This window comes from Anomaloglossus baeobatrachus, chromosome 3 (genome assembly GCF_048569485.1).
Source record: "Anomaloglossus baeobatrachus isolate aAnoBae1 chromosome 3, aAnoBae1.hap1, whole genome shotgun sequence".
In the NCBI taxonomy this organism is placed as follows: domain Eukaryota; kingdom Metazoa; phylum Chordata; class Amphibia; order Anura; family Aromobatidae; genus Anomaloglossus; species Anomaloglossus baeobatrachus.
In genome coordinates this window covers 662,235,166-662,357,061 of record NC_134355.1, presented here as the reverse complement: position 1 = coordinate 662,357,061, position 121,896 = coordinate 662,235,166, and the positions used below count along the sequence as shown (strand labels likewise).

Below are 121,896 nucleotides of genomic sequence, written 5' to 3'. Positions count from 1 at the left end.
CTGCTTCTGACCGGGTAATTACTGGCATGCATATTCATGTATGCAGGCACAGCTGACCCAGACGTAGCTACGGCGGGGGCGGCAACACAGCAGAGCCGAAGAGTTCAGCACCACAGATAGCAGGAGCAGGAACAGGTGAGTTTATCTCCATGTGCAATAACGTATCACGGAGTATGGACAACCCACGTGTGCCGTGAATCAAAGCATTGCTGAGTTACAGGTTGCATTTAGGGCTGTACTCTATTTCAATGATGAAAAGGAACAGGGTAGAGCTGGTAACTGAAAGGAGTACATGCAGTCATTGGGCCAGGACAAAGTGTCCAGTCTTTCCTTCAGAGAGATCGTCTGTCAGGTGGGTTGTTGAATGCCTTAAGACCTTGTAACTGTAGGCAGAGAGTTTTCTGGTTGTCCCTGGGGACCACTGCTGTACATGTTTGTGATTGACCAATTGCTTAGGAAGGTAGAGTATGGAACATTGGCTGGGGAAAGGATGGAATGGGCAGCACCAGAAGCCACCTTTATTGCCAATGACATCCCCATGTTTGTTTCTTAAAATAGAGAGTTTGAGTGATATCAGAAGTAGATCACTATTCGGAGGCATCTGGGTCCAAGATCAACTAGGATAAGTGGGAGAATGTCTGGCTGGGAGGAGATCTTGATTGTAATCTTCTAAGCACCCTATCAGGACTCAAAGTTTTGTCAAAAGTCCTCAGCAATGAATTTAGCCAAAGGGGTTATGTGGCACCCCAGAGTTGCCACAGTAACACAAAGGGTTAACTCCCCACACACATCAAGACCTCCTGGCCAGGAGGGGGAGACCAAGCTGCTTCCCTGTATATTCTGGTGTGGACAGGAAGTGGTCAGTTCAGTTCAGTTTCAGTTTGTTAGTTCAGTGCAGAGAACTGAGGAGAAAGGATCTGCAGGTTGGAAGCTGGCTCTAGCTCACCTCAGGATCCGCTGACCAATTCCAGGCCTAGCTGAGGGTCTGAGGGAAGGAGACAGATTACACAGAGGAACATTCCTGGGAGGCAGAGCATTGCAGAGCTCACCCCAGTGGAGCACACAGAACGGATGCCTGATCCGAGACTGCAGGTTACACACAGCACAGCTAACACTGGAGAAGTGAAGATTCCACATTCTTCACCTGTACCACAGACACAGCAACAAACGCAGAGTTCAGGAACATACAAGTGAGGACTCGAGTTGCCTCTCAGGTCAGTACCGAGGAGCGCAGGGCCAGCTGCCTAGTTCACACAGCAGCAGGGCCACAGACACACAGTGCAGGCAAGGAAGCCAAAACGACCCGGCTGGGGGGGAGAAACCCTGAACCCCTCACAGACTCCGTGGACAGTACTCTCCTGAATACCATCATCAGTAAAGGACAAAGAAACTGCAAAACCGTGAGTCTGCCTGTTTATTGTGCTCGTGTCCTGCACTCCCCCCATAGACTAACACACTGCCCCAGGGAAAAGGCTCTACCTGTGGGGAGCCGTCCCATCTCAAGCTGCCATCCATCACCCTGGAGGTTCTGCAGCAGCGGTGATCATCTCTGATCACATTCCACGGGTGGCGTTACGAACATACCCCCCCCTTTTATTGTGGAACCAGGGATCACAGACCGGGTCACGACACCGTGATCCCCTTTCCAGAAGTGACCCCATGGCCCGGTTCTGGGTATCCCCTGAACCCCTGGTGACACAGTTATCTGAAGCTAAATTGGAACAGCAGGCTAGAGATCCCAACTAAGAAGGTGAACCAATGGAAGGCTTGATCAATGAACCCAAAGGAAAGGGTAAATCTGATAAAGCTTACCTGCGCCATTTACTGATCAAATTTGGGAGCATGTGCATCTTGTCAGAGCCTTCCTGGTTTTGGGAGTACAGTTTGTATTTCCAACTGCTATGGGGGAATAGACTGAACTTGGTCAAAGGAAAGTTACTTCCCATATGACGAGACGAGGAGGGTTGAGTGTTGTCAACCTTGTGGTATTCCTTGTGAATCCCTTTATTAACATCACTAATACACACCTCTGGAAAGAGAGGGCTCCTCTGTGGTTATTTTCCTGTAAGAGATGTTTTCAGCCTTTCTTCCAGGTATGGGAGAAATGAGGGCAAGTGAAGGATGTTTGCACACCACATGGACATCTTCTGACTTATGCTATCCTGGTTCTGAAGGTAATTCGTCAGTGGGAACTGTGAATTTGGGAGCTCACGACTCTTCCAAGGAAACTTTTTACCAAAAGGATTCTGTTGACCCATTTTCCAAAGCTTCTGGCCTTCAGGGAATACCCAGCTTGGGATCTTGGGGTAGGTTTGCATCTTTTGAATTCTATCAAGATCTCCTAAAATTTTGGAATTTGGATTGGCGCTGCTTCATGGAAAACTGTGTGTGAGGGACAACTTGAAGTGTAGGAGCTCTCAGGACAGGAGAATTGTGATACCATGCTGGAAAGCATGAATCGTTACCTGCTTCATTGTCCCATTAATACAGAGGTATACAACAAGGTGGATGCCTCCGAATGGCAGGCCGGTCTCTTATTTGTAAAGGGTCTATGGAGCATTAAGAGACCTAGTGGTCGGGACCTCTGTACCTTATTTCTAGTTATAATAATAGTGCTTAGGTATCGCATGTGGAATGCATGGTGCTTAGTATTAAAGCAACAGAAAATTCTCCCAGTGGATGACGTGTTTATGACAATATTCGGTGACATAGTAAAGTTGTGCTCTCATATGTAAGGCTGTACTCCTCTTGAGGGCTTTTCTTTTAGTGTGACCTAATCTAGCGGTATAGAGGGAGATGAACCTGGCTCAACCACTCAGTAATAGTAGGTGCTCTGGAGAAAAATCATACAATATAAAGAAATATATACTCCGGCACTCAAATGAATTGTGAAAAAGAGTCCAATATGATGCTCAAAAAACGTCTTTATTATAAATGTATATTATGTCCGACGTTTCTACCCATTTAGGGTCTTCTTCAAGGACTAATATATAATAACAAGAAAAGAAAAAATACAGTGTCAAAACAACATATTGTACTGTATTGTTACATAATAAATGTGGATATTACACATACAAAGGGAAAAGGAAGAGAGAAAGGGCAAGCTCTTCTTACCAAAAAAATATTATTTCAAAACAAATGTGCATGTATATATATAACTACAGACATACGCATATATATCCATGCATGTACGCGCATAAACATCAATGAGCATTACATAAAGAATGTATATGAAAAACACCCACGGGTACATGATAGTAAACAAAAGTACAATAAACTCAACAAATTCCCCTTAGGGGATCAAGCATAGAGTATTAGTACGAGGACTGAGGACTGAGAATCAAGACATACCTATGATAGATGCTATTTAAGGTATATGAATGAGCATCGTAGCACGTCTGGTGAATCAATTATGGATGTCCATAAAAGGGTACTGAAAGGCGAAATATGAAAAGTCAATCTTATGCAAAACTATGAAAGAGAGAGCGGACAGTGGGGGTGGTGTATAGGGTATACCTGAGATACTAAGATGGCCAATGTTAGGAACAGGGCATCCGTTTAGGTAAACAGAGGGACCTCAGTCGTGCTGAAAGAAGGGGATGTGTGTGTCAGATGGGGGTATTATCTGTTGTAACCTGTAACTGGTTACTTCTCCCATGTGGTATACCTTCATGGTGAAAATAATGCGTCTGTTTCTAAAACATCATACAGAAGACTGCGTATAAAGGATCATACTCGTGTCAACTATGGGAAACATGTAGCTAGATGTATGGCACATGTTCCTCTGGAGGACATACCTCACGGTAAATCCAATCTGCACCAGGGGTCCGGGACCACGGTTCAGGTCGGGTTAACCAGTGTAGATAAAGGGTTCACACTGCGTGAAAAAATGATGTATAAGTAAATCAGAACTAAAATCAGATGTACATGTTACTGAGAATTTAGACCAAGCTAAGAGTGTGGTAAAGTTATAGTTACCATATACGTGGGAGTGGGTCTCGAAAATCTGAAAGAATAGGGTGAGACTCAAATGGCAAAGAGGATGACCTCACCGTTGAGGGTTTACCGTACAAAAGTTATACTGTATCCACCGCAAGTTCAGGGGTGATGAGCATATGCTATAGTCAGAAACACATACAAACACATTACATGTAAAGTGATGTCAAAGGGTGTATGTCACTACCTCTAATGAAAAAACGATTCCTCTAACTGTGTCAGAGACACCATCATACCTCATAAAATGGCAACTGTTGTGGAAAGGTGCGGCTACCTGCAGGGCTTATATGTAGTAAGCAAACATGGAGATGTCACTGAAATGGAGCATATGAGTAAGCTCACTAAATACATAAATCACATGTGGTACATAACGGTGAAGAGACATAACTGACCTGCTAGCAAATGTATAACACTCTAAGTGGGGCTGGCCAAAGGCTCTATAGGGGAGTGGAAAAAAGGAAAAAATGAAAATCAATTCTCCAACATAGATGATAATGGAGACTGTGTCACATACCTGTTTGTGAGATGGTGACCGCATGCAAGGCGCCAGACGCCATGTTAAAACAAGGGGGGGTATTTATGCTAGTAGAAACGTAAGTGTCCAATGCAGGTGGACGGCCTGTGACGTGATTACGTCCTAAGGCGTGATGACCTGTAGTCCCGCGCATGCGTGGTAGGGTCAAACACCGCGTCAGCGGCGTCAGACCCGCGCATGCGCGGAAGACAGAGTCCACACGCCAGCACCCGATCGGAGAGGACGGTCAGTGACGTGATAGCGTTAGCAGGCGTGATGACGTGAAGCCCCGCGCATGCGCGGGAGAATCAGACGCCGCGATAGCGGCGCCCGACCCGCGCATGCGCGGGAGGCAAGCCCACACGCCTGCATGTGTACTGGGTGACGGGGGGCGTGTGTGAAGATGCTCCGAGCAAGCGCGGTGTATAACGCCACCACAGGCGTATCCGCGCCTGCGCGGTGAGCAAACACACACGCGCGCACTAAAACGTGGTGAACTGTCCTACGCGCGTGCGCGTAGGGACCCATGGCCGACGCGAGCCCAACGGGGCGGGGCGCCATCGTGGCACCGCGCATCACGGGCGCGCGAAGGACAGGGGCGCCCGCGCACGCGCAGTGAGGGAAGAACTGTCAGAAGGGGAAAATACAAACCACTGTGAGAGTGCTGGACACAGATCGTAAGTGATGTGCTGGGTGAAATTACATTCAGGTGTTGTGAGTGACCTAAAAGAGAAGAAGGGGAAAATTGTTATAATAGCATACACCCCTCTATTAAAAGAATAATGAAACCATACTGTAAAACATTACCAACAAATCAGTATGTCATTCACCATAGAAGGAAACCTAAAGAATCACATCATATTCACGGTTTAACCCATAGGGTTCCAAAGTTCTCAGAGTGTGAATCCAATATGCCTCGCGTTGTTTGAGAATCTTTATCCTGTTCCCGCCCCTTCTAATGGGTGGTACATGTTCGAGGATCTGGAACTAAAGCTGTGCCACTGTATGTCTAAACGTGACAAAATGGTGTGGAATGGGCAATAGGATCTGTTGACAACGAATCGTAGATTTGTGCTTATTGATACGGTCCCGGACATGTTGGGTGGTCTCCCCAACATATCCGAGACCGCAGGGACACTTAATGAGGTATACCACAAATGACGAGTCACATGTCAAGTAATCTCGAATCTGAAACACCTTACCGGTATGAGGGTGGGTGAAAGTATCACCCCGGGTTAAATTGTTACATTGTAAACAATGTAAACAGGGATAATTGCCAACTTTTGGTGTGCCTAAAAAGGTTTGCCGTGTCGTTCTACTCGAGGACCCGATGTCGGCCCGTACCAGATTGTCCCGAAGATTCTTAGGTCTCTTGTAACAGAATAAGGGAGGTTGGGAGAACTCGGAGACGGTGGGGTAAGCAGTTTGTAATAATGACCAATGCTTCATGACGCTACCCTTAATAAGTGGTGAAAATGGATGGTATGTATTCACACACGCTATACGAGGCATACTAGATCGGGTTGTGTCCAGTCGTGACATGCGATTGTTGGCTATGTGGGCAGGATAGCCCCTGTCAATGAACCTAGAGCCCATTTCCTGCAATCTCAATGCCCGTGTCTCAGGATCAGATACAATTCTTTCCACTCGTCTGTGCTGTGATATGGGGAGTGCTTTTTTGGTATGGGCTGGATGGCAGCTGGTAAAGTGAAGAAGACTATTCCTATCGGTGGTTTTCACAAAGAGGTCTGTATCAATGTGACCCCTAGGGGAAAGTTGTATCCGAGTATCAAGAAAACTTATCGATTGAGGATCATGGTGTATGGTGAAAGTGAGGCCAGATCTGTATGTATTGATCTGTTGGAAAAATTCATCTAGCGTGGAGACATCGCCGTGCCAAATCATAAAAACATCATCGATGAATCTTTTCCACATCATCGAGTGCTTTTTCCAAAGGGAGTTCCCGTATATGTAAAGGGCCTCAAAATGCGCCATATAAATGTTCGCATAAGGGGGTGCCATATTAGAACCCATCGCTGTGCCCCTACGTTGTAAAAAGAACGAATCCTCGAAGATAAAGAAATTATTCTCCAATATGGTGTGGATGAGATCCATACAAAAGGATTGTTGAGCTACAGTGAAAGTACCTTGTAGCTCAAGAAACCAATCTACCGCCTGTATTCCATCTGCGTGTGCTATGCTGGTATATAGACTGTTAACATCTAATGTGACCAGTAAACAGTTTGATGGAATGTCCGGGAGTGAGCGTAAATGACCAAGAAAGTCAGAGGTGTCTCTAAGATATGAAGGTATGGTATGAATCAGAGGTGTGAGAATTTTGTCGACAGTGATGGCTAGTGGGGACAATATAGAGTCTGTGGACGCAACAATAGGACGGCCAGGTGGTGATTGTAGATTCTTGTGGATTTTGGGCAAAGTGTAGAATACTGGTGTAACAGGGTCAGTCTTGATTAGAAATTCCGCCAGTTTATTATCTATGCTTTTTTGAGATAAATGATAATCCACAAGGTCTTTAATCTTAACCTGGATATCTCTAGTTGGATCCCTAGGGATAGGGAGGTAAGTGTCGCTGTCCTGTAGTTGTCTAAGAATCTCTGAAACGTAATAAGTTTTGTCCAGAACCACTATCGCTCCACCCTTATCGGCTGGTTTAATAACAATCTGGGTATTGTCCCTAAGAGTACGTATGGCCCTATGTTCCTCCGGTGTGATATTATTCCTGACCCTATATTCACCCTTCTCAATGGATTTCAACGTCATATCGATATCTTTGGAGACCAGTGAGATGTAAGTCTCCACTGGATGATGATGCCTGGGTGGATTAAATCTACTCAATTGTCTGAGGTTGAGATTGCATAAAGAAAAAATGCCAGAGGTGTCATCTGTATTGGATATAGACATGTCAGTGTCAAGGTTAGAGAAATGGGCTTTCAGGCGTAGGGTTCTATAGAATCTTCTAAGTTCCTGGTCTAATTGAAATGAGTCAAATACTGGAGTTGGGCAAAATGTGAGGCCTTTCTGTAAAACCTGTGTCTCTGTGAAGGAAAGATTGTATGAAGAGATATTAAACACTAGATTCGTCATACCTGAGAGCGGGTTTGTACTCGATATGGTGTGAACGCCTTTCCTCTTCCCCCGCCGGGTCGCCCTCTTGTGGATTGTCTCTGTTCTTAAAAATGGGACGGCCGGGAGAAGAAGGAATCACTATCCGAGCCAGAAGAGGCCGAATATCGTGAGGGGCCCGAAGGTCCTGCTGGTCGTCTGGAGAAATTATCCGATGATCGCCACCTGTAAACTCGGTCTCTGGAGTAGTCCTCCTGATCACGGACGAACTTTAGGCGCTTCCTTTCTTGCAAGGTCTTTCGAAATTCTGCAATGGTGTCTTGAGTTTTCTTATGGATTTTATCCCATTCGGTGCTGGGTAGGCTGTTCGTAAGTTGGTCCTCAATGGAACGAATTTTTGGTCCAAGCTCCTCTATCTCCTTTTGTAAGAATTCTATGGTCAAAATAATAATGTCCATTGAGCATTTGTTTAGAATGCTCTCGAATTTAGAGCAATAATCCGAGTTCTCCGAGAAAAGTGTAGGTCGAAGGGATACCCTCAAACCCCTCGGGATACGCTGTACTCTGTGGTATTGTGCCAATGTGGCACAGTGTAGTTCAAATGCGGTCCGTTTTCTGAGTTCTTTCTCATAATCGCGGGTGCGAACTTCTTCTGAAGGTGTTGACAAAAAAGAGTCCGGAATTGTCACTTTTGACAATATGTCAGTGACCTCAGTCGCTCCATAGGAAAAAGTTGAAAAAGACATGAGAAAGTGTCTATAAAAAAGACAAAACCAAATGTGGGAGGTGGGGGCACAGGTCAAAAATAGACTGTATAGAGGGAGATGAACCTGGCTCAACCACTCAGTAATAGTAGGTGCTCTGGAGAAAAATCATACAATATAAAGAAATATATACTCCGGCACTCAAATGAATTGTGAAAAAGAGTCCAATATGATGCTCAAAAAACGTCTTTATTATAAATGTATATTATGTCCGACGTTTCTACCCATTTAGGGTCTTCTTCAAGGACTAATATATAATAACAAGAAAAGAAAAAATACAGTGTCAAAACAACATATTGTACTGTATTGTTACATAATAAATGTGGATATTACACATACAAAGGGAAAAGGAAGAGAGAAAGGGCAAGCTCTTCTTACCAAAAAAATATTATTTCAAAACAAATGTGCATGTATATATATAACTACAGACATACGCATATATATCCATGCATGTACGCGCATACACATCAATGAGCATTACATAAAGAATGTATATGAAAAACACCCACGGGTACATGATAGTAAACAAAAGTACAATAAACTCAACAAATTCCCCTTAGGGGATCAAGCATAGAGTATTAGTACGAGGACTGAGGACTGAGAATCAAGACATACCTATGATAGATGCTATTTAAGGTATATGAATGAGCATCGTAGCACGTCTGGTGAATCAATTATGGATGTCCATAAAAGGGTACTGAAAGGCGAAATATGAAAAGTCAATCTTATGCAAAACTATGAAAGAGAGAGCGGACAGTGGGGGTGGTGTATAGGGTATACCTGAGATACTAAGATGGCCAATGTTAGGAACAGGGCATCCGTTTAGGTAAACAGAGGGACCTCAGTCGTGCTGAAAGAAGTTCCAGATCCTCGAACATGTACCACCCATTAGAAGGGGCGGGAACAGGATAAAGATTCTCAAACAACGCGAGGCATATTGGATTCACACTCTGAGAACTTTGGAACCCTATGGGTTAAACCGTGAATATGATGTGATTCTTTAGGTTTCCTTCTATGGTGAATGACATACTGATTTGTTGGTAATGTTTTACAGTATGGTTTCATTATTCTTTTAATAGAGGGGTGTATGCTATTATAACAATTTTCCCCTTCTTCTCTTTTAGGTCACTCACAACACCTGAATGTAATTTCACCCAGCACATCACTTACGATCTGTGTCCAGCACTCTCACAGTGGTTTGTATTTTCCCCTTCTGACAGTTCTTCCCTCACTGCGCGTGCGCGGGCGCCCCTGTCCTTCGCGCGCCCGTGATGCGCGGTGCCACGATGGCGCCCCGCCCCGTTGGGCTCGCGTCGGCCATGGTTCCCTACGCGCACGCGCGTAGGACAGTTCACCACGTTTTAGTGCGCGCGTGTGTGTTTGCTCACCGCGCAGGCGCGGATACGCCTGTGGTGGCGTTATACACCGCGCTTGCTCGGAGCATCTTCACACACGCCCCCCGTCACCCAGTACACATGCAGGCGTGTGGGCTTGCCTCCCGCGCATGCGCGGGTCGGGCGCCGCTATCGCGGCGTCTGATTCTCCCGCGCATGCGCGGGGCTTCACGTCATCACGCCTGCTAACGCTATCACGTCACTGACCGTCCTCTCCGATCGGGTGCAGGCGTGTGGACTCTGTCTTCCGCGCATGCGCGGGTCTGACGCCGCTGACGCGGTGTTTGACCCTACCACGCATGCGCGGGACTACAGGTCATCACGCCTTAGGACGTAATCACGTCACAGGCCGTCCACCTGCATTGGACACTTACGTTTCTACTAGCATAAATACCCCCCCTTGTTTTAACATGGCGTCTGGCGCCTTGCATGCGGTCACCATCTCACAAACAGGTATGTGACACAGTCTCCATTATCATCTATGTTGGAGAATTGATTTTCATTTTTTCCTTTTTTCCACTCCCCTATAGAGCCTTTGGCCAGCCCCACTTAGAGTGTTATACATTTGCTAGCAGGTCAGTTATGTCTCTTCACCGTTATGTACCACATGTGATTTATGTATTTAGTGAGCTTACTCATATGCTCCATTTCAGTGACATCTCCATGTTTGCTTACTACATATAAGCCCTGCAGGTAGCCGCACCTTTCCACAACAGTTGCCATTTTATGAGGTATGATGGTGTCTCTGACACAGTTAGAGGAATCGTTTTTTCATTAGAGGTAGTGACATACACCTTTCTGACATCACTTTACATGTAATGTGTTTGTATGTGTTTCTGACTATAGCATATGCTCATCACCCCTGAACTTGCGGTGGATACAGTATAACTTTTGTACGGTAAACCCTCAACGGTGAGGTCATCCTCTTTGCCATTTGAGTCTCACCCTATTCTTTCAGATTTTCGAGACCCACTCCCACGTATATGGTAACTATAACTTTACCACACTCTTAGCTTGGTCTAAATTCTCAGTAACATGTACATCTGATTTTAGTTCTGATTTACTTATACATCATTTTTTCACGCAGTGTGAACCCTTTATCTATACTGGTTAACCCGACCTGAACCGTGGTCCCGGACCCCTGGTGCAGATTGGATTTACCGTGAGGTATGTCCTCCAGAGGAACATGTGCCATACATCTAGCTACATGTTTCCCATAGTTGACACGAGTATGATCCTTTATACGCAGTCTTCTGTATGATGTTTTAGAAACAGACGCATTATTTTCACCATGAAGGTATACCACATGGGAGAAGTAACCAGTTACAGGTTACAACAGATAATACCCCCATCTGACACACACATCCCCTTCTTTCAGCACGACTGAGGTCCCTCTGTTTACCTAAACGGATGCCCTGTTCCTAACATTGGCCATCTTAGTATCTCAGGTATACCCTATACACCACCCCCACTGTCCGCTCTCTCTTTCATAGTTTTGCATAAGATTGACTTTTCATATTTCGCCTTTCAGTACCCTTTTATGGACATCCATAATTGATTCACCAGACGTGCTACGATGCTCATTCATATACCTTAAATAGCATCTATCATAGGTATGTCTTGATTCTCAGTCCTCAGTCCTCGTACTAATACTCTATGCTTGATCCCCTAAGGGGAATTTGTTGAGTTTATTGTACTTTTGTTTACTATCATGTACCCGTGGGTGTTTTTCATATACATTCTTTATGTAATGCTCATTGATGTGTATGCGCGTACATGCATGGATATATATGCGTATGTCTGTAGTTATATATATACATGCACATTTGTTTTGAAATAATATTTTTTTGGTAAGAAGAGCTTGCCCTTTCTCTCTTCCTTTTCCCTTTGTATGTGTAATATCCACATTTATTATGTAACAATACAGTACAATATGTTGTTTTGACACTGTATTTTTTCTTTTCTTGTTATTATATATTAGTCCTTGAAGAAGACCCTAAATGGGTAGAAACGTCGGACATAATATACATTTATAATAAAGACGTTTTTTGAGCATCATATTGGACTCTTTTTCACAATTCATTTGAGTGCCGGAGTATATATTTCTTTATACTAATCTAGCGGTAGACTGCTGCTGATACCATAGATTTCTGTTTTGTTTTGGCCAGTATGCAGTGATGTAGAGCTGCAGACCCTTGGTTTTTCTTGGTTGTGGTTATCATGTAGGTCTCTGGAACATCGGAGGGTTTGGATTTCAAAGCAGTGCTGCCCTGATCTGGCCTATGGACATTGGATCAAGTGTGGTGTAATTTGTGTTTAGTCTATAGTTTACCTTACCCTTGTGTATATTTATGTATATTTATAGTTTTTACTATAGTTTATATTTTTATATATATATATATATATATATATATATATATATATATATATATACACAGTATATATCTATATCTAAATATTTGTGTATATATGTATTTATCTTTGCTGGATAGACAATTGTGTTATTATTGTTTTTCATGAGTATGTTTCTTTGCCAATTGGACCAGAATTTGGTGAAGTCAGTCGTTATTATTAGTTATTATTCTGTATATATGTAAATATTTGGGTTGCATGCATGTATGCTAATAAGGTGTGTGGACCAGTTTTCATGATATTGATTATTTTTTCGATTGCTATTTTAGTCATCCTTCTGTTTTTATTATTATTATTATTATTATTATTATTATATATGTATTTTTTTATAATAAAATATCTACAGGACGTAATTCAGGTTCAGTACAATATCAGTATTAATGTAATATGTGTACAAAGTGACTGCATCAGCCAAATAGTGAGTTCAATTCAGTTACAATTTATATACATTTTTATTGTTTACTAGCTGTACTACCCGGCTTCGCCCGGGTTAATAACTGCTGTTAAAATAGAATGTATTAACATTACCGGGATAGAATGTATAAATAGAATGTATTAACGCCCGGGATAGTAACTGTCTCTCTGTTTCTCTCCCATTTTCTGTCTGTCTCCCCCTCTGTATATATCTCTGTCTCTCTCTATCTCTTTGTCTGTCTGTCTTTTTTCCTGTCTGTCTCTGACTGTCTCTGTCTCTTTCTCCGTCTGTCTCAATCTCTTTCCTTGTCTGTCTATCTATCTCTGTCACTTTCCCTGTCTGTCTCTTTCTCTGCCTCTTTCCCTGTGTCTGTCTCTGTCTCTTTGTCTGTGTCTGTCTCTTTACCTGTCTGTGTCTGTCTCTTAACCTGTCTCTCTCTTTCCCTCTCTTTCCCTGTCTGTCTCTTTCCCTGTCAGTCTGTCTCTTTGTCTGTGTCTGTCTCTTTGTGTCTGTCTCTTTCCCTGTCTGTGTCTGTCTCTTTCCCTGGCTGCATTGTGACATGCCAACATTCCATATAAGGGCGTGGCTGCACATTCTTCTGAAGTTCTGGCTGCACTGTGGCTCCCAGCTCCATTCGCTTTAATGGTGGCAGGTTTTTTGGCGAATAACTGTAAAGAGTGGGGTTAAAATCACCCCTCAAAACATAGCCTATGACGCTCTCGGGGTCCAGAAGTGTGAGTGTGCAAAATTTTGTGGCTGTAGCTGCGACAGTGCAGATGCCAATCCCGGACATACACACACACACACACACACACACACACACACACTCAGCTTCATATATTAGATGTGAATTGTATCTAGAGTTAAATAACATAAATTTAAGGGAAACTACAGTAAAGTTAAACTAGAGTAACTTTTTGACTCTATACTGTAACCCTTATGTAGCCACTTTAAAATTATCTGCTGTGAAGACATTAGATGATAACAGGTCAGTAGCTGCTCGGAGAACCTCAACTTTATGTCTGTTGCTATTCGAAGTTGTTATGCAATGTTTGTAGATGTAAAGGGCTCAGATTTCACAAGGAGAGGCCAGTACAAGGTTTACATATTTGCTCCTAGCTTGGGATTATGTATTACTCTTTCTATTACAAAGGTACAGAAGAAAGACGTGAGCCGGCTGCAGCCATTGTACGGTAGGCATCATTCCTAAAACCTATAACATTTCTTTACGTTATCAAAAAACATGATATCCAATTTAAAATGAATGATAATACTACAGTATATAATGCTGTAGCAGAGCTACGGAGGGTGCAAAGTGTGAGCTTGCTTTTAGGGGAAGTTGGGAAATCTATGAAAAGTAGGTTCATATTTATAGGCATTTTAATTATGTTTTTTGAGCCATTTTCAAGCTAGTTTTCTCAGTATTCGTATTTTTTTTTCTTTTCTCAACAAGATGAGCATGGTGTTTATCTGTATATTTCCACTAACTCATCATTTGAGACTTTTTGAATGTTACAGCAAAGATGGGCTGCAGTGTGTACATCGCCCAGGCCAAAAACTCGTGCTCTACCAGGATACAGCTAAACCCCCACTAAGTGGAGGCATCACAGGTGCAGGAGGAGCAAATCACACACACGCATCCAAAACATGGAGGGGGCGATTGCTGGATGATAAAACTGCCCAGCACTGTTCCTGTATGGTGCACAGATAGAGTACGGCTTGGCAGCCCGCCTGATCTAATAGTATGGGCGTCACCTAATAGGCTGCGGGTTTGTGACTGTGTTATCTGCATGTGTGAACAGCGCTCTATGCAAGCCACTAGTGTGCAGTTTTATCATCTAGCATTCGCCCCCTCCATTCCATGGAGATGTGTGTGTGTGTGTGTGATTTGCTCCTCCTGCACCTGTGATGCCTCCACTTAGTGGGGGTTTAGCTGTATCCTGCTAGAGTATTAGTTTTTGGCCTGGGCGATGTACACACTGCAGCCCATCTTGCTGTAAGTAAGGCTAGGTTCACATTTCCATTGTTTTGCATCAGTCACATGCGTTGCTTGATGCTTGTGACTGATGCATTATACAACGGATGACAAGCTTTAGAAGTGAAAGCAGATTCCGTTATAAAACAAGAGACAGAGAGAGCGATCAGCTGATCGTTCACAATAGCTGGCCGCCGGCTTTTGAGAGCAAACAGATGATCTCTTGGCGGCCGGCTATTGTGAACGATCAGCTGATCACTCTCATTAGTCGGCCGCCGGGTGATCAGCTGATCGCTCTCATTAGCCGGCCGTCGGGAGATCAGCTGATCGCTCTAATTAGTCGGCCGCCGGGTGATTAGCTGATCGCTCTCAATAGCCGGCCACTGGGTGATCAACTGATCGCTCACAGAAGCCGGGTGATCAGCGGATCGCTCACATAAGGCGGCTGCCGGGCGATCAGCTGATCATTCGGCCGCCGAGAGAGCACATGCACAGCGGAATCAAAAGGATTCCACTGCTGAAAAAACGCTACATGGTGCGTTCCTGCCGTCCAACGGTCAGTCGTTCCACGACTGATCAGTCAGGCGGCGGATGCAACGCAAGGGCATCAGTTGCAATCCGCCACTAATGCAAGTCTATGGGAAACAACGGAATCCACTAAACGGATTCCGTTGTTTACCAGAGCCGCGGATTGTGACTGATACAAATTTACGGAAATGTGAACCTAGTCTAATGCTTCATTTCTGGAGGATATTTATTCCTCTTTTTGTTGCTATTTCTACACTTTTTGAATGTTGCATAATTGTTGTGTAATTGTACACTGTCTGAACAATCATTAGGTATTTGTATTTTTGACAATTCATTTTATTATTGAACAATTAAAGTGCTGTCAAGTCAATAAAAAGATTAATAAACCTTAGTAGTTAAGGATATAAAAGTGAGTTTTTAACATTATTAGGATAATATCTATATGTATAATTATTGAGCAACTATCATTGTGCACAATTATTGGGCAATTAAATGAAAAATGTAAATTTTCCATTTCTATTGTTTATTTGTATATTTTAATGTGAGAATAATAACTAAACGACAAATAGTGTAAAAAAAAATAATTTCTGAGATTTAAAAAAAAATCTTAGTGACTGATTGATATACATTGATATAGTCGCCGTTCTTTTCAATAACAGTCAAGAGTCCTCCGTTAATGAATCAGTTGGTTTCTTCATTTGTTGACGATCATATTTTAGGTAGCACAAACCACAACCTCCCAGATAATGATCACAGAAGTGAGTGTAAGGCGGGCTTTGCACACTACGACATCGTAGGTGCGATGTCAGTGGGGTCAAATTGAAAATGACGTACTTCCGGCATCGCATGCGACATCGTAGTGTGTAAAGGCTCGATGATACGATTAATGAGTGCAAAAGCGTCGTAATCGCATCATCGGTGCAGCGTCGGCGTAATCCATGATTACGCTGACGCGACGGTCCGATGTTGTTCCTCGCTTCTGCGGCAGCACACATCGCTGTGTGTGAAGCTGCAGGAGCGAGGAACATCTCCTACCGGCGTCACTGTGGCTTCCGTAGGAAATGCGGAAGGAAGGAGGTGGGCGGGATGTTTACATCCCGCTCATCTCCACCCCTCCGCTCCTATTGGCCGCCTGCCGTGTGACGTCGCAGTGACGCTGCATGACCCGCCCCCTTAATAAGGAGGCGGGTCGCCGGCCAGAGCGACGGTCGCAGGACAGATGAGTCCATGTGAAGCTGCCATAGCGATAATGTTCGCTACGGCAGCTATCACAAGGATATCGCAGTTGCGACGGGGGCGGGCACTATCGCGCTCAGCATCGCAGCATCGGCCTGCGATGGCGCAGCGTGCAAAGTACCCCTAAAGCTAGGTTCACACTTCCGTTGTTTTGCTTCAGTCACAATCTGCCGCCTTGAGGAATTATGGTATCCCGCAAAATATTTTGCAGGAATACAGTTTTTCCCCATAGACTTCTATTAGCGACAGATTGCGACTGATGACCCTGCGTTGCATCCGCTGCGTCGCGGTCAGTCTTTTTTTGACTGACCGCCCAGCAGGAGCAACACAGAATGTAATGTTTTTTGAGCAGCGCGATCCGTAGGATTTTGCTGTGCATGCTCTCTCTGGCTCCCTGCACACGTAACCAGGATACACATCGGGTTACTAAGCAATGCGCTTTGGTTAGTTACCCGATATTTACACTGGCTACATGTGCAGGGAGCCAGCGCTAAGCGGTGTATGCTGGTAACCAAGATAAATATCGGGTAACCAAGCAAAAAGTGCTTTGCTTTTACCCGATATTTACCCTGGCTGTGCACGGAGCCCGACACTTCACTGCTTCGCTCCGCCCCCTCCCGCACTCAGCATGTACACACACACACACACACACACACACACACACATACACACACACACACTCACACATTCACCTGTCCTGCAGTCCCCGCGGCACTGACGTCCTCGGCTCCACCCACCCCCAAACTCCGTCCCCCGCACACAAAGGAGTCCGACAATGAAACGAAGTCCGACGCATGTGACTGATGCAAAACAACGGAAATGTGAACCTAGCCTTAAGGGGGCTTTACACACTACGACATCGATAATGCGAACTCGTTGGGGTCACAGAATTGGTGAAGCATATCCGGCCGCATTAGCGATGCCATTGCGTGTGACACCGATGAGCGATTTTGCTTCGTTGCAAAAACGTGCAAAATCGCTCATCGGTGACATGGGGGTCCATTCTCAAAAATTGTTACTGCAGCAGTAATGAGGTTGTTCCTCGTTCCTGCGGCAGCACACATCGCTCAGTGTGACACCGCAGGAACGAGGAAGCTCTCGTTACCTGCCTCCCGGCCGCTATACGGAAGGAAGGAGGTGGGCGGGATGTTATGTCCCGCTAAGCTCCGGCCCTCCGCTGCTACTGGGCGGCTGCTTAGTGACGTCGCTGTGACGCCGCACAGACCGCCCCCTTAGAAAGGAGGCGGTTCGCCGGTCACAGCGACGTCGCCGGGCAGGTAAGTATGTGTGACGGGTCTGGGCGATGTTGTGCGGCACGGGCAGCGATTTGCCCGTGTCGCACAACAGATGGGGGCGGGTACCCACACTAGCGATATCGGGACCGATATTGCAGCGTGTAAAGCCTGCTTTACCCTTTACTGTAAATCTTTGGTCTAAGAAGGTTGACAAGTTCTCAGTACAGTTTTGGTCTGATGAAAGAGGGGCAGGTTTATTATTCTTTCATCTTCAAGGATTTTACTGGCTATTTAGCAGGGGAGACTTTAATGCTGCAATGGACCATTGTCATGGAGAACAATCAGGGTTTTCTTGAATGAATGAATGAATAAATGAATGGAGACTTGTTTCCTGTACCGCTGCTTGAAGAAAGTGTCTAAATGGCAGTAGATTTGGGAGATGTTTTTGTTTCCATCATTAACCTAGAAAGGGCGGCCATGTACCTAATATTCATTAATCCCATTCCAAAGCAGGACCCCACTGTGAAAACTCAGCATCTGGCCACTTGTGTGTGCATGTGTGGAGGGGGCGTGACTGTTCTTATTTAGGCCAGACGTATTGTTCATTTGTTTGGTAAATCAGAAGTTTTGTGTTGTTCATGTCAGACTGACTGGAGCCCTATTGTATGTTAAGGGAGGATTTCCTCAACCCCTTTGACTACATAATTCAGAGGAAAATTATGCAGTCGGATTTAATTAGGGGCCAATGAGAGAACTGCCATCTCCCACTAATCAAGTAAGACACAATACCCTGAAATGAGAACTGAGGGGTATAAAAGTGCCTTGGTCCTGTCACTATATTTATTCTACAGGACTTCAGCATAGGATCCACAGTTCCAACTGGAGGATCACAGAACTGCTTCACTGCTCATCCCTAAGCCCTCTAATTTTCATGGAGAACCCAGATTGGGACAATCTGGTTACCTGGCTACATATCTTAGGGCTCATGCGCACAATGCGTAATAGCATGCATTTACGCTGCGTATTGCACTGCAGCGTAAATGCATGTGTCCTGCGTTCCCTGCACAATCTATGAAGATTGTGCATGAGACGTACACACGTTGCTTTTATGAATGCAGCGATTTGGGTGCTAAAATTTTGACCCAAATCTGTGCGTTCATGAAAGCAGCATGTCAATTATTTGTGTGTTCTGGATGCAGCTCCCACTCTGTCTATGGTGGGGGCAGCAGACAGAGCACATGAAATCGACTTTTTTTTACAAAAATACTGCATTAATTCTGTATTGATTTGAAGCGCACATGTGCTGTCAAATCGCTGCAGAATAATCAGCAGTTACGTGCGCATGAGCCCTTACTGTGCTTGGTCAAATTCTTAACCTACTGCTATCTCCTCTTATTGGGTGCCTGCCAAAAGTGGCAGTGCTGCTGGCTGGCAAAGTTGGTCCTAGAAGCCCCAAAGTCATAAAGATTCTAATCCCTGGAATGCTAGCGGAAGGGTGACACACTGTTGCTTGAACCGTCTTGAGTTCTTGCTGGGAATGTAGAATACGTTTTTGCCTGTTGGTGAACTAATAAAGTCTTACCAATGTGTATTTTCCTCACCCAGTGTTGTCCGAGTAGTGTTCTGCTCATGGGGAAGGAGTGGGGGTGTTCAGAGTGATGAGCTCTTGTACAAGCAGTCTTTCTGAAGACAGCCAAGCCAGCAGACAAGAACTCCCACTAACCCTGGTGTCTCCACATCCAGTTCCACCTCGTTGGTGACTAAGTCGAAGTGGACATTTGTGCCAATTACTGATTCAGCCACAGCTCATACAACTGCTCTGTCATCTCATCTCCATAAAACATTTGAGCAATCAGTCTTCCAAAATGTCTTGGCCCAGTGTTGATATTTCCCCTCCTGTATCCTTTTTAGTGTTGGTTGGGTTCCACACCTGAGTGGTGTCTCTGACCACTAAACTACACATTATGCTTATGGAGTGCAGCTCTGTAATATGGCAAATGTATATAAGCACAATTTTGTGCAATACCAGAGTTAATCTTGAAGTATATAAGCATATATCCACAAATGTCCTAAGTTTGGTCTCCCATTGAATCCAATGGGGTTCGAAAAGATTTGAAGAACGGTTCGGCGAACATAGGGAAGTTTGCCTAAGTTTGGAAAACTGAACTTTGAAAGATTCACTCATCTCTAATCCCAGATATCTGGCAGGATGCTGGTCCACATAAAAGTCTATGGAACCAGAATGCGGCAATTTAAAATGGTGGTATAGCGGGATTGGAGCTGCCACGTTGTAGTTACCAAGTCTCAAGGCTCTAACGCTACTTCTGGGGCCATTCATTATTCTTCATATATATTCACCTCTTCCCTTGCCCACCAGCAGTCCTTGTGTCTCTGATTGGTTGCAGTCAGACACACCCCCACCCAGTGTGACAGCGTGTCTGACTGCGATCAATCACAGGCATTGTGTGTTCATCTCTACATCTCTATTGCTGTAAAAATTATTAAATAAAAACTTGGTGTACGGTTCCCCCGTATTATGACACCCAGCACTGGTAAAGCTTATGGCTATAGGCTGCAGCCCCCATCCATATGCCTATCTTGGCTATGTATCAAAATAAGAGGCCTCGCATGCAACTTTTTAAAAATTATTTAAATAAATAATTTTAAAAAAGATGTATGGTCCCCCCAATTTTGATACCACCCCATTACTAATATGCACGTGAAAAGAAATCAACAGAAAGACTGAAAAAAAATCCTTTATTTGAAATAAAATAGAAGAAAAGCGCACTATTTCACACTTTTATTAACCCAGATCTGCCGTAGTCCACACTAGGTTCCACAATGATTCCGGCTCTGCTACATCTGAAGTGAGAGCGTGTGGCAATAGACAAATGACTGCCTGCTGTGAGCTTCAGGCAGAGAATGAGATACGCGATGAGCGGTGATGTCATTCAGGTTATTTGCGGTCACAGCTGGAGGTTCCCATGGTCCTTCACCTGTGATCGCAAGTAACATCAGCTGAGGTCAATAAGGTCACTTGAGGTCACCTGAGGTCAGGTTACCTATGATCTCAGGTGGATGACCGTGACCTCAGGTAAGGTCACTGAGTTCACAGATCTGCATTTCCTGGCAGAAAACTGCATTTTTTTGCCAAGAGATGCAAATTTGGTGCTGAAATTTCAAAAGCATATTTCTGCACACAATCTACTCCTCCTAGTAAAAAAATGCACCACTACCAAATGCGACACCATGTGGAAGCAATGCAATTTTTCGCCAAGAGGTGTAGATTGGGTGCAGGAATATGGTGTCAAAATTTTATCACCAAAATCTCTTGACCCAAAAATGCAAAAAAAACCTGTTTACGCAGTTTCGGTGCGGTTATCTGCCATTTCAGCACCAAATTTGCATCTCCTGACAGGAAACCATACTGAAACGGCGTGAAAAGCTTTTTTTTCACATTTTTGGGCCAAGAGATGCAAATTTGGTGGTGATAAAATTTTAACACCATTGTCATGCACCTAATCTACACCTCGTGGCAAAAAAAACACATCAAAACCACATGTTGTATGATGTGGTAGGCATGCGTTTTTTGACAGGAGGTGTCCAATGGGTGCAGAAATATGGTGTTAAAATTTCAGCACCAAATCTTCATCTCTTGGCAAAAAAAACAGCAAATTCTGCCAGGATATGCAGGTGAGTTCACTGAGTTTAATGAGGTCACTTGAACTCAGGTTATTTGCGATCAGAGATGAAAGACGATGGAAACCTACAGCTGTGACCTCAAATAACCTGAGTAACGTCACCACCACTCATCACCGGGGCTTAGTCTCTGCCTCAGAGTGGGTGGTCATGTTCTATGGTTGCCCTGTCATTTCAGATGTTGCATAGTTGGAATCGTCGTGGAACCTCATGTGGATTACATCGGACCTTTGTGTTTTGGGGTTCATAAAGGGGTGAAAGAGAGCGATTTTGTCATTTATTGAAAGTAATTTTTTTTTTCGATGTTTGTGCTTATTTACTTTCACTTATAGATTTGTAACGGGGGATCTCATAGACCCTCCCCATTACTAATCTAGGTCTTAAAAGCAGCTGTAGGCTGCCATTAACCACTTAGTACCCCAATTTTCAGAACAGCAGAGCAATTGAAAAGAGCCCGGTAAAGTTTCGGGATTGTCACATCTAATAGATGCAACAAACTTCGGCGGCTGCAGGCTGCTATTTTTAGGCTGGTGGGTCCCAATAAGAATGGGCCTCCTCAGCCTGAAAATACCAGCCCACAGCTGTCGGTTTTATCATGGCTGGATATAAAAATTCGGGGGACAAAACATTGTTTTTTTAAATTATTTATTTAAATAATGATAATAATAACAAAAAAGTTGCATGCGGTTCCTCTTATTTTGATATACACCTATGCTAAGCTCATGGCTGGGGGCTGCAGCCTGTAGCCGTATGCTTTATATGTGCAGGGCATCATAATATGGTGGACTCTAACCCAATTTGTTTATTTATTATTTTTATACCATGATAGAGACCTGCACACAGGGTCTGTGATTGGTTGTACTCTGTCAAACCGCTGTCAAACACACTTGAAGCATATCTGATTACAACCACTCACAAATGCCAGGACTACCAGTGAGCGGGGAAAGCAGTGAATATGGATGAGCAATAATGAGTGACCCCGGAAGAAGAATGAGGGGCCCAAAAGCAGTTACAGCCATGCTGCAAACTCAGTAAGTATAGAGTGCCTGCTCCAATCCACTTATCCCTTCTACCACCATTTTGAAGCGCCGGATTCTAGTCCCCACAGACTTAAATGGGGCCAGATGTCCGGCCAGATATACGGGATTAATTAAGCTGAAGCTTATTTTTTTTAAAGTCCAATTTGTCCCGCTGATCACGGATAGCTTTGAGTTCATCACTAGTCCTGATATATACAGTTCGGGGAGAGACAGGAAACAACCATACACATAATATTTAGCAACTTTTTAAAAAGTCTAAATTCTTATTCTGGTCTACATATTTTTTGGGTAGCTAATCACAAACACTTTCACATTCATTTTTCCAAAGTTGTTGATGCAAAAACAGGGTGATAACTTCTCCCAATTTTTGTTTTAAGCCACATTGATAAATGAGACCCCTTTAAGGCCCCGTTACACGCAATGACGGATCTAACGATATATCGCCGGGGTCACGGATTCCGTGACGCACATCCGTTGCGTGTGACAGCAAGGAACGACCGTTAACGATGGAAAATACTCACCTTATCGTCCATCGTTGACACGTCGTTCATTTTCAAAAAACCGTTGATTGTAGAGGTCGCAGGTTGTTTGTCGTTCCCGAGGCAGCACACATCGCTACGTGTGACACCTCGGGAACGACAAGCTACAGCTTACCTGCGACCGCCAGCAATGTGGAAGGAAGGAGGTGGGCGGGATGTTACATCCGCTCATCTCCGCCCCTCCGCTTCTATTGGGCGGCCGCTTATTGACGCCGCTATGATGCTGCACGAACCGCCCCCCATAGAAAGGAGGCAGTTCACCGGCAACAGTGACGTCGCCAGGCAGGTAAGTACGTGTGACGGCTCCGAACGATTTTGTGCACCACGGGCAGCGATTTGCCCGTGACGCACACACGACGGGGGCGGGTGCTTTCACCAGTGATATCGCTAGCAATATCGCTGCGTGTAACACCCCAATTTACTATAATTTATCTTTTTTGTTGAGCTGTATTTTTCTCCTAGGGATCACTAGTCATCATTTTTGATTGTTGATTTTCTTACATTTTAGATTTGACAAGGAAGACATTTCCAATGGAGCTCATCTCACTCCTTATATCTCTTGCCGTCATCCTGTATTTGGCTACTGTATTTAAGAATCGGAAGAAGTACAGCAACTTTCCTCCAGGGCCTAAACCTTTACCGCTTATTGGAAACATGAACTTGATCAGCAAAAGGAAACCATATCAGTCATTTATAGAGGTAAAACGTGTTAATATACACATGTAGCTTGGATAACAAAGTTTTATATGCTCTGTCTGTCATTTCCCTCTGTTGCAACATACATTTGCCAGTCTCAAACTTGGATTTAATTTATATACGGTACAGGACATGAAGCAGCTAAACCACCTAGGGGGACAATCATTGTGAGTGGCACAGCGCACATGCGTCTTAATGAAGTGCTCGGTGGGATACATTGACCTGATTCATTAAGCGGCATAACCCGTTTACTGAATTAGGAATGTCAGTCATCCAATGCACGAAATCACCAAAATTCTACACCAACCAGAGACTGGCATACATTACTGGACTAATGCCTGCTTTACACAAGTCGATCTATCATGCGATAGCACGAGCGATCGAACACGCCCCCGTCATTTTTGCGTCACGGGCAAATCACTGCCAGTGGCGCACGAACTCGTTTAACCCCCTTCACACGTACTTACCCTCCGGGCGACCTCGCTGTGGGCGATGAACGTCCACTTCCTGAAGTGGGAGGGACGTTCAGCATCACAGCGACGTCGCACGGCAGCCGGCCAATAGAAGCGGAGGGGCGGAGATGAGCGGGATGTAAACATCCCGCCCACCTCCTTCCTTCCACATAGCCGGCGGGTGCCGCGGGATGCAGGTAAGCTGTGTTCATCGTTCCTGGGGTGTCACACAGAACAACGTGTGATGCCACGGAAACGATGAACAACCGGCGCCATTTTAATTAAACAATTTTATGAAACCTAGTGACGAGTACACGACTCACGATTTGTGAACGATACTGCGTCGCTAGGAGGTGTCACACGAGACGACATCATGTACAATGCCGGATGTGCGTCACGAAGACTGTGACGCCGACGATGCATCGCACGATCGGTCGTCTCGTGTAAAGCCCGCATAAGTTACACCACTTTAGTGGCAGGCATGACTGGCAGCATGACCATGATACGTCCTGCCCAAGTCCCACCCATGCTGTGTCCATATTTGCATAGCCAGTTGGGACTGACGTGTCAACATCAAACATTACAATAGTTTTGCTCAAAAATATTCCAACCTATTAAGGTATTTACGCCAATTTTTTGGCATAAGCATCATAATGAATTGCCCCCTTAACTTGCAAAATTCTGCACCAAATAATACAGCGGGGGCCAAAAGTTTTGAGACTGAAATAAATGTTGTTTTTCACAAAGTTTACTTCATCAGAGTTTTTTTTTATAATATTTTATCTTTTAGTAAGTTATTTCTATGGTTTCTGAAGTACAACTATCAGCATTTCATAACTTTTTAAACTTTTATTGACAAAGTTTATGTAAGTTTCAGGATTTACAGTGTTGACCTTTATTTTTCAAAACTTCTGACCTTTACACCTTGGCGGCTGGATATCAGCTTTTAGGCCAAATCTTGAGTGAGGACTAGAGATGGGCGGACTTGCAGATAACCAGGACTGGCGGGTCTCTATTATCTTTTTTTTAAAATCCGAATCCAGACCAGAATCCGGCCCCCATATAAGTCTATGAGAATCCAGAGATTAAACATGCTGGTAAGGAAATGGGAGCAAGAGCGCTGTACTTACCAAGGGTACAGCATGGCTGTATGCTGCTCCCAGGCCTTGCATTCACTAACTGGGCCGCTAATTACTACTCATGCATATGCACTGCTTTCTCCACCTACCGGCGCCTGTGATTGCTTTCAGTCAGACGCATCCCCACCCTGAGTGGCAGCGGGGCAGCGAGTCAGCTGACTGCATCCAATCACAAGCACCAGGATGGCCAGTGGGTGGGGAAAGCAGTGTAACTGAAGGAGCCATACACTCTAGCATCTACCATGAGCCTAGAATGCAAGGGCTCATTACAGTTAAGTGAGCATGACTCGCTTGGTTGGTGGGCGTCGCAATGCTTCCTCTTGTCCACCATAATCATGCAGGGCAGGTAATTCTCCCACCCACCCCTCCTATCTAGATGTCTTACTTTGATTATAAACAACTCCATGCACATGTGGACTTAGCAAAATAATGTTTACTCTGGCTGGAAATGTCGAACGGCATTTTGAACATGCCCCTATCATGTGATAGGGACGTGTTGAAATGACGTCATACATGGAAGGAGCCCATATACTCTAGCGTCTACCATCAGTATCGTGGCATAAAAATAAATAAGTAAAACAATTGGCACAGGGTCCCCCAATATTCTGATACTCAGTACAGATAAAGCCCATGCCTACAGGGTGCAGGCCCAGTCCTGAGCTTATCTTGGCTGTGTATCAAAAGAAGAGGAACAGCATGCAGGGTTTTTTTTGTTTGTTTTTTTTAATTATTTAAATAAATAATTAAACAGACAACATGGGGTCCAACAGCTGGGGGCTGGTATTCTCAGACTGGGGACACCCAGACCAAAAATATCAGCCTCCAGCCACCCAAAATTGTCACATCCATTAGATGCAACAAGCCCGGTACTTTACATGGCTCTTCCCGTTGCCCTGGTGCAGTGGAATTTGGGGTAATAAGGGATTAATAGAAGCTTACAACTGCTACTAAGCCCTAGATTAATGATGGCAGGCGTCTGACACCCCATCACTAATCTGTAATGAAAGTAAAGGAACACAAACATTGAAAAAATCCTTTATTTAGAATAAAATACAAAAACCTCCCTCTTAAACACTTTACTAACTCCCCAAACACCCATGCAGGTCCAAAGTAATCCACACGAGGTCCCACGTCAATCCTGGCTATGCTACATCCAATTCAGAGCGAGCAGCCATAGAGCATGACTGCCCGCTGTGAGTGTAGAGAATGAATCAGCCACGATAAGCGATAACTGGTTACAAGGAGACTCTATCACAGAGGCTGGGGGCACATCTGACTGCAATCAGTCACAGAGGCCAGGCTGGCCAGTAGGTGGGGAAAGCAAGGAAAGCAGTGTATATGTGATGAGCAATAATGAGCTGCCAAGGGAGGCCGCAGGAGCAGCGTACAGCCTAGTGGGAGCAGATACAGCCACGACAGAGCCTTGGCAATATGAGGCGCTTGCTTCATTCTTATTTTCTTTGTTTTTCCTTTTTTTTTTTTAATTTCTCAAGTACCGGATCCGGATAAAACACCCCGAATCCCAGGCAATTTTGAAACCAAGCGGATCCAGACTTTTACATTCTGGGTCCGCCCATCACTTGTATGATGACCCATTCTTGTCTAATCAGACTTCTGTTTTTTTGCTTGTCCACTCTTTTTTTTAAGGTTGACCACAGTTTGGCAATGGGGTTGAGATTTGTAAAGTTTTCTGGCCAGCTACTTAAAATTTCAATGTTTTGTTCACCAATCTGATGGTCTCAGGATTCTTTACTGTTAGCATGTCACAGGACTCATGGTAGCACTTGTGACGCCCCTCGACTAGTCTAGGGTGTCACAGGGAACTGCACTATTCTCTATCCTTGGTGCAGGGCCCACCCTCCTTGGTTCCGGGGTCCGCAACAGTGATTCTGTACCAACAGTACAAATCCTAGTCACCCAAACACTACACTTGTCAGGCACACCGGGGGCGTGGTTCCAGTTGGGAAAGGAACCGCCCACCTATGAGTCAGACAGGCTAGTGGGAGGAGTCAGTTAGACAGTTGGTAGTAACTGAAAGAGAGAGAGGACCTGGGGATTAAGAGCTCCCTGAGGATAGTCTGGCTGGGTCGCAGACAGTGGCCTGTGCCTGAAGAGATGGAGACCCAGTTGCGGGAAACTGGAGGACAGGGCTGGACGGGGAAAGAGGACCGTCAGCCATCGGATCCACAGTAACCAGTCTGGGGGCCGAGCACACAGCGGGGGACAGGCCCCTAAGTTGGGAGTTAGCTTCACACAACCCGGCAATTAACCTGCAGCGGGAAGTTGCTTTACGTGCTATCTGCAACAGCTCAGAGATTAGCGGTGTCAGCACAACAGAGGGATAGGACTTCCCACACAGAGCAGTCACAGAAAATCCCACGTGCCAGCTGCTAAGAGCAGGTCCCCAGTAAAAAGAGGGACGGGACCCGAAGGTTTCAAGCCAACAGGGCCAGGGACACACACAGTACACAGTGTATGAAGGAAGGCTCCAGTCCACCACAGAATCACTGAAAGGGACCACCGGACGTGCTGTCACCGAATGCAGCAGTACCAAGAGACTTTGTTTACCTCAGAGTCTGTGTCCACTGAATGCGTCATCACACCTGAGTGAGTACCCTGGCTCCCCAGTGCCTTGCCGGCCCTATATCAATTTAGACTTCCTACCTATTCCCTACCCTGAGTCCCGGGGCCCCTACCTGCGGAGGGAATCACCACCAGGCTGCCCCAATACCATCAGCACCGGCACTCCCATAAGGCAGCGGCGGTATTCCTTATTACCGCACACCGCAGGTGGCGTCACAAATATTCTCCCCTGTAAATAACCCTTGACGCATCTATAAGGGATAAGCAGGTTATCCTGTAAAACACACCCCCCGTACCATATCTACCTAAATGAAGACGAGAACCACGACTTTATTGCAGGAATGGCCACAGTTTTATTTTACCGTATATATGTATACCAAACTTGTGGCCCAACATGCCACTCAATTGTTAAACTTAACCTTATACATATATATACCCGTATAACCAGAAACACCGATAGATCCGTCCGAGAGGCAAACCATCATTCCTAACCCCCCGGCCGTAACCTCCAAACCGGCCCAGAGGACCACCTCGGCCGTGACCACCCGGCCCGAGGTGAGGGGTAACAACGTTCCATCGTTAATTACCCCTACCCAGAACCTGCGGGACCTCCGCCCACAAGTTCCCATCCACTCCGAAGCCACTCCCCTTGAGCGACTTCGTACCAACAAGCCGACTGTCGGTACTCCCAACCTCTCAGACGGACCTATCACCCCGCTGTGACAACAATAAATTAGCAACTCAACCTTGTATTCTCCTTTATTCCTCTTTTTTTTTTAAAGTTCTTTTTTTTTTTTTTTTTTTTTTGAAAAACCATCACCTTTTCACCTTTTTATTTATTTATTTATTTTTTTTTTTTTGAACATATACATATAATTATATATCAGGGCGGGCGGGTGGGACACAAAGATCAATCGACGAAAGGGGAGGTAAACAGCACACCCCCCTCTCTTATACCTCTCCCAACACCCCACCCCTTCCTTGCTCCCCCCCAATCCCCTTACAGCTCCCTACTACCAATCCTGTACTCCCACACATCCCCCATCCCATGCAAACCTATTAACCCTTTCCTAACCTTGCACCCTCCCGATCGTCATGGGGTCCATTCACCCCTATGGGGCTCACTGCCCTTCTTGACGCATCTATAAGGGATAAGCAGGTTATCCTGTAAAACACACCCCCCGTACCATATCTACCTAAATGAAGACGAGAACCACGACTTTATTGCAGGAATGGCCACAGTTTTATTTTACCGTATATATGTATACCAAACTTGTGGCCCAACATGCCACTCAATTGTTAAACTTAACCTTATACATATATATACCCGTATAACCAGAAACACCGATAGATCCGTCCGAGAGGCAAACCATCATTCCTAACCCCCCGGCCGTAACCTCCAAACCGGCCCAGAGGACCACCTCGGCCGTGACCACCCGGCCCGAGGTGAGGGGTAACAACGTTCCATCGTTAATTACCCCTACCCAGAACCTGCGGGACCTCCGCCCACAAGTTCCCATCCACTCCGAAGCCACTCCCCTTGAGCGACTTCGTACCAACAAGCCGACTGTCGGTACTCCCAACCTCTCAGACGGACCTATCACCCCGCCACAGGCCGGCCAAGTGACACCCTTACTTGGCCCGGGCCCCCCACACCCCCAGTGCTTGCTCTAGGCCATCCCTCAAACCCAACATCCATAAATCCAGACCCACATCAGTCAGGTGAACCCCATCTCTCCTTAGATACTGCTCCGTGGACTCCTCCAATTCTCTATGCCGCACCACCAACCCACCATTTCTCGCCACAAACCTGCCAATAGCCCGGTTCAGCTTGCTCCGAGCCCTATTAATACGGTCCACCGACCTCCCAAAACGCCACTGCGTCCGAGCTATAATGTCCGACCAAACGGTAACTATGCCCGGGAACGCCCTCCACAAATGTAACAGGTCCAGCTTTATATCCCTTTTCAATTCCCTCGCCGACCTTACTCCCAAATCGTTCCCTCCCACATGCAAAATTAACACATCAGGGACACGATCCATACGGCTATAATAAGCCACCTCAGGGCGCACCCTACCCCAGGTCATGCCCCGAATTCCGAGCCACTTTACTCGAGCTTCCGACACCGACACTCCGAGCTGCCGACCGTCACGCCGCACATCCGCCCGCAACGCTCCCCAATACACATAGGAGTGCCCGAGGATCCACACAAGGCATGGACCTATAAAATACAAAGACCACGAATCAAAACAGCAACAGCACAAGAAATTGCCCACAAACCGGCATCTAACACCAACCTTGAATCCCCCACCCCTGACCATCACCTGACCAAGTGAGGCCTAATGTACAAACGGAACCTGGAAGACTCCCACCTCCCAATCCGCTGGATACAATCCTCACTCAAGCCCCACCTGGCGGCCTCCGTTGCCGCCCCAATCCGGAAGGAGTGAGACCCGTACTCACGTGGCTCCTCCCCCACCCTTGCTAGAGCCATCTTCAGCACCGCATTGAATTGATACCGCGACAAAGCCAATCCGTCCGTATGTCTAAGAAAAACACCAGGGTAACCGCCGCGCACCTTTAAAAACTCTGACACATGTAACACTGGGCACAACTGGTGCCCCGGTAAAGCGTACAACACTACTAAGCGCCCCCGGCCCCTCTGATCCGTCTTAGAAAAACGAAGCCGACATTCCACTCTATCCTCCCCCAGCATCACATCACCCAACAGCAAACCACCCATCGCTTGCTTAGTCGGGCTGACCAATTCGCCAATACGAAAGGCCCCAAAAAACGCCAGTACAAAAGCTACCGAGAACAACACCCGCTCATAAGGAGACGAACACAACTCCCCTAAACACCCCACCAAACGCACCAACAATGGCAATGACACCGGCCGCCTACAGTCACGCGACTGAGCCCCTTTTCGAAAACCCTTCATCGCCTGTCGCACCAGAAAATCCTTAGTCGCGTCCCGAACCCCTTGCATCTGGAACAAAAAGGCCAACGCCGCCAACTTGCAACCAATCACCGAAACAGACCTGCCTTCCGAAAAATCCCCACTTATTAACATCAGTACCCCCAACACTCGACCCTGGTAACCCGACTCCATGAACTCCCTACTTTCCAACTTTGCCCATTCCTGCCACACCGCCTGATATCGGCACCAAGTAGCCTCAGACACCGATCTCCGAATTCCCTCAAAAGCTACACCGATGCCAGGTCCCACAGCCAGTTTGGGCAAGGTTCCCCCTCTGCGTCCGCTTCCGGCACCAGCTTCCTGAACCTGCAAAACTGAAACCGTGATAGCGCATCAGCCACCTCGTTGCGAATCCCAGGCACATGCCGAGCCACCACGCAAATGTTTAACTCCAAACAACGCAACACTAGATGCCTTAAATACCCCACAACCGGCGGGGATTTTGCCGACAGTGCGTTGATGGAATGCACCACCGCCATGTTGTCACAATGCATGCAAACCCTTCTTCCAGCAAAAACAGGACCCCACAACTCCACCGCCACAATAATGGGAAACAATTCCAACAGCGCCAAATTCCTCACCAAACCTGCTTCCACCCACCGCCGCGGCCACTTTCCCACGCACCAGCGCGTTTGAAAAATTGCTCCAAAACCTGTCGCCCCAGCCGCATCCGTGTACAATTCCAGCTGGCTATTGGACACCGCCAAGCTCATCCAAAGGGTCCGACCGTTGTACCGGTCCAAGAACTCCTCCCACACCAACAAATCCCCTTTCATCATTTTTGTCACTCTGACAAAGTGATTTGGAGCTTTTACCCCTGCGGTTGCGCTCGCCAGTCTCCTATTAAATATCCGCCCCATCGGCATAATGCGACAAGCGAAATTCAATTTTCCGAGCACTGACTGCAACTCGCGCAACCGCACCTTCTTGGCCTGAGACAAAAACCGCACCGACGCCTTCAAATCCAACAGCTTTCCCTCCGGCAACCGGCATTCCATTGCCAGTGTATCAATTTCGATACCTAAGAAACATAATACCATCACCGGCCCTTCTGTTTTGTCTTTTGCCAACGGAATACCCAGGCTCCGCGCGATCCGCTCTAACGTAAACAACAACAAGGAGCAAACCGAAGAGCCCGCCGGACCCACGCAAAAGAAGTCATCCAAATAGTGAATCACCGAATGGACTCCTGCCACCTCCTTGACTACCCATTCCACAAACGTACTGAATGCCTCAAAATAAGCACACGAAATGGAACAGCCCATCGGCAGGCAACGATCCACATAGTATTCACCATCCCACATTCACCATCCCACATACACCCTAAGAGATGAAAGCTCTCTGGATGCACCGGGAGTAAACGAAAAGCTGCTTCCACATCCGCCTTTGCCATCAGGGCCCCCCGCCCCGCTACCCTTACCAGCTCCAAGGCCCTATCGAACGATACATAACATACCGCCGACAATTCCGGTGATATCCCATCATTCACCGACAATCCCGCCGGATAAGATAAATGATGAATGAGCCGAAATTTGTTCGGCTCCTTCTTAGGTACCACCCCAAGGGGGGAAATCCGTAAATTAGAGAATGGCGGGTCCTGGAATGGGCCCGCCATCCTCCCCAACTCCACCTCCTTCTGCAGCTTTTCCTTCACCACCGCCGGATGTTATTTTGCGGACCGCAAGTTTCCCGGGCGAAACACCGGCGCCTCAGATTCAAACGGAATCCGAAATCCCTCTGTAAAACCACGTTCCAACAACTCCGCCGCCCGCACATCCGGGTATCTACTTAAATAGGGAAGCATCGCCTCTACCCTCACTGGCGTCCTCCCTTTTTCCAGACCCCTCCCCCGCCTTTCCTTTGCCTTTCTTGAAGCACCTGGCCAGAGGGTGGGACCCTCCACATCCGGAACACTCGTGTCTGAACCGACAAGAGGCCCCGAACTTACACTGTCCCTCGTTATACTGCCAACAAGCTCCCTTTTTCTGTCCAGCCGAGGACCCGCCACTCGCACCCGGGCTCCCGGCACCCCCTCGAAAGGGCTGAGCCGGCGCCGTCATTAACCGCATCCACAAAGAAATATCCTTGTGGCCCCACTGGACTCCCGGCCGCAGAGCCTTCCGCTGCCGGAACTGCTCATCATATCTCAACCACCCCAAACCGCCGTATACTCTATATGCTTCCCCTATCGCGTCCATATATCCAAATAGGGCGGAACAATGCTCCGGCTCCTTTTCCCCGATCACACTGGCTAAGATAGCAAAGGCCTGCAACCAATTGGTAAACGTCCTCGGGATCAACCTATATCGCCGTTTTTCCTCATCCTCCTTCTCCTTTTTTGTATCACTAGGTTTCACCTTATCCAAATTAAACTTTTCCAAGGGAAGCAGGGAAAAAATTTCCACATACTCCCCCTTCCAAATCTTTTCCCTCACCTCCTTTTTCAAATGAACCCCTAACTGCCCTTCAAAGCACACATAAATTTCACTCCGTGCCCTATCATCCAAACGCACTACCTCATCCTCCTTTTCTTTTTCCTTTTCCGCCTCCTTACTCGCACCCACGAAAGCCGCCCCACCAGCCTCCTGTCCCGTACCTGCCGCCGAGGTCGTGTCCCCCGCAGCAACATCGCGCACCGGCGCTTCTGTCCGCACCACCTCCGTGGGGCCCACCCACGCCCCCACCGGAGCCCCAGGCCCAGTCCGACTAACCCGTTCCGCAGACAACCCCTGCAACACCCCCAAAAGCTGCCCCCAAAACTCCGGACCCGGTAAACCAGACTGCCCGACCGCACTCGCCCCCAGCGCAACGCGTCCCGCGACGGAACCCCCGCCCTCGCCCGCGCTACCCACAGCATGTAACATTTCTGTTGTCTGCTCACCAGGCTGCCGTTGAGCCGACGCCGGAACAGCCGTGCCACGATCTTCCAGCTGCCGCTCCGTCCGACCTGCCGCTGCTCCTTCTTCCTCGCTGGAGTCTGATGCGCTGCCGAAATCCTCAGGGGGGACCAGCGAGGGGACAGCCCGCACCTGGCGGCCGTCGACCCCCACGGTCACCGCACCCCGCTCGTCCGGGCGACTCCTGCTTGACCTCTTCCTTTTCTCCCTCCGTGGCGCCCTGCCGCCGTCTCTTCCCGCTGTAATCGTGATATCCTGCTGCGCCGCCCCTTCTCCTGTCGTCCTCAGTGGGCTCCCTCCCTGCCGACTGCCGGAAGGCCGTGCCGAGCTTGCTCCTCGCCGGGACCCACCCCCAGCACGCTCCTCGCCGGGGGGGACCGTGACTACCGATCTCCTCTGTGCCTGCGGGCTACCGTACCCCTCCTCCGATCTCCTGACCTCGCTGCTCACATCCGCTCCCATCCCCCGTCCTGTTGCTCTCCCCTGCGGCCTGCAGGGAGTCTCCTCCGGCAATCCGGCACGCCGAGCGCCACCCCCAGCCGGCACATCACTGGGGGCTGCCGTCATCCATGCTCCGGTCTGGTGCTGCGCAGGCCGCGGACCGGAAGTGGGCCTCGCAGAGGCTCCGCCCACCCCCGACCCACGGGATCTCCGTCGCGGATTCCTCCCGGTGGCCGGCTGCTCCCCTAGGTTAGTTGGAGGGCTCCGCCGCTGCTCCGGAGGGTCCCCGCAGGGGCTCCTTGATCTGATTCTCCCCCTCCAGCTGGGGGAGTAGCGCTCCGGCGGTCGCGCCCGCCGAGCACGTAGCCACGGCCCGGGCGCTGGAACAGCAGGCGGCGCCGCTCCAGCCCCACAGACCGCTGCCAGCTGCTGCCTCAGGGCATCCACTCCCATGACCTCGGATGCCCCCCGCACCATCTCCAGGAGTTCAGCAAGGGCAGCCATGGCAGGAAGCAGCAGCAGCACTACGTCCTGGGACACAAAGATCAATCGACGAAAGGGGAGGTAAACAGCACACCCCCCTCTCTTATACCTCTCCCAACACCCCACCCCTTCCTTGCTCCCCCCCAATCCCCTTACAGCTCCCTACTACCAATCCTGTACTCCCACACATCCCCCATCCCATGCAAACCTATTAACCCTTTCCTAACCTTGCACCCTCCCGATCGTCATGGGGTCCATTCACCCCTATGGGGCTCACTGCCCTTCTTTTTTTTCATCAAAGTGTCTGCCGAGCAGTCCGACTGCTGCTAGGGCGTCACACACTCACCTCTTCTTCTCTGGACAATCATTCTTTCCAATGACTAAAAAAGATCAAAGACAGACTGATATTCTGCAGGAAGTACAGGAATTGGACTACAGAAGTCTGGTGTCACAATCATCTCCCTGCAGTGACAGCCTTTGGACTGGAGCCTCTCATCTGGCTCTTTTCATTTAAATGAGTTTCATTTCATTTGGCACTGCAGTGGTTAAGTGCCAGTTTTTGTACTGCATCTTTTCCTAAGAAGTTCCTTGCTTAGTGATCAGCTGTACTTACTCAGTAGTCACATCCTTCAGCTTCAAATAGCAGTGTATCCCAGCATTCCCTGCTGAAGATCCAAACTCATTTGAGTCCTGGCAGCCTCTCGTAAAGGTTCTACAAGTTTAGTTTCTGTGCTCACGTAATATCCTTTTGTTGTTACTTTTTGTCTTTGTTTCCTTGGTGTGTTGTTAGTGCAGCAGTGATGTCTAGTGAACCCCACCTGCCCCTCACTAGTCAGGGTTACTATAAGTTTTTCTGAGGGTCCCAGGTTCCTGTTCGGCGACAGTTGTGGAGACTGTATAAGGACTGGTGAGGAGAGAAGGAATAGTTGCAGGTAAGGTTAGGAGGTGTCTGTGTCACTTGTGGCCCCCTTTTCTGGTGTTTTTTGTTGTGCTTCAGACACACGTTGGTCTGAACACACTCGCCACTGTCGCGTGACAACTAACTACCATAAGTCGTGTCTCAAGCCAACAATAAAGTATCCAAACACCATTCATGTGTGAGGTTGTTTACTTGCTCTGCAAGTCTCATGTATGCATCAGCATGTAATGAAGCCGCGTGTACATTCCCATGCTATTGGTCTTCGAGTCCTGTGTGGACTGCGGAGCTCATTCACAATTTTGTCTAAAAACACTGCCATGAATAAAAAATGGGTTTTAAGCATACTCCTAGAGAAATTTCTAATAATCCAGGTGTGGCGCCCTGGACAAGCCAGGGGCCACAGAGCACAACACCAACACACCCCACACTCCCAGCAGGCACACCGAAGTCAGACACAAAACCCTTGTTGCCTTCCTACAGGGGCTGATGTTCACACCAGGGGGTGGGCCAGGCGGTTGGCCCCGCCCACCGAGGAGTTCCCAGTCCTGGAGGCAGGAAAACAAGCAGATTAGTTTTGGAGGTGAAAGTGAGAGGAAGGAGAGTGGTAGTCGAGCAACTAACTGGCGGCGTCCGGGTGTGTGGCCCGGGCGGTACAGCAAGGTTGGCAGACGGTGGTGACCGTCTGCAGGAGTGGCCTATCGGAGTCTACCGTAAGGACCGTGGACGGGCAGTGGCCCGGCGGTACCGGACCGGTACGCAAAGAGAAGCCAGCACCATCTGGCAGGGGCTTACGGACCCCGGCAAGGCTAGGAGTCGCTGTGAATTTGCCGAATTCGTTAGTGAAGGGAACCTCCTGGGTTTCCCAACAGCCAAGTCCCGACAGAAGGCAACAGTCCAACCAAGTGAGGGAGACACCGCCACCGCCAAGGCAACCGTTTTCCAGGGCCAGAGCCTGCGGGCAAAAGGGGCTCCTCCAGCCCATATCCAAGCTGGGGAGCGGGTTACCGGTGGGAACCCATTGGAACCATCTACCATACATAGGTGCAGGGAAAGGCAGTCACCATCAACCTGCCGGGAGAAAACAACACCGCAGCCGTCTGTGGGACCCGTCCATCCAGCCGTGTGTTTTACCGAGAACTGTGTCCTCATCATTGGCTGAGTGAGTACCACCGTGCTGTGCGGCACAGCGCTGCCCCCGCGACCCTGCACCTCACCAGGCCCTGTAACACGCCTGTCATCCATTCCTACCCCATCATCAGGCCCCGGAACAACCAACCCCCTACCCACGGAGGGGAGAACTAACAACAAAGCTGCTCCCTGTCACCGCTCCCGGGATCCCCGTCCAGGGCAGCGGTGGTGTCACTAATATCACCACAACCGTAGGTGGCATCACGGACAATAATCAAAACCCCCCCACAATCAAAATCTCCCCTTTTCACTCACGGGCAAGGAGCGCCGCTCGAGTCCCCGGGATCCGGCCCACTGCTCGAGCTACCACCGAGCAGCAGCGGCAGCCGCAGCAGCGGCTGGACCCGAGCAGTGGGAGAGCGCAGCGTCCCCTCCTCCGCCCGCGACTTAGGAGCAATATGGTTATGGCAATGTTTTTCGAGCATAATGGAGTCCATGTTAGGCTGCTTTCACACCTCCGGTTTTTGCTATGCGGCACAATCCGGCACTTTGCAGGAAAATCGCAACCGTTTTTTTTTGCTGCCGGTTGCGATTTTCCTGCATAGACTTTAATTAGTGCCGCATTGTGCCGCATGGCCTTGCGTTCCGTCCGGTTTTTGCCGCATGCGGCAGATTTAGCCGATGCGGCAGCCAGATGGAACGTTGCCTGGCACGTTTTTTCGTGCGGCAAAAAAACCCGCATCGCGCCGCATTCAGCCGATGCGGCACATTTTTCAATGCATGCGTATGGCGGCCGGATGCGGCGCGATGCGGCAATAACCGCATCCGGCCGCCGCATGCGGTTTTTGCCACTGCGCATACTCAGTAGCATGCCGCAAGCGGCAAAAACCGGACTGGCCGCAAAGGAAAAACTTATGCAAAGGATGCGGTGTTTTCACCGCATCCGTTGCATAGCTTGCACAGCCGGATTGAGCCGCAGAGCTCAAGCCGGATGTGTGAAAGTAGCCTTACAAGGCAAAAATGATAACTTATTTGCTCAGTGAACAAAACATGGATATTTTGGGTCTTTGGCAAGAAAGCTACCAGATCTCAGTCCAAACGAGAAACTTTTTGTCAATCCTAAAAAAGCGGATGGACACATGAATGGTCTTCGGATACTTTACTGTTGGCTTGAGGCAGGACTTATGGTAGTCAGTTGTCACGCAAGAGTGTCGAGCGTGTTCAGACCAACGTGGGTCTAAAGCACAACAAAAAACACCAGGAAAGGGGGGCACTGGGGACACAGAAACAATGGGAGGCCCTGAAACCAGTCATAGGGGTAGGTGAGCACCTCCTAACCTTACCTGCAACTGTTCCTTCTCTCTTCACCAGTCCTCATACAGTCTAAAAAAGGTCAACACTAAATATTGAGTCTTTGCATTAAACTTGATGTATTTGCTAATAAAAGAGGAAAAACTGAAAGATCTTTCAACAGTGAAGCAGCAAAGTTCGTGAATACGAATATTTGTGTAAGTCTCAAAACGTTTGGCCATAATTGTACTTCCAAAAACATCTTGATAAACAAAATACCAAAAGTAGCAGCTACTGCTGGTGGTGTAACGATAAAAAGCCTATTTATAGGTTCCATTCAGTTCTTCAGAGGGGATTTGGAGAACACAAAAGCAAGATAATGTTATAATGGGCGTCATAACGTCTGTATAGTGTTGTGATATTTTTGGCACTATATATGCGAGTAAAATAAATTTAAAAAAAAAAACATGTGGCTTTTTATTGCAGATATCAAAGACGTATGGTCCAGTGTTCAGCGTTCAAGTGGGCACAAAAACATTAGTTGTCCTGTGTGGTTATGACGCCGTTAAAGAGGCTCTTATCAACAATGCAGAGGAGTTTGCAGGAAGGCCGCTATCAGCTATGGGATCAAAACTATCACATGGATATGGTAAGTAAAAGAAATTAGGAAATTTACTATATATTAGATAGCTGTAGAGCTCTATTCTACCATGTAAATGTGTTATTATGAGCTTCTTGGTACAATTTGACGCTAGAGCCTATGACTAGAGATGAGCGAACCTGTTCGTTAAAGGCTCGCCAACATCCGGTTCGGTACGAGCCTGAGCTTGTTCGTTCGGGCTCGGCAAACACAAGTTCCTCCCCCAAAACTCAGCAATGTTCGTTTGCCGCCTCCGAACGCTGGCCGCGATTCCAGAAATGCTTTCTTAATAGCATTTTCTGATCTTGTATAGGATTGCGGTGATGTTTGATGAGGAAATGTGTAAAATAACTGAAAGAGACGAGTAATCTACATGGTGAGAGGCATTTGGCACATGGTAGCATTTTTTTAACTTTATTTGTGGCTGTTCCTGCAGCCAATCACGGCGCAAGAAACATTTTCAAGGTGGAGACAGAAGGCCTTCTCTGATTGGCTTGCTAAGTCACATGTCAGTGTTTATATACGTGGCAGCCATTTTGCCTCAGCTTCATTTCATGAATGTGTGGCGCCCCTGAACTGGTCAGGCACCACTGTGTACTGCACCAATGCTGGGGGCAGTACAACACAGGTAACCCAGAAGGCTGACCGAGGTGTGATTACACAGGCGCATAGTAATCAGGTCTCCCACATGGATCTTTGAGTGGACCTCTGGGGAATCCAGGAGTGGGCGAGGCCTCCACCTCCACTCAAGGGGTGTGGTAGAGAGCCTGGTTGCTAGGTTGCGTAGGCAGGCACAGTGGGGAGGGAGTAGTGAGCCAGTTAGTGAGGGCAGGTCAGGGAGAGCAGACGCATGCAGCAGACCCTGGAGTCTGGCACAATCTGACAGCGCACGTGCAGTGGCTACCGACGGGGGAGAACGGTCACCTGGTAGTACCTCCCGAGGCTGGGGGAAAGCGGTGGCTGAGTAAGGGGACTGCCAGGGAGGTACCAGGCCCATAAGGGTAACAGGTCCCAGTGCAGAGATTCATTCAGTTTTCTCCTGCCAAACCTGCCGGAGGGGGCACTTCAGACCCCCACCATAACACCACAGAGTCCGGAGCCACGTAGCAACAAGAGGGCCCATAGCTCACAAGAGGCAAGCAGCCGGAGTGACCTGGTCCAGGCAACAAGCAAATGGGCCGAAAAGAAGGGAGAACAGGCAGCAGCAACTTTCCTGGGTGACCCCCGTAGGGACTACAAGTCGGGGTCACCCCAAAAACACCAGGGCTAGAGAAGGCGAGTCGGTAGTCACCCTCAAAAGTCAGCCTGACGGAGTGCCTGGTATCCTCTGGTTAATCCCAGATACGTCCGGGTACTCACCCTGCCATTTACTGTGAGTAAAAACCCTGAAAGACTTCTGGACTGTGCCTGAGTCATTCTGCGATCTGTGGTTCCACACACCTACACAGGGCCCTGGGGCTTGCCTCACTCTCGGGAGGCCACTACAACTGACTGCACCCACCATCAGCACCAGGCACCCCTTAATTTGCAGTGGCGGTCACCCTGACCGCAATACCGAGAGTGGCGTCACGAATCCTAAGAAGACATCTTACCTTTGACCAGATTGTTCCTTCACGTGGAGTCCCTGAAGGTAATGAACCGACACAACACCTGTGGGGCTTCACAAATATTGTGACTCGCCCCATGGCTATGGGATACTTGGTCCTGGGCCGATATTTACGGGAACAGTTCATTGGGTGGACGTTGCCCGGTTCCGTGACTTTGGGAGGTCGCTTGAAAGGGGTTATATACAGGGGAATAGTAATAAAGGTTTTGTTGTGATGCCACTTGCGTGATGCGGCTAGGTAGATGGAGCCACCGCTGCACAATCTCTCACGGCTGGGGCTGAGGTTAATGGCAGCCTGGATGTTGTTGCCTCCGCAAGTAGGGCCGGGCCCCAGGGGGTAGGTGATGGAGTTAGGCACGGAAAGAAGGTAGACCACACAAGGGATTGCAGTGTAACTGGTTTCTTTACTCAAAGCGTTGTTATGGCTGGCAACCCGAAGAAGGCTGGTCTTCACCGTTGGTTCCATTAGTTCCAGTGCCGGAGTGATAACCTGGTGGCCTCTTTCCCCTGCACCTGTCTTTAGTTGGTGGGTCCCTGTGGCTTGGAGTATCTGGGGGTCCCCTCCTGGTAGTCTTTCATTCTTTAGTCTGTATGACTGGCAGTTTGAACTCTGTAGGGTCGGTGTTCCGTTCCGCTCCCTGGTTCTCCCGTCACTGCTGGTGCCCCCGGACTTTACGGTCAGTGAGGTCCTGAATGGTCACTCACTGTGCAGATTTTATCAGGTCTGCCTGGAGCGTTTGCCTGACCTAGGGCTCTGTATCTGTGCCATGGTTCCCAAGTAGGGTCTCGAAGTTTGCTTTGGTCAGTAGTGCCAGTCTTCTGAGGCAATAGGACTACTCCTGGCACTCAGGCATGTCTGCATTTTTAAAATTGAAATGCCGGCCCACAGCCTGTGTGTTGCCTGGACCGTAAGTCCCTGGTGTTTTAAGGCCCTTTAAGGAGAGAGCAATTGATGGTCTTAAACTGGTGTTTGTGAAGGCAGAGACTAAAAGATGTATTTCCAAATGTTGTGTAGAAATAACTGCCAGTGTTCTTGGCAAGGGAGGCCTTCACCTGCCACTAATGCATGTCTTGATTTAACAAAAAAAACATGGTAGTGCTCACTCATCACTAGTTACGAGTACCAAGCACCCGAGCATGGTAGTGCTCGCTCATCACTAGTTATGAGTACAGAGGACCCAAGCATGGTACTGCCCGCTTATCACTAGTTACGAGTACTGAGCACCCGAGCATGGTAGTGCTCACTCATCACTAGTTACGAATATCGAGCACCCGAGCATGGTAGTGCTCACTCATCACTAGTTACGAGTACAGAGCACCCGGGCATGGTAGTGCTCACTCATCACTAGTTATGAGTACCTGAGCATGGTAGTGCTCACTCATAATTAGTTACGAGAACTGAGCACTCAAGCATGGTAGTGTCTGCTCATCACTAGTTACGAGTACCGAGCACTCGAGCATGGTAGTGCTCGCTCATCACTAGTTACGAGTACTGAGTACCTGAGTATGGTAGTGCTCACTCATCACTAGTTACGAGTACTGAGCACCCGAGCATGGTAGTGCCCGCTCATTGCTAGTTACAAGTACAGAGCACCCGAGCATGGTAGTGCCCACTCATCACTAGTTACGAGTACTGAGTACAAGAGCATGGTAGTGCTTGCTCATCACTAGTTATGAGTACCGAGCACCCGAGCATGGTAGTGCTCACTCATCACTAGTTACAAGTACTGAACACTCGAGCATGGTAGTGCCCGCTCATCACTAGTTAGTTGTTATAAATATAGTTTCTGTGGAATATCTATCTTAGATTTAAAAATACAAAAAATACTGTTGTACCTGAAAGTGTCAGCAGAAAAGAATTTATATTAAAGGGGTTATCCGGCTTATTTTGACTTTTTATTATTATTACCCTATTGGGCTACATTGGGGCAGGTAAGTAGATAGTGAGCACTTACCTGCCCCGCTGTCAGCCCCTCTCCACCGTCTCAGAGTGGTCATGTGACCGCTCCTGCCGCAATTTTTTTCTGCTTCCGGTCATTTCATGTCAACATGGGCAGGACTATGTTGACATGCAAATCTGGGAACAGTATGTTCCCTGAACCCTCCCACACATTCCCCCACACCCCGTACTCTCCCCGCCCACGGTGTCACCGCCAGCATCGGGCCCCCTGCTCAGGATAGCAAGAGTGCCCGTGCAGTCTGTGTCCCGCTCCAGCCCCGCGGCTGCCCGCACTGCTGTATAAGCAGCTCCTCACACTGCAGTGCGGGCAGCTGCGAGGATGACGAGCGCTGCCACCAGGAAGTTAGATGAGATCACTGCCTTCTATGCCTGCCGCGTTCTCACGTCACATCTCGCGGGCGGCCCGAGACTGTCACTAGCGGTGACGTCATGGGCTCCCGCGATTCTTCGCTGTGAACACGGTGGGCATAGAAGTCAGTGACAGCGCTGACATCAGGAGAGCAGGAGATCGTCACAGCAGGTAATGATCTCATCTAACCTCCTGATGGCAACGTTCGTCATCCCCTGCAGTGACCTGGGCTGACCTATTGATGTTAGCTCAGGTCACTGCATTACTCTCCCAGCCAATGGGGAACATTCTGTTCTTCATTGACTGGGACATTGACTATGGTATGGATCGTCGTGTGACCCCCTTATTGGATTTCGCCGGACCCGGATTTGTTTTTCTTTTCAATAAATTGGTGAAAGAGGGAAGGTGTTGGGGAGTGTTTTTTCAAATAAAACTTTTTTTGTTGTTTATTTTTTTTAATTACTGACTGAGTCGTGATGTCGGGTATCTGATAGACGCCATAACATCACTAACCCCAGGGCTTGATGCCAGGTGACATTACACATCTGGCATCAACCCCATATATTACCCCGTTTGCCACTGCACCAGGGCACGGGATAAGTTGGGGCGAAGCACCAGGATTGGCGCACCTAATGGATGCGCCACTTCTGGGGCGCCTGTAGCCTGCTATTTTTAGGCTGGGGAGTGTCCGATAACGGTGGACCTCCCTAGTCTGAGAATACCAGACCACAGCTGTCCGCTTTACCTTGGCTGGGGATCCAATTTGGGGGGGACGCCGTGTTTTTTGTTTTAAATTATTTATTTAATTTAAAATAACAGCGTGGGGTGTCCTCAGTTTTGGATTACCAGCCAAGGTGAGGTTGCCAGCTGTGGTCTGCAGCAGCCGTTTGCTTTACCCTAGCTGGCTACAAAAGATGTGGGGGACCCCACGTCGTTTTTTTTAATTATTTATTTTTTGGCTAAATACAAGGCTAGGCACCCTTTAGTGCCACATGTAAGTCACTAAAGGGTGCCAGCTTAGAATATGCAGGGGGGTAGGACATTATATAGGTCTTTCTCATCTATCTATCCATCTCTCTATCTATCCATCTATCTATTGCTCTGTTCATTCATTCATCCATTCATTCATTCATCCCTCTTTCTCTCTGTCTCTATATCTATCCATCTCTAGATCTACTCATCTATTTAACTTTCTTGCTGCTTCCATTTTTTGCGGTCCGCAAAAAAATGGAAGGCACACGGATGTATCCGTGAAAAAAACGGACCGATTTTTGCGAACTGCAAAAATGGAATGGTCATGTGAATGTCGTGGGCGGAGGAGGGGACGCTGTGCTCTCCCACTGCTCTGGTCCGGCTGCTGCTGCCGCTGCTGCTCGGTGATGGCTCGAGCGGTGGGCCGGATCCCGGGGACTCGAGCGGCATTCCTCGCCCGTGAGTGAAAAGGGGATTTGATAGTGGGGATTTGGTTATTGTCCGTGACACCATCTACGGTTGTGGTGATATTGGTGACACCACCGCTGCTCTAGACGGGAATCCCGGGAGCGGTGACAAATAGCAGCTTTGTTGTTAGTTCTCCCCTCCGTGGGTAGGGGGTTGGTTGTCCCAGGGCCCGGTGATTGGGTAGGGGTGGATGACAGGCGGGTTACAGGGCCTGGTGAGGTGCAGGGTCGTGGGGGCAGCGCTGTGGTACTCACTCAGCCAATGATGAGGACACAGTTCTCGGTAAAACACACGGCTGGATGGACGGGTCCCACAGACGGCTGCGGTGTTGTTTCTCCCGGCAGGTTGATGGTGACTGCCTTTCCCTGCACCTGTGTACTGTAAACGGTTCCAATGGGTTCCCACCGGTAACCCGCTCCCCAGCTTGGATATGGGCTGGAGGAGCCCCTTTTGCCCGCAGGCTCTGGCCCTGGGAACTTTAACCTTGGCGGTGACTGTGTTTCCCTCTCTCGGTTGGACTGTTGCCTTCTGTCGGGACTTGGCTGCTGGGAAACCCAGGAGGTTCCCTTCGCTAACGGATTTGGCAAATTCACGGCAACTCCTAGCCTTGCCGGGGTCCGTAAGCCCCTGCCAGATGGTGCTGACTTCTCTTTGTGTACCGGGCCACCGCCCGTCCACGGTCCTTACGGTAAACTCCGATAGGCCACTCCTGCAGACGGTCACCACCGTCTGCCAACCTTGCTGATCCGTCCGGGCCACACACCCGGACCAACTTCAGGCTGCTTAACTGCCACTTTCCTTCCTCTCACTTTCCACTCTCAAACTCATCTGCCTGCCTTTCCCGCCTATAGGACTGTGAACTCCTCGGTGGGCGGGGCCAACCGCCTGGCCCACCCCCTGGTGTGGACATCAGCCCCTGGAGGGAGGCAACAAGGGTTTGTGTCTGACTTCGGTGTGCCTGACCAGGAGTGTGGGGTGTGTTGGTGTTGTTCTATGTGGCCTCTGGCTTGTCCAGGGCACCACATGAATGTAGCCCACATGTGTTCACTATGGGGGTAGGGGTCGGTACAGAATGATGGTGGGGGGGTCGGTGCAGAACGATGGGGTGTCGGTACAGAGCGCCGTGTGTGTGTGTGGGGGGAGGGTTGCAGAGCCTGATGTGGTGTGGGTTGCAGAGCCTGATGTGGGGCTGTTATTTCCAATGCTGTAGTGACGAGAGGTCAGGTGCTGGGGCAGAATGCTGAATGGAATGTGTGTGCAGGGGGCGGGGCTGGACACTGAGGCCGGACAGGGGGTGGGGCTGGACAGTGAGCCCGGGCAGGGGGCGGGGTTGAACACTGAGGTCGGGCAGGGGGCGGGGCTAGACAGTGAGGCCGGGCGGTGCCAGCTGTGACTGGGAGGTTTAGCACAGGAAGTTATCATGTTTGCTTGTGCTGAAGGTAAACAAAGAGCTGCAGAGAATAAAGGGATACTTCAAGAGGAACAAAAGTTAGAAAACAAAAAATAACAATGTAGGGGTGTTTTATATGACAATACAGCACAGATAAAGTCAACATTTTTTGGTAAGCTAATATCGGATAACTCCTTTAATTAAGAGAAAAAAATGAAGAAAAATAAATAAATTACAGACTTCACTAACTGATAATAGCGATCACAGATAATATAGTATATGAATGGCTGTCTAAAGATTAGAGATGAGCGAACCGGTCGCGGTTCGGCTCGAGGTCGGTTCGCCGAACGGAGGTCCCGTTCGAGTTCGGCTCGTCGAACGTTCGACGAACCGAACTCGAACTGCATAGGAAACAATGGCAGGTAATCACAAACACAGAAAAACACCTAGAAAACACCCTCAAAGGTGTCCAAAAGGTGACAAACAACTCAAACACATGGGAAAGTGACAAGGACATATACTCATGCGAAAACAAAACAGCTGGACAAGGAAAAAGAGGAGGACACACAGATATAGGCATGGCACGCCCTTCTAAAATCATGTAAAACACCGCAAGGTGACTCCAAGCGTAGTCTCCCTTTTTTTCCAAAAATTGGGCCCCACACACACCCACCCATTCAGTGGCAGCAGTTGGGCCCCAGTTGTACAATTCACAGCTACATTTGCATCAAGCACATTCAAAAATACGCCATAATTAACCGTCCCCAGCGTGACACCGGGGTAGGTAGATAAAGTCTTTGCTGACCCATGACTTGTTCATCTTGGCTTCTTTTAAAAACAATGTAAGCAAGGGTTACTCCAAGCGGAGTCTCCCTTTTTTCCAAAAATTGGGCCCCACACACACCCACCCCTTCAGTGGCAGCAGTTGTGCCCCAGTTGTACACTTCACAGCTACATTTGCATCAAGCACATTCAAAAATACGCCATTCTTATCCGTCCCCAGGATGACACCGGGGTAGGTAGCAAAGTCTTTCCTGATCCCAGCTCTGTTCATCTTGGCTTCTTTTAAAAACACAGCAAGCAAGGGTTACTCCAAGCGGAGTCTCCCTTTTTTCCAAAAATTGGGCCACACAGACACCCACCCCATCAGTGGCAGCACTTGGGCCCTAGTTGCAAACAGGATGTTTTGATTTGCATCAAGCACATTCAAAAATACGCCATAATTAACCGTCCCCAGCGTGACACCGGGGTAGGTAGATAAAGTCTTTGCTGACCCATGACTTGTTCATCTTGGCTTCTTTTAAAAACAATGTAAGCAAGGGTTACTCCAAGCGGAGTCTCCCTTTTTTTCCAAAAATTGGGCCACACAGACACCCACCCCATCAGTGGCAGCACTTGGGCCCTAGTTGCAAACAGGATGTTTTGATTTGCATCAAGCACATTCCAAATCAACAAGCATTTACTCTCCCCAGGATGACACAGGGGTAGTAAATTCCTTGTGGATCCATGACTTGTTCATTTTGATGAACGTCAGTCTGTCCACATTGTCACTGGACAGACGCGTGCGCTTATCTGTCAGCACACACCCAGCAGCACTGAAGACACGTTCAGAGACAACGCTGGCAGCTGGACACGACAAAATCTCCAAGGCGTAAGTTGCGAGCTCTGGCCATTTTTCTAGGTTTGAAGCCCAAAAGGAGCAAGGCTCCAGTTGCACAGTCATGGCATCGATGTTCATTTGGAGATACTCCTGTATCATCCTCTCCAGCCGTTGACTATGTGTCAGACTTGTTGTCTCTGGTGGCCTTGCAAAAGAGGGTCTAAAAGAATTATGAAAAGATTCCATAAAATTGCTGTTACCAGCACCAGATACGGTCCTACTGGTACGGGTAGACTGTTGAAGATGACGAGACCGTCCCATGTTTGTCAAGTTACAACTGGGAGATTCCCTCCCTGCACCTGCATGGTTGTTTGGTGGAAAAGCCGAGCTAAGATCGAGTAACAGCTTCTGCTGATACTCCTGCATACGTGCGTCCCTTTCTATGGCTGGAATTATGTCACAAAATTTGGACTTGTACCGGGGATCTAATAGTGTGGCAATCCAGTAGTCATCATCACTTCTAATTTTGACAATACGACTGTCATGTTGGAGGTAGTGCAACAAAAAGGCACTCATGTGTCTTGCGCAGCCATGCGGACCAAGTCCACGCTGTGTTTGTGGCATAGAGGTGCTACCCGTTCTTTCTTCCTCTGACATCTCCCCCCAACCTCTTTCAACTGAAATTTGACCAAGGTCTCCCTCATCCGCTGAGTCTTCCATGTCCATGGACAGTTCGTCCTCCATTTCTTCATGTTCTCCTGCACCTTGCTCAACATTTCGCCTGCTACTTTGCGCCCTTGTCGATCCCTGTCCCCCATGGTCCCATGCCTGCTGCGTTGGTGATGATGAACGTCTGGACCTTGGTGATGTTGTTGTCCCTTGCGCATATGAATCCTCCTGTAGTTCCTCCCCTTCATGTTGTCCCACCCCCTGACTCCGAATAGTGTTTAGCGTGTGCTCCAGCAGGTAAATGACTGGAATCGTCATGCTGATAATGGCATTGTCAGAGCTAAACATATTCGCCGCCATGTCGAAACTGTGCAGCAGGGGGCATAGGTCCTTGATCTGAGACCACTCCATCAGGGTGATCTGCCCCACCTCTGCATCTCGTTGGCCCAGGCTATACGTCATGACGTATTGCACCAGGGCTCTGCGGTGCTGCCACAGTCGCTGTAACATGTGGAGAGTTGAATTCCAGCGTGTCGCCACATCGCATTTCAGGCGATGAACCTGCAGGCCGAAAGACTTCTGGAGCGATGCAAGTCGCTCTGCTGCGGCGCTTGAACGGCGGAAGTGAGCAGACAGTTTTCGTGCCCTGTTCAGAAGGCCATCTAGGCCGGGATAGTGTGTTAAAAATTGCTGCACGACAAGGTTCAACACGTGAGCCATACAAGGTACGTGTGTCACCTTGCCCAGGCGAAGGGCCGCACCCAGGTTTGCAGCATTGTCGCACACGGCCTTACCAGGCTGCAGGTTGAGTGGAGACAACCATTTATTAAACTCGGACCGCAGAGCTGACCACAACTCCTCAGCTGTGTGACTCTTATTCCCAAGACATGTCAAGATAAAGACCGCCTGATGCCGTTGTGCTCTGCTGCCAGCATAGTAATGAGGGGTGCGTGATTCCTTCTGCGCAGTGAGAACGCTGGTGGCCTGACCAGGCAGGCTTGGGGCGGAGGTGGAGGACCCAGATGAGGTGGAGGATGCAGAAGCAGTGGCGGAACTTGGACAGACAGAGGATTGACACACAAGTCGTGGGGACGGCAAGACTTGTGCAGCAGACCCTTCACCATCTATCACCATAGTTACCCAGTGCCCAGTCAGCGACATGTAACGTCCCTGTCCATGCTTACTGGTCCAAGTATCGGTGGTGAAATGCACCCGTTCACACACAGAGTTTCTCAAGGAAGCGGTGATGTTGTGTGCGACATGCTGGTGTAGCGCGGGCACACCTTTCTTAGAGAAGTAGTGGCGACTAGGCATCTGGTACTGGGGCACAGCGACAGACATAAGGTCTCTAAAATCCTGTGTGTCCACTAGGCGGAAAGGCAGCATTTCGGTAGCCAACAGCTTACAGAGGGATAGAGTCAACCTCTTAGCTTTGTCATGGGTCGCAGGAAGTGGCCTTTTATTTGACCACATCTGAGGGACAGAGATCTGGCTGCTGTATGTAGACGGTGTTGAGTAGGGTGTCCCTGGAAAAATGCAGGTTTGTGAGGAAAGTGCAGGTGGAGACATGATGTTGCCTTCATCCAACGTTGGTGCTATCGATGTCTGAGAGAGCTGTACACACTCACTTGTTTCCCCTTCCAAACCAACTGACGACCTACCAAGCAAACTGCCTGTTGCGGTTACAGTGGTGGAAGTTGTGCGTGGAAAAACAGGTGTGACAGCTGTCCCCACAGTCCTAGAAGATGAAGAGCGCGCGGATGCACTGGAAGGGGCAGGCGGTGGATGGTTCGCTCCGCTAGGCCGCATTGCAGCACGGTGAGCTTCCCACAGGGACCTATGATATTTATTCATGTGACGATTCATGGAAGAAGTTGTCAAACTGCTGAGGTTTTGACCTCTACTAAGAGAATCATGACAAAGTTTACATATCACATAATTTGGGCGATCTTTTTCTATGTCAAAAAAGGACCAGGCTAGGCAAGGCTTAGAGGCCATGCGACCTGTTGATCCACCACGAATAATGCTCAGAGGCAGAGTGGTGGCTGAGGATCCAGTTGTAGACGTGCTACCAGTGCTCCGACTCTGTCCAGGAAGGCGCAAGGTAACTTCGTCGTCGGTTGTATCCTCCTCCACCGCCTCTGTTGACCTCCTCGAGTGCCTGACTGGGGGTTGACAGTAGGTGGGATCTAGAACTTCATCATCAATTGTTGTGTTTGCACTCCCCTCCCCCTCAGACCGAGCCTCTTCTTGCCCTGACCGAATATTTAAGTTGTCATCCCAATCGGGTATCTGCGTCTCATCTTCATCAGAATGTTCCTCATTGTCTATAACCACAGGTGTTACAGTTTGTGACAAAGGGTCCACATTATGCTCAGAAACTTGTTCCTCACGGCCTGAATCCGAGTCACAAAGGTTCTGGGCATCACTGCAGACCATTTCCTGTTCTGTACTCACTGTAGCTTGGGAGCAGACCTCTGATTCCCAGGCTATAGTGTGACTGAACTGCTCTGCAGACTCAGCCATCTCAGTTCCACCATACTGTGCAGGGCTGATGGAGACTTCAGAGCTGGGAGAAATCAAGTGTGATTGGGATGACAACTCAGAGGACTGGTGTTTTTTGGATGCGGTACTTGAAGTGGCTGAGAGGGCACTTGTTGGACCACTTGAGATCCATTCAAGCATTTTCCTTTTTTGCCCATCATCTACCTTTCTTCCTGTTGTTCGTGTCCGTAAAAAAGGGAGCACATCGGATTGTCCATGGTAAGTAGTAGACATCTTACTTTTGCTGGTAGAGGGTCTATCTTCAGCAGATGATAATGGAGCTTTGCCACCTTCCCCACGGACAAAACCTTTTTTGCCTTTTCCACCACGCCTCTTCCCCTTTCCACCAGCATCTGTCATTTTGCCACTCATGTTGATTGCGACAAAATTGTGGACTGAAAATGTGGTAGTAAAAATTGAGAGGTGGTGTAGATTGCAGTGGTGGTCTAGCTTTATTAACAGCAGAATAATAAAGAATAAATATCCCTGACAATGCAACTACGGCCCTTAAACTGGCAGCAAAAATTGCTAGTATAATGGCTTAGTTATAATGAGTTGGAGTGTGCAACGCAGGCAGATGCGCTCTGCAAATGTCTTTGCACTAGTGGGACTATAGCAAAGTCCAATAGCCACAGATAGGATGCCACTAGGTACACAGAGTGTTTGCTAGTATAATGGCTTAGTTATAATGATTTGGAGTGTGCAACGCAGGCAGATGCGCTCTGCAAATGTCTTTGCACTAGTGGGACTATAGCAAAGTCCAATAGTCACGTATAGGATGCCACTAGGTACACTGAGTGTTTGCTAGTATAATGGCTTAGTTATAATGAGTTGGAGTGTGCAACGCAGGCAGATGCGCTCTGCAAATGTCTTTGCACTAGTGGGACTATAGCAAAGTCCAATAGCCACAGATAGGATGCCACTAGGTACACAGAGTGTTTGCTAGTATAATGGCTTAGTTATAATGAGTTGGAGTGTGCAACGCAGGCAGATGCGCTCTGCAAATGTCTTTGCACTAGTGGGACTATAGCAAAGTCCAATAGCCACAGATAGGATGCCACTAGGTACACTGAGTGTTTGCTAGTATAATGGCTTAGTTATAATGAATTGGAGTGTGCAACGCAGGCAGATGCGCTCTGCAAATGTCTTTGCACTAGTGGGACTATAGCAAAGTCCAATAGCCACAGATAGGATGCCACTAGGTACACAGAGTGTTTGCTAGTATAATGGCTTAGTTATAATGAGTTGGAGTGTGCAATGCAGGCAGATGCGCTCTGCAAATGTCTTTGCACTAGTGGGACTATAGCAAAGTCCAATAGCCACGTATAGGATGCCACTAGGTACACTGAGTGTTTGCTAGTATAATGGCTTAGTTATAATGAGTTGGAGTGTGCAACGCAGGCAGATGCGCTCTGCAAATGTCTTTGCACTAGTGGGACTATAGCAAAGTCCAATAGCCACAGATAGGATGCCACTAGGTACACTGAGTGTTTGCTAGTATAATGGCTTAGTTATAATGAGTTGGAGTGTGCAACGCAGGCAGATGCGCTCTGCAAATGTCTTTGCACTAGTGGGACTATAGCAAAGTCCAATAGCCACGTATAGGATGCCACTAGGTACACTGAGTGTTTGCTAGTATAATGGCTTAGTTATAATGAGTTGGAGTGTGCAACGCAGGCAGATGCGCTCTGCAAATGTCTTTGCACTAGTGGGACTATAGCAAAGTCCAATAGCCACAGATAGGATGCAACTAGGTACACTGAGTGTTTGCTAGTATAATGGCTTAGTTATAATGAGTTGGAGTGTGCAACGCAGGCAGATGCGCTCTGCAAATGTCTTTGCACTAGTGGGACTATAGCAAAGTCCAATAGCCACGTATAGGATGCCACTAGGTACACTGAGTGTTTGCTAGTATAATGGCTTAGTTATAATGAGTTGGAGTGTGCAACGCAGGCAGATGCGCTCTGCAAATGTCTTTGCACTAGTGGGACTATAGCAAAGTCCAATAGCCACGTATAGGATGCCACTAGGTACACTGAGTGTTTGCTAGTATAATGGCTTAGTTATAATGAGTTGGAGTGTGCAATGCAGGCAGATGCGCTCTGCAAATGTCTTTGCACTAGTGGGACTATAGCAAAGTCCAATAGCCACGTATAGGATGCCACTAGGTACACTGAGTGTTTGCTAGTATAATGGCTTAGTTATAATGAGTTGGAGTGTGCAACGCAGGCAGATGCGCTCTGCAAATGTCTTTGCACTAGTGGGACTATAGCAAAGTCCAATAGCCACAGATAGGATGCCACTAGGTACACTGAGTGTTTGCTAGTATAATGGCTTAGTTATAATGAGTTGGAGTGTGCAACGCAGGCAGATGCGCTCTGCAAATGTCTTTGTACTAGTGGGACTATAGCAAAGTCCAATAGCCACAGATAGGATGCCACTAGGTACACAGAGTGTTTGCTAGTATAATGGCTTAGTTATAATGAGTTGGAGTGTGCAATGCAGGCAGATGCGCTCTGCAAATGTCTTTGCACTAGTGGGACTATAGCAAAGTCCAATAGCCACGTATAGGATGCCACTAGGTACACTGAGTGTTTGCTAGTATAATGGCTTAGTTATAATGAGTTGGAGTGTGCAACGCAGGCAGATGCGCTCTGCAAATGTCTTTGCACTAGTGGGACTATAGCAAAGTCCAATAGCCACGTATAGGATGCCACTAGGTACACTGAGTGTTTGCTAGTATAATGGCTTAGTTATAATGAGTTGGAGTATGCAGAGGACACGAGGGTACAGTGACAGGATTTTGGGGCTCTGGGTAGAGGAATGGAAGCCTGCCTTTCTATCCCTCCTAATGGGGAAATGCAGGGAGGAAATCCCTGACCTTGGCTACACAGACGCTGGCGCTGTTTTCAGGACCTGTCACCTTAACTCTGACCCTGCCGGTTTGAGCCCTTAAAAGGACTGCTATAAAGTGCTCTCCCTAAGCTGTCTAACGCTGTGTATGCAGCGCATACAGCTGTATCGGCGATAGGACTCAGGAGGACGGAGCTGCGACAGTGATGTCTGACACCAAAGACGCAGAAGGCAGATAATGGCGTCCTGGAAGAAAATGTCCGGTTTTATAATGCAGGGACATGTGACATGGACATCCTATCACACATGCCGTTGCTTCTCTGGCTCAAAGTCCACTTAGCTGTGTGTGTGTCTGGGATTGGCTGACATGCTGGCCCGCCCCACAAGACGCGCGCGCTTAGGGAAGGAAGACAAGAAAAAAAAAAAAATAGCGATCGCCATTATAGAAACAGCAGTGATCTGAATGCGCTGTTCACGCACACTATACACTGAAATGTCATAATAGTGTGATTCACAGAGTGACTTACACTATTACAGCAGAAACCAAGCTAGGATTTAGCTGGTTTTTTGCTGCTAGAACCGTTCTCGAACGTTTCTAGAACTATCGAGCTTTTGCAAAAAGCTCGAGTTCTAGTTCGATCTAGAACAGGCCCCAAAATCACTCGAGCCTAGAACTGGAGAACCACGAACCACGAACCGCACTCAACTCTACTAAAGATCCAAAGAAAGTGTAAAAATTACTATTGCCCATAGGAGAAGGAAGCTAGAAGATAAATAATGAATACCTGATGGGTATTAGACTATAAAGTAAAAAAAGAAGGGTAAATAAGCTTCTAAAAATGAGTACAATCTGATGGCAGACAGAAGCATATACATAAAGGGGAGTTTCATTAAAATTGATGGTATAAATAAACCAAGGTTTGTCTCTAGAGTGGAGCCAATACCAGAAAATACATCAGCAGTGATAAATGTTAAAAGAAAAACAGAAAAAGGTGAAGGAAAAAAAACACCAACAATTGATAGGGACCAAGAGGATATAATATCATATCACAAACATAACATTTGCAATTGCTCTTTTATATATCAGGAATAGTGATGAGCATTCACAAAAGTGCTTTGGTGCTCAAACCGAGCATGTTGGACGCTTGGAAATCCTCAACTTAAATATCCATAGCAGTTAATGGGTTACTGGAGCATATTTTTCCCGAGTACTCGTTCTGTTACTTGCCCTGACACAGCCTGCAGCCACAACAGTCCCCATCACTCGAAGGCAGCAGACAGCACCGGTCAACCTTTGTTTCGTCTTCCTGGCCCACCGCAGTGCCTATCATCCTTGTGCAAATGACATCATCACTCGCCAACTTCCATTCCATTTGCACTGCCCAAGTATTCCCCCACCGGGGAAAGTAACTGTGCAGTTAGTTTTACTTGAGTTCCCATTCCGAAAAAGAGAAAGTTTTATTTTTTGGAACAGGGACTTGAGTAGAACTAACGGAACAGTCATTTTGGCCAGCGGAGGGAACATTTGGAAGGCTCAAAGGGTATAGAAGTTTTCAAGTGATGCCAGCTGCCTGCAGATGATGGAGATTGTGATGGCTGGGGGCTGTGGCAGGGCAGGTAACAGAACGGGTACTCTGGACTAATATGCTCCAGTGACCCATTAGCCACTAAAGGCCCTGTCCCACACACAGATAAATCTTTGGCAGATCTGTGGTTGCAGTGAAATCATGGACATATTGTTCCATTTGTACACAGCCACAAACCTGACACTGATTGTCCACAATTTCACTACAGCCACAGATTTATCTCTGTGTGTGACAGGGCCTCTTTAGGAACACTGTAAAATAGGGATCTACCACTGCACTGCTGGATGTATGACACATGTCCAGGAGTGTAATGCAAGGTGGTTTAATTCAATGCATTTCGAAGTGTACCCCACTTCTTCATCAGGAAATCCACCAGAATGATCCAGTGACCCTTTAACTCCTGTCCGACATGCTCAGTTCAAGCACCATAGCACGTTTGTGATTGCTCATCTGTGTCGCCCGGGGATAAGGGGTACTCAGATCCGGGCCACGGGGTCACTTCTGTGGGTATCACGGTGGCGTGACCCGGTCTGTGATCCCAGGCTCCACAGTAAGAAGGGGATTAGGTAAGGGAGATTGTCTGTGACGCCACCCGTGGTGTGCGGTGAAGTAACGGAGCACCGCCGCTGCCGGTTAATGGATCCCGGGGATGGTGGTGGGCAGCAAGGTGGTGATTTCCCTCCACGGGTAGGGTGTTGGTGTCCCGGGACCCCGGTGAGGTGGTGCAGGGAGGAGATGGAGACCGTCTGAGAGCTGTGCGCCCGGTTGGACCGGGGGATGTTGTTACTCACAGTTCGCTTTGCAAGGAAATTCACACAGAGTCAGGAATTAACCAGAAATTGCCGGTGTCCGTAGCCTTCGGTATGGAGGGTGTTGAAGTCCCACACATGGTGCAGCAGACCCCTGTTCTTTCCCTGCAGCCAGGTGCCTCTTTCTCCACTTTTTCTCTTTCTTTCCTCCTCAGCCGGGAACTGGGAGTCCACTCGCCTGCAGTGATCCGGGATCTCTTTCGATACCAGTGGGCCACTACCCTGCCCCGGTCACTTCAAGTCCCTTCCTCACTAACAGCCTGTCCCGGCCCTTTTGGAGCACGCTTCTGTAGCAGCACGGGAGCTACAACTCCGGACTCCTCTCCTCTCCCTCTCCCCACACACTCTGCTCCAGCCCCTCCCCTGCTGCTCTGTTTTGCTCTTACACTGGGGGGGTGTCTGTCCTGCTGCACTGGTGTGGGATCAAATTACCAAGGAGGAGAATGACCTGCTCTTTGCTGGATTTCTTCAGGTCTGTGACACCATGGTTTTGCCAGAGTGTCACACACCCCCTTGGTAAAACACAGCCCGTCTTCGGTCTGTCTGGGCACCAACATTTATTATAACGGAAAAAAGAAAAAAGTGTACACATTACAACTATACATCTTCCCACATCGGGAGGTACGTTTTCTTAAACTCTAACTATCCTGCCACCCCCCCACCTGCTCTATAGATGGCCTCCTCCGGGAACTTGAGGATGCTCAACAGGTGTGACAGTCCATAAAACAGTCAACTTTAAACTTGCGGGTAGCCGTCCATGCTCCGCTACCACTGCTGCTGCCGCCACTCCCAGTACGTGGCACGGGTTCCGTGCTCTGCCTCCTTCTCAGGAGCCAGGCCCACTCGGATGCCCTCGGCGCCGGCTTTAACCGGCCTCGCTAACTGCCGAGAGCCCCATTGCTCAGTGGCCTGCTCCTCCTCTCTGCAGGTGCACTCCGGCTGCTATACAGCTGGGACGGGGTACCTGGGAGCGGCTGGCGCCGCATCTGGGGCAGACTTCCGGTCGAGTGTCGCCTCTGCTGTGGCCGGGCGGACTGCCGGGGCCGGCGTCATCACCATTGCGGCCGGGTGGACTGCCGAAGCCGATGTCATCACCGTTGCGGCCGGGCGGACTGCCGGAGTCGGGTAAGATATCATCGGGGTTTGCGGCTCGCTTGTCCAGGAACAGAATTAGGCAAAGTCCTGGCGTCCCTGCCTTTTATAGCCTTGGCTACATTTGGCAGACACACACCCATCCCCCCTTGGTTCTCTTCAGCACTTCCGCTTGTTGGGGGCGGGGTTTCGCTTTCGCGCCTTCCCTGCTCGGAGAATACGCTCGAGCGGGAGATTTTCGCGCCAAGATGGCGGCGCTTCAAAATTTTCGGCCGGACACCGCCAGCGGAGATCACAAGGCACACTTCTACTGGTAAGTAGAGGGGTTCAATCCTGTTCGTGACGCCAAATATGTGTCGCCCGGGGAAAAGGGGTACTCAGATCCGGACCACGGGGTCACTTCTGTGGGTATCACGGTGGCGTGACCCGGTCTGCGATCACAGGCTCCATAGTAAGAAGGGGATTAGGTAAGGGAGATTGTCCGTGACGCCACCTATGGTGTGCGGTGAAGTAACGGAGCACCGCCGCTGCCGGTTAATTGATGCCGGGGATGGTGGTGGGCAGCAAGGTGGTGATTTCCCTCCACGGGTAGGGTGTTGGTGTCCCGGGACCCCGGTGAGGTGGTGCAGCGAGGAGATGGAGACTGTCTGAGAGCTGTGCGCCCGGTTGGACCGGGGGATGTTGTTTCTCACAGTTCGCTTTGCAAGGAAATTCATACAGAGTCAGGAATTAACCGGAAATTGCCAGTGTCCGTAGCCTTCGGTATGGAGGGTGTTGAAGTCCCACACACGGTGCAGCAAACCCCTGTTCTTTCCCTGCAGCCAGGTGCCTCTTTCTCCACTCACAGCCGGGAACTGGGTGTCCACTCCCCTGCAGTGATCCGGGATCTCTTTCGATACTGGCGGGCCACTACCCTGCCCCGGTCACTTCAAGTCCCTTCCTCACTAACAGCCTGTCCCGGCCCTTTTGGAGCACGCTTCTGTAGCAGCCCGGGAGCTACAACTCCGGACTCCTCTCCTCCTCCTCTCCCCACACACTCTGCTCCTGCCCCTCCCCTGCTGCTCTGTTTTGCTCTTACACTGGGGGGGAGGGTGTCTGTCCTGCTGCACTGGTGTGGGATCAGATTACCAAGGAGGAGAATGACCTGCTCTTTGCTGGATTTCTTCAGGTCTGTGACACCCTGGTTTTTCCTGGGCGTCACACATCACTATTCTTGATATGTAGTAGAGAACTTGCAAATGTTATGGTTCAACCCATTCTGTAAGATCTTGATTCCAGAATGAACTATAACTGAGTCTGATGATGAGCTGTGAGAATGGAACTGTGTTTAAGATATGTGACCTCTATCTCACGTAAAGAACTGTGGAGATTCTTTTGTAAAGGACTTTTGTTTAATAAGAACTGTTGGTTTCTCGGTCAGTCTGCCCTGCAGTTTGATCCAGGATTACCAAAGGTAACAGCAACAATCAGTCTGTTAAGAGTATGATCTGCACCACATAGGTCCACACACCCTGCCATGACTACGGTTTTCTTATGGCGTACCGGGGTGTTTAAAGTCGATCCTTCGCCCATGACTACTGACCCACGCCACCCCACAAGATTGCCATGAATCAATGCGATCATCTCTAGTCACAACTGTCCGAGATACAGCAGGACAGTCACAGATTTGCATCTACGACCTACAGTTCCTGGCATCTGCTTAAAGTCCCTCACTGCCGCTGCCCCTCTGACATCTCATCCTGCCAGGGTAGAAGGAAATAGTATGTGGGCGTTGATTGGTGTACGGATAGGGGGTGATTAAATGGTTGCCAAGACATGCTACACGTTGCATGATTAGTTCCTCTTTGTGTTCTTCAAAAGCTGGGAAATATTAAGGTGCTGTTACTGCAGGATACCACATATCAATCGATTCACAGTCACACTTAAGCGGGCTTTACACGTTGCCACATCAGTAGCGATATATCGTCGGGGTCACGTCGTTAGTGACGCACATCCGGCGCTGTTACTGACATCGCAGCGTGTAAACCCTAGGAGCGACGATCACCGATCTCAAAAATGTCAAAAATCGTTGATCGGTGACACGTCGCTCCTTTCCATAATATTGTCACTGCTGCAGGTATGATGTTTTTTGTCGTTCCTGCAGCATGACACATCACTATGTGTGAAACCACAGGAATGACAAACATCTCCTTATCTGCGTCCACCGGCAATGCGGAAGGAAGGAGGTGGGCGGGATTTTATGTCCCGCTTATCTCCGCCTCTCCGCTTCTATTGGCCGGCCGCTTAGTGACGTCGCGGTGACGTCGCTGTGATGCCAAACGCACCTCCCCCTTAAAGGAGGGATTGTTCAGCGGTCACAGCGACGTCGCCAACAAGGTATGTGCATGTGAAGCTGCCGTAGCGATAATGTTCGCTACGGCAGCCATCACCAGATATTGCATGTACGACGGGGCGGGCGCTGTCACGCTCGACATGTCACGATGTCACAGCGTGTAAAGCCCGCTTTACTCTGCAGGTCCTATACCTCCCTTCCACTTAAATCATTGGATTTTATTCACAGACTGAGACTATCACTCACATTTACAATGTGCTTCTATGTGTAATAAACTGTGTGCCTTGACCTACAGTACATATGTTGGAAAAGCCTAGCATAGTGCTCCTTAGCTGGTCCGTACAATTGTTATGGCTGTCATGGTCCTCCCTGATTGGCTAGACAAGGCCAAGTAAAATTAAAAGTGTAAAGCATTATAGGGAATACTACGCATTACACAGCTGAGCATGATGTCATTAGCCCATTGTGAGTTTTCAGTAGCATGTGACATTTCGGGCATTTTTTTATGATTTTCACAAATCGAATAGTAAAGTGTTTGAATTTGAGGGGACATGCAGATTGAGGTAATTCACCAAAAAGTCGATCTTCTGCGGATTGATTTGCTCATTTCTACACCAACACACATAAGACAATTAAAAGAAATATACTCACCCTTTTGCGCTCCACCACGCAAGGAATATGTTAGCAATGCTAGCAACGTTAGAAGAAACCTGTCACCAGGTTGTTCTCATATAAAATGCTTCTACCTACAGTAAGCCTCTATATACAGCATTCTAGAATACTTTATATAAGTCTCCAAGTCTCTTTATCACAAGAAAAGAACTTTTATTATTATACTCACTTGCGGGGTGGGGTGGTCTGTTCCAATGGGCATCACTGATCTTGATCCATCGCTTCACTCTGCTTGTGATCGTCGTCCTGTTTCGCTGCTTCATGTAGATGATGTGTCCTATGTCATCCACATAGTGTCCTACATTGCACTCCTGCTTTGCTGAGAAAAGTATTGTAGTGCGCATGCGCAGGGAATTCTTTGACCTTTCCCCGCACCTGCACATTACAGTAATGACAAGAAGAGACGAGGTGATAGAGCAAGACCAGACTGGACCGACCTACAAGGGGATATAATAAATGGTCTTTTTTATGTCATACAGATTGCTGTGGGGACTTATATACAAAAATCTCGAATGCTCATAGAATCATAGAATCATAGAATGGTAGAGTTGGAAGGGACCTCAAGGCCCATCGGGTCCAACCCCCTGTGAGTGCAGGGTTTCCTAAATCATCCCAGCTATATGTTTATCGAGTTTCCGCTTAAAGATTTCCATTGATGGAGAGCTCACTACCACCCATGGTAGCCTATTCCACTCTCTTACTGCCCTCACTACCTCTTGTGGTTGCCTATTCCACTCCCTGACTGCCCTCACTGTCAGAAAGTTTTTCCTAATGTCTAATCTTATCTCCTTCCTTTAAGTTTCATCCCATTGCTTCTTGTACCTCCTTGTGCTAATGAGAATAGGGTGTTTCCCTTTGCACTGTGATTATCTTTCAGATATTTGTAGACCGCTATTAAGTCTCCTCTCAGCCTCCTCTTTTTAAAACTAAACATCCCTAGTTCTTTTAGCCGTTCTTCATAGGACATGGTTTGCAGACCTTCTACCATCTTGGCTGTTCTTCTCTGAAATTGCTCCAATATATCATTGTCTTTCTTGAATTGGGGTGCCCAAAACTCCTGTACATAAGGGCTTACTGGTGCTGGTGGCAAAATATATAGGAAAAACTTGGTGAAAGGTTTCACTTAAAGTTGTCATTTCAGGAACATATCCACCAGAAGAACATCATAGAAGCATCACTTCACTGCAGTAACATGTTACTTATTTTTACAGGCATTATATCTGCAAATGGGGAGAACTGGAAAGTGATGAGAAGATTCACTCTGTCCACACTACGAGATTATGGAATGGGGAAGAAGGGCATAGAGGACAAAATTACTGAGGAGTGCGATTGCTTAATGCAAAAATTTATATCCTTCGGAGGTAACATTATGTTCATGTTCTGCAACCATAAAGAAATGTAATGTAAAAAATTAACTCCTTAATGCCAAAAAATTAATATATATAAGGATTTAAGGTACCTGCCACATTCCAGCATTCTGATTATATATGTTTGTCATGTGATTCATGCTCTGGTTGATTGCTGTCTTTGACTAACATGACAATTATTCAGAGAAGCTTTGCAATTATTTTTTTTACTTTTTCATCCATAAAAATCACTGAAGAAACACTGATATTAAAAATTAACACTGATCAAATACGGATGAGACTGGAATCCAATACTGGATGTCTGAATGAAGTCTAAAGCCCGCTACACACGCTTCAATATATCTCACAATCCGTCGTTGGGGTCAAGTTGTAAGTGACGCACATCCGGCATCGTTTGTGAGGTATCTGCGTGTGACAGCTACATGCGATCAGGATTGAACGCAAAACCGTTGATCGCAAACACATCGTATCATTCTCTAGAATTGAGCGTTTTGTTGCACGAACCTAGTCAATTGTAACGTGTGACATCCCTCATACGATTTTGTTGTCTGATGCTATGTGCGCAGGTGTGCGCTCTGCACCGCAGCTTAAAAAAGGTCTGCTTCAGAGCGCAGCTGAAAAGCTGCGTTCTGAAGCGCCTCACAATGTCTGTCATTCACTAATCTCTGTCAGTCCATCACTATCTCTGTACCTCACTCTCAGTCCATGTCAGTCTATCCCCCTCTCTCATATACTCACCGATCCCCGATCCCCGGCGCTGCACGGCATTCACACTGCTCCGGCGGCTTTTACTGTTTTGAAAAAGCCGGCCGCCCATTAAACAATCTCGTATTCCCTGCTTTCCCCGCCCACCAGCGCCTATGATTGGTTACAGTGAGACACGCCCCCACTCTGAGTGACAGGTGTCACACTGCACCCAATCACAGCAGCCGGTGGGTGTGTCTATACTGTGTAGTGAAATAAATAATTAAATAATTAAAAAAAACGGCGTGCGGTTCCCCCCATTTTTAAAACCAGCCAGATAAAGCCATACGGCTGAAGGCTGGTATTCTCAGGATGGGGAGCTCCACGTTATGGGGAGCCCCCCACCCTAACAATATCAGCCAACAGCCGCCCAGAATTGCCGCATACATTATATGCGACAGTTCTGGGACTGTACCCGGCTCTTCCCGATTTGCCCTGGTGCGTTGGCAAATCGGGGTAATAAGGAGTTATTGGCAGCCCATAGCTGCCAATAAGTCCTAGATTAATCATGTCAGGCGTCTATGAGACACCCTCCATGATTAATCTGTAAGTTACAGTAAATAAACACACACCCGAAAAAATCCTTTATTAGAAATAAAAACACACACATATACCCTGGTTCACCACTTTAATCAGCCCCAAAAAGCCCTCCTTGTCCGGCGTAATCCAGGATGATCCAGCGTCGCTTCCACCGCAGCTGCATGGAGGTGACCGGAGCCGCAGCAGACACAGCCGCTCCGGTCACCTCCATGCAGCAAATGAAGACAGCCGTGCGATCAGCTGCTGTCACTGAGGTTACCCGCGGCCACCGGTGGATGCAGCGGTGGCCGCGGGTAACCTCAGTGACAGCAGCTGATCGCGCGGCTGTGTTCATTTGCTGTGTGGAGGTGACCGGAGCGGCTGTGTGTGCTGCAGCTCCGGTCACCTCCATGCAGCAGCGCTGGATGCGACGCTGGATCATCCTGGATTACGCCGGACAAGGAGGGCTTTTTGGGGCTGATTAAAGTGGTGAACCAGGGTATATGTGTGTGTTTTTATTTCTAATAAAGGATTTTTTTCTGGTGTGTGTGTTTATTTACTGTAACTTACAGATTAATCATGGAGGGTGTCTCATAGACGCCTGACATGATTAATCTAGGACTTATTGGCAGCTATGGGCTGCCAATAACTCCTTATTACCCCGATTTGCCAACGCACCAGGGCAAATCGGGAAGAGCCGGGTACAGTCCCAGAACTGTCGCATATAATGTATGCGGCAATTCTGGGCGGCTGTTGGCTGATATTGTTAGGGTGGGGGGCTCCCCATAACGTGGAGCTCCCCATCCTGAGAATACCAGCCTTCAGCCGTATGGCTTTATCTGGCTGGTTTTAAAAATGGGGGGAACCGCACGCCGTTTTTTTTAATTATTTAATTATTTATTTCACTACACAGTATAGACACGCCCACCGGCTGCTGTGATTGGGTGCAGTGTGACACCTGTCACTCAGAGTGGGGGCGTGTCTCACTGTAACCAATCATAGGCGCTGGTGGGCGGGGAAAGCAGGGAATACGAAATTGTTTAATGGGCGTCCGGCTTTTTCAAAACAGTAAAAGCCGCCGGAGCAGTGTGAATGCCGTGCAGCGCCGGGGATCGGGGATCGGTGAGTATATGAGAGAGGGCTGCTAACTTCAGTTACTCAGGAGATTAGCGGTCACCGGTGAGTCTTCACTGGTGACCGCTAATCAGGACGCGACACAGACAGAGCCGCAGCATGACAATGAAGTCGGGTTAAGTTCACCCGAGTTCATTCTGACAGTGCGGCTCTGTCTGTGTCTGCTGTCATCTGCCATTCAGCTCTGCTACATGGCTGTCTGTGTCTGCTGTTAGCGGCCATGTAGCAGAGCTGAATGGCAGATGACATAGTAAAAACGCATCCCTACACATTACACACGCTTGGCAAGTCAATAAATAAAAAAAAAAAAAGGTGCTCAATGCATACGTCACAGAACACATGATCTAAAGGAGCGCACACAAAATTGACCAATTTAACATAGACTACTAACGCTCGTGTGACAGCAAATGAATGACCAATGTGAAATCTCATAGATCCCGTATGCAACCTGGGCGTGTCACATCGCAAATGCGATTGTACAACTAATTGCAACGTGTAAAGTGGGCTTTAGACATGGATGTTTTTTGAAGTTTATACAAACATCATATTCTGGTCCTGCACTTTAGCTTTGGTTCAGGCCATCAATCATTTAACCTTTGTTTCTCTTCATGTACCCAATTATTTAATCCTGTCACTGATGTGTGACGCCCTGGACCCCAGGGGTCACAGTACACTAACAACACACACACACACACACACACACCCTTCCCCGGGTAGGTGACACCAGTCAAACAAAATCCTTGTTGCCACCCTCCAGGCTTGATGTCCACACCAGGTGGGGCGGAGCCAGGCGGTTGACCCCACCCACCGAGGAGTTCACAGGCCTGGAGGCAGGAAAAGACAGTAGATATTGTAGTAGACAGTGGAAGTGAGAGGAGTAAAAACTGTGTGTGTCTGGGTTGGAGCCCAGGCACGATCAGCAAGGTCGGCAGACGGTGGTGGCCATCTGCAGGAGTTGGTGGAGGTCAGCGGAACCGTAAGACCGGGGTCGGGCGGTGGCCCGCCAGTACCGAACCGGGGAGCAGATTAAAGCCAAGCACCAAGGCAGGGTACTCAGATCCCGACTAGGCTAGGAGCCGCCGAAAAGGTCAAATTTTCTGATTGCGGTCTGGACCTCAGGGGTTCATTCCCAACCAAGTCCCGTCAGAAGTCAACAGCCCAACCCATCCGGATAGTGCCACCGCCAAGGACCAGAGATCCAAGGGCTAGCACCTGCGGGCAAAACGGGCTCTCCCGACACGTACACGCCGGGGAGCAGACTACCCGTGGGAGGCCATAGGAGTCAAACACACATACACAGGTGCAGGAAAACGACAGCCACCATCAACCCGCCCGGGGAGAGCGGTGGTGACCGTCTGCAGGAGTGGCCTATCGGAGTTTACCGTAAGGACCATGGACGGGCGGTGGCCCAGCGGTACCGGACCGGTACACAAAGAGAAGCCAGCACCATCTGGCAGGGGCTTATGGACCCCGGCAAGGCTAGGAGTTGCCATGAATTTGCCAAATCCATTAGCGAAGGGAACCTCCTGGGTTTCCCAGCAGCCAAGTCCCGAAGACAACAGTCCAACCGAGAGAGGGAAACACAGTCACCGCCAAGGTTAAAGTTCCCAGGGCCAGAGCCTGCGGGCAAAAGGGGCTCCTCCAGCCCATATCCAAGCTGGGGAGAGGGTTACCGGTCGGAACCCATTGGAACCGTTTACAGTACACAGGTGCAGGGAAAGGCAGTCACCATCAACCTGCCGGGAGAAACAACACCGCAGCCGGCTGTGGGCCCCGTCCATCCAGCCGTTTGGTTTACCAGAGACTCTGTCCTTCTGTGTCTGAGTGAGTACAACAGTGCCATCCGGCACCGCGCTGCACTGCAACGTTGCACCCGTGCCCACGCTGCCTCCCCGCATAGGCACCTGCACCTATATCCTCCTCCCTACCTCCCCAACTGGGGCCCCGGGACCAACAGCCCCTACCCACGGAGGGGTCAACACCTTAGCTGCTCTCCGCCATCGCTCCTGGGATCCCCCATCACCAGCACTGGTGGTGCCCACCATCACCACAACCCGTGGGTGGCGTCACAACCGACATCTCACCACAAACCTCCACCTTTTCACTCGTTGGCGAGGAGGCGCTGCTCGAGCCCCCGGGTCCGGCCCCGTGCTCGAGCCACCGAGAAGCAGAAGCACCGGAACCGAGCGCCAGCGATTCCAGGCGAGCGGCGTTCCCATCCCCTCCGCCCGCGACAGATGCACATTTTCAGTCCCGCTAGCGCCATATTCCCCAACTCCAGTCATCAAGAGCCACCAACAGAGTATGTTTTCAGGATTACCTTAGTATTGCATATGTGATAATTTAATCACTTGTTCAGGTGATGATTCCAACTCCTCTGCATTGCTAAGGAAATCTTGAAAATATGCCCTGTTGGTGGTTCTTTAGACCTGGATTTGGGTAACACTGACTTAGCGAGCTCAACGGGAGAATTATGTCCTTCCTATAGACATGAAAGGATGACTTCTTCCATTACTTCAGGCTTCCCTAGCCCCATTGACCTGATTCAGTAATTGTGCGGACTAGCTGTCACTACCTAAGGGGGGAACATATCATTCATGCAACCTGTGGAGCCGCACAGGAGCCCAAGATTTAAGGGGGCTAATTTCTCCCTCCAAAACAGGTCAAATTGTGCAATATAATGAGCTATTCGACTTCAAATGGCTCATATACTGTTATTGTATAGGAGCCCTCTTCTTTACTAGAGTTGAGCGCGGTTCGCGGTTCGAGGTCCTCCAGTTCGCGGCTCGAGTGATTTTGGGGGCTGTTCTAGATCGAACTAGAACTCGAGCTTTTTGCTAAAGCTCGATAGTTCTAGATACGTTCGAGAACGGTTCTAGCAGCAAAAAGACAAGCTAATTACTAGCTGGCTTTCCGCTGTAATAGTGTAAGTCACTCTGTGACTCACACTATTATGAAATTTCAGTGTATAGTTTGCGGGAACAGCGCATATACATCACTGCTGTTTGGATAATGGACATTTTTTTTTTCCTTGTCTTCTTTCCCTAAGCACGCGCGTGTAGTGGGGCGGGCCAGCATGTCAGCCAATCCCAGACACACACACATCTAAGTGGACTTTTAGCCAGAGAAGCAACTGCATGTGTGATAGGATGTCCATGTCACATGTCCCTGCATTATAAATACGGGCATCTGCCCGTCTGGACGCCATTATATCTTCTGCGTCTGGGTGTCAGTCACCGCTGGCGTAGCTCCTGTCTCCGATACTGCTGTGTACGCTCTATACACAGCGCTATACAGAATAGGGATAGAAGTTTCTTTCAGCCCTTGTAAGGGCTAATACCGGCAGGGTCAGAGCCATAGGTGACAGTCAGGGCCGTGAAAACAGATTTTAACAGCTACACAAGATGACAGCGTCTGTGTAGCTAAGGTCAGGGATTTCCTCGCTGCATTTCCCTATTAGGAGGGATAGAAAGGAAGGCTTCCTTTCCTCTACCCAGACCCACAACCCTGCCACTGTACCCTCCTGCCCTTTGCACACTCAAACTCATTGGTACTAAGCCATTATACTAGCAAACACTGAGGAAACTTAGTGGCATCCTAAACGTGGCTGTTGGACTTCTGCATTGTCCCACTAGTGCAAAGATATATGCAGCACGTCTGCCTGCATTGCACACTCAAGTTCATTTGTTACTAAGCCATTATACTAGCAAACACTGAGGAAACTTAGTGGCATCATAAAAGTGGCTGTTGGACTTCTGTATTGTCCCACTAGTGCAAAGATATTTGCAGCACGTCTGCCTGCATTGCACACTCAAACTCATTGTTACTAAGCCATTATACTAGCAAACTATGCTGCCAGTTTAAGGGCCGTAGTTGCATTGTCAGGGATAATTATTGTTGTTTATTCTGCTGTTAATAAATCTAGACCACCGCTGCAATCTACACCACCTCTCAATTTTTACTACTACATTTTAAGTGCACAATCTTGTTGCAATCAAAATGAGTGGCAAAATGACAGATGCTGGTGCAAAGGGGAAGAGGCGTGTTGGAAAAGGAAAAAAAAGGTTTGTCCGTGGGGAAGGTGGCAAAGCTCCATTAACATCTGCTGAAGATAGACCATCTTCCAGCAAAAGTAAGATGTCTACTACTTACCGTGGACAATCCGATGTGCTCCCTTTTTTACGGACACGAACAACTGGAACAAAGGTAGATGATGGCCAAAAAAGGAAAATGCTTGAATGGATCTCAAGTGGTCCAACAAGTGCCCTCTCCGCCACCTCAACTACTGCATCCAAAAAACACCAGTCCTCTGAGTTGTCATCCCAATCACACTTGTTTTCTCCCAGCTCTGGAGTCTCCATCCGCCCTGCACAGTATGGTGGAACTGAGATGGCTGAGTCTGCAGAGCTGTTCAGTCCCACTATAGCCTGGGAATCAGAGGTCTGCTCCCAAGCTACAGTGAGTACAGACCAGGAAATGGTCTGCAGTGATGCCCAGAACCTTTGTGACTCTGGTTCAGGCCGTGAGGACCAAGTTTCTGAGCATAATGTTGACCCTTTTTCACAAACTGTAACACCTGTTGTTATAGACAATGAGGAACATACTGATGACGATGAGACACAGATACCAGATTGGGATGACAACTTAAATATTCGGTCAGGGCAAGAAGAGGCTCGGTCTGAAGGTGAGGGGAGTGCAAACACAACAATTGATGAGGAAGTTCTAGATCCCACCTACTGTCAACCCACAGTCAGGCACTCGAGGAGGTCAATGGAGGCGGTGGAGGAGGATGCAACCGACGACGAAGTTACCTTGCACCTTCCTGGACAGAGTCGGAGCACTGGTAGCATGTCTACAACTGCATCCTCAGCCACCACTCTGCCTCTGAGCACTAGTTGGGGGGGCTCAGCAGGTCGCATGCCCTCTAAGCCTTGCCTAGCCTGGTCCTTTTTTGACATAGCAAAAGATCGCCCAAATTATGTGATCTGTAAAATTTGTCGTGATTCTGTTAGTAGAGGGCAAAACCTCAGCAGTTTGACAACTTCTTCCATGAATCGTCACATGAATAAATATCATATGTCCCAGTGGGAAGCTCACCGTGCTGCAATGCGGCCTAGCGGAGCGAACCATCCACCGCCTGCTCCTTCCAGTGCATCCGCGCGCTCTTCATCTTCTAGGACTATGCGGACAGCTGTCACACCTGGTTTTTCACGCACAACTTCCACCACTGTAACCGCAACAGGTAGTTTGCTTGGTAGGTTGTCAGTTGGTTTGGAAGGGGAAACGAGTGCGTGTGTACAGCTCTCTCAGACATCGATAGCACCAACGTTGGATGAAGGCAACATCATGTCTACGCCTGCACTTTCCTCACAAAGCTGCATTTTTCCAGGGACACCCTACTCAACACCGTCTACACACAGCAGCCAGATCTCTGTCCCTCAGATGTGGGCAAATAAAAGGCCATTTCCTGCGACCCATGACAAAGCTAAGAGGTTGACTTTATCCCTCTGTAAGCTCTTGGCTACCGAAATGCTGCCTTTCCGCCTGGTGGACACACAGGATTTTAGAGACCTTATGTCTGTCGCTGTGCCCCAGTACCAGATGCCCAGTCGCCACTACTTCTCTAAGAAAGGTGTGCCCGTGCTACACCAGCATGTCACACACAACATCACCGCTTCCTTGAGAAACTCTGTGTGTCAACGGGTGCATTTCACCACCGATACTTGGACCAGTAAGCATGGACAGGGACGTTACATGTCGCTGACTGGGCACTGGGTAACTATGGTGATAGATGGTGAAGGGTCTGCTGCACAAGTCTTGCCATCCCCACGACTTGTGTGTCAATTCTCTGTCTGTCCAAGTTCCGCCACTGCTTCTGCCTCCTCCACCTCATCTGGGTCCTCCACCTCCGCCCCAAGCCTGCCTGGTCAGGCCACCAGCGTTCTCACTGCGCAGAAGGAATCACGCACCCCTCATTACTATGCTGGCAGCAGAGCCCAACGGCATCAGGCAGTCTTTAGCTTGACATGTCTTGCAAATAGGAGTCACACAGCGGCTGAGTTGTGGGCAGCTCTGGAGACTGAGTTTAATAAATGGTAGTCTCCACTCACCTGCAGCCTGGTAAGGCCGTGTGCGACAATGCTGCAAACCTGGGTGCGGCCCTTCGCCTGGGCAAGGTGACACACGTGCCTTGTATGGCTCACGTGTTGAACCTTGTTGTCCAGCAATTTTTAACACACTATCCCGGCCTAGATGGCCTTCTGACCATGGCATGAAAACTGTCTGCTCACTTCCGCCGTTCAACCGCCGCAGCTGAGCGACTTGCATCGCTCCAGAAGTCTTTCGGCCTGCCGGTTCATCCCCTGAAATGCGATGTGGCGACACGCTGGAATTCAACTCTCCACATGTTACAGCAACTGTGGCAGCACCGCCGAGCCCTGGTGCAATACGTCATGATGTATAGCCTGGGCCAACGAGATGCAGAGGTGGGGCAGATCACCCTGATGGAGTGGTCTCAGATCAAGGACCTGTGTACCCTTCTGCACAGTTTCGACATGGCGACGAATATGTTTAGCGCTGACAATGCCATTATCAGCATGAAAATTCCAGTCATTTACATGCTGGAGCACACGCTAAACACTATTCGGAGTCGGGGGTGGGACAACAGGAAGGGGAGGAACTACAGGAGGATTCATATGTGCAAGACACAACAACATCACCAAGGTCCAGACGTTCATCATCACCAATGCGGCAGGCATGGGACCATGGGGGACAGGGATCAACAAGGGCGCATGGTAGCAGGCGAAATGTTGAGGAAGGTACAGGAGAACATGAAGAAATGCAGGACGAACTGTCCATGGAAATGGAAGACTCAGCGGATGAGGGTGACCTTGGTCAAATTTCAGTTGAAAGAGGTTGGGGGGAGATGTCAGAGGAAGAAAGAACGGTTAGAGGTGCGCCATGTGACCGCCGGAGGTGTCCAGCCGGAAAATTTCAGAAGTCGCCATCTTTGGCGCGAAGAGTTCCCGCTCGAGCGTCTTCTCGAGTAGCGGAGGCGCGAAGGCCAAAACCCCGCCCCGATAGAGGAGGGGCCGGAAAGAGGCTAAGGGGGACGGAAACAAGATGTCTGCGCCCGACGGAGCCGCTGGAGGAGTGGTGGTCGCAGCCGCAGTGGCACCCATGGATGGGAATGGGCCTTCCCAGGTCCCGGCCGTGCTGGCAGGAGGTGCCGCGGCCCCCGCTCTCGCTCAGGTGATGCCGTTCTCCTTGCCCTATGTGCCCGGAGCTACCTGGCTACCACAGTATGACGGGAAACCTGATGCTTTACAGGTCTTCCGGAAAAATCTTAATCCGCTTCTGGAATTGTACCCCCTGACCGATAAGCAACGTGCAGCGGTAGTGCTGGGCCAGCTAACCGGCGCGGCTGAGCAGGAAGCGGAGACCTGGGACGAGGGGACTGGTTCTCTGTAGACACCATCTTTGAGAAGCTACAGACTGCCTTTTAGACCCGTACCGAAGCTGAGCTGAGGATGCAGTTTTACCAGTGCCGGCAACGGTCCGTGGATAGCATTCGGGACTACGCTTTACATCTGCAAACCGCCCTTCGCACCCTAAAGCGGGTAGACACTATCAATGAGGCGGACAGCAACAAGATGTTAGTAGAGCAATTTGTGCAGGGGATGAGGTCCTCTGAGGATCGCAAACAGCTCCGGCTGTGGGCCCTGGAACACCCTGATGTGGACTTTGCTGTGTTAAAGGAACGGGCCATTAAAGCACTTCAACCCCCAGCTTCAGAAATCTCAGCGCCAGCCCCGTGGCCAATTGAGACGGCCCCCGTCGTGGTGGCCCCTGCCCCACCAGCCTCTCCAATGCCTACAGCTCCCAGCAGGACAATGGAAGAACTGGCAGCCCAGGTCCGCCGCATGGACGGAGACCTCGCCAAGATTCTCGCTGCACTCCAACCTTTGACCAGATCCCAGCCTCCAACCAGGATACAGCTCGCCGACAGCCCTGAGGATGTTCCCTGGATGCAGCGGAGAAGTGCTAACAACTCACAGAACAGATCTCCAACCTGCTACAAGTGCAGCAAGCCTGGCCATTACTTCCGACAGTGCCCGTTAAATGAGCAACCCCTGGGGCCACGGGCCAATCCTCAGGAGTAGAACCCCGTGGCCCCCCAGACTGGCGGGACCGGTATATCGGGGCCCGGCCCATCATCCCAGTGGCTGTGGACGGCATACCGGTAATGGCTCTCTTGGACACTGGATCACAGGTAACCACCATACCATACACATTATACCAGCGGTATTGGGGGACAGACGAGCTGGCACCCCCAGATACTAGTATAACACTGATTGCTGCTGATGGACTCCCATTGACCCAAGTGGGGTATAAACAAGTGGCTATGACAGTGGGGCAAGCTGAACTGCAACACCAGGGTATGATTGTGATCATGAATGAACCCAGTGACCATAACCCGAAGATAGTGCTAGGAACCAATGTGATGGAGCACTGTATGGGTGATGTGTTGGCCCTACTGCAGCAGCTGGCCGCCACGGCGGCGGGGAGCCGACAGAGAGCTGTGCAGCGTGAGATCCGAGCCTTGATGTACCGCCAGCATGTAAGCTCAACAGGAGGAGAGATTGGTGGAGTGAGAGTGATGGATGCTGCTCCGTTGATTGTACCCCCTAGGAGTGAGATGATGATTTGGTGTAGAGCGGCAGTAGGGCCTCAGGGGCGTGACTACCCTGCCATGATAGAGCCCATGCCCTCCGAACACTGGCCCACCGTAATGGCCGCCCGAGGGGTGGTAGATGTAAAGAAGGGGAGAGTGCCCGTGAGGGTGCTGAACTGTGGGGAGGAAGAAGTCAGGCTTCCCCGGTATGCCACCCTTGCCAAGTTGCTCACCCTGGATCCCCACACCATCCACGAGGCAGCTCCCCCAGTCTCCCCACCTACTACCAGCACTCACCCGCCCCAAGGGGAGTTAAATGAGTGGCACCAAAAGCTACACGTGGGCACTGACGATACCCCTACACATCACAAAGAAGGGGTATACAGGGTGGTGCAGGAGTATGAGCAAGTTTTCAGCAAACATCCATTAGACTTAGGGCAGATCAAAGGGGTCCAACACCACATCCCCACCGGTGAGCACCCCCCTATCAAAGAGAGGTACAGGCCTATTCCCCCTGCACATTACCAATGCGCCAAAGATATGTTGAGAAACATGAAAGAGGCAGGGGTTATTCGGGACAGCTGTAGTCCCTGGGCCGCCCCGTTGGTACTGGTCAAGAAGAAGGATGGCACCCTGCGGATGTGTGTGGACTACCAGAAGATTAACCAGATAACGCATAAAGATGCTTATCCACTGCCCCGTATCGAAGAGTCTTTGGCCGCACTGAGGACTGCGAATTACTTCTCTACCCTCGACCTCACCAGTGGGTACTGGCAAGTGGCAGTGGCACCGGAGGACCGGGAGAAAACTGCCTTCACCACCCCAATGGGGCTCTGTGAATTCAATAGTATGCCGTTCAGGCTGTGCAACGCCCCTGGAACCTTCCAACGGCTGGAGTGCTGTCTGGGACATCTAAACTTCGAGACCGTCCTGTTATACTTGGATGATGTGATTGTGTACTCCCAGACGTATGAAGCCCATCTGGAGCACCTGGCCGAGGTGTTCGCGTCCCTTGCCAAGTACGGGATGAGGTTGAAGCCCTCTAAGTGTCACCTGCTGAAACCCAGAGTGCAGTACCTGGGGCATGTAGTGAGTGCAGAAGGTGTCGCCCCCAACCCTGAGAAGATCACTGCCATCCAGGGCTGGCTAAGACCAACCACAGTGAGGGAGGTAAGGCAGTTTCTGGGTCTGGTGGGGTACTACCGACGCTTTATCAAGGGGTACATGAAGATGGCTGCCCCCATGCAAGATCTCCTCGTGGGGCAGACCAAGGGTGGTAGACCCATCGGAGTCCCACTGGTGTGGGAAGAAGGGCATGGGGAATCCTTACGCCAGCTGAAAGTGGCCTTGACCGGAGAAGAGGTCCTAGCGTACCCTGACTACGGCTGCCCATTCATCCTCTACACAGACGCCAGCAATGTGGGATTGGGGGCAGTCCTGTCCCAGGTCCAGGATGGGAAGGAAAAAGTGATTGCTTATGCTAGCCGGAAGCTCCGGCCAACTGAAAGGAACCCTGAGAACTACAGCTCCTTCAAGCTCAAGCTCCTGGCATTGGTATGGGCTATCACCGAGCGGTTACGCCACTACTTGGCCGCAGCAAAATTCACCACTTTCACGGATAACAATCCGTTGACTCACCTGGACACGGCCAAGTTGGGCACGTTGGAGCAGCGGTGGGTGGCCAGGCTAGCCAACTATGACTTCACAATCAAATACAGGGCTGGTCGTGTCAACATTAATGCTGATGCACTCTCTCGGATGCCCCACTTGTCAGAAGAAGGGTGCGAGGATGATGACCTCGAAGAGATCGAGTTGCCTGCATTTCACCAGCCACCAACTGAGAGGGTACATGTCCACCAACAACGGGTGAACCTGGATCCACTGCCCAGTCAGGAGTGGCAGGAAGCACAAAACCAGGCACCCGCTGTCCGCCTAGTCAAGACCCTGGTGGAACGAGGCGCTGTTGGGATGGACCCTGCCGCCCCAGCTGAAGCCCAACGCTTTTGGAAGGAACGGAACCGGCTGTATCTACATCAAGGGAAGTTGTACCGTGAGCTGATCAACCCGAAGACTCATGAGAAAATTCGCCAGTTGGTTATTCCCCAAGCTGATGTGCCCACTGTTCTGCAGGCATACCATGATGGTGCCGGACACTTCGGATGGAAGAAGCTGGAGATGCTGTTGAGAGAGCGGTTCTATTGGAGTGGGATGCGGGAGTCTGTAGAGGCCTGGTGCCGAGAGTGCGGTCCTTGCACGCTGAAGAGGAAGGACGAGGCCAGCCAGAAGGCGCCCCTATACACGATCATTACACATCTTCCGCTGGAGCTGGTCGCCCTGGACCATGCAAAGCTCACCCCCAGCCGAAGTGGGTACGCCTACGTGTTGACCATGGTAGACCACTATTTGAGGTTCATGGTGGTGGTCCCAGTCAAGGACCTAACTGGTCGTACTGCCGCTAGAGCGTTCCAGGCTTATTTCTGCCGACCACATGGATACCCAGAGAAAGTGCTTACTGACCAAGGCCCGGCTTTTGAAGCAGAGGTGTTCCATGAGTTCTGCCAGTTGTATGGCTGCAAGAAGATCCGGACCACCCCTTACCATGCCCAGACCAACAGCATGTGTAAGAAGATGAACCACTTGGTCCTGGGACTCCTCAAGACGTTACCGCTGGAAGAGCGGAACCTGTGGCCAGAGAAGCTACCCGACTTGGTCGATATGTACAACAACATCCCGTCCAGCTCAACGAAGTGCACCCCAGCATATCTGATGAGGGCTCGCCCCGGCCGACTGCCGGTGGACCTGGAAATGGGATTGGAGGCCCCAGAAGCACTCCCTTCGACAGCTGAATGGGAAACTCGGCGGAGGGTACAATACCGGCAGATTCAAGAATATGTTGAGAAGAACTTGAGTCGGAGTCGGGAACTGCAGGAGCAGCGCTTCAATCAAAAGGCGTCTGCTGGCCCTTTTCAGCCCGGAGATGTCGTACTGAAGCGGAAGAGGAGAACCCACAAGCTGGATGATCAATGGGAACAAACCCCGTACGTCATACAGCCCACAGGATGGGAAGATGGGAAGGCCTACCAAATCAGTCGTGACCAAGGGGGCACTTTGACCATCTGAAAAGGTGCCCACCAGCCTTAAGGGTGACGGCTGAAGTACCGGTTCCCCCACCAGCAGAGAAGGCAAAAGAGGTGATCCACACTGTGATGGGTGACTTCCCAGCAGACTGGCCTACACAGAACGGCGCGGTGATTCTTCCGGTGATACTGTTCCCACAACCCGTGGATGAAGAAGTGACGGAGGCGGTCAACCGTGAGTCAGTGCCAGTGCCCAGGGATGAACCTGTACCCAGCTCCCCTATGCCTCCGCCTGCCCCACACAATAGCAGGGAGGAGGAACTGATTGTTCCCTCTGCCCCACTGCCTAGCCCCATGTACACCGGACCCCGGAGGTCCACCCGTACCAACCTAGGTAGGCCCCCACTTAGGTACAGGGAAACCGTTCTTTAAAAGGGCGGGGGGAGAGGAACTGTGTGTGTTTAAAAGTTTTGAAAGAAAAAAAAATGAAAGTGATCAACTGATGGAGTAACCTGATTGTCAGCACCGTGATTTGGAACCGGCCGTTGCCGGCATTGTTGTTCCCGTGGGGACTATCCACAGTTTATGCATAGGAACTCCTATGAACAGGCCCGAGAACTTGCAGGGCAACCACAAACGTTAGTGGCATGTAAATAAAAATGTTTTGTTGCAGCAGCCGTTACCGCCTCCGGAGAGGCAGGTTGGAGGGAGGGCCCGCAGTGGAACAGGCTGGGGCCCAGCCACCACCGGAACCGGGGAAGGACAGATCCCGCTCGGGTAACTGGTTCAGGACTGGGGTGAAGGGGTGCTGCTTGTTTCTTAGGGGCAGCATCAGGGCTAGGTTACTTGGGTGGGAGAGAGCGGCAGCAGCAACCGTTAAAAATGTTACCGTAACGTTTAAGAAAAGTGCCTCCCGCTGTGGGATGAAGTTATTATACTTGTCTTGTGTTTTTTTATATTTTCAGAAAAATAAAACCGGTGTTGGACGGGCAGCCCGCGGACGGTCTGCATTTTGCTAAGGGGGAATGTGACGCCCTGGGCAAGCCAGGGGTCACAGGTCATGACACCACCACACCCTACACCCCGGATAGGTACACCAAAGCTACACAGAAATCCTTGTTGCCTTCCTCCAGGGGCTGATGTTCACACCAGGCTCCGCCCACCGAGGAGTTCACAGCCCTGGAGGCAGGAAAACCAGGCAGATTAGGTTTGGAGTTGAAGAAGGAAGTGGTAGAGGAGCAAGAGAGAGGAATAAAGGTGGAAGAGAAAGTGACAGTTGAGGAGGCCTGAAGTTGGTACGGGTGTGTGCCCCGGACTGAGAACAGAAAGGTTAGCAGACGGCGGTGACCGTCTGCAGGAGAGGCTGCTTGGAGGTTGCCGAAAGGACCGTGGACGGGTGGTGGCCCGGCGGTACCGAAGCGGTATACGAAGAGAAGTCAGCACCATTGGCAGGGGCATTTCGGATCCCGGCAAGGCTAGGAGTCGCCGTGAATTTGCCAAATCCGTCATTGAAGGGGAACTCTGGGTCTCCCAGCAACCAAGTCCTGATTGAAGGCAACAATCCAACCGTTAGAGAGAGACACCGCCACCGCCAAGGCACCACTTTCTCAGGGCCAGTGCCTGCGGGCAAAGAGGGGCTCCTCCGGCACATATCCAAGCCGGGGAGCGGGTTACCGGTGGGAACCCATCGCTACTAGCATAGACTTAGGTGCAGAAAAGGGACCGTCACCGTCAACTACTGGGGAAAAGCAACAGCAGCCGTCCGTGGGAACCGTCTTTCCAGCCGTGTGTTTTACCGAGAACTGTGTCCCCGTCTCAGGCTGAGTGAGTACCACAGTGCCGTGAGGCACAGCGCTGCCCCCGCGTCCCTGCAACCCACCAAGCCCTGCACCGGCCCCACCATCCCTCATCCCCCAACTCATCACTGGGCCCCGGGACGACCACCCCCTACCCACGGAGGGGAGAACCAACAACTTTGCTGCTCCCTGTCACCGCTCCCGGGATCCCCATACAGAGCAGCGGTGGTGTCCATACAATCACCACAACCGTGGGTGGCGTCACGGACAATAAACAATCCCAAAAACCAATCCCCTTTCACTCACTGGCGAGGAGCGCCGCTCGAGTCCCCGGGATCCGGCCCATCGCTTGAGCCACCGAGCAGCAGCAGGCCGCAGCAGCAGCGGCAGCTGGACCCGAGCAGTGGGAGAGCGCAGCGTCCCCTCCTCCGCCCGCGACAGTATCTCCAAATGAACATCGATGCCATGACTTTGCAAATGGAGCCTTGCTCATTTTGGGCTTCAAATCTTGAAAAATGGCCAGAGCTCTCAACTTACGCCTTGGAGATTTTGTCGTGTCCAGCTGCCAGCGTTGTCTCTGAACATGTCTTCAGTGCTGCTGGGTGTGTGCTGACAGATAAGTGCACGCGTCTATCCAGTGACAATGTGGACAGACTAACGTTCATCAAAATGAACAAGTCATGGATCCACAATGAATTTACTACCCCTGTGTCATCCTGGAGAGAGTAAATGCTTGTGGATTTGGAATCTGCTTGATGCAAATCAAAACATCCTGTTTGCAACTAGGGCACAAGTGCAGCCACTGATGGGGTGTCTGTGTGGCCCAATTTTTGGTAAAAAATGGGAGACTCCGCTTGGAGTAACCCTTGCTTGCTGTGTTTTTTAAAAGGAGCCAATATGAACAAATCATGGTTCAGCAAAGACTTTATCTACCTACCCCAGGGTCATCCTGGGAACGGTTAAGTATGGCGTATTATTGAATGTGCTTGATGCAAATCTAGCTGTGAAGTGTACAACTGGGGCACAAATGTTGCCACTGATGGGGTGGGTGTGTGTGTGTGTGTGTGTGTGTGTGTGTGTGGCCCAATTTTTGGAAAAAAGGGAGAACTCCGCTTGGAGTCACCTTGCGGTGTTTTTCATGATTTTAGAAGGGCATGACATGCCTATATCTGTGTCTCCTCCTCTTTTTCCTTGTCCAGCTCTTTTGTTTTTTGCATGAGTATATGTCCTTGTCACTTTCCCATGTGTTTGTGTTTTGTTGTGAGTTGTTTGTCACCTTTTGGACACCTTTGAGGGTGTTTTCTAGGTGTTTTTATGTGTTTGTGATTGCCTGTCATTGTTTCCTATGTGGTTCGAGTTCAGTTCGTCGAACGTTCGCCGACCTGAACTCGAACGAGACCTCCGTTCGACGAACCGAACTCGAGCCGAACCGCGGCTGGTTCGCTCATCTCTAGTGTTTACCAGTGCACTAGCTAATATGCCTTTTTTGTTTTAAATTTATTTTGACCTCATTGGTCATTCTTTCATTCTCTAGGCCAATATGAGAGTGCCATATCTCCTTCAGGATCTGTTCTTGAGACATCTGTTTAAGTTTCCATATTCATTTTATGGGTATGGTTCCACCAGCGTATAACTTCCGATGCAAGAGCATCGGTAGCGATACGCTAATGACCCTCTGCTGCGAGCATCAGCCGAGGGTACTTCAACTGTGATGTGATCTTGCGATTGCATCACAGGTGTGGAGAAGAGGGAAGGAACACTTTCTCCCCATCTCCTCCCTGGCCTGTATCTTCATATTTCACACTCTGGTCGGATTACATGCGAGTACAGTGTAATATTTCACATGCACCGATAGACTTGTATGGAGCTGAGACTCACTGCCAAACGCAGCATGCTGCGATTCATTCCGCATGCCATTATGGCATGAGAAATCAATCACAGATGGACATTGCCCCTTAGTTTTGCACTGGTGTGAGTGCAGTCTGATGTTTTATCGATTGCACTTGTCCATGCAAAACGCAAGTGGAACTGTACCCTATTGGTGACAGTCGTGATAGAGGAGGTGTTGGGATGAAGACGTTCTGGGTGGTGCAACTGTGTCCAGCCACTGAAATGAGAGTGGCTAGGACTAGAGACAAACGAACCTGCAGTGGCTTGGCGAGCCGAGCAAGGGGTGCACTCGCGAGCTTTTATCGAACCCGAGCCTTAATCCGTGCCTTTATACCTTTAACTCGGATGACCTCCTGATGACAACTCCATGACACCTGGTAGCACTGGTGTCATGCCGATATCGTCAGGAGGTCATCCGTGTTCATTAAATACTCCGATGACCTCCTGTCATTGCACACACTGTGGGTACTCACTGGAGATGCTGTCCCTGTCGATGCTGTTGCTTCTGGCTCCACAACTACTACATATTCCTTGCAACGGTAGTGGCTAGAAGGACTTTTGCTTATGTCATGCCCATGTGACCAGAAGGGGCGGGGCTTCTGTCAATATAGCTGATATGAGGAAGCAACATTATTTTTCTAAGTCCACATGGGCATGGAGTTGATTATACTAGAAGTGGGGTTCTGCGGGTGAGACTCCCAGATGGGGGGGTCCACCATAATCATCATTATCCTCGCTAGACCCCCAGTTCTATTATAAACAACTTGATAAACTCGATTGAACTTTGACTGTCACTGTCAGTGTCAGCCTACTTCTCGCTCTGTAGAGACGCTTATCTGTGTAGAGCGATAAAGCAGAGGTGACATTGCACTCCCTGATTTCATATGATTCCACATGCGTAAGAGTCGCACAAGTCTCACATTGCATCACCCGGCATGGCCGCACACTCTCCTTACAAGAGCGGGTTGGCTGCATGTATTTCTGTGCAGCTCCATGCCAGGTGATACCAATGTGACACTCCCAGCAGTCATACCCTCAGCCTGCTTCTCACTCTGTAATAATGCTTGTCTGTACAGAGCGTTGAAGCAGAGCTAACATTGCTCTCCCTGAGGACTACGTTGGACTAAGGATTTTTTTTATATTAAAGATGGAGTCTCTAAATGTTCTTTTGTTTTGTTTCTAATAATTTTTTTATGTGTTGTGTTTTTTTTACTGTTTAATAGAAATTCATGGTGGCCATGTCTAATTTGGCGTGACACTATGAATTTTGGGCTTAGTACCAGCTGACAATAAAAAGCTGCTCCTAAACCCTTTATTATCCAGCTTGCCACAACTATCAGGGCCTCTGGATGACCTGGGTAAAGCAGCAGAAAATAACGCTTCTATGAATGCGCCATTTTCTGGGGTGGCTGGGGGCTGCAATTCGCAGCGGGGGAGGCCCAGACTGCTTGGGTCTCCCTGCGCTGTAGGTTCCAGCCCCCCACTGCTTGGTTTTACCTGGCTGGCCATCGAAATATGGTGGGAGCCCACACAATTTTTTTTTCTACATTTTTTAAAATAATTTAAAAAAATATTGGGCATCTCTGAATTTTGATTGCCAGCCAAGGTAAAGCCAGGCCGCGGGGGGTATCAGACAGTAGCTGTCCACTTTATCTGCGCTGAGAATCAAAATACAGGAAAGCCCATTAATTTATTTTTTAATAAAAAAATAATTAAATAAAAAAAAAAATGTGTGGGCTTCTGCTGTATTTTGCTCGACAGTAAGGTAAAACCAGGCAGCTGGGGGCTGCGATTCTCAGCGTGGTAAGGGTCAAGCATTCTGGGCCCCCCACACTAAACACTACAGCCTCCAGCCACCCCTGGAAATGACAAATGTTTTTTTAGCGCCATTTCCAGGCTCTTTACTCTGCCTGTCCAGTGGCCCTGATCGCGATAGCACGCTGGGTAATAAAGGGTTTAATACCAGCTTTGTATTTTCAGTTGGTACTAAGCAAGAAATTCAAGGTGTCACACCAAATTAGACATGGCTACCATGAATTTCTAGTAAACAGTAAAAAGAAAAACACAACACAGAATTTTTTTTTATTAGAAATAAAACAAAAAAAAAAACATTTAGAGACTCCATCTTTATTATAAAAAAAAATCCTTAGTCCGACTTAATCCAGAGGGATAGCAATGTCAACTCTGCTTCATCGCTCTATACAGACAAGCGTCTCTACAGAGCGAGAAGCAGGCTGACAGTGACAGTCAAAGTTCAGTTGAGTCCATGGCTAAGCTATTGACTCGAGTGAACCCTGATGTCACTGCAAAAAACACGGCCGAAAAAAGCCAAAGACTGCCAAGTGATGAGCAGTGCAATAAATACCACTGGAAGTTAATGATCGGACCCAGAAGCAAAATCGGCCGGGAGACAGCGGCTGAGTGGGTCTGCATCATGCATCGCGGGAACGGTAAGTATAATGACAATGTTTGCTTTAACTATATTGTTTATTTTACACCACATCCCATAACTGTAAGGTTCAAGCTCAGGGTTCGGACGCAAGTTCACGTTATTTCCGGCCCCGAATTCAAACTTTACAAAAAGTTCGGGCGAGGCTCCCGATCCCAAACATTGGGGGGGGTTCGACAATCACTAGTCAGGATCTCATAAATAGGATATTGGAAGCATATTTAAAGTTCTTGATGAATCTTTTTAGGAATCACCAATGCATTTTCATAACTCGATCATATCCTTGCTATATTTTTTTTCCTATTTTCAGGAAAACCCTTTAATAACCAAACCATTATAAATGCTGCAGTGGCCAATATAATTGTGTCCATATTGATGGATCATAGATATGAATATGATGACCCTACAGTCCTGAAGCTCATGAGACTAATCAATGAAAATCTCAGCGTTGCAGACAATATTATTGTCAAGGTAAGTTTTTCTGATGGATACAGAACATAGCTTATATCCTAGATTTTTATGCTAATGAGAAAATACCATACCGTAAGTAAATAAATAGTAATAGTACATGTAAATAACAGAGTGCATTAACCCCTTAATGACCGCGGGTGGTAAAATTATGTCCCAGCAGTCATAGTGTTAATCCCCATGGGCTGCTGCAAGCAGCCTGAGGCGATCAGCATACATGTCAGTTGATTTGTACAGCTGACATGTGTGCCTGCCAGGCACGAGTGGAATCACGTTTTGCCCGTGCCTTTTAACCCTGTAAAATGGCACTGTCAATATATGACAGCACCGTTATAATCGCAATTGCGCTAAAAGTTTACTTACAGGCCGATACCAGAAGTCACAAGACGTAATCACGTGAATCCAGTGGTTGTGATGGTAGCACAGGGTCATGTGATGACTCCTGTAGCTCACACGACTCACTTTCTGTCTCACCCGGCCGAGAGCTGTGTCAGATAGAAGATAAGTATATCTGGTGTTCACAGCTGTGTAGCTGATCCTTGTAGTCACTAGCAGAACTAGAAGAATAAAAAAAAGGTTTAGAAAAAAGGTTTGAAAAATAAAAAACCTAAAAGTTCAAATCACCCCCCTTTTGCCCCATTGAAAATTAAAGGGTTAAAAAATAAAAAATATACACATTTATTTGGTATAGCCGGGTTGAGAAATGACCGATCTATCAAAATAGAAAATCAATTAATCTGAACAGTAAAGGCGTAGTGGCAAAAAATTTCCAAAAACCAAAATTACGTTTTTTGGTCGCCACAAATTTTGTGCAAAATGCAATAACAGGAGATCAAAACATAGCATCTGTACAAAAATGGTAACGTTAAAACATCAGCTCGAGACACAAAAAATAAGTTATCACTGAGCCATAGGTCCTGAAAAATGAGAACGCTATTGGCCACCGAAAATGGCGCAAAACGTACGCCACTTTTTTCGGACAAACTTCTGATTTTTTTTTAACCCTTTGGATAAAAATAAACCTACTCATCTTTGATGTCTAAAAACTCACACCGACCTGAGGCATCACACTGACAAATCAGATTTACCATATAGTAAACACATTGAATAAAATATCTCAAAAACAATAGTGCAATCGCACTTTTGTTTGCAATTTTTCCGCATTTGGAATTTTTGTTGCCATTTTTCCAGCACACTATATGGTAAAACTCACTGTTTCATTTAAAAGGACAACTCGTTCTGTAAAAAAACGAGCCCTCACATGACCATATTGACTGAAAAATAAAAAAGTTACGTCTCCTGGAAAAATAATGGTGACAAAAAACTCCCAGAAAACGCAAAATCGGCCGGTCGTGACACTTTTTGACCAGAACAGTGTAAAAGTTATTCCACTCCAACAAACTCTTTTTTAACATATATCTGTGTTGATTGAAAAATGTTATTGCTCTTTTATCAAGTTGTACAACAGTTTTCCTACGCTGATTGGCTGGCTCCCAGGGGTTCACAATAAAATATTTGCAAACCACAAAAATATGCAGAATTTTATAAGGGAGACATTCACAAGAAAGGAGAAAGAACTGGATGTGAATAATCAGAGGAACCTCATCGATGCCTTCCTTGCCAAACAACAAGAGGTATATTGACTGGGTTATATATAATACTAAATACAAATGACCTTTATCCTAATTAAATGCTCAAAAGGGGATTTGTAGTTTGTGCAACAAATACAAAATTTTGATCTGCAACATTACAATGCTATAGTTGATGATGTGATAAATGGCATAAATTGTCAAAAAATTGCAAATTTTGTTTTCATTTTCGGTTTAGATAATTTTTGTTAATAACATCTCAACTTGCTAAAATTAATTGTACAATTAACCTAAAACTACTGATATTACTGTCATTAGCTTGACTTCTAAAAGCTACTGTGCCTTGCAAAAGTATTCGGCTCCCTTGAAATTTTTCAACCTTTTCCCACATTTCAGGCTTCAAACAAAGATAAAAATGTTAATGTTATGGTGAAGAATCAACAAGTAGGACACAATTGTGAAGTAGAACGAAATTTATTGCTTATTTTAAACGTTTGTAAAACATAATAAACTGAAAATTGGGGTGTGTTCAATATTATTCATCCCCTTTTCTTTCAGTGCAGCAAACTCACTCCAGAAGTTCATTGAGGATCTCTGAATGGTCCTAAATGACTAATGATAATAAATATAATCCACCTATGTGTAATCAAGTCTCTGTATTGTCACGCTCCCCGGCTCCCCGGCCACGCTCTCCGGCTCCCCTGCCTCGCTTCCCGGCTCCCCTGCCACGCTCCCCGGCTCCCCTGCCTCACTTCCCGGCTCCTCTGCCTGGTCCCCGCTCCCGGCGCCCGTCGGCAACCCTGCTCCAGCCCGGCTCTCCAGCCTCCTGTTCACCGCTCCCTGCACTGGCTTCTGGCACCCGGGCCTCGCGCATGCGCATTAGGGCGCGCGCGCGGTCATTGACCCTCTCTTAAAGGGCCAGTGTCCTCCAACAGGATATTGAAGAATCAGGTACAGGGTATATAGGGAGATCCTTTCCAAGTGGGCGGGGCCTGTTCTTCGTGTTTTGCTAAGCTAGGAGTCAGGTCTCATTGTGTTTTGTGGTATACTTACCTATCTCTCTCCTAGAGCCGCTCCTGCCTCGCCAACCGGTTCTGACGATACCCGAACCCCGAACGGTGACGGTCTGCCATCCCGTCAAGATCATACCATCTCCGATCCCTGTGGTGACCCGTCTTCTCGCTCCGTCGGTTCCGGACTCTGCCTGACGTCATCTCGGCCTCCGAACCTGAGCTCCGTCACCCGGACTACCTTCAGTGACTCCGTGGTCCCAGGGACTTCTACACTCCTCTGAACGGACTGTCCTGCTACCTGTAGTGCTCCGGCTACCGGGCACCTTGCCCTCGGTGAGGTGTTCAGCCCAGTGGATCCACCTCCTGGGTCTGCCCGTCCACCTGGCCCTAACAGTAAGAACAGGCCATGGATCCCGCCGAAGCACTAGCGGCCCAGCTGGGCACCCTGCAGCAGGAACTCGTACGACAGCGCGAGACCCAGTCCCGCATGCTGGCCTTCATGTCCTCGGTGGATACCCGCCTGCACACGCTGCAAGCATCTGCCACGTCCCTGGCATCTCATGTTACTACTGCACAGTCCACGGCCACGGTTCCCGTGGCGGCTACCTCGGAAGCTTCTAAACTCCGCCTGGCCTCTCCACCCCGATATGCCGGAGATCCCAAGACCTGCAGAGGATTCCTAAACCAGTGCTCCCTCCATTTCAAGCTGCTTCCGCACTTGTTTGCCTCCGACCAAGCCAAGGTGGCGTTTGTGATGTCGCATCTAGAGGGTGAGGCACTGGCCTGGATGAACCCCTTGTGGGAGAAGGAGGACCCTGTGACCACTAACATCCAAGACTTCCTGCAGGCGTTTAGAAACACCTTTGACGAACCCGGACGTGCCGCCGCTTCCGCCTCATCACTCCTCAGGCTACGTCAGGGGACCATGACGGTGGGGCAGTATGCCATCCGCTTCCGCACTTTGGCCTCAGAATTGGGGTGGAACAATGAAGCCCTCACCGCCGCCTTCTGGGAAGGACTCTCCAGCCATATTAAGGACGAGCTGGCAGTCCGCGATGTTCCTTCCACCCTGGATGCCCTGATCGCACTAGCCACCCGCGTGGACCTCAGATTCCAGGAACGATCCAAAGAGGTGTCCCGTGAGAGACGTCCGATACGGCATTCCTCTCCTCCGCAGAAGCCCGCCGTACTTCAGTCAGCGTCGTCTGGTGTCTCTGTCCACGAGCCCATGCAGATTGACCATTTGCGGCAGTCCGAACAACGCCGAGCAGAACGGCTCGCCAAGAGCCTCTGCTTCTACTGCGGAGAGGGCACACACCTTCTACGCTCCTGTCCAGAGAGGCCGGGAAACTCCAAAGCCTAGGGTTGGTAGGAGAGGCCACCCTAGGTGCTGGGACTCTCTCAGACCCGGTTACGTGGACTGTTCAAGTGACAACGGGAGAGACGCGGTTCATGGCCGAGGCGTACCTCGATTCCGGGGCAGCAGGCAATTTCATCCTGCAGGCCACGGTGGACAAGTACCAGGTGCCTGTTACTCCGCTCGACAAACCCCTCGTGATTGCCTCTGTAGATGGGAGACCTCTCTCTCACACCATCTCGTGGATCACCAAGCCGGTGGAACTGCGTATCGGTGCCCTGCACACCGAGAACATCGCTCTCTACGGCCTCCCACACATTTCTCATCAAATCCTGCTGGGACTCCCCTGGTTACGGACACACGAACCGTCAGTCAGCTGGGGTACTGGTGAAATCACCCGATGGGGCTCCTCTTGCCACGAGAACTGTCTGAAGACTATACAGCCCATCCGACGACCTCCTACCGGGACTGCCATTGGCCTATTGGTCCTTCGCGGACGTCTTTGATAAAAAGGAGTCAGAGGTACTTCCGCCACATCGTCCTTATGACTGTGCCATCGACCTACTCCCGGGAACTACACCACCTCGAGGACGGATATATCCGCTGTCTCCTGCTGAAACAAGGGCCATGTCTGCCTACATCACGGAGAATCTGGCAAGGGGATTCATTCGGAGATCCTCCTCTCCTGCGGGAGCAGGCTTCTTCTTCGTTAAGAAGAAAGAGGGTGACCTACGCCCATGCATTGACTACCGAGGATTGAACCAAATCACCGTGAAAAATAAATACCCCCTGCCGCTCATCCCCGAATTGTTTGATCGGCTTAGAGGAGCTCGTGTGTTTACCAAGTTGGATGTTCGGGGTGCCTACAACCTGGTCCGCATCCGCTCTGGGGACGAATGGAAGACCGCATTCAATACTCGCGATGGGCACTATGAATACTGTGTGATGCCCTTCGGCCTCTGTAACGCACCAGCAGTCTTTCAGGAATTGGTGAACGACGTGTTCCAGGACCTTCTCTACGTCTGTGAGTTGGTGTATCTTGATGATATCCTGGTCTTCTCTCCGGACCTCCAGACCCACAGAGAGAACGTGCAGCTGGTACTACAAAGACTGAGAGAGAATCGTCTGTACGCCAAGTACGAGAAGTGTGTCTTCGAGCAGTCTTCTCTTCCCTTCCTGGGTTACGTAATCTCCGATACCGGTCTGCAGATAGACCCGGAGAAGGTCTCTTCCATTCTCAACTGGCCCCCTCCTTCCGGACTGAAGGCAATCCAACGCTTTCTGGGATTCGCAAACTATTACCGTCAGTTCATCCTTCACTTCTCTGCTCTGACTGCACCTCTCTCCGCCTTGACCAAGAAGGGGGCTAATCCAAAGGACTGGTCACCTGCGGCCGACGCCGCGTTTGGCTCCCTGAAATAGGCATTTGCTTCTTCCCCTGTGCTCCACCGTCCTGAGTTAAACCGACAGTTCACCTTGGAGGTGGATGCCTCCTCCTCGGGAGCCGGAGCAGTGCTCATGCAGAAGTCCTCCTCCGGGAAGATGGTTACTTGCGGTTTCTACTCCAAGAGCTTCTCAGCGCCTAAACGCAACTACACCATCGGTGACCGAGAGCTATTGGCAGTCAAACTGGCTCTGGAGGAATGGCGCTACCTTCTGGAGGGAGCAGTGTACCCCGTGATCATTTACACGGACCACAAGAACCTGGAATACCTGCGGTCCGCTCAGCGACTGAACCCACGGCAATCCAGGTGGTCCTTGTTCTTTGCCAGGTTCGATTTTCAGCTCCATTTTCGACCCGCGGACAAGAATGTACGAGCAGATGCCTTGTCCAGGTCATTCATGCCCATGGAGCAGGAGGAGGAGACATCCCAGCCCATCCTCTCCCCTAGTAAAATCATTCCGGTGGCCCCTGTCACCCTGGCCCAGATACCGCCCAGGAAGACCTATGTCTCTGAGACTGACAGGCAAAAAGTGTTGCACTGGGGCCATGCCTCAAAAATAGCCGGCCATGCTGGTCAGAAGAAAACATGGAGTACAATTGTACGTCACTACTGGTGGCCATCCCTTCGCACGGACGTCGCTTCTTTTGTCTCAGCCTGCTCCTCTTGTGCCAGGAACAAGACGCCCAAACACCTGCCATATGGTCATCTTCTGCCTCTGCCTATACCCTCCGTTCCGTGGCAACACATTGCAATGGACTTTATTACGGACTTGCCCCTGTCTTCCGGACACACAGTCATATGGGTCGTGGTGGATCGGTTCTCCAAAATGTCTCATTTCGTCCCTATGGCTGGACTGCCCTCTGCCCAGGAACTCGCTGACGCTTACATACAGCACATCTTCCGGTTGCATGGCTTTCCATCACACATTGTGTCCGACAGAGGAACTCAGTTTACCTCCCGCTTCTGGAGGGCCCTCTGCAAACATCTGGGAGTGACTCTGGACTTTTCTTCAGCCTACCATCCTCAGTCGAATGGCCAAGTGGAACGAGTCAATCAGATCTTGACCTCCTTCTTACGTCACTACGTTAACGCCCATCACAACGACTGGTCCACGCTTCTTCCTTGGGCTGAATTCTCCCATAACCACCACGTCAGTGAGTCCTCCTCCAGCTCTCCCTTACACGTCATTTACGGACTTCAGCCTTCCGTCCCTTTACCTGTATCCTCTTCCTTGGATGTCCCTGTTGCTGATGCTGTAGTCCGTGACTTTACGACAATTTGGGACTCTGTCAAGACGTCCCTTGGACGTGCTTCCCTGCGGATGAAGAGACACGCGGACAAGAGGCGTCTGGATCCTCCGTGTTTCTCTCCAGGAGATCTGGTCTGGCTTGCTTCCAAGTACGTCCGATTGAAGCTACCATCATACAAGCTGGGCCCTCGCTACATCGGGCCGTTTAAAGTCCTCAGCAAAATAAATGAGGTCTCCTACAAGCTGCAGCTCCCGGCCACGATGAGGATACCCAACTCCTTCCACGTCTCCCTGCTCAAGCCGGTTGTTCTTGGTCCCTTCTCCGCTGCTGCCAGTTCTGCTTCTCCTCCTATTGCTGATGATATCATCTATGCGGTAAGGGATATCGTGGCCATGAAAACCGTGCGGGGCCGACAGTTCTTCCTGGTGGACTGGGCAGGGTATGGTCCTGAGGATAGGTCCTGGGAACCCCGGGAGAATGTGGGTACTCCCCTGATACGTGCCTTCCTGTCCCGGTTGCGGGGAGGGGGGCGTGGGGAGGGGGTACTGTCACGCTCCCCGGCTCCCCGGCCACGCTCTCCGGCTCCCCTGCCTCGCTTCCCGGCTTCCCTGCCACGCTCCCCGGCTCCCCTGCCTCACTTCCCGGCTCCTCTGCCAGGCGTCCCCCGCTCCACAGCCTCCATGCCCCATCACCTGCGGTCCCCAGGCAGCCTGGTCCCCGCTCCCGGCGCCCATCGGCAACCCTGCTCCAGCCCGGCTCTCCAGCCTCCTGTTCACCGCTCCCTGCTCTGGCTTCTGGCACCCGGGCCTCGCGCATGCACATTAGGGCGCGCGCGCGGTCATTGACCCTCTCTTAAAGGGCCAGTGTCCTCCAACAGGATATTGAAGAATCAGGTACAGGGTATATAGGGAGATCCTTTCCAAGTGGGCGGGGCCTGTTCTTCGTGTTTTGCTAAGCTAGGAGTCAGGTCTCCTTGTGTTTTGTGGTATACTAACCTATCTCTCTCCTAGAGCCGCTCCTGCCTCGCCAACCGGTTCTGACGATACCCGAACGGTGATGGTCTGCCATCCTGTCAAGTTCATACCATCTCCGATCCCTGTGGTGACCCGTCTTCTCGCTCCGTCGGTTCCGGACTCTGCCTGACGTCATCTCGGCCTCCGAACCTGAGCTCCGTCACCCGGACTACCTTCAGTGACTCCGTGGTCCCAGGGACTTCTACACTTCTCTGAACGGACTGTCCTGCTACCTGTAGTGCTCCGGCTACCGGGCACCTTGCCCTCGGTGAGGTGTTCAGCCCAGTGGATCCACCTCCTGGGTCTGCCCGTCCACCTGGCCCTAACATGTATAAATGCACCTGCTCTGTGATAGTCTCAGTGTTCTGTTTAAAGCACAGAGAGCATCATTAAGACCAAGGAACACAACAGGCAGGTCCGTGATAATGTTGTGGAGAAGTTTAAAGCCGGATTTGGTTACAAAAAGATTTCCAAAACTTTAAACATCCCAAGAAGCACTGTGCAAGCGATCATATTGAAATGGAAGGAGTATCATACCACTGCAAATCTACCAAGACCCGGCCGTCCATCCAAACTTTCATCTCAAACAAAGAGAAGACTGATCAGAGATGCAGCCAAGAGGCCCATGATCACTCTGGATGAAGTGCAGAGGTTTACAGCTGAGGCGGGAGAATGTGTCCATAGGACAACAATCAGTCTTAAGGGGGCTTTAAACGCTGCGATATCGCTAACGATTTATCGTTGGGGTCACGGTGTTTGTGATGCACATCCGGCGTCGTTAGCGACATCACAGCGTGTGACACATACGAGCGACCTTAAACGATCGCAAATGAGACAAAAATCGTTGGTTTTGGAGAGGTCGTCCAAAAACCAAATATCATTGTCTGCTTAGTAGCAATGTTCTTCCTCGTTCCTGAGGCACCACATATCGCTATGTGTGACACCGCAGGAGCGAGGAACATCTCCTTACCTCCGTCCACTGGCAATGTGGAAGGAAGGAGGTGGGCGGCATTTTCCAGCTACTCATCTCCGCCCCTCATTTGCTATTGGGTGGCCGCTTAGTGACGTCGCTATGATGCCGCATGAACCGCCCCCTTAGAAAGGAGGCTGATCGCCGGCCAGAGCGACATCGCTGACCAGGTATGGGCATGTGACGCTGCCGTAGCAATAATGTTCACTACGGCACCGATCACACAATACCGCACAGACGACGGGGGCGGGTGCTATCGTGTGCAACATCGCTAGCAATGGCTAGCGATGTCGCAGCCTGTAAAGCACCCTTTAAGCACCCTTTTATGGGTGCTTTACACGCCGCTACATCGCTAACAATTGCTAGCGATGTTGCGCGTGATAGCACCCACCCCCGTCGTGTGTGCGATATTGTGTGATTGCTGCCGTAGCGAACATTATTGCTACGGCAGCGTCACACACACATACCTGGTCAGCGACGTCGCTCTGGCCGGCGATCCGCCACCTTTCTAAGGAGGCGGTTCATGCGGCATCATAGCGACGTCACACGTCAGCCGTCCAAGAGCAGAGGAGGGGCGGAGATGAGCGGGATATAACATCCCGCCCACCTCCTTCCTTCTGCATTGCCGGTGGACGCAGGTAAGGAGATGTTCGTCGCTCCTGCGGTGTCACACATAGTGATGTGTGATGCCGCAGGAACGAGGAACAACATCGCTACTAAGCAGACAACGATATTTGTTTTTTGGACGACCTCTCCAAAACCAACGATTTTTGTCTCTTTTGCAATCGTTTAACCCCTTCAGCCCCAAGCCTATTTTGACCCTAAAGACCAGGCCATTTTTTGCAATTCTGACCAGTGTCACTTTATGAGGTTATAACTCTGGAACGCGTCAGCGGATCCCGGTGATTCTGAGATTGTTTTTTCGTGACATATTGGGCTTCATGATAGTGGTAAATTTAGGCCGATATTTTTTGCATTTCTTTGTGAAAAAAATGGAAATTTCGCGAAAATTTTGAAAATTTTGTAATTTTCAAACTTTGAATTTTTATGCTCTAAAACCAACGAGACATATGACACAAAATAATTAATAAATAACATTTCCCACATGTCTACTTTACATCAGAACAATTTTGGAAAAAAAAAAAAAAATTTAAGGAAGTTATAGGGGTTCAAAGTTTATGAGCAATTTCTCATTTTTACAACAAAATTTACAAAGCCACTTTTTTTAGGGGCCACATCACATTTGAAGCGATTTTGAAAGGTCTACATGACACAGAACACCCAAAAGTGACACCATTCCAAAAACGGCACCCCTCAGGCTACTCAAAACCACATTCAAGAAGGTTATTAACCCTTCAGGTGCTTCACAGTAACTAAAGCAATGTGGAAGGAAAAAATGAACATTTTACTTTTTGCAACAAAAATGTTAATTTAGCCTCAAATATTGCATATTCACAAGGGTAGCAGGATTAAATGAACCCCCAAAATTTGTTGGGCAATTTCTACTGAACACGCAGATACCTCATATGTGGCGAAAAACCACTGTTTGGGTGCACGGCAGGACTCGGAAGGGAAGGAGCGCCATTTGACTTTTTTGAACATAAAATTAGCTGGAATCGTTAGCCGCACCATGTTGCGTTTGGAGAGCCCCTGAGGTGCCGAAACAGTGGAGCTCCCCCACACGTGACCCCATTTTGGAAACTAGACCCCTCATGGAATTTATCTAGATGTTTGAGCCTCTGAGGGCTTCACAAAAGTTAATAGAGTTGAGCTGTGAAAATAAAAAAAAAAAATTTTACCACAAAATTGTTACTTCTACCAGGTAGCTTTTTTTCACAAGGGTATCAGGAAAAATTGCACCATAAAATGTATTGTGCAATTTCTCTTGAGTACACAGACACCTCATATGTGGTGGAAATAAAATGTTTGGGCGCACAGCAGGGCTCGGAAGGCAAGGAGCGTCATTTGACGTTTCAAACGCAAAATTGTCTGGGATAATTAGCGTATTCCATGTTGCGTTTGGAGACCCCCTGAGGTGCCGAAACAGTGGAGCTCCCCCACATGTGACCCCATTTTGGAAACTAGACCCCTCATGGAATTTATCTAGATGTTTATTGAGCACTTTGAGCCTCTGGGGGCTTCACAAAAGTTAATAGAGTTGAGCCGTGAAAATAAAAAAAATCTTTTTTACCACAAAATTGTTACTTCAACCAGGTAGCTTTTTTTTCACAAGGGTATCAGGAAAAATTGCACCATAAAATGTATTGTGCAATTTCTCCTGAGTACGCAGATACCTCATATGTGGTGGAACTCAAATGTTAGGGCGCACAGCAGAGCTCGGAAGGCAAGGAGCGTCATTTGACGTTTCAAACGCAAAATTGTCTGGGATAATTAGCGTATTCCATGCTGTTTGGAGACCCCCTGAGGTGCCGAAACAGTGGAGCTCCCCCACATGTGACCCCATTTTGGAAACTAGACCCCCATGGCATAGAAAAAAAAAAACAGCGGCAGATGGGGGGGGGGCGGCAGATGGGGCGGCAGCAGATGGGGGGGCAGCGGCACATAAAGGGAGCTTCTGTGATTGTGAGATGGCGGCTGGGATAGGGTAGGGGCGGATGGGAGAGGGCGCAGTGGATGCAGGAGCGGCAGAGGATGGGGGGTGGGGGGATGGGTGGGAAGGGGAGTGGGAGGTGAGATTGGGGATAGTTACCCTACAGGATGGATCTAGGCAGCTGGATCACAGGAGATGAAGGAGGCAGCAGATCGGGGAGGGTGAGAGGTGGGGGAGGGAGCGCAGCGCAGATGACGGAGGAGACAGGTGAGCAGAGCACAGATCACGGAGGAGACAGGTGAGCAGAGCACAGATCACGGGGGTGAGAGGTGAGGGAGAGCGGACAGCAGATCACGGGGGTGACAGGTGAGGGAGCACAGATCACGGGGTGACAGGTGAGGGAGCACAGATCACGGGGGTGAGAGGTGAAAGAGCGCAGATCACGGGGGAGACAGGTGAGCAGAGCGCAGATCACGGAGGTGAGAGGTGGAGGGAGAGTGGACAGCAGATCACGGGGGTGACAGGGGAGGGAGCACACATCACGGGGGTGACAGGTGAGGGAGCACAGATCACGGGGGTGACAGGTGAGGGAGCACAGATCATGGGGGTGACAGGGGAGGGAGCACACATCACGGCGGTGACAGGGGAGGGAGCACACATCACGGCGGTGACAGGGGAGGGAGCACACATCACGGCGGTGACAGGGGAGGGAGCGCACATCACGGCGGTCACAGGGGAGGGAGCGCACATCACGGCGGTGACAGGGGAGGGAGCACACATCACGGGGGTGACAGGGGAGGGAGCACACATCACGGGGGTGACAGGGGAGGGAGAACAGATTACGGGGGTGACAGGTAAGGGAGCACACATCACGGGGGTGACAGGTGAGGGAGCGCACATCACGGGGGTGACAGGTGAGGGAGCACAGATCACGGGGGTGACAGGTGAGGGAGCACAGATCACGGGGGTGACAGGGGAGGGAGCACACATCACGGCGGTGACAGGGGAGGGAGCACACATCACGGCGGTGACAGGGGAGGGAGCGCACATCACGGCGGTGACAGGGGAGGGAGCGCACATCACGGTGGTGACAGGGGAGGGAGCACAGATCACGGGGGTGACAGGTGAGGGAGCACAGATCACGGGGGTGACAGGTGAGGGAGCACACATCACGGCAGTGACAGGGGAGGGAGCACACATCACGGGGGTGACAGGGGAGGGAGGACACATCATGGCGGTGACAGGTGTGGGAGCACACATCATAGCGGTGACAGGGGAGGGGGCGGGTAGCTGACCACGGGGGTGAGAGGTGGGGGGAGCGTGCAGCACATCACGTAGGGAAGGGGGCGAGCAGCACATCACGGAGGGGAGGGGGCGAGCAGCACATCACGGAGGGGAGGGGGCGGGCACCGATCACGAGGGGGAGGGGCCGGGCAGCGATCGGAGAGAGCGGTGGCACTATTACAGATGGAGGAGGACAGGGATTGTGCAGCACATCACGGAGGGGAGGGGGCAGGCACCGATCACGAGGGGGAGGGGCCGGGCAGCAGATCGGAGGGAGCGGTGGCACTATGACAGATGGAGGAGGACAGGGATCGTGCAGCACATCACGGAGGTGAGGGGCCGGGCAACGATCACGAGGGGTGAGGGGCCGGGCAGCAGATTGGGGGGAGCGGTGGCACTGTGGCAGATGGAGGGCGGCGGGGGCAGCGGATCGGGAGGTGTGGGGGTGAGGGTGCGGGCAGGAGATCGGGGAGACAGGTGGCAGATCGCGGAGGGCAGCGGCGGCGGCGGTGGATCGGGACGCTTTTCGCCGGTTTCATACAGTGCAATGGCAGCGCGGCAACTTCCGGGTCCCATGCTCCGGTCTCATAACAGCATGGGACCGGAGCTTGTCGCCCTGCCATTGCACTGTGTACACTCACTGTGCTCAGTGTGCTGGCGTGCTGCAGGGATGACAAGTGAAGCTGATGGGGGCAGTCACCGGCAACAGGTCCACTGTGATTGGAGAAATCGGTCACAAGGCCGATCTCTCCAATCAGAGCTACTGGAGCTGGGGGAGGGTGATCCAGTGAGGTCACCCAGCTCCAGCCAATGGCCAGTGCTACAGCTGCACTGGCCAGGGCTGGATTTCAATGTTTCAGTCATTTTAAACGGCTGGAACATTACAGTGGCTGTGATTGGTTGAGCGGCGTTCGTCAGCCAATCACAGCCTCCGTAGGTCCGGGGAGGAGGCACCACCCCTCCTGAGGTCAGGAACAGGTCCCCTCCTCCCCGAATCTGCGGTTTATGTTAACATATTGCAGTCACCGGAGGCTCCGGTGCCACGATTCCGCCATGACGGAAAGATCCATCCTTGGTCGTTAAGGCCCAGGGCACAAGGACGGATCTTTCCGTCCATGGTTGTGAAGGGGTTAAAGTCACTCGTACGTGTCACACACTGCAATGTCGCTAACGACACCGGATGTGCGTCACAAACACCGTGACCCCGACGATAAATCGCTAGCGATATCGCAGCGTGTAAAGCCTCCTTTACACTGCACAAATCTGGCCTTTATGGAAGAGTGGCAAGAAGAAAGCCATTTCTCAAAGATGTCCATAAAAAGTGTTGTTTACAGTTTGCCACAAGCCACCTGGGAGACACCAAACATGTGGAAGAAGGTGCTCTGGTCAGATGAAACCAAAATCGAACTTTGGGCACAATGCCAAATGATATGTTTGGCGTAAAAGCTACACAGCTCATCAACCTGAACAAACCATCCCCACTGTCAAACATGGTGGTGGTAGCATCATGGTTTGGGCCTGCTTTGCTTCAGCAGGGACAGGGAAGAAGGCTAAAATTGATGGGAAGATGGATGGAGCCAAATACAGGACCATTCTTGAAGAAAACCTGTTGGAGTCTGCAAAAGACCTGAGACTGGGACAGAGATTTGTCTTCCAACAAGACAATGATCCCAAACATAAAGCAAAATCTACAATGGAATGGTTCCCAAATAAACGTATCCAGGTGTTAGAATGGCCAAGTCACAGTCCAGACCTAAATCCAATCGAGAATCTGTGGAATGAGCTGAAAACTGCTGTTCACAAACGCTCTCCATCCAACCTCACTTTGCAAAGGAAGAATGGGCAAGAATTTCAGTCTCTCGATGTGCAAAACTGATAGACACATACCCCAAGCAACTGCAGCTGTAATCACAGCAAAAGGTGGCGCTACGAAGTATAAACTTAAAGGGGCCGAATAATATTACACGCCCCAATTTTCAGTTTATTATTTTTTATAAAAGTTTAAAATAAGCAATAAATATCGTTCAACTTCACAATTGTGTCCCACTTGTTGTTGATTCATCATCATAAAATGTACATTTTTTATCTTTATGTTTGAAGCCTGAAATGTGGGAAAAGGTTGAAAAATTCAAGGGAGCTGAATACTTTCGTAAAGGCACTGTACATGTAATAAAAATGTCTTATTCTTTAATCTATTTTCCATTTGTTTCATGAAGGGAAAACCAGAATCTAAATTATATTACCATAATAAAAACTTAGGCATCTTGGTCAGCAACCTGTTTGCTGCTGGAATGGAGACCACCTCAACCACTTTACGATGGGGCTTATTGTTAATGATGAAATATCCTGAAATTCAAAGTAAGAACAAAAAGTAATTCATATACTATAGTTTATCATGTATGCAAGAATTGTTAAATTATATTACAATTAACTATATATAAAAAAAAATTGCTCTCAATAAATTTAGGTACAGTAATGGGCTTCACAACTGCCCCAGAATAATGCAGTGCTGTGTAAATACAAATCTATTTTCTAAATGCATGGCTGGCAAATTTACATCTTAAGTTAATAAAATAACAGCTGTTTTACTACTACTATCACAACAACAAATGTTACTTTACCGAAATATAACACCCAATATGTCTAATTTTACCTGACAGAAAAAGTACAATGTGAAATTGAAAATGTTATTGGATCCGCTCAACCTCAAGTAGAACATAGGAAGGAAATGCCATATACTGATGCTGTCATTCATGAAATTCAAAGATTTGGTGACATTGTACCAGGAAACCTCCCACATGCAACAACTAATGATGTCACATTCAGGGGCTATTTTCTGCCAAAGGTGATATGACCAGTATTTTTGGTCAAATATTATGTTTTAGGAAATACGACCTTGGTAAAAATATTTATTAGTTAGTTATTCATTGCATATATTTTTTTGTTCATTGTAAATGTTTTATTACAGTATGGTAAAATGCATCTATTGTACAATTTCCTACAGTCATCAGATAGAAGATACACACAGTAATTATTAAAGGTCTTATACTTATGAGTAAAAAGGTTGTCCATTACTGGAGAACTTTTATTAATAGTGTTATCCCTACTGAGACATCCTTTTCTTAAATTAAACTGGGCCCTGTGTAAGATAAAGAAGCTTAAACTCATCTGCCATACTGGTGCCCTTCTAGGTATGTCAACACCACCTGATGACACTCACGAGACATTGTTATGCCACAGGAATAGTGCGGTTGCCAATGAGCTGCCGCACCCACACTTCTCACGCATATCCGAGTATTGTTCAATGGAAGCATGAGTGATGCAGTGATGCAGTTAGGAGACTACATTCAATAAGGTTATGAAATGGGAATTGTACTATATGTATATATATATATATATATATATATATATACACACACTACCGTTCAAAAGTTTGGGGTCACCCAGACAATTTTGTCTTTGCCATGAAAAATCATACTTTTATTTATCTAATGAGTTGCATAATAGGTAGAAAATATAGTCCAGACAGTGACGAGGTTTAAAATAATGATTTTTACTTGAAATAATAATTTCCTCTTTACACTTTGCTTTCGGCAAAGAATGCTCCTTTTCAGCAATTCCAGCTTTGCAGACCTTTGGCATTCTAGCTGTTATTTGCGGAGGTAATCTGTAGATATTTCGCTCCATGATTTCCCCCCCTCACAAGTTGGATTGGCTTGATGGGCACTTTTTGCGTATCATACGATCAAACTGCTCCCACAACAGCTCAATAGGGTTGAGATCTGGTGACTGGGCCACTCCATTACAAATAGAATACCAGCTGACAATTTCAATTTCTTGACTGGAATATCCTTCATTTCTAAGAACAAGAATAGGCTGTTGAGTTTCACATGAAAGTTCTCTTTATCTAGCCATTTTGAGAGTTTAATGGAACCAACAAACGTAATGCTCCAGATTCTCAACTAGCTCAAAGGAAGGTCAGTTTTATAGCTTCTCTAATCATCAAAACTGTTTCAGCTGCGCTAACATACTTGCACAAGAGTTTGCAAGGGATTTCTAAACATCCATTAGCCTTCTAACACAGTTAGCAAACACAATGTACCATTAGAACACTGGAACGATGGTTTTTGTAAATAGGCCTCTATACACCTATGTAGATATTGCATTAAAAACCAGACGTTTGCAGCTACAATAGTTATTTACCACATTAACAATGTATAGAGGGGATCTCTGTTTAATTTAATGTTAGCTTCATTGAAAAAAAGTGTTCTTTCTATGGGCAGTGTTCTGCATGGTGTTAAAAAATATACTCTAAAATATATTTTTCTTCAAATACGTAAAGGCGCATGAATGAAAAGACCTCAAAAATGTAAAAATAAAAGTATTTTATCTATTTAAAAATGGTTGCCAGGGTTCAGTTACAGAAAGGAAAAATAATATACTTTGATAGCTTATGTAAAAATAAGAGTTCATTTAGTCCATACTGATCAATGGGAAGTCTTTACCCATCTTTCTTTGGGTCCTGAACGGCAATGCAGGGGGTGTCTTCTCTTAGCGTGTCTTCATCTTTGCAGCCTCGAGTCTTCTCACAGCAGGCAATGTGGGGAGCGACCAGTAGCCCCCTCCATCGTGCATTATATACCAGCTGTTCAGACCATATAGGGCATTCTAGTGTAACACAGTTGAATATAGTTCCATATTACGTAACCTTCTGGAAACTTCGGAAAGCTTCGGGAAGGATTCAAATATATCCCTCCATGCTCAGCACTCAAGTATATTCAATATGGGCATATTTATCCCTTATAAACTTTATTAATAACCTATGCCCTCCAACATAAACAGAACTATGAACGTATATGTCTTACTATGAAATATTTGATAACTTGATGTATTAATTTCAATCATTTTACAATTCCCCCTTGAAGTGGGTGGAGCAACCCCGAAAATTAATTAATACATCATTAAAATAACAAATCTTCTTTCCTTATTTGGCAATAACGGATTAATATCAATAATAATGATGAAGAATAATTAATTTGCATTATTCATGTAAGTTCAATAATATAATAATGTGGATTCATGTTATGACAGGCTGTGACTGATCATATAAAAATGTATAAAACTATACTTCGCTAGACCTAAAAAGAAATGCAAAAACCAAATCCGGTCACCATATGATGTCCTCTGAGTTGATGTCTTCTTATCTCCGATGTAATCCGGCATAAACACAGTCTCTTAGAAATAAATCCTTTGATAAAAATGGATGGTTACCAATTTATACAGTCCCATATTGCGTTTATCATTGTTAGATCAAAGTCCATAAACTTTATGTTTTATTGCAAAGTCCATAGCCAATGTTGATAAACCACAGTTCATGAGTGTAGAAGAAGAATAGCAAAAGTCTTTGATGTCTGTGCAGTGTGATTTACACTAGTCACCTTTCATGCTGCCTGTTGTCAAATAACCCAGGAACAGATGTTAAGACGTTCTTGGTCAGCACGACAGGGGTTAACTTTAACACGTCCTTGCTCTTCTTAGTAACTTGAGGGAGGTCTTAATGCACAGACCATGTGTCATTGTCCATCTTGGAACCATAGGACCACTATGTTTGAGGTGCAAACACGGTAAGTGTATTTTGTATGTTTCACAGTCTTATTTGAGACGTTACCTTTTGGACCTTTTTGCAGAATCCCTTTTAACTTTAGGAAAATTATAAAATCTTTTTATCTTTTGTAATCTTGATTGAAGACTTCATCCCTAATCTAAATACCAAATATGGCAATAACTATCACTAATAAATGTCACAGCGTATCATAACTCTAATACTATAATACCATGTCATTATTAGTTATCGTAAAAGTATTAATGTAATTGATACTCAGAATGATAAAATACTGCATAATGGTATAGACGATAGTATTTTCTTGTAATGATCTTTTTGTCGTTGGTGCATTACCCTTCCAAACCCATAGGTGGCAATGTGTTGAATGTAACCAAAATATAATATAAAGTATGAAATAATATAATATGTACCTATAACATGTATCATATTATAAATATGAAAGCAACAATGTGGCTTTTAGTTAGATCATTTGTAAAATTATAAACCAAAGCAAATAACCTTTTAGAAAAGACTGGATGATACCATCCAAACACAATAATACCCATTATAAATTATTATTGATTAAAAATATAATATATATTATTTGTAAATATAGGTAGGTAAACCTAGATGTACCTCGATCTTCCATCTTTATTACTCTAATTTAATTTATTTGATTTGTCTATTATTTATTAAATAACCTACTATAAGAAAATGTGTAACTATAAGTGATATTTCACCCTTATTGTGTTAACATACTAATATAAAAATAATGTATTACCAGGAAGTAAACAATTGTATATATTGATGAAGGAAGTATCTTTTCTTCCAAAAAAAATTGAACTTTTCCCTTTTAATATGATTCATATTTAATAAAGTAATATTCTTATATTAGATATTACTGAACTAAATATTGAAGTGTTTTCTCAATTGAGATATTTAAAATCTGAAGAAAAAATAAAATTGTAGAATTAAGATTTTGATTAAAAATGTGAATATGAAATAATAATTAATATAAAAAATAGGAATAAAAAGAAAAATGAAAATCGGAATAAAAATAAAACTTGAAATAAAAATAAGGCCTTCTATGTATATAACACCTATGTCTTTAATAATACATAACCTTAATGTTACCAGATAACCTTAATATTACCAGTATCTTATAAAATTACCAATAAAAAATAATTAAGTCATGTAACCTTGCAAATAATACACTTCTCTTAGTATATAAATGCATTATGATATACTTCAAATATATTTTTTTTTTTTATTCCCAATTCTTCCTTTGTACTTGAAATATTAATTATTAAAGTATCCTGTAAACACATATATTTATCAAATATAAATGTGTGTGATTGAGACCAAACCTCCCCCTTTCAATATCATGAAATATGATATTATAAAAATTAATATGTTTAGATTAAATTAAATTAAAATTTGTGTTGCATATCTTCAAGACCATATTATAAATATCACTTCCATATTTGAAAAGAAAAATGATTTTCAATCTATGTACCAATAAAAGAAGTGACTAACACAAAAGACATAAAAAAAATCAAAACGTTATAACCTTATTCTAGAATATAACTATTCAGAATAAACCCTTAATAAAAAATCCTAATATCTCTATACTAAAGAAATATGTCTAAGAATAATATATATTCGGTATAAATTCCTTCATTTATACTTATGTACTATAACTTATTATCTAAAAGTATACATACATATAATATAATATAATATAACCTCGAAGTTAAAACCAAAATTCCCTTTTTTTTTTTTTTTTTTTTTTTTTTTTTCTGGATCCAAGTACTCTGACTGAGCATTTGCAGCTGCTCAAACAATCAATCATTCATAGACACATCTATGCACACAAGACTGTAACATATACTTTCACATAAAAACATTGACGGACACAAATCCCTGTATTCCCAATTATTCTATGCGCATTTCAAAGATTATGTTACTAATTTGAAGTACTTCTCGAAAAAAACAAATTCCAATGAATTACAGACTGTACATATGACCATGGAACAAACATTTATTTTTAGCTTTAGTACCAAGTTCACATGCTTTGGTCACGTACAAGGAACACCATTCCAAGACAGCAAGCAGTTTTTTATACCACTCCAAAGCTCAGATTACATTTCTAATAACTCTAAAGAAGATATATATTCATTAAAGAAACATTAAAGTAATAGTTCTCTGGCAATTGGTACCTGAGGAAATAATAATATTAATCGTGCTTTCGCGATTAATCTTACCCAATAAAATATATGTTACCTGATTGAGGACAAGAACATATGTATAAATAAAAAGTTAATACTTCATCAATCTGCTTTACTGATAAATTCTGAGGGAAATAAAAGAATAAAATTATTATCATATTTATGATAAAAATGAAACACTTTGAATCTGTTACTTTCTCTTATTGTTTTATTTTAAATATTATTATTCATATACAGAGATCAAATTATTAATTTATAACATTAACTATCATTTGACTAAATGAAAATATGACCTTGATTTGCTATCACTACTTTTAATATATATATATATATATATATATATATATATATATATATATATTCACTGTATATGAAAAATTATGATTATCAAATAGCAAAATTAATTTATCCAGAAATCCACTTTATTTAACTGAAGACCATACCTAATTTTTTCTTCAAAGATTCGATTTATTAGATTCCCTTTGAACTTATAGGAATCTCGGAACTTATGTAATTCAAGGCTTTCTCTTATATGAGAGAGAATGTCCCTCTCTGAAAGACCCCCCAGCTGTTGCTGGCTATCAAATCCTATCCCAGGGAGAGGATCTCCACAAGACACCTGTTTCTGGTTTTCAAAGCTTTTACTCATCATTTGTCTGGGATCCTCAATCCCAGTGACCAATCCCTTCACTGGTGACAGGGGTTTTTCCTGTGAAAAAAGACTTTTAGATGATAAAAATTGGGGTGGATTGTATGGTTTATAACACGTATGCATCTTCCTCCGAATTGCATATACCCTGTCACAGAAATATCTGGATCTGGGAGACACTGTTGGTTTTTCACGGAAACTCTCCCTTTTCCGTGTTGGTTTTTCAGAATTAATTAATTTCTGTCTTGATTGACTTTGGCGACTTCTAACAAAATTGATAAATGTCGTACATTCGAATAGGGACTTTTTATTTAATGCCACTGCACAGGCTGCATTATCAAGGAAATGAAATTTCTTGATGAATAAACGTATCATTCCATCCAATCTGACATTTGGAATGACCGCCCTATACAAACGTTCAAAAACGGACATAAATGAGAACGTACTCTCATTCTGTTCAATTTGTAATTCCTTCAACATCTCATAGTTTGGATCAGATTCATTCCTTGCACAGAAGATGAGATATTTCAGCCTTATGATATCGTTATCATTTGAACAATCAAATGTCTCATTGTCAGAAGACTTTTTTTAATGCCAATTGTCTAAAGAAATGCTGAGGTAACCACATACGGAATAACTGATTCGTCTCACTATTGGTTAAATTAAATTTCTCGATGGAACTTTCAAATATCTCTGAATTTCTGCAAACATGTATTTTAGGATTATATGCGGGAATTAATTTGCATATGTCCAATAAATTTTTTCTAAGTGTAATCCCTAACTTAGCCTGTTCTATTTTTAGAAACTGATTGTCGCCATTTTCTCTCTCCACGTGTCCTTCTCTGACGGCTTTCTGCCTGTGTCCCATTCTGGCTCCTCCCCCTTCTGGCTTCACTACGTCATTTCCTGCTTCTTTCTCCGTATCTTGAAAGGCACCTTGATTAGGTAACACGTGTCTGTCGCCATTATCAAAATTCCGATTTACAAAATTACAGTCTAAATCATCTGACTGATCATTTACAACATTACAGTCAGAATTCACAATATCACTGACTGACATTCCAAGTTCTAAGCAGTCTTTGGATTTCTCTGTCACTGACTCTCCTGACAATTCAGGTTGTCTATTTCCACCATTTTTACACTTTTCTACGATTAACCTGTGAAAATCATAGACTAAATGACAGACATTTCTGATTTTCTGTTTCTCTCTATTAAAAGACCTTACACATTCTATACGTGAATTCTCAAGTTCACACTCCTCATAAAAGCGTAACCAAATCTCTTCTACATTAGAAATATCTGGATAAGTGAACTGAAGTTTACTTTGCTTAACATATGAAGAGATAAAATCCATTTTCTTACCTGAAATGATCAGATGATCTGATGGATGATCCTGTAAGACTTAATTCACCTTGTTCAGCACGTCCAATACTTCTTATGGACTGACTTTATCTTTCTTGCTCAAAAATACGTCAAAAGTTAACTTCTGTAACTTTGTAAAGACTTTAAAGTTCATTAAAAAAAAACATTCATGCAATCTTGACTTATACGTATTTCCTAGGTTCTGCGTGATTTTTTATAAATTGTCGATTCCTGATCCTTTGCAGGAGATACTGGACTTCGACCCCCCTTATGCAAAGTGAAGGAACAACAAAAACGTAAAAAATTACGAATGGGTGGCTCACCAAATGTTAAAAAATATACTCTAAAATATATTTTTCTTGAAATACGTAAAGGCGCATGAATGAAAAGACCTCAAAAATGTAAAAATAAAAGTATTTTATCTATTTAAAAATGGTTGCCAGGGTTCAGTTACAGAAAGGAAAAATAATATACTTTGATAGCTTATGTAAAAATAAGAGTTCATTTAGTCCATACTGATCAATGGGAAGTCTTTACCCATCTTTCTTTGGGTCCTGAACGGCAATGCAGGGGGTGTCTTCTCTTAGCGTGTCTTCATCTTTGCAGCCTCGAGTCTTCTCACAGCAGGCAATGTGGGGAGCGACCAGTAGCCCCCTCCATCGTGCATTATATACCAGCTGTTCAGACCATATAGGGCATTCTAGTGTAACACAGTTGAATATAGTTCCATATTACGTAACCTTCTGGAAACTTCGGAAAGCTTCGGGAAGGATTCAAATATATCCCTCCATGCTCAGCACTCAAGTATATTCAATATGGGCATATTTATCCCTTATAAACTTTATTAATAACCTATGCCCTCCAACATAAACAGAACTATGAACGTATATGTCTTACTATGAAATATTTGATAACTTGATGTATTAATTTCAATCATTTTACACATGCAAGACTTCATAGCAGCTACTGTCTTCAGAGTAGATTGTAAATAGTAGATAGAGCCTGCAGAGATGAAAACTGGTGAAAATGCAGGATACATATTATATCATATCCTCTTGTACCAGTCTGTGTTTTGTATTGTTTCAGATTATTGTTCTTGTCCCTATTATGTATACCCCTTTCACATGTAAAGTGCCATGGAATAAATGGCCCAATAATAATAATAATAATAATAATAATAATATCATGGACAGAATGTTTCTTGTGTACTCAAATTGGACAGTTGAATCTGAAAAGTTACTTGAAAGTATGGATATCCTTTAAAGAGGACTAACCAGTAGGATTTTGCTATATTAGATAAAGGCAGTGCCATACAGGCACTAAGATGCTGAATCCAGGCATACCTGTTATAGGAAGATCGAATGCTTGGTTCAATAAATATCTTGCAGAAAAGCAGTGCACTTTGAGTGACTCATGCAACATGGGTGGGTCTTTGTGGGCCCTCCCTTTTATTCTTCCTCCTCTGGCATCCTCTGGCTTGCCCCCTTTTTTTGTATTTGAATATCACGCCACGCCGCCATTGCTGTTGTTGGCGGTGCATGTGCATTGCCACAGTACTCTTGTCTTCATTAAAATGGCGCCAGAGTCTGCGCATGCACACACAGCAATCTCTGATGCCATTTTATTTAACACACTGCGGTGAAGACTGAGAAGCATTGGTGCATGCGCAGATGTAACAACAAAACTCTGTGCATATGCCAAAGCTTCTCATGGCCTTCACCACAGTGTATTCAATAAAATGGCACTGGAGATCACAGTACATGCATGCAAGGACTCCGGTGCCATTTTAATAAAGACCTGAGTACTGTGGCATAGCGCATGCGCCGCCAATAATAGCAACGGCAGCGCGATATTGAAATACAGAAAACGGGCAAGCCAGGAGTTTGCGGCAAGAGGAGGAATCGTCATGAGGACCCGACCCACAAAGACTAGCCCATGTTGCATGGTCAAAGTGCACTGTTTCTCTGCAACTTTTTTTATTGATATTTAATTAACAAAGCATCGGATCTTTCTATAACAGGTATTCAGCATCTTACTGCCTGTATGGCACTGCCTTTACCTGATATAGCAAAATCCTTCTGGTTGGTCCTCTTTAAGGAAAATTTACTACTTCCAATAAAAGAACATGCAAATGAATTTAATACAGCTCAGTGAAACCTCAGAGTTGTACAGAGCTGTAACAACAAGGTACACATGTAAGGCTCTTATATACTACAGAGAACTAGTGGTGTAGCTATAGGGGTATAAGTGGTTGCAGTTGACCGTGGGAACTGAGTTTATGATGACCTCAAAGATTCCTCTTTCCCACATAATGAGACCAATACCACAAAATAAATCTTATTACTAAGGGGCCTAGTTCTTATTAAAGTTTTTTATTTTAGGTTTTGTTATCTGTAAGTTACGCCTTTGAGGAGACATACAGAGATCTCATTGGTCGAATTCAGTATTAGTGTCTCCATTAAACCAAACTGCATGTATGTAAAGTTCCTTCTACTCTGTAGTACAGTTCTAAAGAATTGCTACAGACCTTCATATGGACTTGCACATGGATCAACATTATTTTTATTCCTAGGGCACAACTGTCATACCATTGCTGCACTCTGTTCTGAGAGATAAAGCCTTCTTTGAGAAGCCAGATGAGTTTTATCCGGATCATTTTCTGGATTCTAATGGAAAGTTCAAAAAGAATGAAGCCTTCATCCCTTTCTCATTAGGTAACAATCATGACCTTTAAATGACTAAAAATGAGATATTACATAGGAATATACCAAAAAAAATTAATTAATAATGCCAAAATATTTAGTAATATACAAAAAATCATTATTAAAAAAATGCTATGAAAGATGTAACTGCGTAAAACAAAGTTTCAATTTTGTCATTTAAAAAAAACTAGTAAAACAACGTGCTCTAAGCTAATATATTCAATATTATGATTGAGAGATATCAAGGAAGGATCTGTCTCTAGTTTTCTAGCTGATACCGTCATCATTTATTCTTATAGATAGGGCAGAGATAGCTGGCAGACGTTTCCTAGCTGACACCATCAAGACCCTTCATGATTAGCGATAAGTGGACCTGTGGATGTTTTGGTCTGCCGAGTTCGGATGGACTTTAGATAAAAGTTTGGTTCAGGACCCAGACTTAACCTCAACTTGACCCCAGACTCCAAATCTCAAATTTGTTAATGAGGACCCAAACTTGTGTTCTGTAAAATAGCTGTAAAATGGTCGTAGTAAGGATTAGAGGGCTTCAAAAGCAAGCAAAATGTGGGAAATTTCCCTGCAAACTAATGTAGATAGAGAAAAAATTAAACTAAAAAATGACATGGCGTTTACCCTATTTTTGATAACCAGCACAGGTAAAGCAGACAGCTGCAGGCTGCAACCCTCAGCTGTCTGCTTTACCTTGACTGGTTATCAAAAATAGAGATGATCCCACTCTGTTTTTTTATTATTTAAATTAATTTAAAAAAATGTTGTGGGCCCTTCTCTATTTTTGATAACCAGCCAAAGTAAAGCAGACTGATGGGGGCTGGTATTATCAAGGTAGAATGGCCCATTGTTATTTGGCCCCTCTAAGCCTAAAAGTAGCAGCCCACAGTAGATAAATGCGCCAATTCTGATACTTTGACCAGCTCTTCCCCATTGCCCTGGTGCAGTGTCACTCAGGTTAACACTTTGTGGGTTGATGTCAGTTGTGAATTGACAGCTGGCATCAAGCCCATGGGTTAGTAATGGATTTCTAACCCAGCAATTTTTAGAGTTAAAAAACACATACACAGGAAAAAATAGTTTATTTGAATAAACACTTCCCCCATGCTGCCTTGCTCACCAATTTATTAATTCAAAAGGAATCCGGGAAGTTCCAACGTAATCCACAAAGTCCCATGAAGTTCATAGATTCCTATGTGGCTTTGTCCTTAGAACATTCTCAGAACGTTATCCATAGGTCACTACTGGTCAGCAGCAGCCCGGAAATTCTCATGACCGGTGACATCACTGAGTTACTGATGTCACTATTTGTGAAAAAATCCATACCTGCTATTGACTGCCAGTAACCTATGGAGCCTCATTCTAAGATCAAAGCTCCAAATAAATAGAAGGGTGTCATAGGACATCACACCATTGGATTATGTTGAAACTTCGAGAATTTCTTTTTAAGTAATAAATTGGTGAATGAGGGTGTGTGGAGGAGTCTTTATTTAAATAAACTATTTTTTTTCCAATGTATGTGTGTGTGTACACTGGCCAGGTTAGAAAGGAAGATGTCTGATAGATGCCTCTTTATTACTAACTCCTAGGCTTCATGCCAGCTGTCAATTCACAGCTGACATCAATCCCAAAAGTATTACACTAATTGCCACTCCTTCAGGGCAATTGTAAAGAGCCAGGCAAAGCACCAGAATTTTAGCCTCTAATGGAAGTGTCACGTCTGCTGCAGCTATGGGCTGCTATTTTAGGCTGGGAAAGGTCAAATAAGCATGGGCTTTCCCAGCCTGATAATACCAACCACCAGCTTTACCTTGGCTGGTTATCAAAATTAGGGGGCACCTACCCCATTTTTAAAAAAAATATTTAAATACATAATGTTAAAATGGTGTGGGGTCTCGCCTCTATTTTTGACAACCAGCCAAGGTAAACCAGACAGCTGAGGGTTGTAGTTCGCAGTTGTCAGCTTTACCTACACTGGTTATCAAAAATAGGCATGAGCCTACATAATTTTTTTTTCTTTATTGTTCACAGCAGTGTACAGTCAGTTTCTCCATGGAATAAAGCTTTTTAACAAACTTTATTAATATACGAACAGCACTCAAACTCTGACCTCAGACACAGATTTTTTTTAAAAGTCCGTGTATTTGTTTGAGCCCCAGACAATTGGTGTGCGGCACCAGGGCCGCCATCAGTGGGGGACAAACAGGACAATAGTCCGGGGCCCCAACAAAAGGGGGGCCCCTTCCTGCTTTATCAGCTTACAAACCAGGGGCACAGCGTAACTACCGTGGTCGCAGCAGGGGTCGCCAGGGATTGAGGCGGAGCTGGGGTGGAGTCTTAAGGGGGTCCCAAAATTATGCCAGTCAGGGGCCCTGAAATTCCTAGTGGCAGCCCTGCCGGCACAAACCCTGAGCTTTACTGTTTGAGTTCGCTTCTCCCTATTCATAATAGATTAGACAGCAGATTATAATTTGTGTAATTTTGACACATGACAAAGTTTATGACACAGCTAGGTCTGGTTTTAGACAAAGTTTGGCCTAGGGTAAAAGTTAAAAGTGGGGCACTATATGTATTGCACCATACTCTTTAGAGGTACTTATGCAGTGAAGATTTCAGACCATTAAATAAATGCCTATATATAACTTGATTATTGGGTATTTACTGGACAGTTCACATTGAACGATAAACAATGATGGGGATAGAACAATCAGTAATACGATCATTCTGTCTCCATATACAGTATCATGTTATGGGCATCACATCACCTGCTTATGAAAGCCAATGTACTGTGGATAGCGGTGATTATTATTAGGGATGATCGAAAACCTCAAATATTCGGCTTCACGAATATCCAACGAATAGTTCGCCGCTATGCGAATATTCGATGCGCAATGTAAGTCTATGGGAAGCCCGAATAGTTCCGAATAGTTGTGATTCGGGTTTCCCATAGACTTATAATGCGCATCGAATATTCGGCAAATATTCGCGAAGCCGAATATTTGAGGCATTCACTCATCCCTAATTATTATACCAGCGTAAATAAATCAGTCACACAAAGAACAAGAGTTTCTACTCATTTGTCGAGCCATTGAAGGCAATTTTACATCAGTGGATAATCAGTAAGAAATGTTAATGTGATAACTCGTCTGCATTGTTGGCATTTTTAAATGTGCATATAACCCCTCTCTGGCAGCCAGGTTAAAAGTATACATCACCGGGTGGAGGGAACAAGTTATAATTAGAGATGAGCGAACCGGTCGCGGTTCGGCTCGAGGTCGGTTCGCCGAACGGAGGTCCCGTTCGAGTTCGGTTCGTCAAACGTTCGACGAACCGAACTCGAACCGCATAGGAAACAATGGCAGGCATTCACAAACACATAAAAACACCTAGAAAACACCCTCAAAGGTGTCCAAAAGGTGACAAACAACTCACAACACAACACAAACACATGGGAAAGTGACAAGAACAAATTCTCATGCGAAAACAAAAGAGCGTAACGAGGAAAAAGAGGACGAGACACAGATAAAGGCATGGCACGCCCTTCTAAAATCATGTAAAACACCGCAAGGTGACTCCAAGCGGAGTCTCCCTTTTTTCCAAAAATTGGGCCCCACACACACCCACCCATTCAGTGGCAGCACTTGTGCCCTAGTTGTACACTTCACAGCTAGATTTGCATCAAGCACATTCAAAAATACGCCATTCTTAACCGTCCCCAGGATATCACCGGGGTAGGTAGCAAAGTCTTTGCTGAACCATGACTTGTTCATCTTGGCTCCTTTTAAAAACAATGTAAGCAAGGGTTACTCCAAGCGGAGTCTCCCTTTTTTCAAAAAATTGGGCCACACAGACACCCCATCAGTGGCAGCACTTGTGCCCTAGTTGCAAACAGGATGTTTTGATTTTCATCAAGCACATTCAAAAATACCACATAATTAACTGTCCCCAGGATGACAACGGGGTAGGTAGCAAAGTCTTTCCTGATCCCAGCTCTGTTCATCTTCGATCATTTTTAAAAAACACAACAAGCAAGGGTTACTCCAAGCGGAGTCTCCCTTTTATTTCCAAAAATTGTGCCCCACACACACCCACCCATTCAGTGGCAGCACTTGTGCCCTAGTTGTACACTTCACAGCTAGATTTGCATCAAGCACATTCAAAAATACGCCATTTTTAACCGTCCCCAGGATGACACCGGGGTAGGTAGCAAAGTCTTTGCTGAACCATGACTTGTTCATCTTGGCCCCTTTTAAAAACAATGTAAGCAAGGGTTACTCCAAGCGGAGTCTCCCTTTTTTCAAAAAATTGGGCCACACAGACACCCCATCAGTGGCAGCAGTTGTGCCCTAGTTGCAAACAGGATGTTTTGATTTGCATCAAGCACATTCCAAATCCACAAGCATTTACTCTCCCCAGGATGACATAGGGGTAGTAAATTCCTTGTGGATCCATGACTTGTTCATTTTGATGAACGTTAGTCTGTCCACATTGTCACTGGACAGACGCGTGCACTTATCTGTCAGCACACACCCAGCAGCACTGAAGACACGTTCAGAGACAACGCTGGCAGCTGGACACGACAAAATCTCCAAGGCGTAAGTGGAGAGCTCTGGCCATTTTTCAAGATTTGAAGCCCAAAATGAGCAAGATTCACTCCCTGCACCTGCACGGTTGTTTGGTGGAAAAGCCGAGCTAAGATCGAGTAACAGCTTCTGCTGATACTCCTGCATACGTGCGTCCATTTCTATTGCTGGAATTATGTCACAAAATTTGGACTTGTACTGGGGATCTAATAGTGTGGCAAGCCAGTAGTCATCATCACTTCTAATTTTGACAATACGAGGGTCATGTTGGAGGTAGTGCAGCAAGAAAGCACTCATGTGTCTTGCGCAGCCATGCGAACCAAGTCCACGCTGTGTTTGTGGCATAGAGGTGCTAACCGTTCTTTCTTCCTCTGAAATCTCCCCCCAACCTCTTTCAACTGAAATTTGACCAAGGTCTCCCTCATCCGCTGAGTCTTCCATGTCCATGGACAGTTCGTCCTCCATTTCTTCATGTTCTCCTGCACCTTCCTCAACATTTCGCCTGCTACCATGCGCCCTTGTTGATCCCTGTCCCCCATGGTCCCATGCCTGCCGCGTTGGTGATGATGAACGTCTGGACCTTGGAGATGTTGTTATGTCTTGCGCATATGAATCCTCCTGTAGTTCCTCCCCTTCCTGTTGTCCCACCCCCTGACTCCGAATAGTGTTTAGCGTGTGCTCCAGCATGTAAATGACTGGAATTGTCATGCTGATAATGGCATTGTCAGCGCTAAACATATTCATCGCCATGTCGAAACTGTGCAGAAGGGTGCATAGGTCCTTGATCTGAGACCACTCCATCAGGGTGATCTGCCCCACCTCTGCATCTCGTTGGCCCAGGCTATACGTCATGACGTATTGCACCAGGGCTCGGCGGTGCTGCCACAGTCGCTGTAACATGTGGAGAGTCGAATTCCAGCGTGTCGGCACATCTCAGGCGATGAACCGGCAGGCCGCAAGACTTCTGGAGCGATGCTAGTCGCTCAGCTGCGGCGCTTGAACGGCGAAAGTGAGCAGACAGTTTTCGTGCCCTGGTCAGAAGGCCATCTAGGCCGGGATAGTGTGTTAAAAATTGCTGGACAACAAGGTTCAACACGTGAGCCATACAAGGTACGTGTGTCACCTTGCCCAGGTGAAGGGCCGCACCCAGGTTTGCAGCATTGTCGCACACGGCCTTACCAGGCTGCAGGTTGAGTGGAGACAACCATTTATTAAACTCGGACCGCAGAGCTGACCACAACTCCTCAGCTGTGTGACTCTTATTCCCAAGACATGTCAAGCTAAAGACCGCCTGATGACGTTGCGCTCTGCTGCCAGCATAGTAATGAGGGGTGCGTGATTCCTTCTGCGCAGTGAGAACGCTGGTGGCATGACCAGGCAGGCTTGGGGTGGAGGTGGAGGACACAGATGAGGTGGAGGAGGCAGAAGCAGTGGCGGAACTTGGACATACAGAGGATTGACACACAAGTCGTGGGGACAGCAAGACTTGTGCAGCAGACCCTTCACCATCTATCACCATAGTTACCCAGTGCCCAGTCAGTGACATGTAACGTCCCTGTCCATGCTTACTGGTCCAAGTATCGGTGGTAAAATGCACCCGTTCACACACAGAGTTTCTCAAGGAAGCGGTGATGTTGTGTGCGACATGCTGGTGTAGCGCGGGCACAACTTTCTTAGAGAAGTAGTGGCGACTAGGCATCTGGTACTGGGGCACAGCGACAGACATAAGGTCTCTAAAATCCTGTGTGTTCACCAGGCGGAAAGGCAGCATTTCGGTAGCCAAGAGCTTACAGAGGGATAAAGTCAACCTCTTAGCTTTGTCATGGGTCGCAGGAAATGGACTTTTATTTGTCCACATCTGAGGGACAGAGATCTGGCTGCTGTGTGTAGACGGTGTTGAGTAGGGTGTCCCTGGAAAAATGCAGGTTTGTGAGGAAAGTGCAGTCGGAGACATGATGTTGCCTTCATCTAACGTTGGTGCTATCGATGTCTGAGAGAGCTGTACACACGCACTTGTTTCCCCTTCCAAACCAACTGACGACCTACCAAGCAAACTGCCTGTTGCGGTTACAGTGGTGGAAGTTGTGCGTGGAAAACCAGGTGTGACAGCTGTCCCCACAGTCCTAGAAGACGAAGAGCGCGCGGATGCACTGGAAGGGGCAGGCGGTGGATGGTTCGCTCCGCTAGGCCGCATTGCAGCACGGTGAGCTTCCCACTGGGACCTATGATATTTATTCATGTGACGATTCATGGAAGAAGTTGTCAAACTGCTGAGGTTTTGACCTTTACTAACAGAATCACGACAAATTTTACACATCACATAATTTGGGCGATCTTTTTCTATGTCAAAAAAGGACCAGGCTAGGCAAGGCTTAGAGGGCATGCGACCTGCTGAGCCCCCCCGACTAGTGCTCAGAGGCAGAGTGGTGGCTGATGATGCAGTTGTAGACGTGCTACCAGTGCTCCGACTCTGTCCAGGAAGGTGCAAGGTAACTTCGTCGTCGGTTGCATCCTCCTCCACCGCCTCCGTTGACCTCCTCGAGTGCCTGACTGTGGGTTGACAGTAGGTGGGATCTAGAACTTCCTCATCAATTGTTCTGTTTGCACTCCCCTCACCCTAAGACTGAGCCTCTTCTTGCCCTGACCGAATATTTAAGTGGTCATCCCAATCTGGTATCTGCGTCTCATGGTCATCAGTATGTTCCTCATTGTCTATAACCACAGGTGTTACAGTTTATGAAAAAGGGTCAACATTATGCTCAGAAACTTGGTCCTCACGGCCTGAATCAGAGTCACAAAGGTTCTGGGCATCACTGCAGACCATTTCCTGGTCTGTACTCACTGTAGCTTGGGAGCAGACCTCTGATTCCCAGGCTATAGTGTGACTGAACAGCTCTGCAGACTCAGCCATCTCACTTTCACCATACTGTGCAGGGCTGATGGAGACTTCAGAGCTGGGAGAAAGCAAGTTTTATTGGGATGACAACTCAGAGGACTGGTGTTTTTTGGATGCGGTAGTTGAGGTGGCTGGGAGGGCACTTGTTGGACCACTTGAGATCCATTCAAGCATTTTCCTTTTTTGGCCATCATCTACCTTTATTCCTGTTGTTCGTGTCCGTAAAAAAGGGAGCACATCGGATTGTCCACGGCAAGTAGTAGACATCTTACTTTTGCTGGTAGATGGTCTATCTTCAGCAGATGTTAATGGAGCTTTGCCACCTTCCCCACGGACAAACCCTTTTTTTCCTTTTCCAACACGCATCTTCCCTTTTCCACCAGCATCTGTCATTTTGCCACTCATGTTGATTGCGACAAGATTGTGCACTTAAAATGTGGTAGTAAAAATTGAGAGGTGGTGTAGATTGCAGCGGTGGTCTATCTTTATTAACAGCAGAATAAACAACAATAACTATCCCTGACAATGCAACTACGGCCCTTAAACTGGCAGCATAGTTTGCTAGTATAATGGCTTAGTAACAATGAGTTTGAGTGTGCAATGCAGGCAGACGTGCTGCAAATATCTTTGCACTAGTCTGACTATACAGAAGTCCAATAGTCACGTTTAGGATGCCACTAGGTACACTGAGTGTTTGCTAGTATAATGGCTTAGTTATAATGAGTTGGAGTGTGCAATGCAGGCAGACGTGCTGCAAATATCTTTGCACTAGTGGGACTATACAGAAGTCCAATAGCCACGTTTAGGATGCCACTAAGTTCACTCAGTGTTTGCTAGTATAATGGCTTAATAACAATGAATTTTAGTGTGCAATGCAGGTAGAGGTGCTGCAAATATCTTTGCACTACTGGGGCAATACAGAAGTCCAACAGCCACGTTTAGGATGCCACTAAGTTCACTCAGTGTTTGCTAGTATAATGGCTTGGTAACAATGAGTTTGAGTGTGCAAAGGGCAGGAGGGTACAGTGGCAGGGTTGTGGGTCTCTGGGTAGAGGAAAGGAAGCCTGCTTTTCTATCCCTCCTAATGGGGAAAGGCAGCGAGGAAATCCCTGACTTTAGCTACACAGACGCTGTCATCTTGTGTAGCTGTTAAACTCTGTTTTCAGGACCTGTCACCTATGGCTCTGACCCTGCCGGTACGAGCCCTTAAAATGACTGATAGAAAGTGCTCTCCGTAAGCTGTCCAGTGCTGTGTATGGAGCGTATACAGCAGTATCGGCGATAGGAGCTACGCCAGTGATGTCTGACACCAAGGACGCAGAAGAGATAATGGCGTGCTGGAGGAAAATGTTCGGTTTTATAATGCATGGACATGTGACATGGACATCCTATCACACATGCCGTTGCTTCTCTGGCTAAAAGTCCACTTAGCTGTGTGTGTGTCTGGGATTGGCTGACATGCTGGCCCTCCCCACTACACGCGCGCGCTTAGGGAAGGAAGACAAGGAAAAAAAAAAATGGCGATCGCCATTATACATACAGCAGTGATCTGAATGCGCTGGTCCCGCACACTATACACTGAAATGTCATAATAGTGTGAGTCACAGAGTGACTTAAGGCCCCGTCACACTAAGCAACATCGCTGCTAACGAACAACTTTTGTGACGTTGCTAGCAATGTTGCTGTGTGTGACATCCAGCAACAACCCGGCCCCTGCTGTGAGGTCGTTGGTTGTTGCTGAATGTTCTGGGCCATTTTTTAGTTGTTGCTGTCCCGCTGTGAAGCGCAGATCGCTGTGTGTGACAGCGAGACAGCAACAACTAAATGTGCAGGCAGCAGGAGTCGGCTTCTGCGGAGGCTGGTAACCACGGTAAACATCGGGTAACCAAGAAGCCCTGTCCTTGGTTACCCGATATTTACCTTTGCTACCAGCCTCCACAGCTCTCACTGTCAGTGCCGGCTCCTGCTCTGTGCACATGTAGCTGCAGCACACATCGGGTTAATTAACCCGATGTGTGCTGTAACTAGGAGAGCAAGGAGCCAGCGCTAAGCATTGTGCGCTGCTCCCTGCTCTGTGCACATGTAGCTGCAGCACACATCGGGTAATTAACCCGATGTGTGCTGTAACTAGGAGAGCAGGGAGCCAGCGCTCAGTGTGCGCTGCTCCCTGCTCTCTGCACGTGTAGCTCCGTGCGCTGGTAACCAAGGTAAATATCGGGTTGGTTACCCGATATTTCCCTTAGTTACCAAGCGCAGCATCTTCCACGTGGCGCTGGGGGCTGGTCACTGGTTGCTGGTGAGCTCACCAGCAACTCGTGTAGCGATGCTCCAGCGATCCCTGCCAGGTCAGGTTGCTGGTGGGATCGCTGGAGCGTCGCAGTGTGACATCTCACCAGCAACCTCCTAGCAACTTACCAGCGATCCCTATCGTTGTTGGGATCGCTAGTAAGTTGCTTAGTGTGACTGGACCTTTACACTATTACAGCGGAAAGCCAGCTAGGAATTAGCTGTTTTTTTTGCTGCTAGAACCGTTCTCGAACGTATCTAGCACTATCGAGCTTTAGCAAAAAAGCTCGAGTTCTAGTTCGATCTAGAACAGCCCCCAAAATCACTCGAGCCGCGAACTGGAGAACCTCGAACCGCGAACCGCGCTCAACTCTAGTTATAATATGCTCTCCAAAACAAAAGTTAGAGATGGTGTCTGATGTCTCAATTCAGCGCCTTTGAAGTAAATTGGACTGAGCGGTAATACCACACAAAACCTAAAGACAAGATTGGCAGCATAACTGAACGAAAGCACCTATCTTTAACAGTAATTATATAACACGTAATATTCTTATCGTCTTTTTATATTTTATCCAGGTAAAAGAAGTTGCGCTGGAGAAAACTTAGCAAAAATGGAGCTTTTCCTGTTCTTCACAACTCTGCTGCAGAACTTCACATTTAAGGCCCCACCAGGGGCTGAGCTGGACCTTAGCCCGGCTCCAGGGTTCACTAATGCCCCATTACCCCATGAAATCTGTGCAATCCCTCGCAGATGAGAAGAATCCTTAGATTGGCCATAGACAGCACACTTCTAGAACAGTTTCATAATGGAGCTGCATCCTAAAGAGTACCAAGATTGTAAAAGATCTCCCTGCTCAGAAGCAGGAACAGGAAGTCTCACACAGCTGTTAAAAGAGGGAGGTGGACTGTCAACAAATTATCGGGAAATTATGGGGTTCTTTGTGGGTTTTTTTTCTTTAAGGATGGTTATTTTGCATTAAACATGGTGCATCTGTGTAATTCTACTGCTGTAAAGTGCAAATAAAAGCATAACAATTAAAGGTAGTAAGGCTATAGCGTCACTGACTTCCCTGGTGTAATTTTGCATATGGTAGTTTCATTGTTTCAAATTGTTATTTTATAGTATCATATCCATCTTAGAATGTATATTTTAAACTGTAAATCACATATTATAATACAATTTCAAATAAAAAAATAATAATAATACAATTTACAACTTAGCATTTCAGTCTGATAATAATGGATATTAGGGATGGGTGGACCCGGACTGTAAAAGTCTGGATCCGCGTGGTTTCAAAGTTGCCTGGGTTCTGGACCCAGACCCTGGATTCCAGGTTTTTTGTTTGATTCAGATCTGGCACTTGAGAAATAAAAAAAAAATAAAGAAAATATAAAGAAAATAAGAATGAAATAAGTGCTTCATACTTATCGAAGCTCCGATTCAGCTGTAAACTGCTCCCACGCAGCTGTATGCTGCTCCTGCGACCTCATCATTGCTCATTTCATATGCACTGCTTTCCTCACTCACTGGCTTTCCTGGCATCTGTGACTCGTTGCAGTCAGACGTTGCACCCAGCCTGCGTGACAGCGTCTGCCTGAGCAGAGGAGGACACATCATCGTGGGTGCAGCCCATCCTGGGCCTCCTGCGGCATGCAGCAGGAGGTCCAGGAAAAGCAGAGGAGGACACATCGCGGTTGTAGAGGACTACTCATCCCTCTACCCCCATCTAGGGCTCTATTACTTCATGCCCACGTGGACTTAGAAAAAGAATGTTTGTTAGAAACCTGGCTGCATGTATAAAATGCCCCCAATCACATGACAAATTACATCATACGTGAAAGGAGCCTGTACATTCTAGCTTTATTTTTAGTACACGATCTACACCGTGTGCAGAACTATTAGGCAAGTTGTATTTTAGAGGATTTTTTTATTATTGATTAACAACTATGTTCTCAATCAACCCAAAAGACTCATAAATATCAAAGCTTAATATTTTGGAAGTTGGAGTGGGTTTTTTTAGATTTGGCTATCTTAGGAGCATATCTGTTTGTGCAGGTAACTATTAAGGCCCCATCACACGCTACGATATATCTAACGATATGTCGTTGGGGTCACGGAATTTGTGACGCACATCCGGCATCGTTAGAGATGTCGTAGCGTGTGACACCTCCGAACGACTGTTAACGAGCAAAAATATTCACCTTATCATTGCTCGTAGACACGTCCTTCATTTTCATAATGTCGTTCCGCCTTCTGCGCGCCGATTGTTCATCGTTCCTGAGGCAGCACACATCGCTACGTGTGACACCCCGGGAACGACGAACATAGCTTACCTGCGTCCTGCTGGCAATGAGGAAGAAAGGAGGTGGGGGGGTGTTCAGGCCGCTCATCTACTCCCCTCCGCTACTATTGGGCGGCCACTGTGTAACGTCGCTGTGACGCTGAACGTCCCTCCCCCTTCAGGAAGAGGATGTTCGCCGCCTACAGAGACGTCGTTAGGGAGGTAACTACTTGTGATGGGGGTTAACGACATTGTGCGCCACGGGCAATGAATTGCCCATGACGCACAAACGACGGGGGCAGGTGCGATCGCTCTTGCATATCGTAGTGTGTGACGGGGCCTTTACTGTGCAGAATTATTAGGCAACTTAATAAAAAACAAATATATTCCCATCTTACTTGTTTACTTTCACCAGGTAAACCAATATAACTGCACACAATTTAGAAATAAACATTTCTGACATGCAAAATCAAAACCCTAAAAAATGAGTGACCAATATAGCCACCTTTCGTTATGATGACACTCAATAGCCTACCATCCATAGATTCTCTCAGTTGCTTGATCTGTTTACGATCAACATTACGTGCAGCAGCCACCACAGCCTCCCAGACACTGCTCCGAGAGGTGTACTGTTTTCCTTCCCTGGAGATCTCACATTTTATGAGGGACCACAGGTTCTCTATTGGATTCAGATCAGGTGAACAAGGGGGCCATGTCATTATTTTTTCATCTTTTAGACCTTTTCTGGCCAGTCACGCTGTGGAGTAGTTGGATGCATGTGATGGAGCATTGTCCTGTATGAAAATCATGTTTATCTTGCGCTGCAGAATATGTTGCGGCTATAAAAAATAAAGATTATAAATATTATTATTATTTTCTTGAACGATACCGACTTCTTCCTGTACCACTGCTTGAAGAAGTTGTCTTTCAGAAACTAGCAGTAGATCTAGGAGCGGAGCTTCACTACATCCTCAACCCGAAAAGGTCCCACAAGTTCATCTTTGATGATACCAGCCCATACCAGTACTCCACCTCCACCTTGCTGGTGTCTGAGTCGGAGTGGAGCTCTCTGCCCTTTACTAATCCAGCCTCTGGCCCAACCATCTAGCACGTCAAGAGTCACCCTCATTTCATCAATCCAATAAACCTTAGAAAAATCAGTCTTAAGATATTTCTTGTCTTGACATTTTATCTTCTGTTTCTTGTTCAGAGGTGGTGGTTTTTCAGCCTTCCTTACCTTGGCCATGTCCCTGAGTATGGCACACCTTGTGCTTTTTTGATACTCCAGTAACGTTGCAGCTCTGAAATATGGCCAAACTGGTGTCAAATGGCATCTTGGCAGCTTCATGCTTGATTTTGCTCAGTTCATGGGCAGTTATTTTGCACCTTTTTTGCCCAACATGCTTCTTGCGACCCTGTTGGATATTTTCCATGAAACGCTTGATTGTTCAGTGATCACGATTTAAAAGTTTGGCAATTTCAAGAGTGCTGCATCCCTCTGCAAGAGATCTCACAATTCTGGACTTTTCAGATCCCGTCAAATCTCTCTTCTGACCCATTTTGCCAAAGGAAAGGAAGTTGCCATAGGGTGTTGATGTCATTACACCACACCCCTCCTCATTACAGAGATGCAAAACACCTGGTTTACTTAATTGGTAGTTGGCTCTCAAGCCTAAACAGCTTGGAGTAGGACAACATGTATAAACTTATCATGTGATCAAAATGAGTATTTTGCCTAATGATTCTGCACACAGAGTAGAAGCATTCAGCTCCAGAAATGAATGCGCGACTTGGAAGCAGATTGCAGCCGTGACATGGTGCTTCGGTGAGTACACCGCATGCGTTCCTACCTCCCTCCCTTCCACCACCATTTTTAATCACCGGATTCTGTTTCCCATAGACTTATATGGGTACCGGATTCCGAACTTGAACTGGGTTTTTTTTAAGATTAGCCGGGACCCGCCGATACCAGTTTTCTGCGAGTGTGCCCAGCACAAATGGGTATTTAGTTTTGCCAGGTTTTGAACTTACAAAGTAGAATTAAAGGGGTTAACAACCTTTTCTTGCCCCACATAACATAAGAAAGCCACAAATTTAATTCTCAAACCTGAACCATTCTTTTGATGCTAGCAATGTGATTCTTGGGAGTTGTGTTGCAGTGTAATATCACATGAGTGCTGTAGCCAATCAGCAGCGCTCTGATTAACTTCAGCCTTTATACTTCTATTTGAGCTGCTCCATCTAATCAATTTTGAGGACAGCAGCTGACCAGTGGTTGCTGATTTGCTGCAGCGATCAAGTGACAGCAGTGTCATGTGACTGCCAGCAATAGGAGCATCAATGTTACAGGAGCAGTGTTGATCTGGGAATTAAGTATACCAAAATAAGGATCCTTGTAATATATCTTGTCAGAGAAATAATTTTTTTCGCCACCAAGACTGATAATTTATTCTCAAAATTCTCAATTGACCGGAAAAATCTGTCTTCAGTGAATTCAGACCTTTACATACCTCAGATAAAAGATTATAGTACTGATAATATTTTATGTAAATATCACAGGGGAGTACAGATGGAACAGGGTCTTCAAGGCTGACCCCAAGACTGGGGCCCCTGCTCTGTCTCTTATCTCGATAATAGACTTGATGGTAGCAAGGTTTGAGCCTCTAACATAGCCCTGTCTCCTGTCTCCAAGCCCTGATACTACTTCCCCTCAGCCAGGAAGAGGGCTGGACACCCAGTCACCAAAACCCCACATATAATTACAGACAAGAGCAAACGAAAACTCTTACAGAAGGCACTCAAACACAAAGGAGGGACAAAATGTGAACTGGGGCGTAATGAAAAAAGGGGTAGGAAATAATAACACTACTGGAGAACTCACACACCATTCAGTATCACAACTTGAAGATCATCATACACAGGATAACTCCTAGAACAAGGAAGCAAAGAGCTATATTCAGGAAACAGCCCCAGAATCCAGAACCTTATAAAGGCTGGAGGTGGTGATCAGCAGCCAGAAGACCTCCCAGCAGCTGATCACAGGCCAGCAGACATTAACTCCCACTGTGCTCATGAGCAGTGAAGCCAGAACCATCCAAGTCCATGGTAGGCTGTGCAACTAAAGAATCCCAGGCAGCGTGTCGGACTCTTCAGTGCAAACAGAGTCTGACGCCACCATGACACCGAGCTAGTGCAAAGAAGAACATCGCACAACAGTAGAGGGGAGGAAGGAGGAGCTTTGCATCTAGTTCCTCCTTTCTCCTCCTCTTCCTCTCTAAGTACAACTTTATGGGTTTCCTCTGGGTACTTCGGTTTCCTCCCACAC

The 121,896-nt window shown here is 47.4% G+C and overlaps 1 protein-coding gene across 1 annotated transcript; it reads left to right on the top strand.

Annotated features, from left to right (window-relative positions):
* Positions 1-13,707: 13,707 nt before the first annotated feature.
* Positions 13,708-117,333, top strand: LOC142297011 (cytochrome P450 2C23-like). The gene is made up of 10 exons (XM_075341220.1): positions 13,708-13,772; positions 23,340-23,530; positions 38,327-38,489; positions 60,594-60,743; positions 81,343-81,503; positions 82,958-83,134; positions 96,189-96,330; positions 96,633-96,817; positions 106,386-106,527; positions 116,866-117,333. The coding sequence occupies exons 2-10, from the start codon at positions 23,363-23,365 to the stop codon at positions 117,042-117,044; spliced, it is 1,467 nt and encodes a 488-aa protein (XP_075197335.1). The 5' UTR covers positions 13,708-13,772; positions 23,340-23,362; the 3' UTR covers positions 117,045-117,333.
* Positions 117,334-121,896: the final 4,563 nt, after the last annotated feature.

Excerpts from the sequence above, each read along its gene's own strand:
- LOC142297011 (XM_075341220.1), top strand. The coding sequence starts at position 23,363 with ATGGAGCTCATCTCACTCCTTATATCTCTTGCCGTCATCCTGTATTTG. Across the intron at positions 23,531-38,326 it reads CATATCAGTCATTTATAGAG|ATATCAAAGACGTATGGTCC; the intron begins GTAAAACGTGTT and ends TTTTTATTGCAG. Across the intron at positions 106,528-116,865 it reads CTTCATCCCTTTCTCATTAG|GTAAAAGAAGTTGCGCTGGA; the intron begins GTAACAATCATG and ends TATTTTATCCAG.